Genomic DNA, 120351 nt, shown 5'->3' with positions numbered 1-120351 from the left:
GCTTCTAGGACCTACACCCTAGACCATGATACAGAATCCAGATGGGGAAACTGCTGCCCCTTTCACAAGACCCTGCTGCCCTAGACCCTGTCATCAGGGCGGCCTTCACCCCATCCTCTCCTGGGTCACCCACTTCTGAGTTGTGCTCTAGCTTGGTCACATGCCTTCCTCAAAACAAGGAAAGCCAGGATTCATATTTTTGCTCCCATAGGGGAAGGCAAACAGTACCCACAAAGGCTCAAAGTAAGGAATATCCTAATTATAGAAAGTGAACATACAGGTGCAAATGTCCCCTTAAAATAATACTCAGAAATTCTTGGCACTTTTCATCTTTCTATTGGTGAAATTTCTTTTTTTTATTCCAAGAGTGAATGCTCACTTCTCTCCCCATCTTTATAGAGGTGAAAGACAGATGTTCTTAACCACTACGCCATGGGGCCGGCTCAGAGAGATGTTCTTTTTTAGTCGAGCTCTGTTGAGGCCCCTACTCTGCTGAGCCACCTCCTTTCTTAATGTAGCTGATGAAAAGTGAAAGCCTTTTCCCATCAGAGGCACTTCCTCTATTATACAAAAGAGGAAGCACAAAAAAAGGTCTGCAGACTGAGAGGAAAATTCAAGGTGGCAGACCTTTCAGGCTAACTTGGCTTCACATGAAGGATCTCTTAGCAGTGGGACCACTGTGTTCCTCTAGGCTAGCTGCCAAGTCTCATCTTCCCCTATCCAGGAGGAACTGGCACATAACAATGGGCCACATGTCCCTTGGCCCTGTCTTGTTCTCCTGCTCCTTATCACTGCCACTGTCATCACCTGTGGCTTCCACTTTTCCTACGGCTGCCAATTATTGCACATCTTGAACAGTATATTAGGGTTCTCCAGAGAAACAGAAGCAATAGGATATATAGAGATACATAAGAGGAGATTTATAGGAATTGGCTCACGTGGTTATGGAGGCTGAGAAGTCCCACAATATGTTGTCTGCAAGCTGGAGAACCAGGGAAGCCAGGGATATAATTCAGTCTGAGCCTGAAGGCCTGAGAACTGGGGAGCCTATGGTGTAAGTCCTGGAGTCTGAAGGCCCGAGAACCAGGAGCTCTGATGAGGGCAGAAGACAGATGTCCCAGCTCAAGAAGAGAATTCACCCTTCCTCTGCCTTTTTGTTCTATTCCAGCCCTCAGTGGCTTGGATGATGTCAGCTCACAGTGGTGAGGGTGGTCTTCTTTACTAGTTAACTAATTCAAATGCTAATCTCTTCCAGAAACACCCTCACAGACATACCCAGAAATAATGTTTTGTCAGCTATCTGGGCATCCCTTAGCCCAGTCAAGCTGACATAAAATCAACCATCACAAACAGATAGCTTTTCAGTGTGACACTGAAGCAAACATCTTCATTCTGTACTTCCTTAAATACAAACTGTATCACAACTTGATGATTTGTGTGTTTGTCAGGAAGTTGAAACCCTACAAAATCATGAATTAAGTCAGATACTTCAAATCTCACAGGTGCAAGCACTTTTTTGTTACATTGTTCTGAGGACTCCACAATAATGTCAGTGTCAAATTTGATGTTAAATTGCCTCTGGAATTCCAGAAACTGTCAGCAATTACCATCTTGAAAATTCATTTTAAGTACCAAACCTCCAGGCTGTGATCACACTTGGATCAAGAGCCTGTAATAGGCAGTGTTATGATGTACACAGATGACTGATGCTGGGGAGAGCCCCGTCATGTTGCAGGATGTTTTGCTGTGTTAGCAAGAATAATAAATTTGAAGTTTGTTTCTTCTTGCAATAATTTAACTTCTTTCCTTAATGTTCACCTTTTCCAGAATGTGCACTGTGTCTGTATTCTTTCACTTAGCATGATGTTTTTGAAATTTACCTATGTTGTGCCACAGGCATTTTAAAGACTTCATTATGGAAAATTTCAAACATATAAAAGCAAATAGTATAATAAACCTCCATGAGCCTGACACCGACTTCAACAATTATCAACCCATGGCCGATCTTATTTTATCTATCCCCCCACCCAATCATGTTGTAGCAAATCCCAGATAGACCACTTCACCTATAAGCACTTCAATGTGTATCTCTAAAAATTAAGGACAATTTTTTTTTGGTTAACGATAATGCTATTACCTCACTTATTTCATATAAAACTTTCTGGCAAGACTACTTCATACTAGATGGTGCGTACTTCCTGTCGCAGCGCATTACGAGGTACGTAACGCCTAGGGCCCCCGGATTTTGAGCCCACGACAGGAGCAGTCGCCTGTATGGCTCCAGGAAGACATCCTTGGAACGGATCCTAAGAGGGCGGTGCCGTCTCAGAGGTGCAGGCGGCGCGCGTGCGCAGAGAGGCGCACCATCTCGGCAGCTGTAGTCCGCCTTTTCACGTGGGCGCCCGTCGTCATGGCGGCCGTGCGGAAGCCGGTGTTGCTCGGCCTTCGAGACGTTGCAGTGCGTGGCCGCCCCACAGGGCCCGGCGCCTGGACTGCCAGCAAGCTGGGCGGTCTTCCGGTGAGGTGGGGCGCCGGAGCCCGGGTGGGCGGGTGCTGCTGAGGGCTACGGGGTGAGGGAGTGGGCGAGGTCCCGGGGCCGACTCTGGGTCTGAGCGCCTCCCCTGCCCCCAGGACGCCCTGCCCGCCGTAGCGGCGCCCAGGCCGGGGTGTGACCGTTGCAGGCAGCCGCTCGCCCTGGTCGTGCAGGTGTACTGCCCGCTGGAAGGCTCCCCGTTTCATCGGCTCCTGCACGTGTTCGCCTGCCCCCGCCCCAGGTGCGGCAGCGGCGGGGCGCGCAGGTAGGCGGGGAAGTTCCCGGGCTGCCCAGCGGGCGGGAGCTGGGGGCCGCCCCCGGCGCCCGAGGTGGGGCCGCAACGCCGGCTGGCAGTCGCGGGTGGAGCCCTCACAGCCGTTTCTCTTTACCCTGAAGCTGGAAGGTGTTCCGCTCGCAGTGCCTGCAGGTGCGAGAGGAGGAGGCGCAGGACGCTCAGGTAAAGCGGTTGTGACTAGCATATTATGATTTGCTGTAATTTGAGGATATTTTTCAGAATGTCGTTTAAGACAAACTTTAAGCCTTGTTTTTGAAGTATGTCTGAATGGCTTTTGTTCTTTTCTGAATCATAAAGTGCTACTTCCTTAAGATTTTGTGAGTTGCTCTTTTTAATATACTGTGCAAGTCTTGAGGCACATAGCTTATTTTTCTGTTTGGGAGAAAGTATGGGTGTATATACATATACATGGTTGTGTGTAATACAAATATATGTGTTCGCAGCAAATATACTTACTGTCATATGTATATATGTGTATAACAAACACGTTAAAATAAAACGAAATCTGAATTTATTGAAGCAAAAAGGCAGGTTGGTAGCTGCAGAACAAAATTCAGCCACCCTTTGCTTGTAAATGTGGCTGTACGTATACACTGAGTTCTTTTTTTTTTGGTGAAGAAAATCAGCCCTGAGCTAACATCCATGCCAATCCTTCTCTTTTTGCTGAGGAAGACCAGCCCTGAGCTAACATCTATTGCCAATCTTCCTCCTTTTTTTCCCTTTTTCTCCCCAAAGCCCCAGTAGATAGTTGTATGTCATAGCTGCACATTCTTCTAGTTGCTGTATGTGGGGTGCCACCTCAGCATGGCTGGACAAGCGGCGCGTCAGTGCGCACCCGGGATCTGAACCTGGGCCGCCAGTAGCGGAGCGCGCGCACCCAACCGCTAAGCCACGGGGCCGGCCCCTACACTGAGTTCTTAATATGTGCCAGGCATAGTACTAGCAATACCAGAAATAAAACAATGAAGACGGTAATGGCTGCCTATGTTTGTCAGGGTGCAATTGCAGATAACAGAAAAGCACTTTGACTTTTTAAAGCTGTGACAGGCTTAAAATTAGGTTTTTACTAACTTACTGGATAGGTTGGAGGAGGCAACTCCAGGGATGAGCTCCAGAACCACACCTCAGAACTGGCCTAAGAGTTGCCGTGTTACCTCTCCTGCGGTCAGGAAGCTGAGATGTGGTCTGGTGAGCTGGAAGCTGCCCTTGTCAGAACTGTTGACTCCAGAGGCTTGCTCAGTCTCTCTCCATCCACAGACTGGCTGCCTTTTGCCTTTGCTTCATGGCCTCTTTTTCCATTTCACTCTGTCTCAAGTTTGTGTCTCTCTCCAATGGACCTGATTAGCCAATGCCTGATCATAGCTGGAACCTTAGCTGCTAAGGAGTCTGGGAAATATAGTTTTTTCTACCAGCTTCTGCAATACATGAAGCACAACTGAAGTAGTTTGGAAATGTGGTTGAATAAACCACCATACTACATCTGCCACAATATGTGTCACCTCCAACATGCTTTTGAGTCAGTGAGGTCCAGGGAGTTGAATCAGTGTGTGTAGGGGGAAAGGGCCCGGTGTGAAGGCTCCCTCATGTCCCTGAGGAAAGTGAAGGGATGGGTAGCTGAAGGCAAGGGAATAGGTGAGATCACCCAAGTGTGCTTGAACCTCATTCACTGGATATTCTTCCAGAAACAGGACAGTGGCCTGACAGCTGAGGATTGGTGTGAAGGTGCTGATGACTGGGGAAGTGACAGTGAGGAGGCGCCTCCACCACAGCTTCCCTTGGATTTTGGAAATGATTCCAGCAGTGCCAAAGACATAGACTGCACTGCCCAGCTCCAAGACCTCCGCTTGCAGGATACTGTCCCAGGTGCTGCTCCTCCTGCGCCTCCTGCGGAAGGAATGGCTTTGCCTTCTGTGGTGCCACAGTTCCTGCCCTACTACATCTCTGTCGTCAATGAGGATGATTACAGGGACTTTGTCAGTCTAGATCATGCTCATAGCCTTCTGAGGGAGTATCAACAGAGAGAAGGAATTGATATGGAGCAGTTGCTTTCCCAAAGGTGAGAATGTGTGCTGCTGAGGTCGAGAGGTGAATTGATCAGGAAGCTGCCACAGTAGGTAACCTTGGTTTTACCCTAGTACCTGGAGAAACTTTTTCAGGCAGAACTTATGTGTAGGACCTTTCTGCTTCACTCCTCTTGGATGAGAAAGGGAGACAGAGACAAGGGAATCTTATCAGCCACCCTTGAGGTAGCTTGAAAACACGTTGTCTATTTATAAGTATCCTCAAGAAAATGAACAAACAGAAGTTAGGGATGCCAAGTATTTACAGAAGATGTGTTCACTTGCTCTTTAACTTTCTTTTCTGTTTTTAAATGTATAGCGGAGACAGCTGAGTTAGAAAAATGCCGTTTGTTTATTGACTCATGGCAGTGGCTCAAGAAGTGGCCTAGGACCTCGGAGACCCTCCCAGAGCCCCAGTTCTCACTTGTAAAATGGGAGTGATATTGATGTCTCTGTTGTCCATCTCATCAGGTGGTTTTAGGAGTTAGATGAGAGAATAATCTTCAAAGGCTTTATAAACCAAAGCCCTCTAAAGAAGTAAGAATGATCATTTTTGCTGTTATAATAGAGTTACAACAGGATATTTGGAGAGATGACCTGGTTCTTTACCAGAGCTGTTTCATTTGTAAGCTTTTTCAGAATAATGTTGGAGTCCCTGAAGACATATTAGTGTTTGAAAATAATCCAGATAGAGAAAGAAATGGAGTCATTGGGCGTAATGACTTCTTAAATTGCAAATAATTATCCCAAAGTTGAAAATGGCTAGGGAGCAGGGCTTGGTGAGAAGGATGGGGCAGGGGATTACTGTTAGGCATTATAAGGTATTTAATTTATGATATTTAAATTGTGTGTATATATTACTTTGGTAAAATTTTTTTAAAAAGAAAATTACCTTGTTTACTCTTCTAAATCTTGTAATTCTCTGGATATAGACACAAGAGTTTTCCATTTTTTAGTCTTCCTAGTGATGGTGATGAAAAATATGAGACGACCATAATTAAAAGTGGAGATAAGATATTTTACAAATTCATGAAGAGAATTGCTGCTTGTCAGGAGCAGATTTTAAGGTAAAAGCACATTTTATTTTATTGTTTTTCTTGGTTGTAAAAGTAATACATGTTAGTTAGGAAAACACAGGAAAGTATAAGGAGAAAACCAAAATCCACAAACCAGGAGGCTAAGATTTTAGTATATTACGTTTACTCATTTTTTTATGCATTTGGATGCATACATGTATGTAGGTATTGTATGTTTTTTAAAAACATAATTGGGATCATAAAGTATTTATAATTTTTTCCTTTCTTTCTTTCTTTTTTTTTTTTTTTTTTGTGAGGAGGATCAGCCCTGAGCTAACATCCATGCCAATCCTCCTCTTTTTTGCTGAGGAAGACTGGCCCTGAGCTGACATCTATTGCCAATCCTCCTCTTTTTTTTTTTTTTTTCCCTTTTTCTCCCCAAAGCCCCAGTAGATAGTTGTATGTCGTAGTTGCACACCCTTCTAGTTGCTGTATGTGGGACGCCGCCTCAGCATGGCCGGACAAGCGGTGTGTCAGTGCGTGCCCAAGATCTGAACCCGGGCCACCAGTAGCGGAGCACATGCACTTAACTGCTAAGCCACGGGGCTGGCCCCTGTATAATTTTTTTCTTTTTCAATAAATGTTCATTGATATTGAGGGTTTTGCTATATATTAAAAATTTTTCAAAATGTTTTTTCTGTTTTTTTTAACTTAAATTTGCAATAGTTAATGCATTCATAAGACTTAAAAATGTTAGTTTTCTATGTGTACTTACGGAGTCTCTTTATGCATTTATGAACAAATGTGATTACATGTTACTTTCCTTTTTTTTGCACAAAGGAAGCATTCTAGACACATTCCTGCTTTTTTTTTTGGTGAGAAAGATTGGCTCTGAGCTAATATCTGTTGCCAGTCCTCCTCTTTTTGCAGAGGAAGATGAGCCCTGAGCTAACATCCATGCCCATCTTCTTCTATTTTGTATGTGGGACACCGCCACACATGGCTTGATGAACGGTGCATAGGTCCGTGCCCAGGATTCAAACCTGTGAACCCCAGGCCACCAAAGCAGAGCAGGCAAACTTAACCACTATGCCACCAGGCCGGCCCCTGTATCTTGCTTTTTTAACTCTATACTATATCTAGGAGTACTGTATCGTCTTTAGTACGTTGAGAACTTTGTTTTGAAAGAAAAGCTTTATAGTACTGTAGTCCCTTCTCCATTTTCCCTGTTGATGGCCATTTAATGTTTCTAAACTTTTGCTATTATAAGTTATATTAATGAACAATCTTGTACTTATGTCATTTTGCATGTGTGCATGTGTGTCTGTAGGTTATGTTCCCTGAAGTGACATAGTTACGCAAAAGGGTATATGCAGTTGTAATTTTGATTGATAGCACCAGAGTGACTCCCATAGGACTTTAATTCCTACTAGAAATGCATAAGTGCCTGTTTTCCCATAGCCTTAACAATAGTGTGAGCGTCATGCTTTTGTATTTCTGCCAATTCAAGGTGAAAAAGGGCATCGTGGTATAATTTTACTTTGCTTTTTTTTCTTTTTTTTATTATTTGTGTGTGTGTGTGTGTGTGTGAGGAAGATCAGCCCTGAGCTAACATCCATGCCAATCTTCCTCTTTTTGCTGAGGAAGACTGGCCCTGAGCTAACATCCATGCCAGTCTTCTTCCACTTTATGTGGGACGCCGCCACAGCATGGCCTGACAAGTGGTGCGTCGGTGCACGCCCAGGATCCGAACCGGGCCGCCAGCATCAGAGCACGCGCACTGGACTGCTATGCCACAGGGCTGCCCCCTGCTTTTTTCTTATTATGAGCATCTTTCTCCATCTTCTTGAATCATTTCTGTCTATTCATATTCCTTTTTTTTTCTCAAATATGTCTCAATTTTATTAAGATCCTCTATACACACCACTCTCTGGGAGGGACGTCTTCACCAGTGACACTCACTGCCCACAGGGAGCCCATGCTACTGAAGGGCTGAGTTACTGTGTGTTGGGTTGCTAGGAGGACCATAACCACTGCCCTTGCTGCTGGCCACAGAAGTCCCCAGTCTGGTCAGGGAGGCAGGCAACACTACACGCTATGACGAATACCCAGCCCAGCAGAGCTGTGAACAACTATGCAAGTAGCACAGAGGAGGGATCAGAGGCCTCTGTCTTGGTGCATCAGGGAAAGCATCATATAGGAGACAGACTTGGGCCCTGAGCCCTGCTGGAGGAACTAAAGGGCAAGAATGCTCTGAGTCACAGGGGGGTCACCGACTAAGGAAAAAGGCACCCAAGTGCATAGTGGTAGGGCAGGGGTAATTCAGTGAGCGGGACATCATGATGTCTAAAGTGAGAGCAGCTTGGCTGAAAGACTATTTGTTCTCCTTTGCTTCCACAGCTGCCTACCTTGACCTCCTTTAGAAAGACATACACCCTTGTTGTCTTTCTTTTTTGCCAGACTGGGTGCTCCCCATACTTGGTACCTGAGGCACTCAACTGGTGTGTTTTCAGTCCATTTCTTACTAAAGAATTTATACTTTGTTCTGTGGCCAATGGATGCCAGGGGAGTGATATGTCCCCTCTGAGATTAGAGAAAAGGAATCCAGGTGAGAGACGGTGAAAGAGTTTGATCAAGGCAGAGGATATGGGAAGTGGGGGATAAATATGGGAGATATTGCCTAATGGCAGGTCTTGGTGACCATTGGATGTGACAGTAAAAGATTAGAAGGCAACAAAAATGGTCTTGGAGTTCTGGCTTGTGAATTTGGACCAGTGTTAATGCTATGCTGGAGATGGGGTTTAGGAGGCTGTTATCTGGAGCACAGTGGTCTTGATTTTTCTTGGACTACAGAGTATGTCCTTGTCAATTTGATTTACATCTTTATAATTAGATCTTTGTTGCTAATAATAGCTTTGATTTCATTTCCCCTGTGCATTCTACTTTACAAGTTTCATATATTGAAGGCATATTACTTTTATAATATAAATAACAAGTGCTCATAGGATATTGAATCCAAGGCCTTGGAAGTTCAAGGCCTAGGTCTTCTGTTTCTAGTTGTGGGTCCTTGGGCAAGTCACTTAACCTTTGTTCTCCTCAGTGCCTCATCTCTAAAATAAGGATGATACAACTGCCTGTTTCATAGGATTCCTCTGAGAGTTAAATGAGGTGATGAGTGAGAATACTCTGTAAAACATTTATAAATACTGGCTGTTGTTTGAAATCCACTATGCTGTGTTCTGGGGAAGCAGAGATCTGTTAGGATCTCTTAATAGTACTGGCATATTTATACATTCTTCATGATCTTAGGACAAGGGTCTGCTGAAGTACCTGATTTGTGTAAATTCTTTGGCAGTGAGGACAGTATATAACTCTTGTGCAAAGCACAGTGCCTGTAGATAGTAAGTACTTCACTAAGTGTTTGGTGGAGCCAACACCTTTTCAGACAAGGTGGGGATGAAAAGAGCCTTGGTTTTGGGATGAGAAGACTTGGGTTGGGCAGATGAATTAACCTTCATTTTCTCTGCTGTAAAATGGGCCTAATCTTACTTTATAGGATGTTTGGGAGGATTCAGTGAGATAAAGCATGTTCGTTCATCCAACAAATATTTGATTGTATTCTAAATGCTAGGCACTGTTGTAGATGCTGCAGGATAAAGTCCATGTTTTTATAGATTTTTATGTTCTAGTGAGGGAGATTAAAAATAGATAGACAGTTGTATGATTTCTGAAAGTGATAAATGAGGAAAATACAACAGTTATTTTAAGTAGGCTGTCAGGGAGGCCTCAGAGGAAATGACATACTCAGCAGGTGTAGTATATAAAAATGGTTAGTGACATAGTGAAAACTTGTAAAAATGGGTTGAGAGAAAGTGGGCAGAGTGAAGTCAAATGGTCTTTCTCCCCTAATAGCTGACACAATGACTCTAAAAGGTAAAAGTCGGCCAAAAAGTAAAATAGAAAAACCAAATAAATATTAAGAAGAAAATCCCTTCCATCAGCATTGAAATAAGGAAAGGGACTTAATACCATAAAACTCAAAGTGGCAGCACAGGATATAATACATTAAATGTCTGATACATTTCTGAGTGCCTCACAGTATTTGTGTATGTAATTAATTTACTCTTCTCAGAGAAACGTACAGAAATTTCTGGTATGGTTTAGTGCAAGTTCTAACCATGCAGCCCTCTTCTCTCACCTCTGCAAGGTATACTGATTAGTCCATAAAATCCTGAGAATTGTGCGTAATAATCTTGACTCTGGAAAGAAGCAGACAGGAGGAGGATCTGTATCCTCTGATGTGGGAGTAGTGGAACTGGCTGTTAGCCAAAGAACTGGGTGTGGTGGGGTGATGGTGCAGGGAATTAGGGATTGCCTCTCAGAAGCAAAAGTTGCTGGGCTATGTGATGAGTTAGAGTGACGATAGGGAAGTCAAGGGTGGCTTCTCCTCCGTTAGAGAGGGATTTCTCCTGACGTGTAAGACATTTTACATTGTCGCACAGCCCAGGTGTTCTAGTAAAGACTGCATCTGGTCTTGGCAGAACTACATCTCTACCCCAATGCCCTGTCTTTAACCACCTACGGAAAAGTAGAGGAAATGAGAAATAGTCTTGGAGAGGGGGAAAAGAACAGACCTGAGGTCTGAGATTGACAGGAAATCAGTAAGAAACTCCACACACCATTTTGGAGCAAATAGATGCTCTGAACAGAGTTGCCCCCTTAGGCATGAGCTAGATGAAAAATGGCGTGCCACCCACATGATCATACTGTGGGCAGTAAAATTAAGGGTATGAACAGTACATAGAAAAATGAGCTGAGAACCGTGTCTGGAAGGAAACACGATTTAAGGAACACACAATTCCCAGCAGATTTTTCAAGATGTAGAAGAACTGCATAAGAAAATGACTTCAGGGGCTGGCCCGGTGGCGTACTGGTTAAGTTTGCACACTCCACTTCAGCAGCCTGGGGTTCACAGGTTCAGATCCTGGGCGTGGACCTATGCACTGCTCATCAAGCCATCCTTGTGGCGGCCTTCGATATACAAAATAGAGGAAGGTGGGCACAGACGTTAGCTGAGGGCTAATCTTCCTCAGCAAAAAGAGGAAGATTGGCAACAGATGTTAGCTCAGGGCCAATCTTCCTCACCAAAAAAAAAAGATAAAAAATGAATTCAATAAAACCAAGAGCTCAAAGGTGAGAAAATGAAGTAACTTGAATTGCTAAGGAAACCAAGCCACACACTATTACATATCTAATAAAGTTAGACTATAAGGAGCATGATAGATTTGGCTGAAAATCCAAGTACTGATGTAGAGAAGACTTGAGATAATCCAGTGAATGCAGAAGAAAAAGGCAAAGCAATCAGAGAGCAGATGATATCTATGGAAGACTGATAAATATAATTACAATAGGGATAATTGGTGTCCAAAATAGAGAACTCAATAAATGGATCGAAAAAGAATATTCAAAGATGAAATAGGAAATTTCCCACAAATGCAGGAAGAGCTAAATCTGCAAATATTAAATTACATTGAGTACAAGAGTGATTGTCAGTGAAAGTCTTAGCCTGCTGATGGTTTAAAAAGTACTGTCAATCTTTTTAATTTTAACCTTTCTGGTGGGTGATAGTGATATTTCATTCTGGGTTTGGTTTTTTTTGTGAGGAAGATCAGCCCTGAGCTAACATCCGTGCTAATCCTCTTCTTTTTGATGAGGAAGACCGGCTCTGAGCTAACATCTATTGCCAATCCTCCTCCTTTTTTTTTCCCCCCAAAGCGCCAGTAGATAGTTGTATGTCGTAGTTGCACATCCTTCTAGTTGCTGTATGTGGGACGCGGCCTCAGCATGGCTGGAGAGGCGGTGTGTCAGTGCGCGCCCGGGATCCGAACCCAGGCCGCCAGTAGCGGAGCGTGCGCACTTAACTGCTAAGCCACGGGGCCGGCCCCTTTTCTGGTTTTTTTTTGTTTGTTTGTTTTTGTTTTTGTGAGGAAGATCAGCCGTGAGCTAACATTGGATGCCAGTCCTCTTCTTTTTTGCTGAGGATGATTGGCCCTGGGCTAACATCCGTGCCCATCTCCCTCTACTTTATATGGGATGCTGGCACAGCATGGCTTGACAAGCGGTGCGTTGGTGCACGCCCAGGATCTGAACCTGCGAACCCCAGGCCGCCAAAGTGGAGCACATGCACTTAACTGCTGCGCCACTGGGCTGGCCCCCTCTTTCTGGTTTTAGTTTTCATTTTCCTAACAACTAATGGCATTGAGCATCTTTTCATGTGCTTATTTAGCATCTGTATATCTTCTTTTTTTTTTTTTTTATTTACTGCACCAAATATTTACTTCTTTTTCATGTTATATAAGGGCTGTTGATTGGCTGAAGCTCTGTCCCAGCTGTGGATCAATTCCATGTATTCTTCACTCTGATCCAGGTTGAAGGAGGAATCCCAATATAGCACATACTCATTGCAGTATCTCCTACTACGTCTTTGTTAAGTGAAGAACTGTTTTCCAGAATCTCCTTGCCTCTGAAACTCCATGTTAGAATTGGCTAGAAGAGGATTTTGCTTGATGTCTTGCTAAGATTTCAGTCGTTCAATCGACAAACATGTATTGTGTGAGATGCTTTTCAGATTATTTACTGCTTTCTCTAGTCACCAAGACTCCAGAAAGGTCGTGGCCCTGATAGGCTCTGAGTGCATCGCAGTGAGAGGTGAGACCTCTCCAGGGACTGGGACATTGGCAGCGGCCATTGTTGTGGCCTAGTGTGGGCATGCTGACACAGACACCATTGGAGTTCTCCCTGGGGCCTGCTAGCCCAGGGTCTGCCCCACTCACTCAGCATCTGTATATCTTCTGTAGTGAAGTGTGTTTGCATCCATTTTAAAACACCTTTATTGAGGTGCAGTTGACATAGAACAAACTGCCCAGATTTAAAATGTACACTTTGCCAAGTTTTGACATGTGTATACACCCATGAAACCATTGCCATAATCAAGGTAATAAACATCTGTCACCCCACTAGAAGTTTCTTCATACTCTTTTGTAAGTTCTCTCTCTTGCACTGTCCCATGGCCCCTCCTCATCCCCAGGCAACCATTAATCTTCTTGTCATTTTTTTTTTTTTTTCATGAAGAAGATCAGCTCTGAGCTAACATCCATGCCAATCCTCCTCTTTTTGCTGAGGAAGAATGGCCCTGGGCTAACATCCGTGGCCATCTTCCTCCACTTTATATGGGACGCCACCACAGCATGGCCTGACAAGCAGTGCATTGGTACACCCCCAGGATGCGAACCCGGGCCGCCAGCAGCGGAGCGCCGCACTTAACTGCTATGCCACGGGGCCGGCCCCTAATCTTCTTGTCATTATACCTTAGTACATTTTCTATAAATTTATATAAATGAAGTCATACAGGATATACTTTTTTGCGGGGGGGGGGGCGTCTGGTTTCTTTTACTCAGTATAATTATTTCAAGATTCATCCTTGTTGCATGTATCAATAGTTCATTCATTTTTACTGCTGTGTAATATTCCATTTTTTGGATGGACTACAATTTGTTTATCCATTCACCTGTTGATGGATATTTATTTCCAGTTTTTGGCTATTATAAATAAAGCTTTTATAAACATTAGTGTATAAGTCTTTGTATGGACATATGCTTTCATTTCTCTTGGGTAAATATCTAGGATTGAAATGGTTGGATCTTGTGTATATGTTTAGCTTGAAGGACCAGCCAAACTGTTTTCTGAAGTGATTATACCATTTACATTCCCTTCAGCAGTGTATAAGAGTTCTAGTTCCTCCACATCCTTGCCAATACTTGGTATGGTCATTGTTTAATTTTAGCCATTCTAGAAGATGTGTAGTAGTAGTATTTCCTTGTGGTTTTATTTATTTATTTTTTCTCTCCCCAAAGCCCCTGTATGTAGTTGTACATTCTAGTTATAAGTCCTTCTAGTTCTTCTACGTGAGCTGCCACCACAGCATGGCTACTGACAGATGAGGGGTATGGTTCCATGACCGGGAACTGAACCCAGGCTGCTGAAGCAGTGAGAGTGCTGAACTTGAACCACTAGGCCTTTGGGGCTAGCTCACCTTGTGGTTTTGATTTGTAAATATTTCCTCCTTGGAAGGACATTTCCTGTAAGGCCAGTAGTGTAGAGGGCTAAATCCATTTAATCTGCAGTTGGGCTGAGTCTGGGCTTTGTTGCAGTTTTATTTAGATTCAGTTCAACTTTGGCTTTCGTGCCTTCCTCCAGACTCTGAATCAAGCGCTGAGAAGAGTTCAGATACCTTGCTCTGCTTTGCAGGCTTGCTGCTAGTTTTTGGGCCTTTCGATTTTCTTTGTTCTCTGGTTTTGCTCCTGGTACTCTGCAAGAAAGAAGCAAAGTTTGTCAAGTCTTAGATGTTGGAATGTGACTTGTATGTGGCCTTGCTTCAGGGTTCTTTGTTTCCTTGCCCTAGGTATTCCTGGAGTGGAGAACCACTTTTTTTGACCTGCCCTACATCAGAAGTCACTGAGCTCCCGGCCTGCAGCCACTGTGGAGTCCGAAGAACATTTGAGTTTCAGCTTATGCCAGCACTGGTCAGCATGCTCAGAAATGCTAATTTAGGTAATAAGCCCTTTATTAATTTGAATTGTGGATTTCTGGCGCTAATTTGGAATTATTTTTAAATGAAAGAGTATTGTATTTTTGTTTACTTATGAAGTATAAGCATATTACAGAAAATTTGGAAAATTGAAGTTATTTTAAGGAGATTTATAATCTGACCAATCTAACACAAATACCGATACTATTTTGGTTAATTTAAGGCCAAGCTATTTTCTGTCCTTTTTTTTTTTTGTGAGGAAGATCAGCCCTGTGCTGACATCTGCCAATCCTCCTCTTTTTTTGCGAAGGAAGACTGGCCCTGGGCTAACATCCGTGCCCATCTTCCTCTGCTTTATATGGGACGCCGCCACAGCATGGCTTGACAAGAGATGCGTCAGTGCCCACCCGGGATCCAAACTGGCGAACCCCGGGCCTCCACAGCGGAGCACGAGCACTTAACCGCCTGCGCCACCAGGCCGGCCCTATTTTCTGTCCTTAAAATTATTTTCAGGGGCTGGCCCGGTGGCACAGCGGTTAAGTGTGCGTGCTCCGCTTCGACAGCCCCGGGGTTCGCAGGTTTGTATCCCAGGTGTTCGCCAGCGCACTGCTTGTCAAGCCATGCTGTAGCTGCCTCCCGTATAAAGTAGAGGGCGCTTGTCAAGCCATGCTGTAGCGGCGTCACATATAAAGCAGAGGGAGGTAGGCATGGATGTTAGCCCAGGGCCAGTCTTCCTCAGCAAAAAAAGAGGAGGATTGGCATCGGATGTTAGCTCAGGGCTAGTCTTCCTCACAAAAAACAAAAAATTATTTTCATCCCATTATTATATAATCAAAATTTATTATTCTTTTAAAAATTACAGGGCCGGCCCCGTGGCTTGGTGGTTAAGTGCGCGCACTCCGCTGCTGGTGGCCCGGGTTTGGATCCCGGCGCGCACCAATGCGCCACTTCTCCACCCATGCTGAGGCCGAGTCCCACATGCAGCAACTAGAAGGATGTGCAGCTATGACATACAACTATCTAATGGGGCTTTGGGGGGAAAAATAAATAAATAAATAAAAATTATAAAAATTACATGATTGTAATTATTATTTTGTCGTCATTATATAGTATTTATTTTTAGGGTTTTTTAAAGAAAGATTGAAAGTTTTTATAATAAAAATAATACATGTGATGCAAGGTTAAAGCAGTACAGAAATACATGCAGTAAGTAAAGGCCTTCCTAATGTCAGTTACTAGAGGGAACTATTTTTTTAATGGTGATTTTATTTTTCTATACTTTAGTCTAAACATATGATTACACATACATATGAATATATATGTAAAACATTTTTTGGACAAAGACAAGCATACTGTTTTATAGCCCTTTTTTTCTTTCTCATATAATCAGGGAAATTTTTCCATGTTAATATATTAGAATTTTTTGCAAATGCGTTATTGAGATGTAATTGACATATAACTAACTGTATATATTTAAAGTGTACAGTCAACTAAGTATTGACATATGTATACACATGAAATCACCACCACAGTCAAATAATGAATTTTTCCATCACTTCCTCAAGTCCCTGTGTGCTGTTTTCTCCCCTTCTGCCAACCCCTCATCTACCCTGTCATTATGGATTAGTTTGCATTTTCTAGAATTTTTTTTTTTTTTTGTGAGGAAGATCAGCCCTGAGCTAACATCCATGCTAATCCTCCTCTTTTTGCTGAGGAACATCTGCTCTGAGCTAACATCTATTGCCAATCCTCCTCCTTTTTTTTCCCCAAAGCCCCAGTAGATAGTTGTATGTCATAGTTGCACATCCTTCTAGTTGCTGCATGTGGGACGCGGCCTCAGCATGGCCAGACAAGCGGTGCGTCAGTGCGTGCCCGGGATCAGAACCCGGGCCGCCAGTAGCGGAGCGCACGCACCCAACCGCTAAGCCATGGGGCCAGCCCTAGAAATTTTAGAAATGTAATCATATACTGTATATTTTTTGTTTGCTTCTTTTCACTAATAATTATTTTGAGATACATCCATGTTCTTGTGTGTATCAATAGTTCATACCTTATTATTGCTTACTATTTCATTTTAGGGGTGCATCACAGTTTGTTTATCGATGGACTTTTTGTTGGACCTTATGTGTTGTTTCCATTTGGGACTATTAAAGATAAAGTTGCTATGAACATTTGTGTACAAATCTTTGTATGGACGTAGGCTTTTGTTACTCTTGGGTAAATATCTAGGAGTGAAATGGTTGTATCATGTTAAGCGTGTTCAACTTTTTAAGACATTGCCAACCTGTTCTCCAAAGTGATTGTGCCGCTTATATTCCGACCAGCAATACGTGAGAGTTACACATCCTTGCTAACACTTGGTATAGTCTGTCTTTTTAATTTTAGCCAGTCTCATAGGTGTTAAGTGATGTCTCATGGTTTTAATTTGCATTTTTCTAACGACTGATGATTCTGAGCGTCTTTTCATGTGCTTGTTTACCACTATATGTTTTCTTTCGTGAAATGTCTGTTCTACTCATTTGCTCCTTTTAAAAATTGAGTGGTTTGTTTTCTTATTATTGAATTTTGAGAGTTTTCTATATATTCTGGATACAAGTCCTTCATCTGATACGTAATTTACAAATATTTTCTCCAAGTCTGTGACTTGCCATTTTTTATTTCTGTTTTTGGTATAGACTTTATTTTTTAGAAGCTTTCGATTTACAGAAAAGTTGAGAAGATAGTATGGAGAGTTCCCATACACCTCACACCTCGTTTCCCCTTTATTAACATTTTACATTAATATGATACTTTTGTCACAATTGATGAACCAATATTAATACATTTTTATTAACTAAAGTCCATAGTTTATTTAGATTTCTTTTTTTTTTACCTGATGTCCAAGATCTCATTCAGATACCACATTGCATTTAGTTGTCACATCTCTTGCCAGTGACGGATTTTCAGCGATTCCTCATTTTTGGTGACCCTGACAGTTTTGGGGTGTATTGGTCACTTACTTTGTAGGATGCTGCTGTATTGGAATTTATCTGGTGTTTTCCCTTGTGATTAGATTAGAATAGGGTTATGGATTATTGAGAGGAAGATAACGGGTAAAGTGCCATTTTCTTCATGTCAAACATCACATCGAGGGTGCATGCTATAAACATGATTTATGACAGTTGATGTTGGCCTTGATCACCTGGCTGAGGTAGTGTTTGTCAAGTTTCTTCATAGTAAAGCTACTCCTTTTTCTCCCTCTTCCATAACGTACTGGCTTGTCTTTTCATTCTCTAAACAATGTCCTTTCAAAAAGCAGAAGTTTTTAATTTTGAAGGCCAATTTATTAATTTTTTTTATATGGATCATGCTTTCGATGTTTTTATTTTTTATTTTTTGTGAGGAAGATCAGCCCTGAGCTAACATCCATGCTAATCCTCCTCTTTTTGCTGAGGAAGACCGGCTCTGAGCTAACATCTATTGCCAATCCTCCTCCTTCTTTGTTTCCCCAAAGCCCCAGTAGATAGTTGTATGTCATAGTTGCACATCCTTCTAGTTGCTGTATGTGGGACGTGGCCTCAGCATGGCCGGAGAAGCGGTGCGTTGCTCTGCACCTGGGATCCGAACCCGGGCCGCCAGTAGTGGAGCGCACGCACTTAACTGCTAAGCCACAGGGCCGGCCCGCTTTTGATGTTGTGTCTAAGAAATATTTTCCTAACGCAAGAACACAAAGATTGTCTCCCAGGTTTTCTTTTAGTTTTAAGTTTTACATTTAGATTTTATCCATTTTGAGTTAATTTTGTATATGGTATGAGGTATGGATCAAGGTTAATTCTTTTTTTTTTTTTTTGTGAGGAAGATCAGCCCTGAGCTAACATCCATGCTAATCCTCCTCTTTTTGCTGAGGAAGACCTGCTCTGAGCTAACATCTATTGCCAGTCCTCCTCCTTTTTTTTTTTCCCCCCAAAGCCCCAGTAGATAGTTGTATGTCATAGTTGGACATCCTTCTAGTTGCTGTATGTGGGACGCGGCCTCAGCATGGCCGGAGAAGCGGTGTGTCGGTGTGCGCCCGGGATCCGAACCCGGGCCGCCGGTCGCGGAGCGCGCGCACTTAACCGCTAAGCCACAGGGCTGGCCCTAGGTTCATTCTTTTCTGTATAAATATCCAATTGTTTCAGCACCATTGATCGACAAGGCTATCATTTCTCTGCTGGATTATCTTTTCACCTTCGTTGAAAATTGGTTGTCCACATATGTGTGCATTCATTTCTGTCTTCTGCCTTCTGGTCCATTAATCTCTTTTTCTATCTTGATGCCACTGCCACATTGTCTTGATTACTGTAGCTTTATAATAAGACTTGTAATTTGGTAGTGTTAGTCGTCCAGCTTTATTCTTCCTTTTCAAAGATGTTTTGGCTCTTCCGGGTCCTTTGCATTGCTATATGTATTTTAGAATCAGCTTGTCAATTTCTTTAAAAATAGATGACTTTCTGAGATTTTTGATTGGTATTGCATTGATTCTCTGGATCAGTTTGGGGAGAATTGATACCTTAACAATGTTGAGTCTTCTGACCCATGCACATAGTATATCTCTCCATTGTTTAGGTTGTCTTTAATTTTCTGCAGCATTGTTTTGTAGTTTTCAACTTATAGTCTTGCACATCTTTTTTTATTTTTGTGCCTCAGTATTTAATGCTTTTTTATGCTGTTGTGAGTGGCAGTTTAAAAAATTTCAATTTCTTGGGCTGGCTCGGTGGCGCAAGCAGTTAAGTGCGCGTGCTCCGCTGCCGCAGCCCAGGGTTCGCTGGTTCGGATCCCGGGCGCGCACCGACGCACCGCTTGTTAAGCCATGCTGTGGCGGTGTCCCATATAAAGTAGAGGAAGATGGGCACGGATGTTAGCCCAGGGCCAGTCTTCCTCAGCAAAAAAGAGGAGGATTGGCATCAGATGTTAGCTGAGGGCTGGTCTTCCTCACAAAAAAAAATTTCAATTTCTTATGTTTGCTGCTAGTATATTAAAATACAGTTGATTTTTTAAAAATTTGTGCTAACTGCTTCGCCATAAGAAACGATGAAATCCAGCCATTTGTGACAACGTGGATGGACATTGAGGGTATTATGCAAAGTGAAATAAGTCAGAGGGAGAAGGTCAAATACCATATGATCTCCTTCATTAAGTAGTAGATAATAACAACAACAAACAAACTCATAGAGACAGAGATTGGATTGGTGGTTACCAGAGGGGGCGGGGGGAGGGAGGAGGGCGAGAGGGATAATTTGGCCCTTGTGTGTGGTGATGGGTTGTAATTAGTATTTGGGTGGTGAACATGATGTAATCTATGCAGAAATAGAAGTATAATGATGTACACCTGAAATTTATATAATGTTATAAACCAATGTTACTGCAATAAACAAAAAATTTAAAAAATAAGAAAAATAAAAAAATAAAAAATTTGTGGTAAAATATACATAACATAAAATTTACAGTTTTAACCATTTCTTTAAGTGTACAATTCAGTGGCATTAAGTATATTCACAGTGTTGTGTAACCGTCACTACTGTTTCTTTCCAAAACTGTTTCATCATCCCAAATAGAAAATCTGTACCCATTAAGAATTAACTCTCCCCCCTCCCCCCCAAAAAAAGAATTAACTCCCCATTCCATCTTCCTGCAGTCCCTGGTAACCTCTATTCTACTTTCTGTCTCTATAAATTTGCCTATTCTAGATACTTCGTGTAAGGGGAATCATAAAATATTTGTTCTTTTGTGCCTGGCTTATTTCATTTAGCATAATGTTTTCAGGGTTCATTCATGTTGTTGCATGTATCAGAATCTCCTTCATTTTTATAGCTGGATAACATTCCATTGTATGTGTATACAAATTTTGTTTATCCATTCATTTGTTGATGGGGGTTTCCATCTTTTGGCTATTGTGAGTAATGCTGCTGTCGACATTGGTATACAACTGTCTGAGTCCCTGTTTTCAGTTCTTTTGGGTACTGGTGTTGCTGGATCGTATGGTAATTCTGTGGTCAACTTTGTGGGGAGCCTCCAAACTGTCTACCACAGTGGCTGCACCATTTTACATTCATACCAGCAATGCATGACGATTCTGATTTCTCCACATCCTGATCGACACTTGTTATTTTCTGTTTCTTTCATAATAGACATCCTACTGGGTGTGAGGTAGTGTCTCATTGTAGTTTTTATTTGTGTTTCCCTAATAACTAATGATGTTGAGTATCTTTTCATGTGCTTATTGGCCATTTGTATATCTTGTTTAAAGAAATGTTTATTCAAGTCCTTTCTTTTGGTTGTTTTTCTTTCTTTTGTTGAATTGTATGAATTCTTTATATATTCCAGAAGTTTTTAATTTTGATGAAGTCCATTAATCTGTGTTTTCTTTTATTGCCTGTGCTTTTGGTGTCATACTTAAGAAATCATTGCCTGGGCCGGCCCCGTGGCTTAGCGGTTAAGTGCGCACGCTCCGCTGCTGGCGGCCCAGGTTCGGATCCCGGGCGCGCACCGACGCACCGCTTCTCCGGCCACGCTGAGGCTGCGTCCCACATACAGCAACTAGAAGGATGTGCAGCTATGACATACAACTATCTACTGGGGCTTTGGGGGAAAAATAAATAAATAAAATTATTAAAAAAAAAAAGATGTCTGCCTTCCTTCACATCAACTCATTCCAACAACTTACTTCTTTTTATTTATTTATTTATTTTTCCCCCAAAGCCCCAGTAGATAGTTGTATGTCATAGCTGCACATCCTTCTAGTTGCTGTATGTGGGACGCAGCCTCAGCGTGGCCGGAGAAGCGGTGCGTCGGTGCGCGCCCGGGATCCAAACCTGGGCCGCCAGTAGCGGAGCGTGCGCACTTAACCGCTAAGCCACGGGGCCGGTGCCCAAAGAATACTATTATGAAATACCAGTGTCCTCTCTATTTATTGAATCAAACTTTATTTTTATAGATAAAATATTTACAGTTTTTAAAAGGGATATAGTACTGAAAGGCTTATAACAGAACACTGTGGCCCCTTTTCCTCCTTCCAGTTGAACTCAAGGGAGACGCTCACAGCACTTTGTTTCTTCTAGAATTTGTTTTATTTCTAAATAAAATGTACTCTTTTTTAATCTCTCAGACATTATCTACTGAATTTTACTATATTGGCGTGGGAGGATTTAGACCTCTTAGAACCTCCCTCCCATTCTTCCTCACCTATTTCCTTTCTCCCATCCTTCAATAGTGTTTATAATTTTCACTTAAATCAGTAGTTAATAAAGCAGTATATTGTGATGAAATGTTCTTTCTTGGGATTGATATATAGCTATTTCATTCTTATTTCCAGTTCTTCTCACACCCTCCTGGAGGTTCTCAATATTATTTCCTCACAAATTGAACTCCAGATAATCTCTTAGCTCCGTTTTTATCTCTCTGAAGACCTCTCGTCCAGTGCCGCCTGTCCTCCTGATCACGTTGGAACTCTGGGCCTTCCACATCTGTAGCATTGATGTCATCCTGGGTCGCCTTCTGCCTTTATTCTGGTATCCCCTTGGCCCCTCTTCCAAGTAGATTTCCTTGTTTCTAGAACTCATATCTTCCTCTTTCTCAGTTTATTCTTTCACTTTTGATATGGCACTTTCTCTAGTAGTTTCCTGGGAAGGGATCATAGGGGATATATAGTTAAATACCATATGGATCCTAAAATATATTTATTCTGTCTTTATGTTTAATCCATAATATAGGTAGCTATGGAATCCTAAGCTGTTAATAATTTTTTTCCACAATTTTTAAGATATTACCCCATTCTTTTAGCATCCTGCTATTGAGAAGAACAGTGCCATTCTATCAGTCCTTTGAATGTGAACTATTTGCTTCCAGGTCATTTTTGGAATCTTCACTTCATCCTTGATATTCTGAAATTGTGTGTATTGTGCCAAGTACTTAGTGGGTGTTTTCAGTTCAGAAACTCATGTCCTTCAATTTCTTTAAGGATTTTCTTCTATTTTTCTGTTCTGCCTTTACTGGAACTTCTGTTAGTCAAATGCTTGACTTCCTATTTTTTTTTTTTTTAAAAGATTTTATTTATTTATTTTTCCCCCAAAGCCCCAGTAGATAGTTGTATGTCGTAGTTGCACATCCTTCCAGTTGCTGTATGTGGGACGCGGCCTCAGCATGGCCGGAGAAGCGGCGCGTCTGTGCGCGCCCGGGATCCGAACCTGGGCCGCCAGCAGCGGAGCGCACGCACTTAACCGCTAAACCACGGGGCCGGCCCATCTTAACCATTTCTAAGTGTATAATTCAGTAATGTTAATTTTATTCATATTATTGTGCAACCAATCTCCAGAACTTTTTCCTCTTGCAAAACTGAAACTGTATACCCATAACAACTCCCCGTTTCCCCTTGCCCCTAGCCCCTGGCAACCTGTTCTACTTTCTGTCTCTATAAATTTGACTACTTTAGCTACATCATATAAGTGTAATCATACAGTATTTGTCCTTTTGTGACTGCCTTATTTCATTTAGCATAATGTCCTTAAGTTTCATCCATGTTGTAGCATGGTCGGAATTTCTTTCCTTTTTAAGGCTGAGTAATGTTCTGTTGTGTAGATACAACCACATTTTGTTTATCTGTTCTATTGTCGGTGGACACTTGGGTTGCTCCTACCTCTTGGATGTTGTGAATAGTACTGTTATGAACATGGATGTACAAAGATCTCTTCGAGATCTTGTTTTCAGTTCTTTTGGATATATACCCAGAAGTGGAATTGCTGGGTCCTGTGGTAATTCTGTTTTTAATTTTTTGAGCGACCACCTTACTGTTTTCCGTAGTGTCTGTACCATTTTCTATTCCCAATGAACAGTGCACAGGGTTCCAATTTCTCCCTTTCCTCACCAACATTTATTTTCTGTTTTTTTGATAGTAGCCATCCTAATGGGTATGAAGTGGTATCTCGTGGTTTTGATTTGCATTTCCCTAATGATTAGTGATGTTAAGCATCCTTTCATATAAATGGCTTGTTAGCCATTCACATACCATTTTAGGAGAAATATCTAATCAAGTTCTTTGTCCATGTTTTAATCGGGTTATTTATTTTTTTGTTGTTGAGTTACAGGAGTTCTTTATATATTCTAGATATTAACCCCTGATCGGATATGATTTGTAAATATTTTCTCCCATTCCTTAGATTGCCTTTGCACTGTTAATTGTGTCCTTTGATGCATATAAGTTTTTAATTTTGCTATAGTCCAATTTGTCTATTTTTCCTTTTGTTGCCTGTGCTTTTGGTGTCATATCTAGGAAATCCTTACTGTGTACTTTTATAAAAGGGAAGCACACAGTAAAGTGCACTGATATTAAGTGTACAGCCTGATGGATTTTTATATATATACGCCCTGTAACCACCTCCCAGGTTAAGATAGGGGATGTTTCCAGTGTGCCAGAAGGCCCCCTTGTGTCCCCTTCCCTGTCAGTAAGCCCCTCCCTCTCTAAGGTTGTCACTCTTCTCGTCTCTATTCCCATATGAGTTTTGCCTGTTCTGGAACTTCACACGAATGGAATCATAGAGTGTATGACTTTTGGGCCTAGCTTCTTTTGTTTATCAATATGTCTTTGTTACTTTTATCTTCTAATCCTTGTCTTAAATTGTTCGGCTATTGTATTATTTTTCAAAAGCTCCTCCTTGTTCTCTGAAACTTTTTCATATCACCTTTTTTTGTTTATGAGTTCAATATCCTCTCTTATATCTTTAAGAATTGTTCTATTTTTTAAGTTTTCACTTGTTACTTGTATTGTCTATTACCTGTAATTTACCTTTTTTATGTGCTTGTTTTGATCCCTGAATGTTATGTTGGAGATTTTCTGGAAATGTCTGGTGAACCTTGGAAATCACCATTATTAACGACATTAGTAAGCATCATTCCAGTCAACATTCTTGACATAAATACAGACAGAAAGACAGATGGATAGGTGCATAGAAAAAAGATTTTTCAGGGCCAGCCCTGGTGGCCTAGTGGTTAAGTTCAGCGTGCTCTGCTTCAGCAGCCTGGGTTCAGTTCCCAGGCACAGACCTACACCACTCATCTGTCAGTGGCCTTGCTGTGGCAGTGGCTCACATGCAAAAACAGGAAGATTGGCAGTGGATGTTAGATCAGGACTAATCTTCCTCAGCAAAAAAATAATAATAATTTCAAAAAACAAAAATTCAGCACATACTAATTAAAAATATTAGAATAAATTTATGCAAATTTAACATAAAGAAAATTAAGTGTAAGTGAAGCAGTTGCTGGACTTCAGGTAATGGGTACTTTACTCAAGAGGGCCTAGTTTCTAAAAGATCCTTCTGAAATTAGGAGAATTGCATTCATTCCATGTTTCAATTTTAGTATGCATTTGGCTCCTCCCTATAACAGATAAGGAAATTTATACCCTATTCCACACCCAGATATTTTAGTATCATTTTTGCTTTATCAAGGTTATAAGTCTGTATTTGGTAAGCATAATTCTCACAGCTGTTTAGCTTTAGTTCTATATTTACATGGTTTCAGTGCGCACACCGCTCTTTTACAATGAGCTTTTCCATTCATGAATCCTTTATTTTGATTCTTCTCCTCTAGGTAGATTCTATCAAGTAATAGCCTCAAGGAGGGCTCATAAGTATTGTTCTTACTTCAGAATGTATGTGCCAGTCGGCCTTTATATTTGAAGGACAACCCATATAAAATTCTTAAGCCCCACTTTCTTCAGAACTTTGTATACCCCCGTGCTGTCATCTTCTGACAGTGAGAGCCCCGTGGCCCTTTTACCTGGTGCCTTCTGTCATCTCCCGTGGCTGGAGCTCACTGGGAAGTAAATTTTTCTGATAATCCCTGAGATCTTTCATTTTTATTTAGATATCTTTTGGCATTGAATGTTCCTTTGTAGAAGTCTGAGGGTGGTCTGATTTCCCTCCTTTTGTAACTAACGTTTATGCTAGGATGCCTGTAGAATTTTCTTCATTCATGAAGTCCAGTCACTGGACTAGTTTATGTCTTGCTGTCCCATTGTTCTGTAATCCTTTTGTCATAGGACAAGATGGGTCTTCAAACCTGCATGTTTAGTTTTTCTTTCCTTTTATTTCTGAATATCTTTTCTGTTGCATCTGTAGCTTTTCTACAGAAGCAACGCTGGTTGCTTTGGTCGCCTTTCTTCTCAGATCCGTGTTAGCATCTTTTCTCTTTCCCTCTGCATTCATTGAGATTCTCTCAAGCCTTTCCTTTCTGCCTCTGACTAGGTTTCCACCTGTTTGTTTCATTCCTGTGGTTTCTGATGTTTTTGATTAAATGTGTAAAGGGGCTGTTTTGACCTCCTCGTCTTTCGTCTTTCTCCTACCCCTTCCTCAGCCCCCAACTGCGGCAGGTCTTTGGGCTCAGGCCTCATGTGCAATACTCAGCTCCTTGGTATTGTGTTCCGTCCGATTCCTTGCACTTCCTTTCCTATCCTGGTGGTTACGCGTTCTGAGGCTCCAGGCTCTTCATGCCCTCTGTAAACTGCCTGTTGCATGTTCTGGTTGGAAATTATCTCAGATTCACCAGGTTATTTCTCCCAAATCAGCTCTATTTTGGCCTTTTTTGTTCTGTCTTTGATGATTTTCTTTCCATTATCCCTGCCTACATTTTTCTGTGTGTATTTTTTCCTTGCTGTTCCAAACCAGTTGCCTACCTCATCCTGTTGACTCTTGTTTTCCTATTCTGATGTCACAGGAGTTCCTGTTGCTCAAAATTTCTTGGTGCCATTCTTCATGGCTCCATCCATTGATAAATCTCTATAAATTCTTAGGATTTATTTTGTACTTTTTGGCTGAATCCTCTCTTAGAGGGAGAGTCTTCTGTTAGTGTGACATTTTTAAGTGATTTTCAATGTCGGGTAGTCTACAGAGTTGTAACGAAGACTTGTTGAGATTTTTGTTTATTTTCAAAGTATATTTTCCTGATAAATCTGCTTTTCATCATTGTAGGAAGTACTGTGGCTGTCTTGTGGCTGAAAACTAGTGAGCGCTGTTTTGCTTTACCTGATTATTTTCTCAGCTTATAAAATCATTCCCTGTAGCAACACCAGTTCTCTTGATACTGAGCCATCTTTCTCCTTCCCTTCTGTTCTCTTCTAACTGCTTAACCTCTTTGTTTTACAGTGAACATTTAAGATGTGCCAGGCTCTGTTCTAAGTATTTTACATGTATTAGCTTATTTAATCCCCTCACAACAGTCTTATCATCCTGATAAGTAGTCATTATTACAGAGAAGGGGAATCACTTGCTCAAGGTGGTAGAGCTGGGATTTGAACCCGAGAAATCTTGCTCCAGAGTCTGGGCTCTATCCACTAAGTGAACTGTCAAATATTGAGTGTACCTCATAACCTTTCTCTTTGCTGGAATCCTGAATATGTTATATTTTACAGGTTTTTCTGTGGAATTTGGAACAATTTTAATTTACACGTGTGAGAAGAGTTGCTGGCCTCAAAATCAACAGACTCCCATGGAAGAATTTTGTATTATACAGGAAGACCCAGATGAATTATTATTTAAGTAGTGCATTTCCTTTTATTTGGATAAATTAAAACAAATTTTAATGTCCGTATTTGTGTGTTTTTACCTCATTTTGACTCATAAGTTATTAATTCTTGATTTTGAGTGTTAACGTTTTTGCTTTTTGGAACTTGTGCTGAGGTGGGAGCCAGGACTTAGAACCTCCTGGCTGTGGGCTGGTTTAACCCTTCCAGAGTCAGTGGCCTGTCTCCACAGTGGCAGCTCAGGATGTGGCTCCTCTGTAGCCAAACCAGAGGGCAGGTGTTCCCCACACAGGCAGCCTGGTGGACATTCTAGTGGAGGGCAGCTGGAGAGCCATGAGCAGCAGTTAGTCTCTTGTTAGTCCTGCTGCCTCTGCCTTCACTGCACTCTGTTGCCATCCCTGGGTGCTGACAGATCAGACCACTGGACCTGCTCCAGCTGCTTGAGGCTCCTGCCCTGAGACATGAGCTGTTTGGACTTGCCCCATGCTTCCCCACCCAAAGGTCCCTGCCCTCACCTACTCCCACCTTCTGCCCCAGCAGCATCCCAGGGAGGGGGGCCCTTTCTCTTTTCTGGACATTGTCCCTCCATCCGGCTGCCCACCTTTCCAATCTCCCCTTTCTCCATTCAGTTTTTCTGTTATCAGACTCTTCCTTTCTGCTACCCCTCGACAGTAGCATGAAAACACATCCACCTGGTGTGTACAGACCTGCTCTTTGCCTGCATAGGTCAGGAAACTGGGTATCAACATAAACAATTTGATTTGCTGCTCTGGTAAATCACACATTAGGCCCCTGTTATCATGAGATGTGGTTCTCCTTCTGGGCAGTGTGTGAGTGGTGAGAACCTACCTGATCCTCCTGCCCCTGGGGCACCTGAGGGAAAGGGGCTGGCTGTGTAGAAACTGCAGGTGCTGGTTGGTGAGGTTTCAGGTCCTCTGGATTTGCAGGGCCGAAACGGAGGATAGCCCTGCAGGAAGAAGTTTTGATTCCTCCTTTCTCCGTCATGCCAGAGAAGTGACCACCAGTTTCCCTGTGGCACTTCTATGGGCAGGGAATGCCTCAGACTGTCAGACAACTTACTCCACTGGAGCAGAAAACAAGACTGCTCAGATTTACAGGTACGTTAATTTGGATTTATTTAAATGGCCGGAGAATACCCACCTTTGGTGAGAGCATGGCGTAGAATTGTTGCATTAGAGTATGTTTTTCCAGATCAGAAGTTGATGTAGACATTTTCAGATATCCGAGCTAGGTGTCATGTTTTCAACTTTTAGACAGAGACAGACTTATGCTTCCAACCAAACACATTCTTTTTTTTTTAATTCTTTTGATTATTTTTTTCTGAAGAGGACTAGCCCTAACATCCAATGCCAATCCTCCCCTTTTTTTCTTGAGGAAGATTGGCCCTGAGCTAACATCCGTGCCCACCTTCCTCTACTTTATATGGGACGCCGCCACAGCATGGCTTAACAAGCGGTGCGTGGGTGCGCACCCGGGATCAGAACCTGTGAACCCTAGGCTGCCGAAGCAGAGCACGCTCACTTAACCACTTGTGCCACCGGGCCAGCCCCCAAACACATTCTTAAACCTAATTATACACACTTGCATCAGGTCTTATCTAAATAGAATACAGATTAGCAGGGGCATTCTCATGATCCAGTAGAAATATATTTGCAACATATATTGTTAAGGAAGCAAGATAGGAGAAAATAAGTCCGGTGAGAACGTATTTAAATGTAAAACTCTGCATCTTGCTATGTAAAAGACCTAGATCTAGAAAGACAGGCCAGGAGTTGGATTAGGTGTGCGGTGTGGGTGGGGCTTTCAGTTGTTACTTTTGCACTTGTATCCTATTTGAGTTGTTAAGGTGGGCAAACATTTTACACTTTATACACGCTGTTGAAAGATAAACTGAGGCATAAGAGTGTGTTTGAGGAAGAATCAGTTGGAATCAGGCAGCATCCAATCTAGCAGATAGAAAGGAGCTCCGAGGAGCTGTACAAAATGAGAGACTTTTATAGGCAGAAGGGAGCAGGAACAAGAAAGTTAAAATAGCAAAAAAGGGGGTTGGTTATTACTTTCCCTCAGGGATGGCAGGGGTCTGTCAGGCAGATGACCTCACTAGTGCTGATCAGGAGATTCCTGATTGACTGGTTTAAGATTCCATTTCTGGGAGAGGCGAAACGATCATTAAGTTTCAGGTTGGTGATGTGGAGCTTAGCATAAGCAACTCCATTTTCACCTCTTGTCTTGTTTTTAACAACACACACACAGAAAAGCAATGCCATAGAGTTAGGTGCCCAGGGGAAGGGGAAGGCAAGGGGAAGAGAAGGGAGGCAGGAGAAGCCAAGGAAGGTGGCTCCCGTTCACTGAGTGTCTAGAGAGCAGGAAGGTCAGCATCCTGTGAAGGGCCTCTGTTAGGTTTAGATGCCAGCAGGGGGGGCTTTTGTGAGAGCCAGGCAAAAGTAGGGAAGGAACATCAGCAGCCCACTATGCAGGGGTGCCCCCTAACCCTGGTTGGGTGCTCGAGCCCTTCCTTCACCTCGTGCATCAGGGCAACTGCCTAAGTACTCCTCATAGACTTGCTTGGTGTGTGGTTGGTGAACCAAGCAGCTGATGAGAGACCACAGAAGTCAAAAGCATTTTCCTCTGTTTTCCATCTTTTCCCTTTTTCTTCTAATACTTTTTTTCTGATTTTAAAAATAACATTTTTGAGGCCGGCCCCGTGGCTTAGCGGTTAAGTGCGCGTGCTCTGCTACTGGCAGCCCTGGGTTCGGATCCCAGGCGCGCACCCATGCACCGCTTGTCTGGCCTGAGGAGGTGGCCACATACAGCAACTAGAAGCATGTGCAACTATGACATACAGCTATCTACCGGGGCTTTGGGGAGAAACAGGGGAAAAAAAAGGAGGAGGATTGGCATGGATGTTAGCTCAGGGCTGATCTTCCTCACACACACAAAAAATAAAAATTAAAAACATTTTCATTGAGGAGCATGAGCATCTGCGAAATACGAAAAAGTGTAAAGAAGAAATTAAAAAAATACAATGCCACCCCACATAGATACATAAAAATATTAACCATGGTTATTCCTGTTTTTTAAATATATTTTGTTTTTAAAGAATTTAATCAATTAAATGGTTTTGTATCTTTTTAATTTAACATTATATTGTGAGCATTTCCCCCATCAATATTTTCCCACAACATAATTTATAATTGCTGCAAAGTATTTTTTTTATGTGCATCCAAAATGTAACACAATTTTGGACAATGTTTTTTCCATTTTTTGTTCCTGTAATGAACATCTCTATGGCTGTTTTTTTTTTTAATCAGTGATAACTGCCATACGATAAATTCCTAGAATTGGAATGAATGAGTCAAAAGGGATGCACAATTTTAGGGTTTTTGAAATCATATTGCCAAATTACCCTCTAGAAGGCTTTGCTTCAGCATCTTTACCTGCAGTGTATGGGAGGGCTTGTTCTTCTACTGTTTGACAATAATAGTCTTATACTTTTTTCTTTTTTGAGGAACATCGGCCCTGAGCTAACATCTGCCAATCCTCTTTTTGCTGAGGAAGACTGGCCCTGGGCTAACATCCACACCCATCCTCCTCTACTTTATGTGGGACGCGGCCAGAGCATGGCTTGACAAGCGGTGCATCAGTGCACACCCGGGATCTGAACCGGCGCACCCCGGGCCACATCAGCGGAGCGCGCACCCTTAACCGCTTGCGCCACCGGCTGGCCCCAACGCTCATAGTTTTTACCAGTGTAATAGGTGAAAATAATTTGAATACTATTTTGCATGTCTTTGATTAAATCTTAATATGCTTATTGATCATATCTCCCATTTTGTTTGTGAGCGCTTATTTACATCCTTTGCCTATATTTTTTGTTTGGGTGACGTCTGTTTTGTTAATTGGTAAGAGCTCTTTACATACAGGGATATTATTTTCTAACCTATAAGGAAGTCGCGGCTGCGAGTTCAAATCGCAGGCTAAAAGGCGACCGTTACGCTTATTAGGCGGCAGAGCGGGTCTGTGCGCGTCCCTGCAAAACACGACCGGGCTGGAGCGCACCCAGAGGGGTGAAGAGGTCTCCTGTCCGCAGCCCAGCCACGGCTCCGGCGGTCGACACGACTGGTCCGCGGCGCTGCCCGCCCGACGCCGCCCGGCGGCCACAGTGCGCAGGAACGGAAGCCGGGCCGCCCCTCCCCCACCCGTTTCCGGCCGCGGCTGGCTTCTCCCGCCTGTGCGCCGCCGCGGCTCGTGGTCGTCCCGCCATGGCACTGTCGCGGGGGCTCTCCCGGGAGCTGGCCGAGGCCGTGGCCGGTGGCCGGGTGCTGGTCGTGGGCGCGGGCGGCATCGGCTGCGAGCTCCTCAAGAACCTCGTGCTCACCGGCTTCTCCCACATCGACCTGGTGAGGGCCGGGCGTGCGCGCGGCTGAATGGCGGGCCGCGGTGCCGGGACGCGGGGCTCGGGGCCCGAGGTCGGGACCGGACTTGGGGGGCGGCGGCAGGCCCAGAGGCCCCGGGGGCGTGGTGCCCGCGCAGAGGGAGCTCTTCGGCGGGGACGGAGCGGGCCTCGCCGCACGCCGAGCCCGCGCGGGACTCCCCGAGGCCGCGGGCCCGGGTCTTCCGGGCGTCCCGCGGTGGGCCGTCCCCCGCCTCCCGGGCCGCGCCGATTTGTGGCGGCTCTAGGGTGTGGAAGCGGCCTCGTGTCTTTCTGCTTCGGAGCGGTTCCCCAGCTTTCAGGGGAGGCAGGAGGTGATTGTTTGAGTCCCTCGTGGATGTTGTGACTGTTCAGTTCGGAGGTCCCCTTAACTCAAGTCGTGATGCAGAGCAGAGGGTGGGGTAACAGCAGCCGGGACCACTGAGCGCTCGTCCCGAGCAGTTTACTCGCGTTAACGCGTGTATCTTCACTACCACTCTGAGGTTGCAGACGCTATCTTCATCCTGTTTTATTTTTAGCTGATGAGAAGAAAAGTGAAATGCAGTGAGGTTTAGTAACCTACCTTGGGTCACGAAGTAAGTGGCAGGACTCCTTTAGGGCTCCCGCTCCTCTTTTCTGGGTACAGATAATCGGCGTGACTTGTCGTTGTCACCATAGATAGTATACTCGCTTATTTCGTTAAAGATATTGGCAAGGATTTTAGCTTTTGCATTGGTGTACAATGGCGGGGAGCCACTGTAATTTTAAATCATTTCTATTAACGTAAACTTTTTAGAGATTGGAGATGTTACTTGGCAATTGGATGTGAGTTTAGAGTGTCTTAAGTTGTAGTGGAAACATGAAATGAAAAATATAGTAGACGTGGCCGACTGAACTAATAAATGAGTGACTGGGGGGAAAAGAATTTACGCATTTTTCCTTTGGCTTTTACAGAGTTAGTCTTCCCATCCAACTCTGTACCACAAATCCAAATATGATTGTGCCTTAGCTGATAACTATTGATACTTGTTTAAAAAAAATTTTGTAAGAGACAAAGTGAATTTGGGCACCTGAAAAATAAATGCTGATCCTATTTTTATTTGGTTTAATTTTTATAGTAAATTTAAAAAGTACAAATAAAAAATTTTGTTTAGGTGGTTATGTTTTGATGATTTTCACAAATTACAACCAAAACCCTCAGGATGTTTCATAGCTAGAACATTTGATTACTCTTCATTTAAACTTATTGAAATGGAATGAAAATAGCTTTAGTCATTATTTTCTTCTCATGTTTACTTGTAAGCAGCAATTAGGTAAAACTTAAAACATGACACTTCTTTAACCTTTTGTAGAAGTTTCACTTCACAGCCCTCAGGTAATAATTGTAAGTGAAATTGTGTGTGGGTAAAGACTTCTGAATTAAAGAAAACAGCAAATGAATTATATAATGCATTTTCAATAAATACACATAATTTTATGCCATCTAAGGAATTTCCTAACATATTTGCCAGGATGATTAAACAAAAAAAAAATGCATCCTTTCTAAGATATTTTTGAAAAAGTTATCTCTGAAGTTAAATCTTGGGTTTTTTAAAAATATGCATTAAATTATTTTTTATTAATTTAACAATTTTGGTATTATTGGTCTAAAAGTATTTTCTCCACTAATGTAGCAAATATCAAAAGTTCTGTATTATGGATGCTGAGGATAGTGATTTTGCTCAGACATACCAAAAAATTTGTGGTTTATTTGGGGTTTATGCATTTGTAGATTGATCTGGATACTATTGATGTCAGCAACCTCAACAGGCAGTTTTTATTTCAAAAGAAACATGTTGGAAGATCAAAGGCCCAGGTAACTTTATATTTCTCATACGATTTCTATTTATCTGTTCATTTATATTTCTATCCTTTGGTGATCTTCTATTTATGGTATCAGATTCAGACTCTCTAGTAGTAGGAGGGAGAATATGGGGGAAGCCATCTCTTTTTAGCTGAGAGATTGTGAAGAATAAAAAGATATGTTGAGTAAAGAACTAAAATAGAAATGCTCTACCCAAGAAATGCTCTACCCAGTCCTGTAGTCCCCTTCGTGCTTACACTTCTGATCGTTTACTTGTCTCGAGCCTGTGTTCCTACACTAGCTGGAGATTGGCTGCTCCTATTTGGGGGCAAGAGAAGCTACAGCCTAAGAAGACGATAGCTTCCCTTGAGGTTCTAGACACCCTGACCTTTCTTTAGTTCTTGAATGTTCCATCTTGATTCAGGGTCTTAAAACATCTTTTCCCTTTGCTTTTCTCCCAGCCCTTTTGGCAAACTCCCACTCTTTTCTCCTTTTCAATTTTAGAATTCTGGCTCCCTTCTCTAAGAGTGCTCTCCTAAACCTCTTAGACTAAATCAGATCTTCCTCTCAACAACCTCTACTTTTTCTATGTATCGTTTATCATAGTTTGCAGTTATATTTATCTAGGAGGTTATTTGATTAATGTCACTTTTGCTTACCAAGTGCCTTATATACAAATCCTGGCACATAGAAGATGCTCAGTAAATATTTGTTCAATGAATGGCACTTGGTTACTACATTTTTATTCTTGTTGAAGCTTGCCAGTTGTGTAGAAGTGTATATGGGAGGGGGGCAGTTCTCCTGTTATTTTATAAATATGTGTATATAGCTTAATCTTAATGAAATTTTCTGTCACATTTTTATATTTCTTTAGTTTTTAATATAAATAAGATATTCTGTAAGTAGATGAAACAACTGTTGTCTGCCATAAATAGATTTCAAATAACATATATAAATGTTATAGTAAATTAGTAATTTAGTGTTGTTTGTTTTTCCAGGTTGCCAAAGAAAGTGTACTGCAGTTTTACCCGAAAGCTAATATCATAGCCTACCATGACAGCATCATGAAGTATGCTTTAATTATTATGTTGCAAAATTGTGTTTGCTATGAATTTTTAATTAAACCTTTAAAGTATACGAGATTTTTATTAGCCAAATATATGAGCTGAAAGTCATTCTGCTTTTTTAAAATGATTTTTCTAGAATAATTAAAATGTGGAAGTTTTGCCCACATAAGTTAAGTGGCATTCTTTTACAGTTTATATATGATTTGAATGATTTGGATAATAGGTGAGGTATTTTAATACCCTCAATAAATAAGTTACAGTCATGTGTTGCTTAATGACGGGACACATTCTGAGAAATGTGTCGTTAGCTGATTTCGTCCTTGTGCTAGCATCATAGAATGTACTGAAGGGGAACAAAATTTGCCACCCCAAAATGTGTCTCTTTAGCATGAGGATTATTTTAGGCTGATTATTTTTAAGAAACACAAGACTCATTCTTGTTACCTCCCTCTTAACTGCCTAGAAGAATTCAGATTAAAAAACCTGACTCAAGGAGCCAGCTGTCACTTTAGCATGACGTGAGCTAGGTGGTAGATAGGGAGGAACCTAGAAAAGCCTGTTTGGTTCTGCACTGTGTTCTTCGGTTTCTGTGTGGCCACACAAACACTTATTTTCCAACCTTTGCTCCTTTTCATCTACCTGTGAATTGCCTTCCTTCCCTTTGAAGTCCCTAACTTTCCTCACCCCTCAACATTTTCTTTAGCTGAGGATGGTATTTAAGGTGAGGGCTTTGGCCATTTTGTCGAGTTACTCAGTTTTCCTAGGTTTCTCCCATGTATACATGTTGTTAAACTTTTGTTTTTCTCCTATTAATCTGTCTCATGTCAATTTAATTCTTGGATCAGCCAGAAGAACCTAGAAAGGTAGAGGAAAATTTCTTTCTCCCCTCCAGTACTTAAACAGACCTAGATAGTATAGCCTACTACATACCTAGGCTATATGGTACAAATCTTGTGAGACCAGTATCGTATATGCAGCCTGTCATTGACCCAACGTCATTATGCAGTGCATGACTGTACTCGGAAACTTATAAAGGACTTTATATTCTTGTTATAATCTAAAAGATATTCTAAACTATGAAAAATCCTTATATGTGATGATTCAGACTTTTCTAAATATATTGCTTTCATTCTTATCAATTTCAGCTGTGGCCTTTTTCAGTTTAAAAAGTTCCCTCCGGAAATAATTCGTTTATTAGGACTGTGGCTTCTGTAATATAACACTGAGAATTGCGATGAGGCAGTGTTTTTGACGGTACATAAATACGCTCTGATCTCAGTGAAGATAAATAGAGTAAATATATAATTTTGGAGGTATTGGGGCAAAAGAACCCTGGGCCTAAGTTATCCTTTATCTGTGGTTGTTGTCTAGCTCACAAGTAAATGGTAGTAAAAATAATGAGTTTTTGTTTGAGGTCTAGAATTAGAGAAAGTCTTACACTTTTTTAGGGAATTTGGTCTCCAGCATCCTTTTTATTCTCTGGATGTTTGCTCTACAATCCTGCTTATAGCTCTACAACCTCCTTACCCTGTGCTGCTTTCCCAGTGCTGCTAAAAGCAGGGACCCTAGGGGCCTGAACCCTGGCTGACCCTGACCATGTGAGGTGAAGCCAGAGGCCAGGCAGATCCTGGGAATGTGTTCTTTATATGTTCCCAGGCACTTGCTGCCCGGAGGCAGCCTGGTGGGACCAGTGCCATCTTTCTGCCAGTTTGAGATCCTGCTCTTGTGCCCTAGGTAGCTGGCCAAAAAGGATGTGTAGTCCCTCATAGGAATTAGGGGGAAATAATTTCTTTAAAGTTTGGAAAAATTCAACCCTGTCTATATGGTAGAGACCCCAAATATCAGTTATTTTTGCACTATTATTACTTTAATATGCTTTTTAGGACCCTATATTATACTGTGAAAATCATGTGTAAGGCCAGTTGTTTTGGTGACCTTTTTTTGTTTTACTTTGTAGCCCTGACTATAATGTGGAATTTTTTCGACAATTTATATTGGTTATGAATGCTTTAGATAACAGAGGTGAGATTATTTTAATACTTTTAATTTCTAAGTATTTCCTTTCCTCCATAACAAGGCTGTTTACACATTTAGTATTAATTAAAATATTTCCTTATTAGTTAGAACTTAAAGAACTAAGGGGAAGTAAGATCAGATTTAAAGCTTTTCAATAGATTGTAATTTTAACTAGAACTGGTTCCAGGAAGGAATTTAGCTATCATATACTTTGTTATTCCTCCAAAAAGTATGACTATAGGGCAAGTTAAAGTTACTAAAGAGGGAGACTACATAGGGTGTGTGCATGTGTGTGTGCTTCAGATTAGCCTGGCACTTAAACACAGTGTGGCTCCCTTCATTTATGTGGAGATCTAAGAAATATCAATGCCCAGATCTCACCCAAGACAAGTTAAATCAGATTCTGTGAATGGGGCCTGGACATCATATTTTTTCGAAGTTCCCCGGATGATTCTAAAGTGAAGTGGGCTGAAAATCACTGTTTTAAGAAGGAGGCTACAGGGTGCCAGAGTTAGTATAGAAGCCAGGGCTCTTGAATTATTTTGGGTATATCTGGTGCCATAAAATATGAGGCTGGATTCTACTAGATGTACACATTTTAGACCATTTAAGCTTTTCACAAGATGATGTGATGTTTCATTTAATCAAGTATTGTGTAGCCAGTCATTGTTAACAAATCTGTGTATCTGGAATGTAGGGGTGAAAATAATAATATTCCTTGCCTGTAATTACTTCCACGTGTAAAAGTACATCTGTCAAGTGAGTTTGTAACAATTTTGGACCAGAAATACCAAAAGAAAAAATATACAAAGTAGCATGAGAAAGGGTTAGGATGACTCTTAACTGGACTCATGTTTTTTCCCCCAGCTTTAAACTACCTTAATAGTTCCAAGTTGATATTCCACATTCTCCATTCATTTCCATGTATTGCTTGATAATTATGTTAGAATGATTGCAAGTTAAGGGCTTGGAACACATTGAAAAGATTTCAGCCAAGGCTAATAGAGTAGGCACAGCAATAGAAGAGGAAGATGGCACTTTGGGATTAAAAATGATATGTAGGGGGGCCGGCCCGGTGGCGCAAGCGGTTAAGTGCGCGCGCTCCGCCGCGGCGGCCCGGGGTTCGCTGGTTCGGGTCCCGGGCGCGCACCGACGCACTGCTTGGTAAGCCATGCTGTGGCGGCGTCCCATATAAAGTGGAGGAAGATGGGCACCGATGTTAGCCCAGGGCCGTCTTCCTCAGCGAAAAAAGAGGAGGATTGGCGGATGTTAGCTCAGGGCTGATCTCCTCACAAAAAAAAAAAAAAAAAAAATTATATGTAGGGGTGCTTTTCCTGGAGTCAGTTTGTGGTACAGATTTCTCATGTTTGCAGTTTTGCTAGTGAATGTCTTTTAAATGTCTGTTAACAGTTGTATTGCTCTAGTCATAGCTATAAGAAAATTGCACATAAAATAAAAACAAGAAATAGTTTGGGTAAATGTCATCCTAATTAAAGGTAACTAATTTCTTTTTCTTTTTTTTTCCCATAAACTCCTGCTAACTAGTATTTTTCTTCCAGCTGCCCGCAACCATGTTAATAGGATGTGTCTGGCAGCTGGCGTCCCTCTTATTGAGAGTGGAACTGCTGGTTATCTTGGGCAAGTAACTACTATCAAAAAGGTAAAGAAAGTTTTTTTTACTTCCCAAATATATATTTGGGACCTTAAGGAGAGAAGAAGTAAACTTTGGATTTGTATGATATGGACTGGTCAGTATCTAAGACGTAAGGATTTTTGTGCCCCTATAAAACTTAGGATGCTATAAAGGTACCCCAAAAGAGTATAAGCAGAGATCTTTTAGCTCTGTGCTGCTTTGTTTCACTTAGCCTGTGTATTAAAATCCTTAGACTGGTAAGCATAATAAACTTGCCTTTTAAAATTCTTTGTAACCATTAGACTGTATGTCATGCTGTAATTGATATATGGTAGACCAGGATTCTAAAAAGTTACTTTTTGTCTAAAGACATCTGAATTTATAGATCTAAAGAGTACTTTGAAAAAAATTTGTGGTGTGTTTGTGAAATATTTCAAACATTTAGATAAAATTAGAGAATAATAGAGCAAATACCTGTGAAGTCATAGGCCAGTTTTATAAAATTTCAGCATTGTGATTCATTTGCTGTTCAGATAGTTTTTCTTTTAGTTCTTTTAAGAAATTAAACAGATACATATGAAGAATCATTTTGCAGGTTTTGAAACTAAAAGGAATTACACACTACTTAAAATATGGTATTTTTGTCTGCTGTTTGGCAGTTTACCCATGTTGAAAATTGTGGCTCTACTTCATTTGTATTAACTGTTAGATATTACTCTTGGAAGCTTATTTTGTATCATTCTACAAATACTGTTGTAAATATCAATGTGTATTAAATTTAGTTAAATCATTGGGACCTTCAGGATCTGTTGATAGGTTAAGGCAGTAGTTCTCTTTTTTTCCACTGTGATATGAGGGATGACTGCTTGCCATATGGCTGCCCCCAATAAAGCGTATTGGAAGGATACTGGAAATGACATTACGGAGAAGACTAGATCTGCTGTCATTTATATTAAAACATTATTTGCAGGATTTGGTTCTTTAACCATTATTAGACAGACATTGCTCATTACCATGATCCTAGGGCACTAGTGTGTATTAAGATTGAGGTTGAGAATTGCTCAGATGAAGAATGTTCATTTGATGGTTTTGGAAAATTGTCTCAGGTGCCATAGACTTTTAGAGATTCCTTACAGTGTAACTTGAAATGTAATCCTATATCAAAAAAAAAGAAGATTTGGTTTGGTAATACCTAGGATTTTTCCATGTATCTAGATAGCTCTTGAAATTAATACTTGTAGTTCATTTAATTTTTAGGAGATTATAAGGTAAGGCTATGAATTAATATGTAAATAACTGAGTTTCACAACTTTGAGAGATAATTGGTTGGAAAGCTTACAGTTGGGAAGCTTTCTACTAGTTTTTCTTTCTGTTTAGTGTGATCAAGGTAAACTTCTCATCTTTGATATCAGGTGCAGTAATTTTTATTTGGCTTGTTGTAAGTGGTGTTCACTGGGCCAGGAGTCAGAGGAGTCCTGGCTTAGCCTTAGTTTTGACTGTGGTTGATTTAGTTAGCTTTTATGTTATAGTTCTTTATCTGTAAAGCAGGGATTTTGGAGTCACTAATATTTTAAAATTTTCTTGACATTATAAAACCCAGTTGGAATGTAGATGAATGAATGAGATGTTTATGATTACGTTACCTTATAATGTTGAGAAACCACCATCATGGGATAAATGTTTTTCTCATATCCTGACTTTGTAGGGTGTGACTGAGTGCTATGAATGTCATCCCAAGCCAACCCAGAGAACTTTTCCTGGCTGTACAATTCGTAACACACCTTCAGAACCTATTCATTGCATCGTTTGGGCAAAGTATTTGTTCAAGTAAGAGTATATGTATTTCTGCACATATTTTCAGTACTGATGATAGAAAATGGGGATCATGTTTTATTTAAATACCTTGGAGAAGTTGTACTTATGATGAATGTTGTTTTAAATATGGTGAAGGGACAACTTTAGTGGCTTTCTTGTGATATTTCTTGGGTTAAATTAAATTCAACCAACATTCATTACATGCCTGTCTTATGCCACGGACTGTTTATTTAGGAGGCTTAGTCTAATAATGGAGACAGGCATGTGACTAAATGAATACAAATCTGTGTATTTGGAACATACTTGTAAATAACTCATTGGTTAAAAAAGAAATCATAATGGAAGTTAAAAATACTTTGTAATGATAGTAAGGATACTACATGTGAAACTTGTAGGATGAATCGAATGTGGTAGTTGGAAGAAAGTTATAGGCTTACACACGTGAAGAAAGGTGAACATTTATGAGCTAAGGATCCAACTTACGTTAGAAAAAGAAAAACAGAACAAACAAATTAGAAGGAAGATATAATTGAGATAAGAGCAAAAAAATTGGCAAGTTTGATCATGAAAAGGAGAGGAGAGATAAATAACTAAATGGGGAATATAATCTCAGCACAGATTAGAATGATAATAAGAAAAAAGGGGAGAGGGATAATAATAAGAGAAGACCATGCCAGTACATTTAAAAATTTAATGATCTGGATAAATGCATTTAAAAAAACTTACAAAACTGACTTGAAATAGAAAGCCCGACTAGCATGTTGCCTTAGGGAAATTTAATCAATGGTTTAAATTCTTCTGAATAATGCACCAAACCTATGTGAATTTACAGTTGATTTCCACTAAACTTGCAAGGAATAAATCATTCTAATATTATATAAACTCTCCCAGAGAAATTTTTAAAAGGAATACTTACTTCATGTCCTGAGACTATCATGTCTTTGATAGCAAAGCCAGTTAAGACCATTAGGGGATAAAAAGAAAACTGCAAGACATCCTCATTCATAAATGTAAATATGAAAATCCTATACAGAATATTAGCATATGAATCTAGAATTGTATAAAACAAAAAGTATATCATGACCAAGTTGTATTTATTCCAGGAATGCAAGCATGGTTTAACGCTAGAAAAATCGATAAATGTCATTGACTTCATTAAGAAATTAAAGAGAACCTATATAATCTTCATAGATGTAGAAAAAGCATTTGGTATAACTTAGCAAACACCCTTTCGTGACAAAAATTCTTAGTAAAATAGGAAGAGAACTTGATCAACCTGATAAAAGATATCTTCTAGAAACCTACAGCAAACTTCAGTTTTCTTTCTTTATTTTTTTTGTTTTTTATTTTTTTGTGAGGAAGACTGGCTCTGAGCTAACATCCATTGCCAGTCCTCCTCTTTTTGCTGAGGAAGATTAGCTCTGAGCTAACACTGTGCCTGTCTTCCTCCATTTTGTATATGGGACGCTGCCACAGCATGGCTTGATGAGTGGTGCGTATGCCCTCACCGGGGGTTCCAAACCCACAAACTCCAGGCCCCCAAAGTGGAGGGCAAGAACTTAACCACTATGCCACCAGGCTGGCCCCTAGTTTTCTTTATTTTTTGATTAAGGTATAATATATATAGACACAGAAAAGTATCCATATAACGATGTAACTGCAAAATTTCACAAAAAGTAACTTGCAAGCTCTATTTTTTTGGCAAACAGTTTTTTCTTTTCTTTTCTTTTCTTTTTCTGAGCAAGATTAGCCCTGAGCTAACATCCGTTGCCAATCCTCCTTCTTTTTGCTGAGGAAGACTGGCCCTGGGCTAACATCCGTGCCCATCTTCCTCTACTTTATATGGGATGGTGCCACAGCATGGCTTGACAAGCATTGCGTCGGTCTGTGCCCGGGATCCGAACCTGCAAATCCCGGGTCGCCGCAGCAGACCGCATGAACTTAACCACTATGCCACCAGGCCGGCCCCCAGGTTTTTTTTTTTATTTTTAACAGACTTTACTTTTCAGAACAGATTTAGATTTACAGAAAAATTAAGAAGATAGTACAGAGTTCCCACACCCAGTTTCCTCTATTCTTAACATCTTATATTAGTGTGATACATATGTGATAGTTAATCAACCAATATTGATACATTATTTATTAACTAAAGTTTATAGTTTATGTATATTTCTTTAGTTTTTACCCAATGTCCTTTTTCTGTTCTAGGATACCATAATACAATTAGTTGTTATGTCTCTTTAGGCGCCCCCTTGGCTGTGACAGTTTCTGACTGTCCATGTTTTTGATGACCTTGATGGTTTTGAAGAGTATGTCAGGTATTTTATAGGATGCCCCACTATTGGAATTTGTCTTATGTTTTTCTCATGGTAATACTGTGGTTATACGTTATTGGGAGGAAGACTACACAGGTAAATTGCCTTTTTCATCACATCATATGAAGGTCCCATATTATCAATATGATTTATAATTGTCAATGTTGGCCGTGATCATTTAACTAAAGTAGTGTTTGTCAGATTTCTTCACTGTAAAGTTACTCCTCCCACCCCTTTCTATACTGTACTGTACACCTAAGGAGTGGGGAGCTGTGTTCCACCTACTTGAGGGCAGAGGATCTACATAAATTATTTGGAGTTGTTCTGCCTGGAAGATTTGTCTCTTGTCACCCATTTATTAATTTATTCAGTCATTTATTTGTATTAGTATGGACTCATAGATATTGAATATATTTTATAGTACTTTGGCTTATAATCCAATACTACTTTATTTTGTTGCTCAAATTGTTCCAACTTTGGCCATTGGGAGTTGTTTCAGTTGGCTCTGTGCTCTCTGACATACCGGAATCGGTATGAATCGGTAGGAACTCTTACATGTTACCGTGGGGTTGTGGAAACAAATGGGCATTTTCTTGTAGTCTGTCACGAGCTTTGAGATAGTTTTGGGCTTTTTTTTTTAACTGTACAAAGAATTCCTTTAAGATAACTTTTTTATAAGTCGTGTGCTTGAGGAAAGGTTGGAAAGTTATATTTCCATAAGTGTTATTAAAGCCATGAATGTGTGTTTTTTTGGAGCAGTTCCTTAGTTTCTGGTACTACAAGATGCTCCAGGCTCATCTTATATATTTCCTGCCCCAATCCTAGAGTCAGACATTTCTGTAAGGAACTCTGGTTCCTTTTATTGAAGAATGGTATTAGAAATCAAGATCTGAGTGCTTAGGCATGCTACTGGGGTGTTGTTTCTTTTAGGCCCTCTTAGGTGACAGCAAAAAATATATTTATACTATTGTGTATATGTACACAAACACTAAATATTTCTATGTCTAACCATCTGTTTCCAACTTTAGTCTGTTAGTACATGGATCGTTCTAGTTTCCTCCCCTTCCTTATCTGTAAACTCCCACTCCAATAGTCATAAACCTGGCTCCCACTGTTTGCTATCCATATACTTAATATAAGCAGTATTTTTAATGATGAAGATTTTAAAGCATCCCCTTTGAAATCAAGGACAATGTAAGGATGCTTGTTATTGCTACTTCTGTTTGGTTTTGTAATGACAGCACAATAAGATCAAAAAAATATTAGGCTTAAGAATTGGGAAAGGAAGAAACAAAACTTGTCATTTGCATACAGTGTAGTTAAACTGCATAAAAAACTCCAAAGAATCTAGATAAATTATTAGAAATGGCAACAGCTTATTAGCCACATGGCCAAGTAAAAGATTATAAAAATTCAATTACATTTCTATACATAGCGTCAGGCAGTTAGAAAATGTAATTTAAAAATAAATAACTCACTATAAAATCATGTAACTAACTATAAAAGATAATTAAATATAAAGCGTCAAAAAGCATTGAAGTACCTGAGAATAAATCTAGACCCAATATAAAAAATTAGTGACTATTCGAACATAAAAAGAAGTACCAGGGGCCAGCCCAGTGGCGTAGCAGTTAAGTGCGCATGCTCCACTGCTGGCGGCCTGGGTTCGGATCCCGGGCGTGCACTGACGCACCGCTTGTCAGGCCATGCTTTTGCGGCGTACCATATAAAGTGAAAGAAGATAGGCACGGATATTAGCTCAGGGCCAGTCTTCCTCAGCAAAAAGAGGAGGATTGGCATGGATGTTAGCTCAGGGCTGATCTTCCTCACACACACACATAAAAGAAATATTTTTTAAAAAAATAATAAAATAATAAAAAGAAGTACCAAATAAAAAGAGAAGGGTGTGTTTGTGGATCAGAAGTCCCAATATTGTCAATATATCATTTATCTCCAAATTGATCTGTAGATTCAATGCAGTTCTAATTAATGCCTCATCAGAGATTTTATTGGAACGTGTTCTGCTGATTCTAAAATTTATATGGAAGAATAAAGCTTAAGAAGAATGAAAACATTACTGGACAAGAATAGATAGAGGTGACTCTCTCTAACAGATGTCAAGATTTAATATAAGCTAAAAATAATTTAGTGTGTTGCTGGTACAGGGATAGAAAAACAGACCATGACTGAGGTTGCATAGTAGATCCCAGTTGAAAGAAGGGATTAAATAAAAGAATAATTCATTATCAACGTGGAAAAAATTTATATTCTCTACTTCAAACAATATATAGAAATTGAGTCCAGATGGATTAAGTATTTAGATGTGAAAGGCAAAACTAAATCTTTCTAATATAGGAGAAAATCTTTATCCTCAGTGTTAGGGAACAATTTCTCAAGGAAAAAAAAATGTGCTGACCATAAAAGAAGGATTGATATATCCAAATTCATTGAATATCTTGTCTTCAAAAGACATTAAATAAAGTATAAGTAATAAGCCATTATGTGGGGAAAAATATTTACAACATATAATCAATTAAAAATTGTGATCTGAAATATATTCCTGTAATCTAAGAAAAAGACAACCTGACAAAATAATAGAAACAGACATGTTTTTCACTTACAGGGAAGCCCAAACAGGCGATAAGCAAACGAGGATATGTTTAACTTTATGACTAGCTTGCAAAATTAAGAATAAAACCACAGTAACATATTATTTTACACTCTCTAGTTTGACAAAACATTAAGTATGGAGAGGAAGTGAATCAGTAGAAACTCTTATATGTTACTGTGGGGTTGTGGAAACAAATGGGCATTTTCTTGTAGTCTGTTAGGAGCTTTGAGATTATGGTTTTGGGCTGTTTTTTAACTGTACAAATAATTCCTTTAAGATAACTTTTTTATAAGTCACGTGCTTGAGGAAAGGTTGGAAAGTTAATATTTCCATAAGTGTTATTAAAACCATTTTTAGGATAACTTGATTAACAAAAGGGAATTTCAGCTTAATATTTTTATATTATTTCTTAAGACTCTTCAGTAGTAAAGGTACATACTACCATGAAAACAAATGTCGTATTCACTGCTTAGTGTCCTGCTCCTAGAACGTTGGCCGGCACAGAGCAGGTGTGATAATGTTTGTTGAGCAGCTAACTGTAGGTATGCCTCACAAACATTATTCTGGCATTAGAATGTTATCCAAGTTGGAATGTAAAAGTTGCTCATCTATCTCTTTTTTCTTTTTTTTTTTTGTGAGGAAGATCAGCCCTGAGCTAACATCCAATGCCAATCCTCCTCTTTTTTCTGCTGAGGAAGGTTGACCCTGAGCTAACATCCGTGCCCATCTTCCTCTACTTTAGGTGGGACACTGCCACAGCATGGCTTGACAAGCGGTGTGTCGGTGCGCGCCCGGGATCCGAACCTTTGAATCCCGGGCCGCCGCAGCAGAGCATGCACACTTAACTGCTTGCGCCACCGGGCTGTCCCCATTTCTCTTGTTGAAAGGTTTTGATAGGAATTTGCAGAGCCTAGCTGACAGGAATGAATATAGGTCTACTAAAATTTAGCCTTGCTTGTGTTGTGGTTGAAATTAGGGTGCAAGCTGTCTAAACAGATTGCTTTAATAATTTTAAGTTTGTGGAGTATAATTTATCAATTGTTTATTCTCATCCCCACTAAAGATTTGGGATATTCTAAATTAGTTTTTTGAGAGAAAGGTAGGAAAAGTAAACATTTGTTCAGAATATTTTGTTGTATGTAAATATTCATTACTCTTAAATTATAGCCAGTTGTTTGGAGAAGAAGATGCTGATCAAGAAGTGTCTCCTGACAGAGCTGACCCTGAAGCTTCCTGTGAGTAAATTATTTGGAATATATTTTCTTATTAGTGAGTGCTACCTTTATTTTGCTAATTTAATATCAATAGCTTAAGAGGAAAAAAAGTAATTGCTGTTATGTGCTAGATAATATGTGTTTAAGATATATTATTTCATCTTTAAAACAGTGTTTTAAAAAAATGGCTGGTCCTATTTTACTGGTGAGGAAATTAAGGTACAGAGAAATTTTATGAATCTGATAAATAGAGCTGGGAGTTGTTCCCAGATCTGATTATAAGTCTGTACTTTGAACTGCTCTACATGTGGTCTTCAGACATTGAGGTAGAAAAAGTTGCTGATAGCATGTTATCATCCTTCCTCCTTGAACTCAGAATGTATCCCATGCAGGTGACTTCCATGAGTGACTCTTTTTTCACTAAAGGTGGATGAGAGCTTAGTTCTACATGTATTATATTGAAAATTATATTATATTGAAAATAAAGTGGTGTTTGTTTTGTAGGGGAACCAATGGAAGCTGAAGCCAGAGCCAGAGCATCTAATGAAGATGGTGACATTAAACGTATTTCTACTAAGGAATGGGCTAAATCAACGGGATATGATCCAGTTAAACTTTTTACCAAGGTTAGATTTACTTTCTTTATAATTGGGGATAGATTTATTATTTTGTTTTTTTTAAAATAGTACATGTAATGGAATTATGCTTCTTTTTATACCTAATGCTGTTTTAATAAATTGATTGATGTAGTCGGGATAAGCAGGTTTTGGAATTTTAGCACCAGTACTAAATCGTATAGCATCTTTATAGGAGGTGAAATACAGAGGCTTGCTTATACGCTCTTGCTGGTCTTTCCTTCCCTCACTGTCACTGAACTTCTTGGTTTACCTTATAACTGACCTTTGCTTCCTGCTGTTTCTTGTCTTATGTCTATTTCCTGCTCAGATCTTCTATTGGCAGTTTGATTGACATGTTCTAAATCGCTCTTAAATCTCTAAGTCTCTTGTCTTGGCTGACTGTCTTCATTAGTATATATTATTTGCCTACTGAATACTTCTAGAGAAATCTACAAGATTGTTTTAATTGGGTCTACCTAATTATAGCTCAGCTAGGCTTCCAGCTCTGTGTTTTAAAAGTCATTTTATTTCTTTTGCCTTCACTCCCTAGCAAGTTTATCATAGTAGATACTTGAAACTTTTTCAGCTCTGCTTAAACTGCCTAATTACACTCTTGCCACCGTCACTAAGCAGATGACCTTAAGGATATATTAACAGATTTAAGGCCATTGGACATAATTTACCTGTTAAGAAAATGTCCCACTTCACTGCAAACTCTTTTTTTTTTTACGCCTTGTGTTTGAGAGAAATCTCTGAGTAAAGGTTAAGTCTTCCACCGACTATTTTTCCTTCCCCTTATGCATCTTGAAACTCTTGGCTCCTTCTCTCTGCTTCTTGACATGCCTAGGTCGCCCTCTCCTAAGCAGATGGCCTACTGCTCCCTCCAGCTTACATTTCATCTCTTTCCTCCGTGGCAACAGATGTCACAGGTTGACTGTCTTAAACCTATTGCATTTATTTCCTCGATACAGCCTTTTCCTTGGAAAATGTTTTTTATTTTGATTATACTTAAAATGCACTTAACTCTGATATGGGTAGCGGTAGTATTTTCCAAATTGGTGTCCATATACCTATTTTCACTCCAATCTGAGCAACAGTTGAATGCCACAGTAATCTGAAGTGCGTCTCTAGGCTGTTATTCAACAGGTAACTTAAGCATCTGCTGTGTGCCAGGCACCACTTTAAGGACAGGAGATAAGTGGTAAACAAAACAGAAAATGGAGTCCCTGCTCTTTGTAGGGAACTCATAGTCTAGAGGGGAGGTCAAACATTGAACAAGTAGTTTCAGATTTAGTGTTATGACATTAAGTTCAGACGCATTGGAACCCGTTAATAAGTAGACTTAACCTATTATCATTAACATTATTAGATCTAGCATGAGCATTCAAAAGAGGCTTTCCAGAGGAAGTAACGTTTCAACCCAAGGCTGTAAAGAATAAGGGTGGGGATAAGAGTACAGCATATACCAAGAAACTCGCAGGTTGAAGAACTGAAATAATTCCCATTAAAGAGGAGAGTGGAAAGAGGACTGTAAAGGCAAGCTGAGGCTAGATCAGGCAGGACTTTCTAGGTCATGATAAGGATGTTATACCAAGACAGTGGGAATCCATTAAAGGTAGTCTATAGGATGACTAAAAGGGTATAGAGGGTCTGCAGTGCACCACTCTAGGACCTGATATTCCTATTGTAACCAGTATGGGACAGTGCCTTCTGGAGTTGTGCAGTGCCCGAGTAATCTGAAGTACAACCCATATCTTCATTCCCAGTGGAGCGTGGAGGAAAACTAGACTCAACAGGACTTTGGATGTATAAGGTGAGGAGTCAAGAATGATACCTGGCTTCCTGCTGGGCAGCAGGAGAATAGAGGTGCCATTCTCAGATAAGTGAGGTGGGAAGCAGTGTGTAGGGATTCGGGGGCTGGAGAAGGTGATAGAATTAATTTTGAGATTCTCATGGAGTACTAGAGAGATGACAAGTGGTTCTATAGGTCATTAGAGAGGTTTAGACTAGAAATGTGGTTGGGATTCATAGGTTTATAGAACGAGAAAAGAGTGTGAAGATAGTTCAATGCACAGCTCTGAGGGACTCCCTCCCAGTGTTTAATAACTGGATAAAGAAGGACATGGAGTTTGTGCTTGAAAAACCACACTAATTCCCCATTGCCCGGCTGGCTTTTCAGCCAAGTGCTGGAGGTCCTCTACAAACGTCTCTAGCCACATTTGTTACCCGGGTCATACTGGACTCCTCATTTCCTTGCCTATGTACCCACTTCAGATGTTACCATCTCCTTGAACTCTTTCCTTACTCTTCAGGTAGAAGAAAATGCCTCATGGTATTCAAAGCTATGTGATTTTCACACTAAATTGTTTTCTAATTATTTGTGTATTTAGCTGGTTTCCCAAAAGATGCTTATTTAGGATGCTTATTAAGTATTGATTGGATTGAGTTTATTTTGATAGAAATAGTTGTAACATTTTTTATTTATTTATTTAGTTGTCTATCTTTTTTGTGGTGTGAGGAAGACCAGCCCTGGGCTAACATCCGATGCCAGTCCTCTTTTTGCTGAGGAAGATTGTCCCTGGGCTAACATCTGTGCCCATCTTCCTCTAGTTTATATGGGATGCCGCCACAGCTTTGCTTGACAAGCAGTGTGTGGCTGTGCGCCCAGGATCCGAACCTGCGAGCCCTGGGCCACCGAAGTGGAGTGCACGCACTTAGCCGCTGCGCCACCAGGCCAGCCTCACATTTTTTACTTAGCCAAATCTAAATTCATACCTGATAACGTACAGTAAATGTGTTGAATAAATCAGTCAACAATAGAAAATGCAGCTAAGGAAAAAGTAAAAATATTAAAATCATCTGAAATTCTGCCACATAGGATGGCACGATTCATATGATAGTCTAGTCTCTCAGTCAACATGTGGTAATGTTTATGTTTCTGTGTTTGAAATAGTAATCATTTTGTGTGTTTGAGGGTTTTTTTGAGGGGGACATTTCAAATATGTTGCAGATGCTTAAGAAATTCTGTTTCTGAGCATTGTTAAAGTGTTAGTGGTGTGTACCCACAAACTGGGAAATGTTGCTACCTGGTGTCTAGGCTCACTGATCGTATTCAGTTCTTGTGCAGTTGGTGTGTGTTTATTTAGCACCTTGGTTGGTGTGATTGTGCTTCACACTGATCTTAGGAGCTTTTGGGGAGGTGACTGGGGAGGGCATGAGCAGTCAGCACAGTTGAGAGTTCCCTCACTCTGCTTTCCTCAGAGCATCTCTGCCTTTAACTGTTTCAGATGCCGAAGTTCTGTGTGAAATTTCCTTTTACAAAAGGTTTAAGGTTTTTTTTTCTTTTGAAAATTGCTAATCTCTTGGTATATGACATGTGTCTTTGAGTCGGAAGATTTTATATTATAATGTTTATAATAAATAAGCAATGAAATATTGTTATATTTTATCAGCACAGGGACTGTAGGGTTCATGGAATTTCTCTTTCTTTTTCTTTTAAGCTTTTTAAAGATGATATCAGGTATCTGTTGACGATGGACAAACTGTGGCGGAAAAGGAAACCTCCGGTTCCATTGGACTGGGCTGAAGTACAAAGTCAAGGTAGTAAAGGATACATTTTAGTCTTTGGGATTCCCAAATTGGAAATTTCCTCACTTAAAAGTCTTTAAATAGCCCTGTTGTTTCTTGACAATGGTGTATGTTCATGGGAAGAAATTCAAACAATTCAGAAAATGATGAAGGAAAATCACTGGAAATTTATCACCTAGAGAAATAGCCACTATTCATGTTTTAGGGAATGTCTTGGTAGTCAACTCGATGCACACAGGCACAGACAGTTGTGTACGCACTTGACATAAATGGAGTTATACTATTTTATACTCTGACTTGCTCTTTTCAGTCAGTATTAACTAGTCCCTTATCAGTTAACATTTAGTTGTTTCATGTTTTCCCTGAAATAAAGTGTTGTGATGAGTATATATGTACCTTTGTATGATTGTATTCTTTAAGGTTCAATTTAGGAACATACTCATGATTTTAAATGTGAGACAAACTATTGTAGTAGTGACTACTTCCTTATCCCACTCCCCTTCAACACATTGTGTCTCTATTTTATCTGAATTGTTTTGTACTTAACTTATGCACAGCAGTGGTCAGCTAGAACTTAAAGGTCCCTGGGCCAGGCTTGGGATGTCGGTTTGGAGCAGTTCTCTACAGTAATAGATACTTGACTACAGAAGAATTCAAGTATGGCTCTAATAGCTTCCACTTAATGAGTGCTAACTATGTGCTGGGCATAATGCTTATCATCTACATTATATCCTTGAATCCCCCAATAACCCTGTGAGGTTCTGAGATAGTCTTGCACCTTTTCCATCTCAATTTTAGCAGTTTTCTTGTAGAAATATTTGTCTCATAGTGATAATTATTTTAATGGAATTTGTTTCATATTACTTGATTTTCTTATTGGTCAAGCATTGAATTGTTAAATAAAACAGAGTAGAGGAATGATGTTTAATACTGAAATTTCTTAATATTTTTTTCCTTAGGAGAAGAAACCAATGCATCAGATCAACAAAATGAACCCCAGTTAGGTCTGAAAGACCAGCAGGTTCTAGATGTAAAGAGCTATGCACGTCTTTTTTCAAAGAGCATTGAGACTTTGAGAGTGCATTTAGCAGAAAAAGGGGATGGAGCTGAGCTCATATGGGACAAGGTTTGTTTTGAAAATGTGTGGCAATTACTTGTATATCAAATGTGTATTTTAGTTTTTGAACTGTAACAGAAGCTAGTAATTTTTTGGATATTGTTTATTCTACCAGATTTTGAGGACATAACGTTGATTGTGTTTGGATGTTTTCATCTCTGATTACTCCATTGAACTATGAGTTTTATATACGTGAATTCAGGCAATATCATAAAACCTAATTTTAGATTCTAGTAATGTGTTCGTGGTTTATAATTATGTTGACTGGAGAAATAATGTGCATTTATTGGAGTAAAGTTTCATTGACTTAAGAAAATAGACTTAAGGGCTGGCCCCGTGGCTTAGCGGTTAAGTGCGCGCGCTCTGCTGCTGGCGGCCCAGGTTCGGATCCTGGGCGCGCACCGACGCACCGCTTCTCCCGCCATGCTGAGGCCACGTCCCACGTACAGCAACTAGAAGGATGTGCAGCTATGACATACAACTATCTACTGGGGCTTTGGGGGGAAAAAAAATAAATAAAATCTTAAAAAAAAAAAGAAAATAGACAAGAAAACTTACTGCATGATATAGATTTGTTAATAGAAGTCATAAAATCCTTTTGAGACAACAGGTCATAGGTCTAATTTGACCTTGAAAGTAATAAAATTGCCTATCCATTAAAATTAGTTATTTTTATATATATATATATATATATATATATATATATATATATATATATATAAATAGTTATAATTATTTTAGAAGTCTGAGAGACCTTTCATTACAAAAATGTAATTATTCTCAGGGCTGGCCCGGTGGTGTAGTGGTTAAGTTTGTGCACTGCGTCGGTGTCCGGGGGTTCACAGATTCAGATCCTGGGCGTGCACAGACACACCACTTGTCAAACCATGCTGTGGCGGCGTCCCATATAAAGTAGAGGAAGATGGGCACGGATGTTGGCCCAGGGCCGACCTTCCTCAGCAAAAAGAGGAGGATTGGTAACAGATGTTAGCTCAGGGCTAATCTTCCTCGCAAAAAGAAAAAAACAAGTAATTATTCTCACAAGTTAAAGTAATATTTAATATTATTTTGCAGTTAGATGTCATATTTTGAGATTTTTTTTTTAAAGGAAGATGGACCTTGAGGTAACATCTGTTGCCAATCTTCCTCTTTTTTTTCCTTTATTCCCCCCAAAGCCTGCAGTACCTAGTTGTATATCCTAGTTGTCGGTCCTTCTAGTTCTTCTATGTGGGATGCCGCTTCAGCATGGCTTGATGAGCAGTCAGTAGGTCTGCACCCAGGATCTGAACCTGCGAACCCTGGGCCGCCAATGTGGAACATGCCAACTTAACCGCTGCGCCACCAGGCTGGCCCCATATTTTGAGATTTGATCAGTTAATTTTACTTATTTTTAATTGAAGTCAATGTTTTATATAAGTGATGTATCTGATAAAGTTTATATGTTCCTATGATGGTAAAGATTTGCCATGAGTTTTAAAGTAAGGGGAAAAGTTTGGTCAGTTTTAGTTAGATAATTTTATGTGTACAGACTTTGAAACTGTGGTTGAATCGTACATCTAAAATGAAGCTAGTAAGTTTAGATTTGGGGGGGGGTTGTAAACATTAGTCTCTGGAGTTTATATGGTATAAGGAGTAACCAGTTTTAAAAAAATATTTTCATTGTTACGTTATAATAGTGATTTGGGAGGTTTTCATCTGTGTATGAGGCTAAACAACGAAACTTTGGAACTGGGAATTGTTACCCTCTGTCAGTAAAGTCTACATCTAATGGGTGTGATAAGCCAATTTTCTGGGGAAGTACCTGATGGACACTGTTGGGTACTATTAAATATTCATACTTAATCCTCACTACAATCTTATGAGATGTTTATAGAATTTTCCCTATTTAACAAATTAAGGAATTTTGTGTCAAGAAGGTTGATTTGCCTGAGGCTACACAGCTGGCCAATAAGTATATAAAGAACCTACATCCTATCAATGCTTTTTCTTCTATACTTTGTGCTTCTGAATTATAGGCTAGGATAGTTTCTTCTCAGTTCAAAGCAGGAAACCTTGCTGAAATCTAATTAGAGTAGGATATAGTCTCAGGATGACTGTAAACTGTAAAGGGAAAATTTTATTGTATTGCCATATCTGAAAAGAAACAGCACATACAGGAGAGTGGTGTATATGAAGAGAATTTGGAGAAGGAAAGCCAAAAGTAGTAGTAGTAGTCCAAGTGTTTCTGAGGGTTTAATAAAACAGCTTTCTCAAAACAACCTCTGTCTCCTTCCCTGGATTCTGTGCTTGTCTAACAGCCTTCTCATTACTGATTGATGGACCAGGAGAGGATTGCCATCATCAGTGAATGGAATTGGTGTTCTGGTCCATACACTTAGTCTCCAGTGCATTTGTTTAAGCAGGAGTGCATTCCTGGAAGTCTGGTAGCTCTTGGAGTTCTTGTCAGACTACATTCCTGGATCGGAGGAGCTGATGATGAGAGCCTGCCCCTGCTCATCCAGTCTCCATGCTACCGGCCTCTTGTTCTAGTTGACTCGTCCACAGTGTTACAAACATGTGAAAGTACCGCTCTGAGAGCAGTACTAGTCAAATTAGTAAATTTATGGGGAGACTTGTTAAATTGTTTAAATTATTGGCAGGATGACCCATCTGCAATGGATTTTGTCACCTCTGCTGCAAACCTCAGGATGCATATTTTCAGTATGAATATGAAGAGCAGATTTGATATAAAATGTAAGTTGTGTTTTGTACTTCAGGTGTATCATCTAAGGTTCAAGTTATTTTCTCTTTTTTAACCGCTAAACTTACTCATGTGTTTTTTTTCCAGCAATGGCAGGGAACATTATTCCTGCTATCGCTACTACTAATGCAGTGATTGCTGGGTTGATAGTATTGGAAGGATTGAAGATTTTATCAGGAAAAATAGACCAGTGCAGAACAGTGAGTATTCCTATTTGCATTTTTTATTCAGCCTCTTTTTTAAAGTAATTTATAAAAATCACATTAAACAGACAATTTGAAAAATTAAAACAATAAAATTGATTTAAAGCAATGGAAAAATAATTGTTCAAGTTATCTTGTAAGTGTGTGTTTAAGTAAGCTTCCTGGAAATAACAAAAAGGAAAACACATTTGCTCCTTTTATTTTTATCTAAAATGGAAGCAGGGGCTGGCCCGGTGGCCCATGCGGTTGAGTGCGCGTGCTCCGCTGCGGTGGCCTTGGATTCGCCGGTTCGGATCCCGGGTGCGCACCGACGCACTGCTTGTCGGTCCGTGCTGTGGAGGTGTCCCATATAAAGTGGAGGAGGATGGGCATGGATGTTAGCCCAGGGCCAGTCTTCCTCAGCAAAAAGAGGAGGATTGGCAGATGTTGGCTCAGGGCCAATCTTCCTCACCCAAAAAAATAAAAATAAAATGGAAGCAGAAGCTAGTTTGCTTCTAATATTTCCAGTTTTACTAAATTCTTGGAGGAACTCTGTGTGAGTCCTTTAATTAAGTTTTCTCAGTTGTTTTTCAATTCTAACAATTTTCTGGTTTTTAAAATTTTGGTCAGTTTATAGTCTCCTGTTCTTTAATCCTTTTTTCCAATCTTTTTTATTTTAAACCTTTTTTACATCCTTTGGTAATGTTAATGTCTGAAATCTTTATGGATGCATTTACTGTCATTTCTGCTAGATCTCTCATAGTGTTTTGTTTGCTTGTGTGGTGTATGATTTTTTTTAACCACATTAGTATTTGTTAAAACTATATCTGTGATAATTCTTCAAGGACCCAATGAAGGTATATTTCTTCAAAGAGGATTTGCATTTATTTTTATTTGGGTGCCTGGGATCCAACCAATCTGGGACTACTTGTAAATTCTCAACTTTAGTTTTTCAACTCATGTATTATTCAGACAGTAAATCTGCATGATCCCGTATCTTGTCGTAATGAATTATAAAGGAAGATATTTCCCCCCTCCATGAAGCACCAAGGTGAAGATAAAATTTTTTGCTATTTCTGTGGGGAAGAAATTTTTCTCCTCTTTACACTCCTCCTCTTCCAGGTCCTTGCTTTATGTAAGGGTCTCCTATTATAAGAGTTCCTACGTTAGTGAAGGATGGGCTGGGTTTATCTCTTAAGACTAAAGCCACCTGGATATTCTCTTTGGATTCCTGTTTTCATTCTATATTCAGTTTGTGTCTGAAGATGCTTTGCTTTCTTACTGGCTTAGTGATTCAGAAAAGCTTCCTACAGGGCCGACCCAGTGGCGCAAATGGTTAAGTGCACGTGCTCCACTGCGGTGGCCCAGGGTTCGCTGGTTCGGATCCCGGGCGCACACGGACTCACTACTTGGCAAGCTATGCTGTGGCGGCTTCCCATGTAAAGTGGAGGAAAATGGGCACAGATGTTAGCCCAGGGCCAGTCTTCATCAGCCAAAGAAGAGGGGGATTGGCAAATGTTAGCATAGGGCTGATCTCCTCACAAAAAAAAAAGCTTCCTAAAAATATTATAGTCAATATTTTTGGTGTTTAGGCTCTCCTTTTTACATTAATGTTGAAATAAAAGGACCAGTTTAGGGACCGGCCTCATGGCGTAGCAGTTGAGTGCACACGCTCCGCTCCTGGCGGCCCGGGTTCGGATCCCGGGCGTGCACTGACGCACCACTTGTCAGGCCATGCTGTGGCGGCGTTCCATATAAAGTGGAGGAAGATGGGCACAGATGTGAGCCCAGAGCCAGTCTTGCTCAGCAAAAAGAGGAGGATTGGTGTGGATGTTAGCTCAGGGCTGATCTTCCTCACACACACACAAAAAAGGACCAGTTTACATTTAAGAATTTCTGAAAAATACCTAGTCTGCAATAAATAGCTAATCTACAGTGGTACTCTTATTTTTTGGTGCCATTATTGATGCACTCTTAAAATATCTTTTATTGTTTTCATGAAATTTCAGGGTGAAGGAACGTATAATCATATTGCCAGTCTGCCATCTTGATTGAGTTTCTACTTAAATTTTTATTTGGCTGTCATATTTTTACTTTCTAAAAACTTCATTTTTTGATTTCTACCTTTTTATGGCAGCCTGAACTTGTCCTATGGCTACAGTATCCCTTTGAGTTCACAAACAATACTAATGTTTGAATTTATTGTCGTGTCTACTGTTTCCTATAATAACATCCTTGTTTCTTTGCCTGCCCAGCTCTGTCCCTCTCTTAGGCATTTAATGATACTTCTATGTCTGGATTTTATGTGTTCACATTATAATGAATGTCGGGATGGAATAATAGCCTGGGTATTAATAGTGTTAGCAATTGTTTTCATTACTGTTGATTTCCCTTAGCACAGTTCCCTCCCTGGTGAAGCCCAAGATCAAATAAATCTGTTCCCGCATTGTACCCTGTTTCCAACCCTGCCAATACAATGAATATGACTAGTATAAATGTGACTAGTATTCATTGTGGGGAGAGGCTACAGGAGGGCTCTTCCTAGCACTTAACTGCCTCTCACAGAATTTACTTTAAGCTGGGGGGGAATCCGTGGAGTTCTTCTTTAGAATTAATTCATCTTAGCAGATACCACTCTGCATGATAATCACAAGATGAGAATTTGCGTATCAGCTTCCAGTCTTCTCCTGCCATTTGTTTTGTTTGTATTGAGTCTTGCTAGTGTTTTCCAAATTTTGTGGTAATATGAGGTTAGGGCCTTTTTTAATTTCAGTGCAATTTTCTAAATTTCCCTTAGTTCTTACTATTTTTTTGTTTGGGTATTAGAGAAATATAAATAGGTGCTTACAGTGCCAGATATATGTAATATTTTGCCTTAATTATATAAATGTTAATATCATAGTCATCATAGAAAATCTGAACAGAAAGGCAGCTCATTGGTTTCCTTACATCTGTGAAAGCATTGTCATTAATTGGAGAAATTAGTGTATTGGTCTTGTTGAGAAGTTGCCTTAAAATTGATGACACTAACCACTAGGAAGGGGCCCCAAAGCTGATGTACTGGTGACACCAGAGACAACAAGTATGGCTAGGCTGTTACTCTTGCTAAATTAGTTTGCCAAATAGTCTAGAGTCTTCAGTACAAGGAGATTTCTTTCAGTAAGCCCAGCCTTTTTTTTTTTTTTTTTTTTTGTGAGGAGATCAGCCCTGTGCTAACATCCGCCAATCCTCCTCTTTTTTTTTTTTTTTTTGCTGAGGAAGACGGCCCTGGGCTAACATCTGTGCCCATCTTCCTCCACTTTATATGGGACGCCGCCACAGCATGGCTTGCCAAGCAGTGCGTCGGTGCGCGCCCGGGACCCGAACCAGCGAACCCCGGGCCGCCGCAGCGGAGCGCGCGCACTTAACCACTTGCGCCACCGGGCCGGCCCCAGCCCAGCCTTTTATACATGGTAGCTAATGTGAAAAGAAGGTTGGAAAATTAGTCTCTTAAGAAGGTCATGATTTTCCTTATCCTTTTTGCCATCCAGAAGGGAATATTTAAGTATTTTTTATTGGCTGTACAGTAAACAAGACAGTAAACTTCACACTGTATGGTGTATAAAACTGTAACTTGAATTTCTGATTTCTGCTTGTGTTTTTTTCTCCTCCAAAGATTTTTTTGAATAAACAACCAAACCCAAGAAAGAAGCTCCTTGTGCCTTGTGCACTTGATCCTCCCAACCCTAATTGCTACGTATGTGCCAGCAAGCCAGAGGTGACCGTGCGGCTGAACGTCCATAAGGTGACTGTTCTCACGTTACAAGATAAGGTAAGTGTAGGAGCTGGTTCTCTTTCACAAGGTTGTTCGTTTTCTTTTTCCTAGAAAAAACCCCAAGTTCTCTTTTGCCCTTTCCAGTGTTACTGTGATAGCAAACTAAAAGCCAGATAATTGCTCTGAAATTGACTACTGAAGTATGTTGCTCTGGCATTCTGGGTTGCTTTGCCATCTGGGTTCCTGCTGGCTTTTCTGTCTGTGGTTCCAGAATATGTGCCTCACCTCCCAGAAGGGAATGGGTGTATTTGGCTAGATATGCACCACAGGTGGGACAGAGGTGGCACAGTATCTTGACAAGCAAACGCTTTGTTTCCCGGATAGTGTGTAAATTTGGTATTTTTTGGCAGATAGGAGGTATCCTTAAATGGTCTAGTGATGGTCCTGATTCTGGTGTGTTAAGTTAGTCCCTGAGGAGAAGTAGCGTTTGTGCACCGGGATTCACCTTTAGAACTCTGGAGTGAGTGTAATGGGGGTTTAGGATGTGATCTGGTCCTGTGCCCTGGTCTTCAGTTCCTCCTAAGTTCCTAGATTACTTTCTTTATTAGGGATATTTCTATATCGGGACAAAAATGTCCCGAATGGGTGCTGCTTCCCACTTATGGCATCACTTCAGATTGTTCCTCTGATTACGTCTGTCATGATGTTACATATTTACATACCTCCTGACACAGGGGGAATAGACCTTCGTTGGCCCTGCAGGCTGCTTGAGAGTGTATGGCCTTTCTCCTAGAACTGGTTACACAGGGCAGGTTATGTTTTAGATGGGGAAGCATCAGGACTTGGTATACTGGCCAGCAGAGGGTGGTTGCCCTACCTTCTTTCTTAGAAGATAATTATAGTTGGTATCTACTCATTCTTGAGCTAAAGGTAATTCTGCTACTTGTAGGATAATCAGACCTTTAGAGTTACCTCATTTTTTTTCGGAGCAGGTAGGATTTAAGAGTATTGTCACTCTTGATCAATCTTGGAATTTAAAAACAGATGGAACTTGAGAAGGGAAAGACCATCTGAGAATCGGGTTAATGAGAAATTTTCCATCTAATAAAACATATGCTAGTACAAGGTTGGTAGAGACTAAGATAAAATATGTCATGTGTCTAGCTCAGTACCTAATCTGCAGGGAAGGACAAAATACCAAGAGCCAGTCAAGGAGTTCTCAGCCCCTCGTTTGGAGGAAGTGTTATCTGATCAGTGGTCCAACGTGGGGATGGAACGTGGGCATGAAGTAATTGGGTGAATTCCTACTGCTCTCCTGCTTGCCCTAAGGTATCTTAAAGATCAGCTTGGCCCCTTTCCAATGGAAAGGGAAAGAAGAGCCTTTATGACAGAGAGGTCTAGGTTTTTTAATGGTCTTTAATTCCACATATTAATATTTCGATCTCTTTTTCTTGTAGATAGTGAAAGAAAAATTTGCTATGGTAGCACCAGATGTCCAAATTGAAGATGGGAAAGGAACAATCCTAATATCTTCAGAAGAGGGAGAGACAGAAGGTATTATACATTGCAGTTATTCACTTCCCTCATTTGGGTGGAGACTGCCTAAGTGAAGGAGTGCACATTAGTTCATCCTTTCACTATATATGTTTCTCAGTATTGCAGGCGATATTTGGTCATGGAGGTGCTTTCCCAAGGTGGCATTGCCTTGGTGGGATCACCATAATTCCAGTTTTGGGAACTCCATGTTGTCAAGGTGTCTCAGAGACTATTTCTTAATAACCCAGCTCTACAATGACCACACTACTTTTGTCCACTTCCAAGGAACTACCTTGCCTGTATCTTGCGTCCTAGGAGCAAAATTAGTAATGAGAAGGTTACTCTGGCTGTTAGGTCAGAGTAGGAAGATAATCTAAGGCTTTTAGGTATTTTGTCCAGGAGTGGGGAAGTCTTGATAGCCTGCTCCTACCAAAGAGCAGAACGTACTGCTGAAAATCGGTGCCCAGTTTTGGCTTTTTGGCTTTCCTTTTCAAAAGTTCAAACAGGTCATCCCTTTTGTTAATGCGTTTATTATACAAAGTACAATGTATTTGATTCTGTTTCAGCCTTCTTAGTGAGAGTTGGTTGTGGTCATGCCTCGACTAGTGTTGTCTGGTTGAACTTAAAAGTTCCCACCTCTTCTGTCACTTTGGCAGCTGATCTCTTAGATTACCATTTTAGTTGATTTCTCTGTATCCCAAGTTTTTACAGCGTACCGTTATTTTCAAAATCTGGGAGCACTGTTTTCCCGTATATCGACTTACTTATTCACCTGTTTGTTCAGTGGTTATTTATTCAGTACACTTTGCCAGATCCTGATGGGGATTCAAATGTCAAGCCTTCTTTACATTAAAACTCGTGTCAGAATTCTTTGTGGCTGTAGTTCCTTGTCAAGAAATTGTTTGGGATATTAGGTCATGAGTAATCAGAGGCCTTGTTTTGGCTGAGTAGTAGTCTATTTTAAGAATCTAGTTGAATATTTAAGCCCCATTCTAGCCAGCTGTCTTCACCAAAAAAAAAAAAGTTTGTCCATAACTTCATGCTTTCCCCTTAGTTCTAGCCAGCTCTTTTAAATACTAGGACCTTAAAAACGGAAACTGGTGAGGAATCTCAGTGGCTTAAATGTGGCACTTCTCCACAAAATACATGTGCTACTGAGGGTGAGACAGCATTTCTTCCAATATGTTTGGAGTCCTTCTGTATTATAGGCATAGTCATAGGTATTCATAATTCAAGAATGAATAAGACAGTGGTACCGGCTTGAAGTACTTTACAGTCTGGAAGGAGAGGAGAGATTATCAACAAGTGGGTTTAGCACAGTCTAAGAAATACTGTAGAAAGAGAGTGTATAAGGTATGAATCAAGGCTTTGTTAAGAAGGGGTCACAGGAGAAAGAGGACTCCTGGGCCAGTTCTTGAAGAAGTAAAGACCCTCTGGGCAGAGAAGGGAGTGTCTGCTTGGGGCAGAATGAGCAGCATCTACAAAGGCATGAACTTGTAAACAACATAAAAGGCTTTGGGAATGGCCAATTACTTTGTTTCACTGGAAGCGGGGGTACTGCGTGTTGGCGGTGGTGATGCAGCTGGTGGACTTTCTGTGGCGTATATGTAATGTGTGTTTGTCTTCCTCTTCCCCCAATATTCTACTCCCAACCAGGGTTTAAGCAGGGAAGTAATGTAGTTACCTTCTAATATAATCTGCAGAGGGTGAGTTAAGGGTATGAGAGTGGAGGCAGGGAGCCAGTTAGGGAGAGAAAAAATGAGAGGAGTAAGGGATTTTTACTAAGACATAAGCAGATGACAGATGTAAGATTTGCAAGGTCAAAATTTAGGGTGCAGGAGAGGAAGAGTAGCATCATTAGGCTGGTACAGGACTGTTACGAGGACTCGGGCTTTAGAGATGATGCTAATTCACCAGAATAGAATGCTCAGTAACTGTTTACCTTTTGAAGATGTTGGGTCTGAGGAGTTTGTAGTGAGTGGGAATGTATGAAAGAGCTTGGGGATTGAAGTCTGGGTAGGAACTGTCATTCTCCAAAGACATTCCAAGTAGATTAACAAGTTGAGATAAGAAATCTGTAAAAGAATTAGAAACTGTCAATAGTTTCTGGGTTTCAAGGTCTGGGTAGGGAGATCCTTTCTAAGCATTTTCACTATAAGCAATGAAAGAAGTAATAGAAACTAAGAAAGAAAAATTTTGTTAGATTATGTAGAAAATTAATAAACTTAAACATGATAACTAGAATTTACAATATAGTTTACATAGTGTGTGCCAGGCACTGTGGATATAGGTCCACAGGCTCTATATAGTTTATGCCCCTCACAGAGCAAATATTCACTGAAGTGGACTGAATGTTGTAAGGAGGGAGTGTAAATTGGGAGCAAGATGAGGAAGCGGTTTTGTAGATGAGACTTGAGTGTTTTTACAGGTCAGGAGAGAGAGGCATTTGAACATGCAGGAGCGAAAGGATAATTAAGGCAGAAAGGCCCTAGAATAGGTAGGAGGAGGTGGTGATACTAGAGGTTTGCTTGGAGGAATTGTTCTTCATTGGAGTATTCATAATCCACATGGCGAAGTTTATTGAGTGCTAGTGGGTGCTAAGCACTGTGTGCCACACACTGGGGATATTCAGATGAAACAGAAATGACATGTGGAAGATACAGAACTAGGTTGGAGCGATTATTTCGGGGAGGTCCTACCTGGCTCTTCATTGAGAAATGTTGAAAATTTATGTTGAAAAATCCATTCAAATAAAGTTTTCTCATATTTCTAAATTAAAAAATTTGCTAAAAAGTAGCTTGTTGAAGTTGTGGATAAACTCTTTGCAAGTAGAGTATGTTTTGACCAACTCTAAAAGTTGTCTTTGACTCCTCCAGGATTCCAGATTAATTTGGTTTGAATAGGGAAAGGTTCTCAGAACTTCTCACAGTTTTGGTTCCCTTGAAGTAGTGTTGGTAGTTGGGTGTTCAGGGCTGAATCCCTAAGTGCCTAATATTTTAGTGGGTTAGTTTGCTGGGGCTGCCATACCAAAATACATGACAGAGTGACTTAAATAACCGAAATATATTTTCTCATAGTTCTAGAGGCTAGAGGGTCTGTAGATCAAAGTGTCAACAGGTTTGGTTTCTCCCAAGTTCTCTCTCCTTGGCTTCTTGTAAGGACACCAGTTAGATTGGATTAGGGCCTACCCCAACAGCCTCATTTTAACTTAATCACCTCTTTAAAAAGTACTATCTCCAGGGGGCTGGCCCCATGGCTTAGTGGTTAAGTGCGCTCGCTCCGTTACTGGCAGCCTGGGTTCAGATACCGGGCACGCACCAATGCACGGCTTGTCCGGCCATGCTGAGGCGGTGTCCCACATACCACAACTAAGAAGGATGTGCAGCTATGACATACAACTATCTACTGGGGCTTTGGGGAGAAAAGGGAAAGAAAGGAGGAGGATTGGCAATAGATGTTAGCTCAGGGCCGATCCTTCTCAGCAAAAAGAGGAGGATTAGCATGGATGTTAGCTCAGGGCTGATATTCCTCACACAAAAAATAAATGAATAAATAAACAAAAAAAATGTACTATCTCCAAATATAGTCACATTCTGAGGTACTGGGGTCAGGGCTTCAACATAGCAATTTGCAGGGGACACAATTGAGCTTATAGTAGGAGTTTAGCCTTTTTAAAACTAATGTGACTGTTTGTTATTACTAAAGTATCTAAATTCCTTTCAAATTTTCTAGCTAATAATCACAAGAAGTTGTCAGAATTTGGCATTAGAAATGGGAGCCGGCTTCAAGCAGACGACTTCCTTCAGGACTACACTTTATTGATCAACATCCTTCATAGGTAGGAACTGTTAATATTTTAAGTATAAGAAATTATTTGAATATACAAACTTAAAGTGGAGAAAAAATGTTTTCTTATCCTTAAACCCTACTGTTCATTTGAAACTACACAGTATGTTCGCTCAAGTTGGCCACTGAGTACCCTGAGGTTTGACCTACAGAAACATTTGGGAATTCAGAAATAAAAAAGATAGACAAACAAATGTTTAAGAGTAATTGTCATCAGTGGTGGCTGATCAGAAAGACCTAGAGAAGGTAGAAATTCAGACGTTTGAATAGTTAAAATCAGGTGAATTCATTTTGATAATTGAATTAGGATAAAAATTTCAATTATTTTTAAAGATTGATTAGAAGAAAGGAAGAAATATTTCTCCCATAAAACAAATATTTCATTTGTGATCTGTAACAATAACAAGAGAACATTAAAAATTATCCTGCATAGATCCCTGAGTCATCTATTTTTTTCTTATTATTTGATTTTACATCCTGCCCATTTTATGAAAAGCATTCAAAGTGCTTGCATTATAGAATATTTGCATGTATATAACAATTAAAAAACAAATAGTCTTGGGCCAGCCCCTTTGCGTAGTGGTTAAGTTCGGCGTGCTCCGCTTCAGCAACCTGGGTTTGGATCCTGGGTGTGGAGCTACACCATTTGTCAGCCATGCTGAGGTGAAGACCCACATACAAAATAGAGGAAGATGGGCACAGATGTTGGCTCAGGTACAATCTTCCTCAAGCAGAAAAAGAGGAAGATTGGCAACAAGTGTTAGTTCAGGGCCAGTCTTCCTAAAAAACAGTCCAGTCCTCCACTTTGGTATGTTTATCTGTTGAACAAGGTGCATCTTTTTACCGGCTCATTGATACCCCTGAACTGCACCCTCACCTAGGACTTTGGGGTACCATCTAACAAACGTAAAGGGTTGCCACCTGCATCCAGGTTTTTTGCCAGTGTTGCCATCTCTTTACAAACATATATAGCTTGTGTAGTTGTTTGGAGAGTGTTACGTTTTATATACTTGGTTTAAAAAGCACAAAATGACAGGAAAGACTGAATGTGGGTTATTAGTAATAAGTATAAGTTTCACAGAGTTAGACAATTGAGTCAAAGGTAGATCACTAGGGTGTGATCTTTGGCCTCAGACACCAGTTGAATGTCAGTGGTGTGCTTGTGTTGAGTTGTGAAGGAAAAGGAAACGAGAGAACATGTACAATAAAATGGAAATATATCAGATGGTGTCTAAAAGAGGAAGCATAATTAGGGTTTTTCTTATCATATTTTTTAGCTCTCTGGGAACAGAACCCCCCTTATAACATGTAAGTCTTTTGTTTGACTTTCATGCATTAAACTTTCGTACATGTTTTTGGGAACTCATTACAAAAGTAGGGTGTTACCTGTAAAGATGGGAGGAAAACCCAGAATCCATCTAACCCTATTGCTAAAACACCAAATTAACTCTGTTCAAGATCAGACTAGAGTGTGTAGAATCTTTTCATGTAGTAGCTGAAGAAATAATGCCTAAGAGTTACATTGGGCCACAGAGTTTTGGATTTAGTGTTCTGCTTTAGCAGTAAAAGTTATTTAATATTTTTTTAAAAACACTTTCCTGATTTGAGGGTGCAATGGTATTGGCCATTTGAATTTGAGTTTTGAATTATCACAAAAATCTCTTGTATACAGTCTTATTTTTTGTTTTAGCTCTTTGAAAATCAGAATATTTGATGTGTACATAGTATACACTTTGAGGAACAGTATCTCTTAGCGCCTTTGCTCTTGTAAATAGTCATAGTGGCAGTCCAGTTTTATAGTGTGTGGTTCTCTTACAGTGAAGACCTAGGAAAGGATGTTGAATTTGAAGTTGTTGGTGATGCCCCAGAAAAAGTGGGGCCCAAACAAGCGGAAGATGCTGCCAAAAGCATAACCAATGGCAGCGACGATGGAGCTCAGCCTTCCACATCCACAGGTGAGTCGTGGCCCCAGCCAGCAGGTTGTTAGTTACCCACCAGGCAAGACTATATAGAAACAAACTGATTATTTTATGAACATTGACCATAATACAGAAATGCGTAGGACTACTAGAAGTGTGTGTTGGTTTGGCCTTGATTGTTTTAATGCAGCTTATTATGTATGAACCAGGAAGACGTTTAAGACTGGGGGAAACAGAAACACTTGGTTATTTTTTGTTAAGGGTTTCTTACAACTGGAAATGTCAGTCACTTTACTAGTGCATAAAGACCATTTATCCTTAGAAGTAGTAGTTTTGGATCCTGTCTGCCTGTTTTATTTAGGGGCAACAAATCAGTGCATCTGACTAATTTGAGTGACGCTTGGTAAATATAGAATTTTAGCATTTCACAGTTTTCTCAGAACCAGTATGACTTTGGTAAAGTGCAGTAGAGGCTCTGTTTCCCTGGGTTTTTGGTGCTGGTGCTTGGTGCTTTACTGTGCTTGGATTTGGATGTTTAGTACTTACCCACCTCCCACCATGCACATACACATACACAGAGGCACAGACACCCCTCTTGATTCTAAAAGTTACCGATTTTTTATTTTTCTGTTTCCATTTCTTTCACCCTGTGTCTTGGGTGTTCTTTGAAATATGATTCTGTTCTCTGAGAGTTTTAAAGATGGACTTTGAGACTATTTAGAGTATGGCCACCTATGGGCCGTGGGTACATGGCCTGTTTTTTCCCCTTTGAAAATAGAAAGGTCCATCATCCTCCTCTGAGGAAGGGACTGTGGTAGTTTTCAAAAAATCATAATGTGCATTTACTGATTCCCTTCTGTGGGTAGGTCTCGGAGGCTGTAGCACTGAGTAAGATGGGTACTCTGCCTGTGATTTGGTGAAGCAGGAGGATGCAAAACGAACTGTAGCGTTAAGGTTAAAAGGATGCACTTTAGAGCCCCACTGTGTGGGTTTGAATCCTAGCCTCATCCTCTGCTGCTGTGTGACCTTGGGCAAGTCAGTCTCTCTGTACCTCAGTTTCCTTTTCTGGAAAATGGATAGTAATGTTATCTTCTTTATAGGGTTGTGATGATTAAATGAGTTGTTGTGTGCAAAGTGCTCAGAACAGTTCCTGGCACATTGTAAGTGCTATATATATGTTGTTGTTGTTGATGTTTATTATTATCTTATTACCACTACCACTATTAGGATTGAGCCCTCCCCTTTTCTGTTAGAGAAATAGAAACAAGGAACTGTAATAGTTCCTTTGAGTTATATAAGGCTTGTTACAATTTTTTGTTTTGATTAGAAAAGTAGGTGCTTGTTATAGAAAACATTAAAACAGGACAGAAATATGTAATGTGTAGTGAGAGTTCCCTAGGGGTACCTATTCTTAAATTTGGTGTATATCAGAAGAGTTAGCTTTTCCCTTATATAAAATATTAGTGAGCCACTAGTAACTCCCACACTTTTAACCATTTTTTCCTTTTTTTCTGAAATAAGCACAAGAGCAAGATGATGTGCTCATAGTTGATTCAGATGAAGAAGGTCCTTCAAATAATGCTGACATCAGTGAAGAAGAGAGAAGTCGCAAGAGGAAATTAGATGAGAAAGAGAATGTCAGTGCAAAGAGGTCACGCACAGAACAGACAGAAGAGCTTGATGACGTTATAGCGTTAGATTGAACAGAAACGCCTCTAGAAAGAACCTTCTTACTGCCTTAGGTCATCTGGGCAGAACCAGGTTGTTATGTCCTTTGTTCCAAAGGGAAAAAATTTACACCAGTGACTTGAAGACAATTCTACTCCCTTTTAAAGCATTTGTTTTGCTAGAACTATTAGGAACATTGCGGTATGCTGTATTGAAAGTAGGAATATAGTTTTAAAACCCTTTGAACAAAGTGTGTGCATAACGAGTCCTGAGATGAAACAACACAATGCATGTTGCCTTTTTAATGTAAATACTCTTAGGTATCATTTAATAGTTTTAAAATATTGTGGTTTAGTAAAGTTGATACCTGGTTATAAATATTATGCCTTTATTTTTGGTTAGAAGAAGAATTATTTTTAGCCTAGATCTAACCATTTTCATACTCTTAACTGACTGAAACAGATTCAAAGAAGTATCAAGTGCTATGCATTGAGATTTGTTTTTAAATGTTAACTGGCACTATGTATATTAATGTAAAACAATGTTAATTTACTCAAGTTTTCAGCTTGTACTGCCTGGTATGTCTGTGTAAGAAGCCGATTTTTGTGTATTGTTACAGTTTCAGGTTATTTATATTTGATGTTTTGTAAAACTCAAAACTATACTGTACTTATGGACCAAATAAATGGCATCTACATACTTGTTCTACATGCCTGCACAGTGCACGTGTCTGCTGCCTTATTGGGTTTATACATTGTATTTACCGCAGGCATGCCAAATTCTTTCCTTTTACAAAATTAACTTGTAATGGATGTGAAGGTTAAAAGATCTCCACTGTTTGCCATAGATGAGCTTTTAATGACTATATGTTGCTTTTTAAATTTGGATTGTAAACAATTGGCCGTTTGTTGAGAATGTTTAAGTCATCTTTGGCCAGCCCCAGTAACTTGGAGCCTTGGATTTGAGATTCCAGAGGGGGAGAGCTTTTCTCCATTCTGCCGTCTTCTCTGGGTTGTCCCCTAGTTCATCAGAGTCCATTCATGAGTGTACCATTCAGGGCCCAACTCCAGCCTACAGATGTGGCCAGAGCAGCGCTGGGTGGATTAGCACTCAAATCTCTGCCCTGGACCTCAGAAGGCCTTGGCCCTGAGGATACTCTCCTCACACAGATGTGCCTTGAGTTTTCAGATAACAGAAACCCGTGAAGCTGTTTCCCCCATCGTGTACCTCTGCCTTTGATGTTTTTGGCCACAGGCAACTAAATTTGAAATTGATAATTCATTTTATTGTTCCACTTTGTGTAATTCTTACTCTGCCATCCAGCTTAACTCTTACTCCTTGTTTTATATCATTTGTAAATTCAGCATGTAATCAAAGCCTTCAGAAAAATCATCTTGAAGAAGCCTCAGCCCTCAGGAGCATGCTGCTTGATGCCTCCAGGATGGACTGACCTCCAGCCTTCTGATAGAGCAACTTACGAACAAGCTGGATCCCCACCCCCAACTCTGTCAGCCTGTGAGGTTCACTTTGCCTTTAGATTTTTAGAAAGTGTTTCATTTTCCTCCAGAAAAGAAATTTCAGAATTTACGGAACTGTGTAACAGATAAAAATGAAATATCCTGGAATACCACCTCTCAGAAATAAGTTCTGCTTGACTGGTTGGTCACTGATGGTTTTCAGTTTTGAAATTTTGAGTTCTGAAAAGCTCTCCAGAAATGTGAATTTTGAAATTCTTTCCATTCCTTAAAACCTCACCCTGTCTTTTTGAAGGCAGTTGTCAACAGTGTGTTTTTGGCGTTTTGTACATGTTCCTTTGTTCTTTTCTTTCTTTTCTTTCCCATTTGAATGTACATGGCAGTGAGTGGCAGTTTGTTCTGTGGAGGTGTGTTTCTATTTTGGCAGACCAGTGGTTTCATCTTTGCAACAACTCTACTACTACCTTTTCTAGCAGTTTCTGTCCATTTTTTACCTGTTTTTATAAAATCAGGGTTTACCAGCAAGGCAGGTCTGACTATAGGGGTCTTGCTCAATTAAACTAATAAGCAGGTTCAAGCTGCCTCCACGTCCCTGGAGAGTGGTGACACTTTAGATCTGGCCTTATATTTGTGGTTTCCTCATGTGAGTTGTCTCCTCAGTGGGGGAGCTGGGAGCAGGGCTCATCAAGGGTGTTTCCCCACAGCTCCAGCCTGAAATAGAGGCTGACAAACCGTCTTCCAGCCTTATTGGGGGCAGTCTGGTGACTCAAGCTTACCTAGAGAGTTCATTGTCCCAAAGATCTGTCTGCATACATGGCATATACCATGAGAGGGTTCAGTATTTTAATATAGAGCCTGAACCCTTAACAAAATAGCTGATTAGGCCAAGATCATCAGTGGATGCCAAAACCTTTTTAAAAGGCTGCTGAGGGGGGGCCGGCCCGGTGGCGCAAGCGGTTAAGTGCGCGCGCTCCGCTGCGGCGGCCCGGGGTTCGCTGGTTCGGATCCCGGGCGTGCACCGACGCACTGCTTGGTAAGCCATGCTGTGGCGGCGTCCCATATAAAGTGGAGGAAGATAGGCACCGATGTTAGCCCAGGGCCGTCTTCCTCAGCAAAAAAGGAGGAGGATTGGCGGATGTTAGCTCAGGGCTGATCTCCTCACAAAAAAAAAAAAAAAAAGGCTGCTGAGGAACAGAATCTTCGCACAGTGCTCAAATGTTGAGGTACAGATAGCTTGCCAAAGGAAAAAAAATCAATCTCGACAATGGACTGATCGGTGGCCACTGTATTCAAGTGATCAAACCTAGGGTCACTAATGTGACAAACTGATTGTGCTTCCTGATGAGATGATATGAAGAATACAACAGCACTTAGGGAAAAAAAAAAACCTTAACCTGAGTCTAACCCAGCATGTAGACTTAACTTCCAGCTGACAGGAAATAGAGGGTTAGAGGAGCAAGTTAAGCAGCAGTAAGAGGAAACAGTTGGACAAGTACAGAATGTGGGACGTTCTAGAACTCAAGTGCAAAGTAAATGACTATAACAATTCTTGTGACAATTGGAAATTTGAAAATGAGATAAATTAGGCTTTAAAAGGAATTATTTTCTTAGGTGTGATAATGTTCTTGTAGTTATGTAGGCCAGTGTCCTTATTCTTGGAATATTGGGGATGAAGTTTCATAATACCTGCAACTTTTGAATGGCTCAGCAAAATATACAAGAAGAAAAAAAGTAAAATTAACATTTATCAAATCTAGGTGGAGTCTATATTTGTTCATTGTACTATCCAACTTTTCTCTGAAAACTTTCATAATAAAAGTGGAGATATATATAGATATATATATATGGTCTGTATTTTCCTTTTGTGCCTATGTGACTTTTTCAAGTTTTGTACTGAATATATCCTATGATTGAAATCAGAAAGGCAATAAAGATTATTAAAAATACAAGTCGGAATGAGAAAGTGTTACAGTGATTCCTGGGTCCAAGATTGATGAAGTCGGCTTTACTCATCCTTGTTGCTAGGCTGTGACTTAGGAAGAATTCTCTTTCATTTGAGCCTCCAAAGAGAGCCACGTTATTTCCAGTAGGTTAATGGTCCACTTCGAAGCAACCAGAAAGCATTTATTTCATAATAGATGTTCTTGTTCCTGAAAATTGTCCATTGGTGGCATACATGTCTCAAGTGGACTTGCCCTGTGGCCAAGGAACATGGGCAAGTTTAATGCCCCTACTAGCCTTTTGTAATATACAGAAAAACTATTAAAAGTAAATAAAACTCAAAAAATGTTACCACGTATATCTAGTCATTGTGACTTGTAGAGGCGGTGAAGTCCTCCCGTTTCTTTGCATCTTGAAGTAGCCTTCTTGAGATCTGGAGTCTCCATTTGATCATTTTGTAGGAGGTTATATTTAGAGAAGTATTTTTATGGATGCTTTCATACTGGGAATACCTTATTTGCATTCTGCATACACAGGGAACTTTTTTTTCCCTGCATCTAATTTAAAATCCAGCCAAAAGCTTATTTGAGAAACTTTTGAATTGCTCTCACCAAATAAAAAATCAACTGATTTGAACTATAGGGCTGTGAGGCTGCTGTGCAGTTTGGTTATATTTCGAAGACAATTATCTCCTGGTAAAATAACATTTTTGAAAGTTTTACTAAGTGTCTCTGACTTGTAACAGCTTTAAAACTTTTAAATTTTACAAGTAGTGACTTACTACATAGGGAAAGGCTCTGAGGAAAAATCTTACTAGAATCTACCATGCTCCAAGAAGGTCCTTAGGCTTTTTTGCTTTAGAAATCTTCCAACAACTCACTTTAATTTTCAGAAGATCAGTCAATCTCAAAACCGTAGGCATTGTGCACATGATGTCATTCACTCATTCTAGAAACATGTATTGCATCTCGGCACTATGCTGCACTTAGAAAACCTTGCCAACCTTGCCAGCCTGGGTAGAAACCTTGAAAGCAGTAAGGCTGGTGCACACACAAACCCAGCTTCTCATCCTATGGCAGCAATAGGTGGTGAGATGGGGATCTGAGAACCCACATCCTGTGTATTGCCGAGGTTCCCAGTTGGTCCCAGCAGCAGCTTTCAGCAGCAGTGAAAGTCATGAACACCAACCTCGTGCTCAAAAATGTGATACCAAAAGCTGTGGGAATCTGGGCATCCCCAAATAGCTCCTCCCCGTGGAGCTCCACACTGGCTGGGGTCTCTGCCATGTACAAAGTTTGTGCATAAATTCCCATTTCTGAGTGTAGGATAAGGTTTCAGGGCAAGAAAGGAAGGTCTTTCCAGGATGGCTACTTGCTCCCTGATGAAGCAATGTAATTGTCAGGTCGTAATCCTAATTCTTAGATTGAAGAACCAATGTGAACTTGGTGACCATGGCTTCAGTTGTCAATGCTTTGAAACTTCTATACGCCCAGGGAGGCCTAAGGGGATACTAGGACCAGGGGAAGTTGGTGGTTGAAAGAGCTGGGCCTCAGAGAAGAGGGTATGGAAAAATGCCCTTGGGTGCAACTCCCAGTGGACGACCTCCCAGTAGATCAGACAGAACATGCACCTTGGGTCTGGTGCTGTGTATGGAGCAGGACTGGCCTTTAGGAGCTGAGCTGGGAGGAGGTACAAGTGTGCTTCAGGTGAAAGATTCCTGCTGCTCTCCCCAGGAAAAACTATTTGTAAGGGTAAAGACTGCTGCATGCTGAATGGAGAGAAGTGTGGATCCCAGCAGTTCCTCCATGCGGAGTTTGACTGCATGCCATCCTCTTCCTCATAACCCGTTACCCAACCACATTTGATTGACATCTGTCTCCCAAGACACAAAACCCCTGAATTGTGTCTATAATTGGGGTCTACACAATACAGACATACGGGAGTCCGATGGAAGCCAGATTAAAAGAGACAACAGGAGGCTGTCTCAAAAAATCACCATGAACGTGGACAGCTAAATAGGATCAGTCTCTGGGGCCTTAGAAGGAAAAGGTGGTGGTTCAGACTTGGTGTGAGACTAGATTGAACATGTCCTGTTCCAGCCTCCTGAGTGTGTCCATTTGCCTAGACAAAGGGAAGAGTCTGGTTAACATGAGAGGATCATAGAACTAGATTCCCAGCAACTCTGTTGGGAAACTTCTTTCTCCAAGTGGGCCCCAGACAGTGGCAGTTGGAGCTCATACTAGCTTTTTGTGTGTGTGTGAGGGAGATCAGCCCTGAGCTAACATCCATGCCAATCCTCCTCTTTTTGCTGAGGAAGACCAGCCCTGAGCTAACATCTATTGCCAATCCTCCTCCTTTATTTTTTTTCCTTTTTTCTCCCCAAAGCTCCAGCAGATAGTTGTATGTTATAGTTGCACATCCTGCTAGTTGCTGCCTGTGGGACGCCGCCCCATCATGGCCCGACAAGCGGTGGGTCGGTGCCCACCTGGGATCGGAGCCTGGACCGCCAGTAGCGGAGCACGCACCCTTAACCGCTAAGCCGCGGGGCCCGGCCCCCATGCTAGCTTTTGAGAGCTGATTATACCCATTTCTTCCCAACTCTGTTCAGTGACATCACATTGGTAGTTTGAAATTGACCATGGTGGTATTGGCAAATGCTATAAATCAGGGCTCCTGACTTGTACAAATCTCCCCCAAAGCACTGATTGTTAAACGTTTACCAGCACATCACTGGACCCAGGAAGAAAGAGGCCAGAGAGAGAGGTGAACACAAAGAACATCCCTACATCGGTGGAGGACGAAGAAGGCATCAGTGGAGGCTGGGTGGTGAGTCCATGGATGACGCTTCAAATCCCATAAGTCAGCCTCTGTCCCTTTCCTTGTTCCCCAGTTTGCTTCCAGACAGAAAGAGCCTGCAAACTGAGACAAAACACTCAACATGCCTTTAGTGAGGACACAGATGAAGGTGGGGTCTGGGACACATTCAGGTCGCGTATAGATGAAACCACGATTTTGAATACTCCTTTGTATCCACTTAACATTACAATGGTATGATTACCCCATCGTGAAATATTTTTAGTATATTTATAAATAATTGCTTAATGCATTTCCCATTTCACGGAAGTACTTTATTCTAATGTTGAGCCTCAAACATTTTATTTATTTATTAAAACAAGTTTTGGTCAATTTTATTAAAGAAAAATTTTGCATGATTTACTTTTCACCAGCCTGTTCTGGCATGCTTCTAACAATATCAGAATCATCTGGATCAATGATAGCCAGAGTGCATACTCTAGTATTTTCTACAAGCTGTGTCCAATTCAACAAATTATTGCCACTTGCTGTAGTGATGGACACCAGTTTTGGCCAACATGGCACAGTACTCTATTTCAGATTTCCTCAAGGCTGGGCAGATGTTGAGGATGACCAGTTTTGCTTTGCTTTGTCTGATCATTTTCAGAGTCTTCTTGTACCCCAGCAGTACTTTCCACTTTTCATATGTATTGGAGCCTAGAGTTGATCGACTCCAGCGACTTTTTCGTCTTCTTTGCGGCCTCCATCTTCCTGTCTTAGGTGTGGGACAGCCCCCAACCAAGAACAGCTGCCGAGATAGCGGGGGAGCAAGAAAGCAAACACCTTAGGTTGTTTGTTTCTGTTTGTGGGCTTTGTTGTTGTTTATTTATTTACTATTAGAGTAAGTAATATGTTTTAGCTGACCCCAGGCTCCAATATATTGTTTAAATCTTGAAAGCTCTAAGTGGGCAGGTGGGGATGGAACGGTTATTTAAGAACTACCTTTGAGAGCAGAGAGCTCCCTCTGAGCTCCTTTTCAGAAGGCTGGAGATCCTGGGACTGTACAGATTACATAAATAATGTGGTAAACACTTTTGTGCTTACATCGTTGCCTGCATTTTGGATTACTTCTCTAGAACAGATTCTTGGAGCATTACTGCTCATAAGAGTGTTTTTGTTTGTGAGGACCTTAATATAACCAAATTGCTTTCTTAACAGGATGTGCCAACTTATACTCATGCCAGTAAAATATATGCAAGTTTCACCACAGTCTTGCCAATATGCCCATTTTTAAATGGTAGATAATGTGATCAGTGAAATGTGATATCTCATGGTTGATTTAAATTGTTTTTCCTTTCTCAGAGTAGAAGATCATTTCATGAGAAGGCTTCTCCGGATGTTTGCTTCCCAAAACGCTTGCCCTCACCTGCGCCTGCCCTAGCCCCTGAGCCTGGGGGGAGGGGGCGTTGGAATTCTGCAAGCTCTCAGAGGTGCTGGGGAGGAGTTGCTGGGCCAGGCATTGCTCCACTGCCAGCTGAGGAGAATGGGCCACTGCCGGCTCCTCAGCAATGTTTAGGCCAGACGCCTTGGTCTGTTTGCCTGAAGACGACTCCCCATCCAGGCTCCCCGCTCCCTGAGACGCTGTGGGTGCCTCCTGGAATTCTCTGAGCAGAGAGGGCCTAGAAAAGAGAGAACTCTTCCACTCAAGGTTATTTTCCTGGATCTACCAGGTCCTGGCAGATAATGGTTTGCTTTCTTTCCCTATAAGCTGTTTGAAATGTATGACAAGGGCTTTGTAGCTAGTGTTTTTGGGGACAATGCCTTAGTCACCTCTTGTCGTCCCCCCCCATGTGGCCCCCAAGGCCCCACCCCGTCCCAGGACCTGTGGCAGCGCAAGTGCTTTAGGAGCATCTCTTCGGCGCCTCACCCAAGCCCCTGAGGGCAGGTGCTGGAACAAGGAGTCCTCACGTCTCTTAGCGACTGCCTGAGGTGGTCACAGCTGAGGCTCACCCACCCACTGGCTTAGCCTCAGGCCTGCCTCCAGGGCCTGCGTACACCGGCCAGGCGCGAGCACCAGCCCGCAACCAACCCCGACTACTAGCAGTAGGCGCCTTTCCCCCCCAGGCAGGTGGGGCCTCCTGAAGCCAGTGCTCAGGCACACGGGCCGGGGACGGGCTGGGGGTCGTGGGGTCACGCGAGGTCCTGGGGGGCATCTGCACGAGACGCACAGTGTTCTCCAGGGTCGGGCGCAGCGCTTCTGCCCAAGGCTGACCTTGCCCAGCCGAGCGCCTGCAACTGCGGCGGCGCTGGGAAGTAAGATGGGGGAGGATGTGGGAAACGTCTGTCAACTGCTCATACTTCTCCGGCAGGGACTGGGGGAGAATCCGGATCCTTCCGGAGGCCCGACGGCCCGAGTGCACAGCGGCGCCCGGGCTCTCCCCGCGGCGCCACCGCTCGCCGCTCGACGACCCGGGGCCGGCTCCCAGCCCCCGCGCCGGCGTCCCGGCCCGGCCTCCGCGCCCCTGAGCTCGGGCGACGCGGACACCGCGGCTCCGCCGCCGCCACTCCCCCACATTCCAGAGGCCGCAGCGCCGTCTCCTTCCTCGCATTCCTACCCCCACAAAGGAGTCCCTCCCCCCCAGCGCGGCCGCGGGGAGGAGGGGGCGCGGCCCGGCGCCGCCGAGCGCACATTCCTCCGCCGCGCGCGCCACCGAGCGGAGCGCCGCGGCCCCCGGACGGCGCGTGGCCGGCGGAGCGACCCCGGCCCGGCGCCGGCCCCGCCCCGCCCCGCGCCCAGGGGTCCCGGGGCGGGCTCCGGGCTTCGGGCGGACGATGCGGCGGCGCGGCCGGCGCGGCGGCGGGAAGCGGAGGCGGAGGTGACGCGCTCGGGCCGGCGGGCCGGGCCATGCAGCGCTCCCGGGCGGCCGCGGACGAGGCGGCCCTGCTCCTGGCCGGGCTGGCCCTGCGGGAGCTGGAGCCGGGCGGCGCCTCTCCGGGCCGGGGGCGGCGGGGGCCGCGGGCCGGGCCGGGCGACGAGGCGGCGCAGGCGCAGGGCCGCAGGGCGAAGGGCGGCGGCGGCCCCGAGGCCGGGGCGGACGGCGCGGGCCGCGGGGAGCGAGGCCTGCGGCGCGCGGCGGCCCCCGAGCTCAGCGCGCAGCCCGCGGGCAGCCCGCGGGCCAGCCTGGCGGGCTCGGACGGCGGCGGCGGCAGCGCGCGCTCCAGCGGCATCAGCCTGGGCTACGACCAGCGCCACGGCAGCCCGCGCTCCGGCCGCTCGGACCCGCGCCCCGGCCCCGGGCCGCCGTCGGCGGGCAGCGCCCGCTCCAGCGTGTCCAGTCTGGGCTCCCGCGGCTCGGCCGGCGCCTACGCCGACCTGCTCCCGCCCGGCGCCTGCCCCGCGCCGGCCCGCTCCCCGGAGCCTGCGGGGCCGGCCCCCTTCCCTCTGCCTTCGCTGCAGCTGCCCCCGGGCCGGGAGGGCGGCCCGAGCGCGGCGGAGCGGCGGCTGGAGGCGCTGACGCGGGAGCTGGAGCGGGCGCTGGAGGCGCGCACGGCGCGCGACTACTTCGGTGAGTGAGCCCGGCCCGTCCGGGTAGGCGGCCGGAGGAGTCCAGGCGAGCGTGGGGTGGCCGGAGGCTCGGCGTTGGACGAGGGGCCGGGATGAGAAAAGCGTGTCCCTTCCCCCGTGGGGCTGGGGAGGCGGCGACGTCTGCTTCGCGGAGGGCGTGAGTGCGAACCGCCAGGTCTGGGGTTTGTTAGAATAGCGGCTCCGCTTCTAGGTGTCCCGGCCGAAGAAGGTGTTCTCGCAAAGTGAGTTGATGTACTCTTCCTAACTTCGTGACAGAGTAAGCCATCCGCTGGTAGTTTCTCCTGGATACTTGCCACTTTGTTCATCCTACTGGATGCTTCGTGATCAGCTGATTAGCCGAAGCTGTGTAGGGACCCCTGCCGTCCTGGGGTTCCTTCTCCCCCCGGCAGTGTGGGGTGTGGACAGGAGCAGAGAGGTGCAGTGGTCCAGGTTCCCCCAGACCCCGCTCCTGTCCTGAGGCTTTGGTGATTGGTAGCGGCTGGAGGTAGAGTGTGTGGGGGAGGGGAAGCCCACCCTGAGGGGAAGAGGACAGAGCGGGTCACACGGGGCGGTCCTCGCTCTGGGCTGTGCTGCGTATATGGGATATTTCCAAAAGGAATTCTGCTTCACAGCGTTTGCAAAGCCCAGCGTTCTCTGACAGCCTCCATTTCCCAGTCCGACCCTGGTTCCCTGATCCCTAGGCCTTTGGACAGTTCCTAGGACTCTCAGGCTTGAGATTCTGAGAGAGGGCTTGGGGAGTGGGCTTCCCTCCCTCGCTTACTGATAAGCAGGAAGGCTGAGCACCTGGCTTTGGAGAGGAGTGGTGGTTATGGTGCCTGGGACTGAGGCTGTCCTCGGGTTTGTGTCTTTCACACATTCATTCCAGCTAGCAGCTCAGGACCGCCCTGAACTGGATCTTGAGAGAGAAGGAGGCTGTATGTCACAGGCCAGATGGGGGCATTCCAGGCAGAGGGAAGAATGTGGGCAGAAGGAGGCTAGTAAGGATGTGGAATGTTCCAGTATGCTCCCAGGAGTGCAGCCCAGGAGGGTCAGGTGGGCAAGGGAGTTTTTGGGCCATAGGGTCAGCCTGCTTTAGGGAGGGAGCACACCGAAGGGTTTCAGGCTCATCTGGGGGCATCAGGGTGAGAATCTGTGGTTTGGTAGGTCTTGTGGCTGCTGTCACATGGCCTGGGAGCAGGGAGATGAGTTAGGAAGCTGTTGCCTCTCTTGCCAGGCAGGTGCCAGGAGCAAAAGCTGGGGCTGTCTTCTGAAGAGAATGACTTTCCAGTGCTTTGTCCAGGGGAGACTGCCATTTTCCTGTCCCCACACACTGCAGGGCCTGGGTGGGGGTGTGTTCTGTGGGCCTCCCTGGCTACTCATGTGTCTTTGTGTGAAGCGGAGGTGGCTAGACCCAGGCAGGCAGTGGGAGAGGTGGAGGACTGATGGTACAAGACCGTACGGGCTGGTGGTTCCTGCTTTCTAAAGGGAGCCGTGGCTCAGCTCCAGCCCGCTGAAGCCACGTGGGAGTAGGAGATGAGGGATGGTAGATGTTTGTGTTTTTTTTTTTTTTTTTTGTTAGGAGGATCAGCCCTGAGCTAACATTGGTGCTAATCCTCCTCTTTTTACTGAGGAAGACTGGCTCTGAGTTAACATCTATTGCCAATCCTTCTCCTTTTTTTCCCCCCAAAGCCGTAGTAGATAGTTGCATGTCATAGCTGCACATCCTTCTAGTTGCTGTATGTGGGGCGCGGCCTCAGCATGGCCGGAGAAGCGGTGCGTTGGTGTGCGCCCAGGATCTGAACCCGGGCGGCCAGTAGCGGAGCACGCGCACTCAACCACTAAGCCACGGGGCTGGCCAGATTTTTGGTTTTTCAAGAGAAGCCAAATCTATGTAACATTTTCCTGATTTTTTAAAATATGGGGAAATATTTGCTTGAACTGCTGATATGTTACTGCTGATATTTGACCTTTTGTAGCTATATAAAAGTGGCAATTTCCTATAATTCAAACTGAATAATACAGAATTTTACAGAAGGAAGTCTGCATGCGCTCAGTGGTCTCTGATAAACCTCCTCTTTAGGGTGTGTCTTCCTCTCGGTGCCATCCCTTCTTCTCCTTGGCCCTGAGGCCAGCTGTCCTCCTGGTGCCTCTCTGCCCTTCACTGACATCTTTGGAACTTTCTCCGTCTCTCCTCACCAGCTTCCGCTGCCATTAGCCAGCCAACAGCCTCAGGCTTCCGGAACCTCTGGAACTTTGGTGACCTCTCTGCCTTCTCTTCAGCCACCCACTCCCAGGGCCACACCCTGTTTTTGCTTCTCTTCAGCAGTCTTCAGTCCCAACTGCAGCCTGCGTCTCAGCGTCTCTGATTCCTCTCGTCCCCGTATGCCCTGTGGAACCCTGACCCCGACTCAGTGCTGCGGCTCCCTTTCCCCTGCTGTACCCGGCGGCAGATTGCTGGTCTGCAATCTCACTGGTCTTCTGGGTGCCACCTGTCACTCTAAGCCTTGGTCAGTTACCTCTTTTATTCCCTCAACCACCTGCTCTTCTCCTCCTGCCCCTGCCCTTGCTTTCTTCTTTGCCGAGAAAATTGAGGTCATCAGGTGCAGTCTGACCCCTTGGCTTCCTGTTCCTCACCCGCAGGCTCTCAAGTGTGTGTCCAGATCTTAGGATAAGGGTCCTTCCATCTCTAACCTCCACCTCCTCCCGTCTTCAGCTTTCCTCTTTCCCCTGGCCCTTTTCCTTTGGTTATAAATACATACAAGGGTCTTTCATTAAAAAAAATATACAAACCCAAATCTAAACGGCCACAAGGTCTCGTCAGCCCTTTCATCTCATCTTCTCGTCCCAGTGTTTGGTTGGCATCGTCTTTGCTTATCCGCCTCCGATCTCCCCTCAGCCATCTGCTGTCTCCTCTCACTGAACTGACCCAGCTCTTGCTCAGGACCCTGTCGACTCCCCAGCTCCAGCCCCAGCCCCAGCGGGTGTCTGCCTGGCCTTGTGGGTCTGGACCCCACTGCTACGTCCCACAGGTGGAGTCAACTCTCCTCGAAACTTTCTACTCCCTGAATTTTGGACGTACCTCATATTCCTGGTTCTCCTTCTTCAGTGTATTTTTAATAAAGTGATGCAACCACTTATTTAGAAAAAGGTCAAACAGAACCAAAAAACCAAGAATACGAGATCATAGCCTCCCCTCTTGTTCATCCTCCTGTCCTGCTTTCCACAGGCAGCTGACTTCTCTTCTCTTCTCCGTATACCTAATAACTTGGTCAGAGAAGTGACAAGGTCAGGTTTTCAAAGTTGACGGATAAGAGTGGAGGTGTGAGAGTGGATCATTTTCACTTTAGAAAGATAAGTCTGGCTGCAATTTTGGGGATGATAGTTGGGGCGCCAGGCTGGGATGCCATGAGGAGACTGTTGAAGCAGCCATTGGAATGAGAATTGATGACGTTCTGAGTCAGGCTAGTGGGAGTGAGGGGAGGGAGTGAAGTCATGATTAGGGAACAGAGGAGCCGGGATTCGGAGTTGGAGGTGAGGGAGAGAGGGTAGAACGGGATGCTCCCTAAAACCTGGCTACGCAAAAGTGCGGTTGCCTGAGCAGGAACCCACGGGCGAGAGCAGTTTTGTGGGCAACCTGGAGCTCTCTTCTGGGCCTGGAGTGGTCTGGCGTGTGGGGAGGTGGGGCAGTGACTCAGGAGAGAGGTCCAGACTGGGCAGAACGCCAGGAGCCTTCCGCAGGGGAGACCAGTTAGGAGTGTGTGGGACTGCCCAGGGAGACCTGCAGACGTGGTGTGTTTGGCTTCTGCGTCTTCAAAACATTTAAGTTAGTAATTATTTTTAGCATGGCAAGATTTCACATACAAATCTAGATGTTTAGCTTTTCTTGAAAAATTAGAACCTTTAGCAGTGCTGGGCCTGCATCCCCACCCGGTAGCCGTTGCCAGAGCCGAGGTGTGGCTGCAGCCTCTGGTGGCCGTGCCTCTCTTCTCTGTTTGCCTGGGTCCCCACCAGCTGCTTTTACATTCCTGCTTGGTTTTGAGGGCGTCTGAACTGGCCCTCCCTCCCCTGGGGAGTTGGTGGCGTGGGAGGCCCAGGACAGAGCAGGGGAGAGAGAAGAACCAGAAAGCCAGATGCGGGTCGTATCCTGGAAATCCAAGAGGAGGAGAGGTCCCTCTCGAGCAAGATCAGAACAGGAAGTCCGTAGATCTGCACAGTTAGGAGATGACTGAGTGTGGACCAAGCTTTCTTTCTTGACTGAGGGGAGGGGGGAAATGGGGTGGCTGATGGGGAGGGAGAGATTTTTTAAGACGGGCTAGCCTGGTGGTGCAAGTGGTTAAGTGCGTGCGATCTGCTGTGGCAGTCCAGGGTCTGCAGGTTCGGATCCCGGACACGCACCAACGCACCGCTTGTTAAGCTGTGCTGTGGCGGCGTCCCATATAAAGTAGAGGAAGATGGGCATGGATGTTAGCCCAGGGCTGGTCTTTTTTTTTTTTTTCCCCCAAAGCCCCAGTAGATAGTTGTATGTCATAGCTGCACATCCTTCTAGTTGCTGCATGTGGGACGCAGCCTCAGCATGGCCGGAGATGCGGCACGTCGGTGCGCGCCTGGGATCCGAACCCGGGCGACCAGCAGCGGAGCGCGCGCACTCAACCACTAAGCCACGGGGCCGGCCCCAAAGGGGCCAGTCTTCCTCAGCAAAAAAGAGGAGGATTGGCATCGGATGTTAGCTCAGGGCTGGTCTTTCTCATAAAAAAAACAAAGAAAACAAAAAAAACAAAAGAATTATTGGGGCCGGCCTGGTGGCGCAAGCGGTTAAGTGCGCCCGCTCCGCTGTGGCGGCCTGGGGTTCGCCAGTTCGGATCCCGGGCGCGCACCGACGCACTGCTTTGCGAGCCATGCTGTGGCGGCGTCCCATATAAAGTGGAGGAAGATGGGCACGGATGTTAGCCCAGGGCCACTCTTCCTCAGCAAAAAAAGAAAACAAAAGAGGAGGATTGGCAGATGTTAGCACAGGGCTGATCTCCTCACAAAAAAAAAAAAAAAAAAAAGACGAAAGCAGCTCCACCATGGTTACATGTTAAGGAGAGAGATCTGGTAGGAAGTGCGAGGGTGAGGGCATCATGTCCTGGAGCAGCTGGCAGGTTTAGGGTCTAGAGGGCAGGTGGAGCCCATCTTCATGCCCTAGGGCGGGGGCCGTGGGGGCCCACCGCTAACTCTGTGAAGGGGACTTCTGATGTCTGGGCTGGCTGCCTCTGGTCTGGGTCTCCAGGAGGGCTGGCCAGGGAGCCCAAGGGCTTTGCCCTGGTGTTGCTGGTAACCCTTCTTCTTTCCACTGCTTTACCGCCTGCTGAGCACCCCACTGTGCTGCCAGGGGTGGTCCCCGATTCCATCCAGTTAACCCAGATACCTGCATGGAAACTTCCCTCCCTTATTTCCTTTCAACTTTTGCTCAAACATCACCTTGTCACCGGGGCCCTCTCTAACCACCCTGCTTAAGAATCAGACATATTCTTATCAGCCTTATTGTCCTCCGTAGCTCTTGTTTCCACCTGAGATGTTATTTACCTGTTGTTGTCTGAATACAGACTGGAATACAGCCTCCTTGGTGGGTGGGGACACTTGAGTGGTTCATCACGGAGCTTCCAGCCCCTAAATTGTGCGGGGTGTGTGGCAGGCTTCAGTGTTGATTTGCTGACTGACAAGAGTATAAATTAACCTCATGGTGCAGAGGAGGAAAGTGGCTGGGGAGGGTCAGTGACTCTCCCCCCGGGGGTGCCTGTGTGGTCTTCACTCTTTTTGGTTCATAGACAGCGGAAAGCCTTTTCCCTCAGTCCAAGAGCAGGTCCCAGGTGAAGGGGCTCAGAATGACTTTTTGGTAAAACATGTCATCGTGGTTTTGATGGCGAGGATGGCTTCAGCTCTGCCTCTGTGCCAGGTGCCCTGCTAAACTCTTTGAATCCTCACAACAGCAGCGACAAACCCTAGGTTTGTCAACAATAAACCCTTCTTGTCCCCAGGTTGGCCGTTAGTAACCGAGTGTTGGAGGCCTGGGGAAGTTCACTTGCCCAGGGTCAGGGGGGTGGGCGGCATTAGGACAGGGAGTGGGGTGCGCGTCCATCCAGCTCCACGGTCACGGTGCTGACCGCTGCTCTCTCTGCCTCTCCTCCCGCAGGCATTTGCATCAAGTGTGGGCTTGGCATCTACGGAGCAAGGCAGGCGTGCCAGGCAATGGGGAGCCTGTATCACACCGACTGCTTCACCTGCGACTCCTGTGGTAGGTGACCCTCCCCCGTCCCCCTTGCACCATGGACCCCCTCGCACCTAAGTTCCAGGCAGTGGTCCATCTGGACCACTCAGCTCTGGCCCAGGCTCGAGTGTGGAGGAGGCTGAGTTGTGGCCCCTTTCCCTTTTGGCCTGGCTTGTTTGAGGGGCCCAGGCCCCTGGGGAGATCTCCTGGGCCCTGGGGAGGGAGGCAGGGGCCAGGGAGGAGACTTTCCCTGGCCATGGGGACAGGCTGCCCTCTGGCTCTCTGCCTTGGAGCCTCCGTCCTGTGCAGGGCACTGATGTCTCCCGGCTGTCTGGACGGGTCATGTGGAGCAAGTGCCTTCTATCTGCCTGGACATGGGGCTAATATTTCTTTTCCCTGCAATTTTATTTTTTGTCTCAGTTTTACACACAGTTTATTTTATTTTTTTATGTTTATTTTTATTTTTTTGAGGAAGATCAGCCCTGAGCTGACATCTGTGCTAATCCTCCTCTTTTTTTGCTGAGGAAGACCGGCTCTGAGCTAACATCTATTGCCAATCCTCTTCCTTTTTTTTTCTCCCCAAAGCCCCAGTATATAGTTGTCTGTCATAGTTGCACATCCTTCTAGTTGCTGCATGTGGGACGCGGCCTCAGCATGGCCGGAGAAGCGGTGCGTCCGTGCGCGCCCGGGATCCGAACCTGGGCCGCCAGCAGCAGAGCGTGCGCACTTAACCGCCAAGCCACGGGGCTGGCCCCTACACACAGTTTAAACTATAACTGTTACAGTTTAACCTAGACAAAGTTATAAAAAGGAAAAAGCAACTGTTATCCAGCCAACCTAATAAATCTGCACTGTTGATTTTCCTACTGTTCTTTCAGACTTTGCCTCTAAGCAGCCATCTTTATTTATTTATTTATTTATTTATTTAATTTTTGTGAGGAGGATCAGCCCTCAGCTAACATCCATGCCAATCCTCCTCTTTTTTTTTGCTGAGGAAGACTGGCCCTGGGATAACATGCGTGCCCATCTTCCTCCACTTTATATGGGATGTCACCACAGCATGGCTCGACAAGCGGTGCCTCAGTGAGTGCCCGGGGTCCCAACCTGGGCCGTCAGCAGCGGAGCGCGAGCACTTAACTGCTGCATCATGGAGCCCGCCCCAATCTTTTATTTATTTACACTAAACATTTTAATATTTTATTTTATAAAGGTATAATACATGCACAATGTTAAGTCAAACAGTTTTGAGAAGCTATTTTTGCAATAGCAAAAACCACTTATTTTTCCACCCCTGGTCCCATTCCCCAGAGGCAGCCACTTTTGTGTTTCTCAGCCGTTTCTTCTAGTAGGCATCTGCCTGTCACTAAAAAGCATATGCTGCTGTTTCTTGATATATCAGTTTTAGACAAGATTTGCCTAGTTTTGCTGTGATCAGCCCGGAATAGATTCTTGTACTGCCTATTTTCCCTTCCCTCCTTCCATCTTCTCAGTGTAGTCAGATCGTAAGTTGTGGTTAAGTCAATAAACCAGGTTTATATTGCTGTGACTGTGTAAATATTACTCACTGCAGAGCCAAGAATTACACTGTGATGACATCGCCCTTTTTCTGTAGTCTTTTACTTTTCCTGGAGTTTTTTAAATCTGTTTTTTCCTTGTATTGTCTTGCTTTATCATATCTTCAGTTTGTTTTCCTCCCAAATGCTCCATTATATCAGGCATTCTATTGAGTTCCCACTGGAGCCCCTCACCTCTCGTCAGTCTGAGCCGGTTGCTCTCTAGACCCCTGTGGAGTGTTCATGCTGTGCCTTCCCATGTGTACTCCTTGGATTTCCTGGAAGCTTTTAGCTGCAGATAACAGAGAAGTTGCTGGAGAAGCTTAAACTCTAAGAATATTTCTTGGCTAGTGAAGTGGGAGCCCAGTGCTAGGGCTGGCTTCAGGCTAGGATTGATCTGGTGGCTCAGGCCCTATGAATAGCTTGGCTGAGTTTCCCTTGGGTTTGGCTTTATCCTTGTGGCCACTTCTCTCATGGTGGTGAAATGTCTGAGGCAGCTTGAGACTTCCACTGACCTACCATTGGTCTGGAGGAAGAAGGGGCATCTCTTCTGGTCACATTTTTGGAGTAGGGAAACTTCTTTTCCAGAAAATACCTAGCAGATATTGTATGTCAATGACCAGATCATCTCACATCCATTCCTGAACCAATCCCAGTGGCTGGGGAGGGGGCTATGACTTGCCTGAGTCTCTGAACCAATATTGTAGTAAGAGAAGAGGAATTATCTTGATACTAATCGAGCACACCCCTGGATAATGGGGGATTCCGGTTTCCCTTAAACACACTGTCTGAGGTAAGATTGGATACTGAATACGACTTGGAGAAAAAGGGAGGAATCAATGCTGTGAAGCAACCAAAAATGTCTCCAACGTTTTGCTGTGGTTATCTAAGAAAGGGCATGTGGGAAGTAAATTTTCTGAGTTCTGATCTATCTAAAATGCCTTTATTCTACCTTCACACTTAATTTGTAGTTTGGGAATAGATTTCCAAATTGGAAAAAATTTTCACTCAGTATTTTGAAGTCATAGTTTTCTCTTCCAGCCCCCACGGTTGCTGCTAAATTCTGATGCCATTCTGGTTCTCATTTTGGGAGCCCTCAGGAAGAGGGCTGTCATGTTGCTCGAATCCTGGCCATAATGGCTGTGTACTGCACAGCTCCGGGGACACTGTTTACGTGAATACGACGGGAGTGGTGCTCCTGAAGTTGAGCAATGGGCAGCCTGGCTTAGGACATTTTGTTTATGTTTGCTGTAGGCTTTTTGCCATCCGTTGTGCTGGGCACACACAGAGCCCTATTAGGCTGGAGACTTGTCCCTCAGTTCTGGGAATTTTTCTCGTACTATTTATTTTATTTATTCCCTTCTTTTATCCTCTGGAACTGAATTCAGCAGTATATAATCAAGATAATATACTATGACAGGATTGAGTTTGTCTGAATAATACTAGTGTGGGTTCACATTGGGAAATTCATTAATGTAATTCACCTCATTAACAAATTAAAAGAGAAAAACTATACAATCATTTCAATAGGTGTAGGAAAAGCAGTCAGTAAAATTCAGCATTCATTCATGATGAAAATTCGTAGCAAGCCAAGAATAAAAGGGAACTTCTTAAACCAGGTGAAAGTTGGTTACTAAAAATCTATGCAAATATCGTACTCAGTGATGAAATATGAGAAAAATGGACCTTTAAATGAGGAAAAGACAATGATGCCTGCAATCGTGTCTTCTGTTCAGCATTGTGCTGGGGATCTTAGTCATTGCAGTAAGAGAAGAAAAATAGATATACCGTATTCATGGATGGGTATATTCAAAAGAGTAGTGTAGTTTTTTCCAAATTGATCTATAATGCATTGCAATTCCAATTAAGCAGGTTTTCATGAATTTGACAAGCTCATTCTAAAATTTAAGTGGAAAGAGCAAAAGGCTAAGAGTAGTCAAGATGTTCTTGAAGAAGAGCAAGTTGGGAGAACTTCCACTGTGAGGTATCAATACATATTGTATAGTTACATTAATTAGTTTCATGTAGTATTGGTGCAAGGATAGATAAATATACCAGTGATACAGAATGGAGAGTCCAGAAACAGACCTATGTCTATGTGAGAACTTGATAGAGATGGCATTGCAAGTGGTTCTGGAAAAATCGGTTATCCATATAAGAAAATGAAATCAAATCCAGGTAGATCAAAGACTTAACCGTGTAAAGAAAACATGACCATTTTAGGAGTACATATGGAAGCATATCTTTACCAATCTTCTGGTAAGAAAGATTTTTTCCCACATAAAAAGCGCCAAACATAAAAGAAGGGATTGACAAATTTGGCTACATTAGAACTAAATAACTCTGTTCACTAAAAGACACCATAAAGCATGTCATAAAACAAGTCATATACTGCCACACACATAACTTCCAGGGATTATTTTCCAGAATATTTATAATACTTTCACATATTAATTAGAAAAAAGTACAGATAATTTGAAGTGTTCTTTTGTAGTTTGATTTCTATGTGTGTAGGTGTGGGTTTTCTTTTATTTGTCCTGCTTTGGATTCGTTTTGACTCCTGAACCTGAAGATTCAGGTCTTTTATCACTTTGGGAATAATTTCAGCTATTTTATTTTGAAAAATTGCTTCTCTCCCATTCTCTTGATTATTTACTTCTAAAAAGAATTCAAATTAGAAATATTAGGCTTTCTCATCCTCTTTTGTTTGTCTCTTAACCTCTCCTTCATAGTATCCATTTCTCCATCTCCCTTTGTTGCATCTTGTTTAATTTCTTCAGCTCTGTCTTCCAGAAGCTGGACTTCGGATCATTAATTTTTCTCTTCAGCTGTGTTAATCTCCCATTGAACTCTTTCATTGAGTTTTTCATTTCAGCAGTTGGATTTTTTTTATTTCTAGAAGTTCTTTATGGTTCTTTTTTCAAATCTGCCTCAACATTTTTCTTTTTTTGTGAGGAAGATCAGCCCTGAGCTAACATCCATGCCAATCCTCCTGTGTTTGCTGAGGAAGACCGGCCCTGAGCTAACATCTCTTGCCAATCCTCCTCCTTTTTTTTTTTCCCCTTTTTCTCCTCAAAGCCCCAGTAGATAGTTGTATGTCATAGTTGCACATCTTTCTAGTTGCTGTATGTGGGACACCGCCTCAGCATGGCCTGACAAGCTGTGTGTCTGTGGGCGCCCGGGATCCGAACTCGGGCTACCAGTAGTGGAACGCGAGCACTTAACTGCTGAGCCACGGTGCCAGCCCCTGCCTCAACATTTTTGATAGTCTCTTGCTTTTTATCAAGATTTAAATTATATACAGAGTCTAAAATAACGAAATCTTAGGTGTATTACAGCTTGATACATTTTTACATATCCACATGGCCACGTACTTAATCACCACCCAGAACAGGGTGTAGAACATTTCCATCGACCCGGAAGATTCCTTTACGCCCCTTCCCAGTCATCTCTACATGGACTTTTGAGCTGTTCCCATAATTTGGTGATTGTAAATAAAACTGTTATGAACATTTGCGTACATGTCTGTTAATGGTCATTTATACTTATTTCTCTAGCAGTGGCGTTGCTGAGTCATAGAGTAGCATTTGTGCAACTTTAGTATATACTGCTAAATGGTTACCAGAGTAACCAATTGTAATCCCATTGGCAACGTATGAGAATTTGTTTCTCCTCATTCCCGCCAACACTTAGCATTGTCAGTCTCTTAGCCATTCTGGTGGGAGTGGAGTGGTAACTTAATGTGATTTAATTTAAATTTCCCTTATGAGTGGTGGTGACTTGTACACCTTTTTGTGTGTTTCTTGGCCATTTGAATGCCTTTGTAAAGTGCCTGTTGAAGTCTTTTGCCCATTTTTAAATGGGGTTGTTTGACTTTTTCTTATAGATTGTAAGAGTTCTTTTTTTTTTTTTTTAAGATTTTATTTATTTATTTTTTCCCCCCCAAAGCCCCAGTAGATAGTTGTATGTCATAGCTGCACATCCTTCTAGTTGCTGTATGTGGGACGAGGCCTCAGCATGGCCGGAGAAGCGGTGGGTTGGTGCGCGCCCGGGATCCGAACCCGGGCCGCCAGCAGCGAAGTGCGCGCACTTAACCTCTAGGCCACGGGGCCGGCCCGTGTAAGAGTTCTTTATGTATCTTGGATAAAAATTCTCTGTTGGATATATGTGTGGTAAATTCTTTGCCTTACCTGTTCTTGCTTCATTACTTACTTTTTTTGTGTGTGAGAGGAAGATCAGCCCTGAGCTAACATTTGCCAATCCTCCTCTTTTTGCTGAGGAAGACTGGCCCTGGGCTAACATCCATGCCCATCTTCCTCCACTTTATATGGGACGCCGCCACAGCATGGCTTGACAAGCGGTGCCTCAGTATGCACCTGGGATCCGAACCTCGAACCCCAGGCCTCCGCAGCGGAGCGCGCGCACTTAACCACTTGCGCCACCGGGCCGGCCCCCACTTCATTACTTAGTGATGTCTTCCGATGAAAAGAAATTCTTAATAAAGTTTATCTTTTTTTGTTTGTTTACAGTTATTGCTTTTAATGTCCTGTCCAAGAATTCTTTGTAGTCTCACATTTTGGACATCTTTTTATTTTGTAAGCATATTAAACATACCTGTTCTGTATTCGGTATCTAATAATCCCAATTTCTGATGACTTTTGAAGTCCTACTTACCTTGTTTTTGTTTCTCCTCACTCTTGGTCATGATACCTTGTTTCCTTGATTGTGGAATTCTGTGGGAATTCGTTGAGGTCAGTGTTGCAGGTGTATTTCCCCAGGGAATGTTTGTAAACTTTTTAATAAGTTTTAGACTTGAAAGAGGGCAAATATATATTTTCTTTTATGAGTATTCTTAGGTACTCATGGACTTTTTACTTATGCGGTGTGTTGCAATACAGTCATTATTCTTTGTGATGCATAAATTGTCTCAAATTTGGCCAGAGGAAGTCCCTTCCAGTTGGCTCATGTGCTCTTTTGACGCGCCCCCATCATTCTTTGAGCACTTCCTTACTCTGACATGAGATGTTCTAGTTTTATCTTTGTTTTTATTTTTAATTGAGGACAACTTACATATAGTACAGCAAACGGATTTTAAGTATATAGTTAAAAGATTTTGGATAAATGTAGACATTTATATAACTCATACCTCTAACTCATCTTTCTCAAAGATATAGAAAGTTTTAAACACTCTAGAAACTTCTGTCTTGCCCTTTTTCAGTTGATCCCTGTATGTTCCCTCATCACACTTGCCCAGCCAGTGTTCTGATTTCTACCATAATAGATTAGTTTTGTCTGTTCTAGAACATCATATAAATGCAGTCATATAGTATGTACTGTTTTGTGGCTGATTTTTTTTTGCTAAGCGTGTCTTTTTTTTTTTTTTTAATCCATGTTGTTGCATGTATTGGTAGCTCACTTTTTTTTATTGCTGGGTAGGATTCTGTTGTATGAATATGCCACAATTTGTTTATCCATTTAACTCTTGGTAGATACTAGATTGTGCTGTGAACATTCTTGTACAGGTCATTTGTGGACAAATATTTTCATTTCTCTTGGGTAAATTCTAAGGAGTGGAATTTCTAGGTCATAGGCTAAGTGTATGTTTAACTTCGTAAGAGACTGCCAAACTGTTTTCCAAAAGGGTTGTACCATTTTTATACTCCCACTAGAAGTGTAAGAGAGTGGAATTATTCTACATATTTGCCGACAATTAGTATTTTACTCTTTTTAATTTTAGCCATTCTAACGGGTGTGAAGTGGTGTCACGTTGTGGTTTTAATTTGCATTTGCCTGATGACTAATGAGGTTGAGCATCTTTTTGTCTGCTTCTTGGCCATTTAATATCTTCTTTTATGAAGTCTGTTCAAGTCTTTTGCCCAGTTTTAATTGGGAGTTATTTGCCTTTTATTATTTAGTTGGAGGAATATATATATGTATTTTGAGTACAAATTCTGAGTATACATCTGAGTACAGATGTATGTTTTGTGAATATTTTCTCCTAGTGTGATTTTTAAAAATATTTTTAATGATATCTTTTTTTTTTTTTAATTTTATTTATTTATTTTTCCCCCAAAGCCCTGGTAGATAGTTGTATGTCATAGTTGTACATCCTTCTAGTTGCTGTATGTGGGACACGGCCTCAGCATGGCCAGAGAAGCGGTGCGTCGGTGCGCACCTGGGATCCGAACCCACGCCGCCAGCAGCGGAGCGTGCACACTTAACCGCTAAGCCATGGGGCTGGCCCAAATGATATCTTTTTTTGATAAATTTTAAATTTTTATGAAATCCAATTTGTCAGATTTTTTTGTTTTATGGTTATTGTTTTTATGACTTAAAAAATTTTTATCCCCCATTAAGTCATGAAGATAGTCTCCTGTGTTTTTTTCTAGAAGCTTTAGGTTTCTCATTTTTATGTTCAGCTTGATAACCCATTTCATATTAATTTTTTGTGTACAGTATGAAGTAAGGAATTGAGTTTCATTTTTTTTCCATTTGGCTATCAAGTTGTTCCAGCACATGGGCTGAAAAGACTCTGCTTTCCCACTTGTGCATTTGTTGAAATATTTAGGGGTCTATTTTGGACTCTATTCTGTTCCACTGATCTTGTTGTCTCTCCTTAGCCCAATATTGCACTGTCTTGATTACTGTAAGTCTTAAAATAGATAGTGTAAGTCTTCTGGCTTTGCTGATCTTTTTCAAGATTATTTTGGCTATTCTAGGTTCTTTGTATTTTTATATAAATTTTAAAATTGGCACATCAGTTTCCATACACACACAAAAAAGAGTGTTGGGATCTTGATTGGGTAGCATTGAATGTATAGATCAGATCTAGTTTGATGAGAACTGATATCAGAACATTTGAAGCCATGAAGATGGTTGTCACGAACTGTGCAAGGTCTGAGATTTTTCCCTACTTGCAAGCTGACAAGTCAGCCAGCCACCGTTTTCGCAGATGCTTCCTGAAGACATGATCCTCCTGGGGCAGATACTCATAGCGCTGCAAACAGCATGAGCTTCATGTTTGCATCTGGCCTGCATGCCATCCTGAGTCCCACGGGGGTGACGGGGAGTGGTCTAAGTGGATGCTGCATGCGCAGTGCGTGTATGTCAGGGCTGAGGAGCCCTGGGCTTAGGGAACCCCAATATTTTATAATGAGTTGCCAGCAAAGCTATCTGACCCCTCTCCTGGAGAAACACATTATCTTTATTGTACTGGATGGCAGACAAACCTGCCGTTTGCTTCAGAGACAGGTGCTCTCTCTGTCTTCTAAGCAGTTTGCTCCACAAACGTCCTTGGAAAGATAATCCAGAACGAAAGCTGCCAGCCCTCTGTTTGTAAGATGTGCAGAAATGAGAGAGAGCCGATGGAGAACTGTCTTCCAGCAATGGTCTCTATATAGGTCTTTTAAAATTTCTCTCGGTGAAGTTTGATTTTGCAGAGTAAGATCAGATGCATCTTTCATTAAATTTATCCCTGAGTATTTTATGGGTTTTTTGGATGCTATTATAAATGCAATTTAAAAAATTCTAAGTTCATTTTCCAATCATTTGTTGCTAGAATATAAAAATATATTGGGTTTTCATATGCTGATCACCTATCTTACAACCTTGCTAAACTCACTTATTAGTTCTAGTAGTTTTTTTGCAGATTACTTATGATTTTCTGCGTAACACAATAATGTCATCTGTGTTTAAAGATAGTTTTGCTTCTTCCTTTGCCATCGTTTATTTTTTTCACCTGTCTTATTGCACTGTTTGGGACTTCTAGTACAATGTTGAATCCTAAGGGGAAAAGCATTGACTATTTCGCCATTATGCTGATGTTAGCTGCGGGGTTTGCATAGATGCCCTTCATGACATCTGGAGTGGAGGAGGTTCCCTCTTGTTACTAGTTAGGCGTTGTCATCTTTCTCCTGATCCTAATGGCAACACCGCTCACGGCTGCTGCCAGGTCTGCTGGGGCTGTTGTTTTGACAAGGACGCCTCTTTTTAAGTTTTTGTTCAATTTGTTTAATCTAAAAAAACCCAAACAGTTCACCTACCTATTTCTCCCACACCCCAGCCCCCGCCTCTTGCAACCACCAGTCTGTTCTCTGTATCTATGAGCTTTTTTTTTTTTTAGATTCCACATATAAGAGAGATCATATGGTATTTGTCTTTCTCCGACTGACTTATTTCACTTAGTATAATGCCTTTGAGGTCCATCCATGTTGTCACAAATGGCAAGATTTCATTCTTTTTTATGGCTAAATAATATATTATTGTATATATACACCACAGTCTCTTTATCCGTTCATCCATCGATGGACACTTAGGTTGCTTCTGTATCTTGGCTATTGTAAATAATGCCGCAGTGAACATGGAGGTGCAGATGTTTTTTCGAATTAGTCTTTTGATTTCTTTGGATAAATACCCAGAAGTGGAATCACTGGATCATATGGTAGTTCTGTTTTTAATTTTTCGAGGACCCTCCATGCTATTTTCATAGTGGCTGCACCAGTTTACATTCCCACCAGTGGTGCACAAGGGTTCCCCTTTCTCCACATCCTCTCCGACACTCGTTATTTCTTGTCTTTTTGATAATAGCCATTCTGATGGATGTGAGGTGATATCTCATGGTGGTTTTGATTTGCATTTTGCTGATGATTAGTGATGTTGAACATCTTTTCATATATCTTTTGGCTATCTGTATGTCTTCCTGGGAAAAATGTCTATTCAGATCTTCTGCCCATTTTTTAATCAGATTGTTTGTTTTTTTGCTCTTGATTTGTATGAGTTCCTTATATATTGTGGATATGAACCCCTTGTCACATATATGGCTTGCAATTATTTCCTCCCATCCCATTGGTTGCCTTTTCATTTTGTTGATGGTTTCCTTTGCTGTCCAGAAGCTTTTTAGTTTTATGTAGTCTTAACTTGTTTATTTTTGCTTTTGTGGCTTTTGCTTTTGGTGTCAGATTCAAAAAATCATTGCCAAGACCAATGTCATGAAGCTTTTCTTTAATCCATTTTGAGTTAATTTTTGTGTGTGGTGTATGATAGTGGTCCAGTTTCATTCTTTTGCATGTGGGTATCCAGTTTTCCCAGCACCATTTATTAAAGAGACTATCCTTTCCCCATTGTATATTCTTGGCTCCTTTGTCATAAAGTAATTGGCCATATATGTGTGGGTTTGTTTGTGGGCTTTCTATTCTATTCCATTGATCTATGTGTCTGTTTTTATGTTAATACCATACTGTTTTCATTACTATAGCTGTATAATATAGTTTGAAATCAGGGGACATGATACCTACAGCTTTGTTCTTTCCTAAGATTACTTTGGCTGTTTGGGATCTTTTGTGGTTTCATAGAAATTTTAGGATTGTGTGTTCTATTTGTGTGAACAATACCATTGGAATTTTTTTTTATTGATGTTTTAATAGTTTCTAACATTATGAAATTTTGGGTTGTACATTTTTGTTTTTCCATCACCATATATGTGTCTCCCTTCACCCCTGTGCCCACCCCCTACCCCCATTGCCCCTGGTAACCACAGTACAGTTTTCTCTGTCCATGTATTGGTTTGTATTCTGCATGTGAGTGAGATCACACAGTGTTTGTCTTTCTCTTTCTGGCTTATTTCACTTAACATAATACCCTCCAGGCCCATCCATGTTGTTGCAAATGGGACAATTTTGTCTTTTATTTATGGCTGAGTAGTATTCCGTTGTATGTATCTACCACATCTTCTTGATCCAGTCATCAGGTGAGGGACACTTAGGTTGCTTCCACTTCTTGGCTATAGTGAATAATGCTGCAATGAACATAGGGGTGCGTAAGCCTCTTTGGATTGTTGATTTCAGGTTTGTTGGAACCATTGGAATTTTGATAGGGATTGCACTGAATCTGTATATTGCTTTGGGTAGTATAGACATTTTAACAATATTTATTCTTCCAGTCCGTGAGCAGGGAATATCTTTCCATTTCTTTGTGTCTTCTTCAATTTCTTCCATCAGTGTTTTATAGTTTTCAGGGTATGGGTCTTTCATCTTCTTGGTTAAGTTTATTCCTAGGTATTTTATTCTTTTTGATGCAGTTGTAAATGGGATTGTTTTCTTAATTTCTCTGATAGTTTGTTATTAGTGTAAAAAAATGCAACAGATTTTGTATCCTGCAACTTTACTGAATTTCTTTATTAGTTCTACCAATCTTTTGATGGAGTCTTTAGGATTTTCTATGTATAATATCATGTCATCTGCAAGTAGTCACAGTTTTACTTCTTCCTTTCCAATTTGGATGCCTTTTATTTCTTTTTCTTGCCTAATTGCTGTGGCTAGGACTTCGAAAACTATTTTAAATGAAAGTGGCGAGAGTGGGCATCCTTGTCTTGTTCTTGATCTTAGAGGAAAAGCTTTCAGCTTTTCACTGTTGAGTATAGTGTTAGCTGTGGGCTTGTCATAGATGGCCTTTATTATGTTGAGGTACATTCCCCCTATACTGACTTTGTTGGGAGTTTTTATCATAAATGGATGTTGAATTTTTTCAAATGCTTTTTCTGCATCTGTTGAGATGATCATATGATTTTCATCTTTCATTTTGTTAATGTGGTCCATCACAGTGACTGATTTGTGGATGTTGAACCATCCCCGCATCCCTGGAATAAGGGACGCCTCTTTCATATTGGGCTCCTTCACCTGGTGAGAGTTGTACTTCTAATCTTCATGGATTAAGAAATTTCATTCTGAAAAGTCTGCTCTGGATTCAACTGAACTTAAAGCAAATGTGTTTTTTTTAAATTAATCCAAACATCAATTTACATTTGAAAAACAGTACTTCGTATATTTGCTTTGATAACCTTTTACAACAGTTCTGTCGACAGTGTATTTTGTTTAGTTTTTAAAAAAATATTAATAAGTCTGAAAATAACAACATTAAAGGGAAATTTTAAAATCCATCTGTCATCCACTTCTCATCTGTTGGAGGAGGTGCTGAGAAGTGGCAGCAGGGGCCCCATCCCTGGTTTCCAGTGGCCCAAGGAGCCCCTTCTTGACCCTTGTCCTTGCAGGGAGACGACTTCGAGGGAAGGCGTTCTACAATGTGGGTGAGAAAGTGTACTGCCAGGAGGACTTCCTGGTGAGTCAAAGCTGTGTCCTGGCTGATGCCATGGGTGGGAACAGGGGCGGGCACCCTCCTTCTAATTCACGTGGACACCTGAGGCCAGGAGGCAGGTGCTGGCTGGGCAGTGAGTGCCCCTTTGTCACGTAACATCCTGGATCCTGTGTCCCCTCCCAGTACTCCGGGTTCCAGCAAACGGCTGACAAGTGTAGCGTGTGTGGACACCTCATCATGGAGATGGTGAGAACCTCCTCAGGCTCTGGGAGCCCCTCTGACACAGGCGGAGTCTGATGGCCCCCCGCCCTTTCACCTGTTGCAGACCCCCTGGGGGCTCAGAGTCAGAGCCCCTTCTGGGGGCTGTGCTGAGCCTTCCAGCTGCAGTGACCCCTCAGTGCCTCCCACCCCCAGATCTTGCAGGCTCTTGGGAAGTCCTACCACCCAGGCTGCTTCCGGTGCTCCGTGTGCAATGAGTGCCTGGACGGGGTGCCCTTCACTGTGGATGTGGAGAACAACATCTACTGTGTCAGAGACTATCACACGTGAGTAACGGGCGCCGTGGAGCAGGTGTGACACCTGCTGTTTCTTCTGCCTCCCTGGAAGCATTTTGCTGGCCTGCCTTGTGCTCTCAGAGGTTGGGGCAGACACGGATCTCTGCCTTGGGTCTCTCTCTCAGGTGCTTCAGCTACCAGCCATGTCTTTGCTCTCCTCTCCCCTGCTTTGCCTGTGTGTTCACTTTCTCCTAATGGTGGGGACTCTCCTGGCTGTCCCTCCCAGCATCTATCCCTCTGCTCCCAGGGCCCGGCCAGGCCCCTTCTGCCTGGGATGGGGGCTTGGAGTCTCTGCAATGTCTTTTTCCTGCCTGTGTTGTACCCATGTGGGCAGCCAATCCATACTCCCTTGCTGTGGCTCCAGGCACAGCCCTCAGAGCTCTGGTCCTGTGCCGCTGCCTTGCATGGGGTTGGTGCCAGCATAGGTCCCTGGTACTCAGTGTGGAGCCGGGCTTTGCAGGGGTCTCAGCTAAGGGTGGCCCAGACCTGAACATTAAGGGGCCAGGAGCTCTCAGGAAGTGTGAGGGAGGGGGCAGGGCAGAACCTGAAGCCATCCTGGAGGAGGTGACGGGGTGGAGGTGAATTGGGGAGCCAGATAAAAGGCTAGTGTCAACGTGTGCACACAAGGAAAGGGGCCTGATGCTCGGGCCACGTCATGAGGCTACTGTGGGTGGACCTGTCCTTGTACCCTTGGCCTCTGGTCACTCAGCTGGTCACCTCTGGTTTCCTTTATTCCTCCAGGGTTTTTGCACCAAAATGTGCCTCCTGTGCCCGTCCTATCCTCCCTGCACAGGTAGGAACCACTCACCTGGAGATGCTCAGGTGCCCGGCCCTGCCCGGGTCGGCCCCAGGTCTTGGGCCCCAGTGGGAGGAGTGAGCAGGTGCTCCTGCCCCTGTCCCTCAGGGCCAAGGGGTATGTGTTGTGCCCAGGCTCACGGGGTGCAGGTGCCCTGCATGAGTTAGCGGGAAATGTGGCCCCCGCTGCCTGGCTGCCCCACACTGCCCTAAGCTCCGTTGCCTGTTGGTGTCAGGACTGCTCCCTGGGTGTGTTAGCCCTGCAGGCTGGGGTGGCTGGGGAGCAGTTGCAGAAAGGATGCGGGCCGTGCGGGAGACATCCTGGGGTGGTGCAGGTCCCTCGGGTACTGGCTCTCCCACACATGCTGGTTCTGTCCCAGGCTGGTGGGTAAGCAGGACTCGCAGGGTCTTCCTGACTCCAAAGAACCAAAAAGAATGTGTACACACACTGACACCCACGGGGAGGCTCTGGTGGACACGTGTGTGTGCTGTCGGCTGCGGCCATGGGATGGTGACTGACACATGCACATCCATCTGTGTGCACCTGCCAGTGCCTGTGCTGGCCCCATGGAAGTGCACAGGCGTGAATGCACATCCGCCAGGGAGCATGTTGTGTGGGTGTGTCCCCCGCGCACAGTTCATCTCAAACCCCAGCTTGCTTATCGCGTGCGAACTCCATGTCTTCTTCCAGGGCTGTGAGACGACTATCCGTGTGGTGTCCATGGACAGAGACTACCACGTGGAGTGTTATCACTGTGAGGTGAGCCCGGGCCCTCCTGGAGGCTGGTGCGTGGGGCAGCCCTCTCCCCACAGGTCTTTCATGGTTCTACCCCATTCTACCTCTCCTCTCCAGTGAGCCCTCTCCCTTCTACCCCAGATATATTTTCTCTCAACCCCTGTTTCTCATTCAGTCAAATACATACCGAGAATTTACAGTGCGTGGGGTGCTGGGGATGTACAGAGAATAAAGACAGTCCCTCCTGTCATGGGAGAGACAGATACTCAGGTAGTATCTACACAGGGTCATCATTGCTGTCAAGGGGAGTTGTCAGAGCACATAGGAGGCCTTGGAAAGTCAGGGAAGGTGTTCTGGAGGAGGTGACGCCCAAGCTAAGATTTGAAAGATGAATAAGAGTCAGCCACGGAGGCAGTGAGAAGGGCATTTCCAGGCAGTGGAAGCAGAATGTGCTTAGGTACGGAGGTGAGTGTGTTGTTTTATGTCACTGGAGAGGTTGGCAGGAGCTAGGGACAGAAGGCCCCTTGTGCTACAGAGTGTGGACTGATCCTGAGGGCAGTGGAGAATGATCAGAAAGGGACGACGCGATGGCATTTGGATTTTATTTTATTTATTTTATTTTTTATAATTTTATTTGTTTATTTATTTTCCCCCAAAGCCTCAGTAGATAGTTGTGTGTCATAGCTGCACATCCTTCTAGTTGCTGTATGTGGGACGCGGCCTCAGCATGGCCGGAGAAGCGGTGCGTCAGTGCGCGCCTGGGATCCGAACCCGGGCCGCCAGCAGTGGAGCGTGCACACTTAACCACTAAGCCACAGGGCCGGCCCTGCATTTGGATTTTAGAAAGGGCACTCGCTGCCATGTGCCATGCAGAGAGTGAGTGGAGGAGGAGGGCATGGGGCTGGGCTTCCCTGAGTAGGCTGGTGGAGTGAAGGCTGTGGTCCTGGGTTTGGGGAGGTACATGAGTTGAGTGAGGGTTAGGCAGTACAAGGGACTGGATTTGGTGAGGGATTGGACGTGGGAGTTTGGGGGTTGGGAGGTGTCCATTGGGACCCAGGAGAGAACGGGGTGAGAAGAGGAGGGGACGAGATGCTCTCGTTTTCTATAGCTGGAGACCCCCGAATGGAGATGTCCAGGCGGCAGCTGGACATCCTGGAGTTCAGACTCTGGCTACAGGGACAGGAATTTGGGAGTGATTGGCATCTGTAGCTATCTCTTTGCTGACACTCTGCCATGCAGTTTCTAGTCGCCTTGGCCTCTCTGAGTTCTCAATTCAAGGAGACCAGTGGGCCCTCTTTGGGCAGCCTGGAAAATCTCTCTAGGTAGTAACTTGGGGTGACGTTAGGGCTCACCTCATTAGTTTCCCATCTCTCAGAGGTCACCGACCTGTCCTGCCTGTTGCTCAGAGAACCATTGTTTCATGTATTTTTGCCTGTTTTTTTATTGTTAAAGGTGGGACAGGAAATTCAGTCCTTGTACCGTGATGGCTGGAAGCAGGAGTCCCACTGTGGGTGTGTAGATGGCTGTGGAAGCTGGGGGAATAAATGAGGTCTTCCAGGGAGAGCTGTAGGGGAGGGAGCAGGGCTTAGGATAGCCCAAGGAGCACCAGCCTTTAGGGGATGTATGGGAGGTCACACAGGGAGGCCGAGAATGAGGGAACAGGAAAGTAGGAGAAACCAAGAAAAGCATGTTGGTGTCAGCCCCAGGGAAGAGCAGGAGGGAGTGTCAATAAGAAATCTCCGGGCCGGCCCCGTGGCTTAGCGGTTAAGTGCACGCGCTCCGCTACTGGCAGCCCGGGTTCGGATCCCGGGCGCGCACCGACGCACTGCTTGTCTGGCCATGCTGAGGCCGCGTCCCACATACAGCAACTAGAAGGATGTGCAACTATGACATACAACTATCTACTGGGGCTTTGGGGAAAGAAAAAAAAAGGAGGATTGGCAATAGATGTTAGCTCAGAGCTGGTCTTCCTCAGCAAAAAGAGGAGGATTAGCATGGATGTTAGCTCAGGGCTGATCTTCCTCACACAAAAAAAGAAATCTCCAATAGGAATCAAGGTCCATTTGGAACCAGCGTGCCTTGGTGGGGGCAAGTGGCCCAATGGGAACAGGAGTCCTGCTGGGGGACCAGGGAGGGAGGAGCAGGAGCAGGCATGGCCTGCAGAGGGGCCGTGGTTCCCCTCTGACAGTAACAGGGCATTCTGCTCTGCTGTCCTGGGGACCGTGGTGTCCCCTTGGGATCGCTAAGCACAGTCGTTAGGGAAAGGTTGCTGCTGAGAGGCCAGCAGGTCAAGCTGCGGGTGGTTCACAGCTGGAGCCCCCTGGGGAGACCCTTGGACGGGAACTAGGGTCTCCAGGCCCCCTCGCTCCTCCCCTCTCTGGTGTGTGGTGGTTAGTGCAGGGCCCAGTCTGAGGCTGTGGCAGCACAGGGAGGACACCTGGGACTGAGCGACTTGGGACGTGAGGCTCCGTTGCAGCAGCCCAGCTCTGTCACTGTGTGGGGTGGGACAGGTCTTGGTCTCAGGGCCTTTGGGTAACAAGTGTCAAAGCTTCAAGGCCAGAATCCAGCCCTGGATGCAGGGAGAGTGTGACCAAAGGGGCCTCCTTGGGGTAGGGGGCAAAAGGAAGGAAAAATTTCTTCAGCTGGTCTTGCCCGGTGCCCCACTGTCTCTGGCAGCACCCTCCATGGCTGCCTTTCACTTCCTGTAAGTTACTTACAGAGGTCAAATATGAATCACGTAACTTGTTAGAGAAGATTACCCTATAAAAGATCCCGCAATGGTAAATGGTAAGATAAGGGGCATAAAGTAAAACTCTGTGTTTACTTGATGTTTCTAATTCTTCTCTTCCATTATCTGTTAAGACCACTGGGGTCAGGCATTTGACCCCTCTCCCCCTCAGGTCCCCAGTGACCCCGATGGGGCAGGATCCGGGAGACACTCGCATTTGTCGCTGACCTAATCTCTCAGGAACTTTGCGAATGCCGACCACTCCCCCCAGTCCTCCTGCTTCGAGCTCTTGACTGTGCCCTTAGGATCATCCATCTTTGGTTTTCCTCACTTTTATTTTCCCCTCAAATCTTTTTTTTTTTTTTTTTTGTGAGGAAGATCAGCCCTGAGCTAACATCCATGCCAATCCTCCTCTTTTTGCTGAGGAAGACTGGCCCTGGGCTAACATCTATTGCCAATCCTCCTCCTTTTTTTCCCTCTTTTCTCCCCAAAGCCCCAATGGATAGTTGTGTGTCATAGTTGCACATCCCTCTAGTTGCTGTATGTGGGACACTGCCTCAGCATGGCCGACAGGCGGTGCGTAGGTGCACATCCGGATCCGAACCCGGGCTGCCAGTAGTGGGGCACGTGCACTTAACTGCTAAGCCTCAGGGCCAGCCCCCCCTGAAATCTTGACTCAGGTCCTCTTCTTTCTGCCTCTTCATGTTGGAGCCTCCACGGCTCAGCTGTTTGTCGTCTTCTCTTTTCTGGTTATCTGCACGCCCTGGGAGACGTAGTCTGTTGTATCGTTGGTAAAAACCATCACATTTTTATGCCGCTGCCCCCATTTACCGCCTAGTCCTCTCTCCCCGACTCCAGGCTCGTGTCCAACTACCTCTCTCACTGTCTGCTCTGGATGTCTGAGAGGCGTCTCCAGTCCAGTGCGTCCAGCACTGGGCACCTCATCCCCCCGCCAAGGAGTAAAAGCCAGAGTCCTCTGGAAGTTGTACAGAGCCCTGCAGATCTGCCCCCATTACTCTGGTGTGCCCTAATAGGCTCCCCCTTGCTGACTCGGGCGTTGGGCTGTGTTCTTCCCTAGGACTGCGGGCTGCAGCTGAGCGGGGAGGATGGACGCCGCTGCTACCCCCTGGAGGGCCACCTGCTCTGCCGACGCTGCCACCTGCGGCGCCTCCGGCCGGGCCCCCTTCCTTCACCTGCCGTGCATGTCACTGAGCTCTGAGCAGGGCCGGGAGCCCGACGCTGGTGTGTGTGTGTGTGTGTGTGTGTGCACGCGTGTGTGTGTGCGCGCGCATGCCGGATGGGTGGCCCAGGTCAGTGTCGGAGCTTCGTGTCAGGGTGGGCGTGGCTGCCGCCCTTCCACCCCAGCCCCACCCGACTTGCCACCCAGCTGCTGTCCGAGGGGCCGGCCCCGAGGCGAAGCTACTTCTATTTATTCACCGTCTGTGCCTCCTCAAGCCGCTTCCCTCTTTCCTGGCTCTGCCTGCCTCCCACCCCACCCCATCACTGGCCTCTGTTGCAGGACCCCTTGTGCCCCCCCGGCCTCAGGGGCAGGCTCCCACACTCCCACACCGGCTGTGGGTTATGGGGCTGAAGACGGCCAATACCACGTGCGGGGGCGTGGGGTACACAGCCGCCTTCCTCCCACTGGCCTCAGGGCGGTAGCCAGTTTCCCTGTTCAGAGGGGGCCTGGGACCCCTCCCAGAGCTCCCCGGGCCAGGGTGTGGTCTGGCAAGGGGTTGGTGGAGGGCACCGGTGCAGTGTACGGGCTGGTGGATGGGAAGGTGCCTTGTATGGGTGGGGTCATGGGAGGGGGTGAGGAATGACACCTTGGGGAGGGGGGCCTGCAAAGGAGCCCAGCCTTTGGCCTTTGTGGTCACTGTGGGGTTTGGCCACTGGAATTCTGATGGGTGTTTTCAGCCATGATCCCGCCCCGTGTCCCCATCCCTGGCTCCTGGCTTCGGGACTGGCCCCCTCCTACCCCCGATTCTTCAGCTTCCGGGGAAGAAGCTTCTCCTGCAGAATTCCAGCACCTGTCTTGGTCGGAGAGACTGTGAGGGGCACGGCCCCCCCGGCAAGGGAGGCACCTGTGGCGGGAAAGTGCTGTGTATCGGGCTCCACGACAAAAGCATATGATTTGACTTAAATTAAGTTTTTCCTTCAAGAGTATTTTTCGTTTTCTTTAAAAGAATATAGTTTTCTTCTAAGAACTTGGCCCACAGTTGTTATTTCTTAGGAAAATGACAAGAAACTCACAGATGTCCAATTTGTGTATCATATAGCTAGTTTTCAGGTGGTAAACATTGTAGTTTAACTATTTTTGTATAAATGCCTCTAAAATCTGAAAATATGTGTCTGCCTTTCAGAGTGTAGAGTAGTGTGGGGTTTTGTTTGTGTCAGTGTCTTCAGAGTGGTGACCTAATGAAATGTTGTTTGGTGACACGTAGATGAAGTTTTTTCTCTGAAAGACACGTCAGCATGGGGAAACATGGACTTATTGACGGCTGGTGTTGGGTTTGCACTTGTGGGTGGTCCCTGTGGCAGGACACCCCTCATCTCCATAAACCATCGCAGTGGTTTTCACGGAATATTTTGACTTAAGTCCGTTTGGTCCTGTGGGAACCTGAACCGCCTCCTCTTGGCTACTGCTCTTGTGCTCTCTTCTCCCCACTGTTAGATGTGGGATCCTTTTGCTTGTAGGGTTGTTCTCTGAGGGAGCCCGGCGGTAGGAACCAGAACGTTGTCTGGGAGTGCCCACTGGGATGCGTAGGAGGGGCGGTGGCAGCAGGTGGGTCTGGCTGGGCTGAGGCCTGGGGTTGGGGGGCCCCCTGGTGGGATGAGGAAGCAAGTACACGGGGTGTTTGGTGTTGGTTAACCAAGTATTTAAATACAGAGGTTGTCCTGAGGTGGTGGAAGTGTGTGTCTCTGGAGAAGGGGACTTCAACAGGATCAGGGTGGCTTCTTGGAGCAAGTGATCTCAGCGGGGCAGGAGAGAGGGAGTTCCGGGAATGGGAGGCTGTTTCTGCCTTTCTCTTCCTCTTGAGCTGCGCTGCTTTGCTTTCCAGACAGTTATTGCGAAGATTCTGATTGCCCTCTTATTTGCTTCCAATGTCAAAGCTGCTTCGCCCTTGGTTTCTCCTTGTTGTCAATTCAGCCCTTCTCTTTTCTCTTCATTTGTATCTGCCTTGGAGGTGGCCCTTGATCTGCCAGCCGTGGCCACCCTTGCTCTTCACACCTGCTCCGTCCTGGTTGCCATGCTTCCCCGCCCAGCTGGACGGAGTCATCACAGCCTGGAGCCCCCCTTCAAGCTCACGTGCCGTACTTTGTCAGAAGTCAGGGGCAAGGGAATACACGGCCCTGGGGGACAGTGGCCTCACCTCTGGCCGCACTTTGCCCTTTCTCTCTGGGCTCCAGGGCCCCGTATTGTCTTCTCTCGGGCCTGGTGACTGCCACCATCCCTGTTACTACAGAGCCTTCGCACTCCCTGCCCAATGCCTTAATTCCTGGTCAGATCCTTCAGATCTCAGCTATGTGCATAAGCCAAGCTCCCAGTTACTACACTTCACCGAATACCCAAAATTTTGGGTGGGCCCCTGCTCTTCATTTTCCAAAAGTGGCATCTTCCAGGCCATTTTCAGGAGTTATGCTGACCTGATGGTTTCTGAGACTGGAAGCAGTGTGAGACCCAGGCCAGCCAGGTGGATTGCCCATGACCCTCCGACCTTGGTTGCCAAACTCGCCTGCCCCTTGGATACCTCCCCTGATGTCGGCACCTGGTGACACCTCTAGCTGTACTTTCCTGTATCAAGAGAATAAGGGTACTTATTGTCTGGCTGTCTGTCCCCTCACTAGATGGTGAGCTTTCTGGGCCATGGTCTGTCTGTTCACTCTTGTCTCCACGGTGTCTGGCATATGGTTGGTACCATAGCCTGAGCCAGACCCTACCCTGGCCTTCAGGGTTTTGACTTAGGACTCCCCGTGCCCCATTGGTTTACAAGTCCATGTGAGGCCTCAGTTGCCTGGTGAAGGAGCTACAGGTGGGATATACAGGCCCAAGAACAGGAGGTTACACAGATGCTGTACACACTACACCTCAAGTGCGTGCACCTGTGCCCCAGGTGGTACGTGTACAGGTGCCTTCGTGCGAGGCCCTCGGTTCAGTACTCGTCCTAGAGGCCAGACCCTTGAGTTCACTGCCGTGTGTGTGTGTGTGTGTGTGTGTGTGTGTGAGAAAGAGAGAGAGAGAAAGAGAAAAAGAGACAGAGAGGGAGGTGGAGATGGGTGAGAGGGAGGGAGGCAATGAAAGATATTGAGAAAGACATTGTGTATGAGAGAGAGTGAATGAGAGAGATTGTGAGGGATCAGGAGAGATTGGGAGAGAGAGATTTTTGGGGAGATTGAGTGTCTGAGAGAATGTTGGGGAGAAAGAGAGATTGAATTAAGTGAGGCCAGCAGAACCTGGGGTCCTTCCCCCACCACCTTCTACAAGGCGGGGTGCCCCCAGAGCAGATGATTTGGAAGTATTTGGATGAGTTCTCCGCCTCACGGACCCCACTGAGACCTGGCCCACAAACAGGAAAGACCCACCTCCTGTAAGTGAGCAAAGGCTATGGTATGTGTGTGTGTGTGTGATGTTGGCTGGGGTGGTGGCTTTCGGAGGTTTCTGGGGGTGGTCTTGGGCATGGGGTGCCCTCACGGCCCTAGGGTAGGAGGAGTGGTGCTGACCCCTCCTGGTCAGTGCTTCCTGCCCCTCTTCGGCCAGGACACACAGGTGAGCACTTGCTGAACTGCAGGTAGACTTGAGTGTCTCCTGAGGGCTTGCTTTGGAGGGGGCTGGGAAGGGATGGGCAGTTGGGGGAGTAATCTGTGGGACCTGGGAGGGGCTGGGCATGGAGATCCACAGTGGCAGGGGTCTGGAGGGCAGTGTGGGCCAAGGAGTGACTCGGTGGCGGTCAGGGTGAGTGCAGTGGTGTGTGGGGCTATACTCACCACCATCTCCTCTCACCTCCACCCCATCCCGAGGCTGGTCTCCAGCTCTGTGCACTTCTAGTTAACAGATGTTCCCTGGGAGGGGCTAGGGCTGTGGCGGCTGTGGGGTAGTAGACTTAGCCTGTGGGGGGCTCCAGGAAGGCCTTGGATTGGGACTGAGGACAGGTCTGGGCGTGGGGGGAGTGCCCCAGTTGCTGGTGACCTTCCACGGGGCACAGCTCTGGAGTACCTGCCCCCACGTGGTGTGTGGGCATCAGGTCTGCGTGCGCCCTGAGTGGATGTGGTGAGTACCTGGCTGGGAGAGGGATGTGTGTGCACATGCTCTGGGGACTGGGCGACTGCTCAGAGCAGGCCTGGTGGGGGGCTCAGAGATGGGAGGGGCCATATGACCTGGAGTGGAGATGGGGGTCCTCTTCCTGAGCCATCCTGGGAGGAATTCTGTGTGGCACTGTCTCCTGGGGTAGCAGCACCAGTCTGAGGTCCCTGGTTCCTGAGGACATAGAGCCCGGGAAGTGCCTGGGATCCTGGGGAACCTGCAGAACCCAAGGGAAGCACAGCGGGAGCGTGCCTTCTCCCCTTCCGTCTTCCTTCTCCAGCCCTCAGGACACTGCTGGGCTGTCCTCCCTAAGCCTGGGAGTGTGTGTCACAGGTGTACCCTTGCTTGTCCTGCAACGAGGGTTATCCTGGAGAGCAGAGAGGGCCTGAGAGTCCCCCCAAGGACATCAGGCCCCTCCAGACCTCCCTGGACTCGGGGGGCTGTGACCCTGAGACATCTGGCACTTGGGGGGGAAGTGCTCATCAGTGGTGTTGGTGTGCCTGTCACATACTCACCTGTCACTCCCATCATCCCGCACCAGTGCACCCTCCTCCACGTCTGCTGTGCAGGTGTACCTGCCCGTGTGACACACACCTGCTCTGCCCACTGGTTACATGACTGTCCTACAAACTCTGTCTTACCTGCCTGAAGTTACTTGCCACACACCTGTCACAGGCATCTGGGTGACACAGCTGGCTCACTCACTTCTCTGTGACAGCGCCTGGGCCATCAGTGCCCCCATCCACTGTCAGCCTTGTGGATACTCAGGGTGGGGCTCAAGCCCAGGGGGAGGCATTTCACAGGCCTGGCGTTTACTCACCTGCCTTCGAACCCACGTTGTTTTGGAAACTTCCTTTTCCACTTGACCAATGGTGCTAGTTCCCTGGGCCCTCTGCCTGGCCGGCCTGGCGTTGCCACATTACTGAGCTGTATGGATCTCTGCCAGCGCCCCTCGTCCGTGCAGCCAGAGGTGGGGCTTTGAGTCTTGGCCTGTCCCCAGCCCACCCCTTCCCATTGCCCTGCCCAGCTCGGCTCAGCTCTCGCCTCCCACCCCCCAACAACTTGGTCAACTCTGACCCTGGGAGAGGGGCTCCCTCCGGGAGTGGAGGGAGTCCCCCTGGCAGAGAGATGTGTCTTCAGAGAGGCTGTGTCTGCGATGGAGGACATTAAACTGACCAGGCCTGTACCACGCAGACTGGGAGGCAGAGAGATGCTGACCCTGTCGTGTGTGGGGGTCAGGGGCCACCCATGTGGACGAGAAGCCAGAGTCCACAGGACACAGAAAAGACCACAGGAGCCCTGGGTAGGGATGAGGGACTCTCACTGCTGGGGGTCAGTGGGGAAAGAGTGCATTTAGCTGTGATCTGGACCCTCCCTCCCTCCCTTTCCTCTTTTCTTCCTCGTGTCTGTTCTTTAAAAAAAACCTTTTTAAAGAGTTTATTATACTTGGTCTGATTGGAAAGAAGAATTAACTCTGGCTTTTGGACTGAGCAACTGGGTGGACATACTGCCATTTCCCTGTGGGGGCAGAGGGGAGAGACACAGTGGAACAGGTTTGTGTGGGAGTGTAAATTGAAAATTCTGTCTTGCCATGTGGAGATGTCTGTCCTGTGGAGCGGGTGGTTAGATATGGGAGTCGAGCTCAGGGGATGAATAAGGGCCGGGGACGCACATTTTGGCGCCACCCATTTATAGAGGTATTTGAAGTCATGGATGAGATCACATGGAAAGAGGATGAAAGAGCAAAGAGGAGGGGCCCCAGCCAGAGCTCTGAGGGGCCGCGCATTTCCCCCTCGTAAGGGGGATGAGGCAGGGGCAGCAAGTGAGGGGGGCGGGGGGAGAGCGGGTAGTGAGTTAAGGTGGCATCAGAGAGGCCTTGATGAAAAAGGGCTGAGAGAGGACATGGGCTGCAGCAGGGGTTTTGGAAAGATGGAGATGACTGATGACCTTGAATAAGGCTGTTTCAGTGCAGCAGTGAGGGAAGAATAGACCAGAGCCCCTGGAGGTGAGGGAGGGAAGGAAGAGGAGGCATCAAGAGCAGCCAGCTCTCTCAGTATACCGGGGAGAGGTGCAGTAGCTGAGGGGGGCTTGGGTCAGGGGAGTTCTTTTAGGACACTGAGCCCTGTCTGAGGCGGTCTGCCCACATCTGTAAGAGCATGTACGCCCCGCATGGGCATTCCCGGGGTCGTCTTCCCCACCAGACCTCACTCCCCATGGGAGCAGGGTCTGTGATTGCAGTGGGCACAGCTGCGCTCAGCCCCTTGCCCAGCGTGTGGCTCTTAAGGTGCTGGTGAATGTTGGTTAAGTGAGTGGGTCAGTACGTGGAAGGCACTTAGAACACTGATGGGCGCATAACAAATGCACAGTAAAAGTCAGTTGTTGTTGGGCCGGCCTGGAATAGCTGAAGACCTGGTGACAGCAGTTGTGGAGGCCTTGCTCTGAGCCCACCTGAGAGCCACGGTAGACTGGACCAGGGTGGTGGCCCCAGGTCCCGAGGGATGGAGGGTTAAAGATGCCCAGCAGCACTGTGCAGGCCAGCTTCGTGTGCCAGCCCTGCAGCCGGCCGCTGAGACGGGACCGCGTCGCCATCCAGGAGCTCACAGCTCCGTTGCTTGCCCCAGCCTGGGAGAAACCAGGGGAGACCCCGCAGGAAGAGGCTAACTCAGGACAGGAGCCGTTTATTGAACCTCGCCAGGATGGCATCTCTTGCAGATTCATCCCGGCCAGGGTGACATCTACAGAAAGTGCCAACGGCTTCACTCTGATCAGGGAGGCATCCGACGGTGGCACCATGGAGAACATTAGCTGAAGACTGAAGGTCACTGGGGGCCTTTTTCACATCCTGTGGGGCAGACAGATGTGGATCACCACTGTGTGAGGAATGCACAGGTCCTCTTGTAGACCACGTCACTGAAATGAGTGTCAGAACTGCAAACGCCGTTTGGGGACCTTAGAGCAAATGAATGAGGGTGACAGGGAGCAGCTACTGGTGGAGCTAAGGGAGCTGGCGTTGGAGGAGGAGAGGCTGATCCAGGAGCTGGAAGATGTGGAAGAGAGCCCAGAGACAGTGGCAGAAAATCGTGAGAAGGTCTGGTCTGAGGCTGAGAGACTGGGTCTGGAGGAACCTCAGTGCCAGAGGGAATACAGTGAATTTAAATGACAATAGCTGGAACGGGATGAGGGGCTGAAGATGTAGGAAACCAGAGGCGTTATGCTCAGATGCAGCTGAAGAAAACCAGTGTCTTTAACGAGACCTTTCCCATCTGGGGCTGTGGACAGTTTGGCACAATCAGTAACTTCAGACCGGGTCACCTGCCCGGTGCTCCTGTGGAATGGACTGTGGTGAATGCTGCTCGGGACTGCTCCACACCCCAGCCAATACGATGGGTCTGAAGGTTCAGAGGTATTGTCTCGTTCCTGTGAAAACCATTCATATCTGGAGCCTCTGACTGACAAATTTAAGGAGCTGCCATTGTGCTGTTCTGGGGGTTGTGGTTTTTCTGGGACAACAGGTTTGACGGTGCGATGGTGGCTTTCCTGGGCTGTGTGCAGCAGTTCAAAGAAGAGATTGAGAAAGATGAAACATTTTTGTCTTCCTTACAGGATGGGTGTGGAGAAAGACAAGATTGAAGGCATAGGAGGCAGCGGTGGCTTCTGTTCCATCAAAACCCAGTTTACCCCTGAGCAACAGAGAACAAAAGCTCTGAAGGTCATGCTGAGGAGTCTTAGGTGCGGGCATCCTAACAGTTTCATAACAAATGCCTTAGTTTTTTCCTTAGAGAGATGCCTGCCTTAAAGGCTTTAAATTTTGTTGTATTTGCAAAAAAAAACCTGTTTTAAATTGAATTCAGGTAATATCAAACAGCACGTGTTTACAATACCAAAAAAGAAAAAAATCCACTAAAGTCACTTTATTTTAAAATATCATGTGATAGGGCCGGCCCCGTGGCTTAGCGGTTAAGTGCGCGCGCTCTGCTGCTGGCGGCCCGGGTTCGGATCCCGGGTGCACACCGACGCACCGCTTCTCCGGCCATGCTGAGGCCGCGTCCCACATACAGCAACTGGAAAGATGTGCAGCTATGACATACAACTATCTACTGGGGCTTTGGGGGAAAAATAAATAAATAAATAAAATCTTTAAAAAAAAAAAATAAAATAGCACATGATAGATAGTTTGTGGAGCTACAATGTGCCATGTATGGCTACTAGCCCTTGTCACAGTCGTGACTCTTACTTCCATACCTTCCTTTCTCTCTTTCCCTTCAAAACGACTCATTTGTTTGCTTTTTTTTTTTTTTTTAACTTAGTTGAATTGAAATCAATGTGTTTTCACTGGATTTCTCTCTCTTAACTTCCTGCACTTAGAATATGAAATAGAAATTTTGGTCTCCACTGAGGCGATGAGCTATGTGAGACACGCAGCTGGATAACGTGAGACGATGGCGCATAAGCTCTACCTTGTCACCATGGGATGTGATCAGAAGCTTGACATTCAGTACTTCTTGCTCAGTTCTGGTACTGAGCAATGCCCACTCTGCTCTGTGTTAGAGAGATGAGAGGGTGTTTGATACTGTTTGAGACATTATTAAGAGATTTAATTAATTGTAATAAAAGATTTGCTGCAGTCTGAAAAAAAGTGAATTAACTTATCACTTAGGTGAGTGAATAGACATTTCTGCAGTTTGTATGTGGGTCCCTGCATGGGGCAGTGACTGTCACTTCAGCAATAGTTTGTGTGACTCTGCATTCATGGGCACACCCTGTGTCAGTGAGACCTGCCGCTGTACAGCTGGGACCAACTACTGGGGGCACATATGACTCAGAGACGGAGCACGGTGTGTGAAGACCACCAGGCTCCTGCTTTCGTGGTCCCAGCCAGACATTAGTCTGGCTTTGAGGTCACAGCAGTGTCCCTGACTCAGGTCAGTCTTCTCCTGAGAAGGGGCCACTGAGCCAACTGGAGACCCTCTGCCTGTTGCCCCCAGGGCCACGTCCATGTTGGAGGTGGACGTTCACGGCCAGGGCCCTCTGACCAGCCCTCCCTGCAAGTCCCCACCCTGGGTCACATGCCGTTTTGCATCTCTTCCCCTTGTCCATGCACTGCAGGGGTTCATCTCACCCCTCAATGCTGCTCTGAACCTCCTTTACCTGGTCCTGATTGTCTCCCTTCCCCTCCCAGCTCAGGGCTGGAGCAAGACCCTACCCCATGTGTTCATCAAGAGGAAATGTGGGCTCACTTCCTGTTTCTCCTTCTCAAATATACACTCATTGGCCTGCAGCAGTCCTGGCCCCATCCTGGCTACTATCATAGGGAGGGTGGCTTGTAAGTATGCTCAAGCTTTCCCATCCTAAAAATGCTCCCTAGACCCAGCGCCCTGTCCCTTTCCCGTCCTGACCTTAGGGTTCAACTTGGAGTCATGACTTTTCTTTTTCAATTTTATATTGAGAAATATGTCATGTATACTGAGGATAGAAAACATGTATGCACAATTTAAAGAAAAGAAGAGCACATACCCGTGGATCTGCTTCCTGGCTTGAGAAATGGAACGTAACCAGTATCCCACATGTGCCCTGCTCCGAGCACATCCTCCTATAGTTACCCTCTCTGGGATACATGTGATGTTGAATCGTGTCGATCATGCCGTTACTTCTCTATATGGTTTTACTACCTATGTACGTATCCTTAAACAGTTTATTGTTTAGTATTGAATGCATTGCGATTTTATATTAATCAAATCATCCTACATGTTTTATTCTGTGTTTGCTTCTGCTCAACCTTGCATTTTAGAGATTCATCCATGTTTTTTTTGTTTTTTTTGCTGAGGAAGATGCGCCCTGAGCTAATATCTGTGCCAATCTTCCTTTTTTTTCTTTTTTTTGCTTAAGGAAGATTAGCCCTGAGCTAACATCTGTGCCAACCTTCCTTTAATTTATATGTGGGTCGCCACCATGGCATGGCTGATGAGGGGTGTAGGTCGTCCACCATCAGATACAAACCTGCAAACCTGGGCTGCCAAAACAGAGCACGCAAAACTTAACCACTACGTCCAGGGGCCAGCCCCTCATCCATGTTTATGTCTTGGTGTAGTCATTCATTTTGATTGTTGGGTAATATTCCATTGATGAATACAGCACAAACGATTTAACCATCATACTGTTGATGGCTATTTGGGTTGTTTCTAGTTCATAGCTTTTACAGAAAGCGTACCTATGCACATTCTTATACGATCTTATCTTGCTTCACATATTCAAGAATTACTCTAGAATATGTACCAATGAGTCATAGGGTATGTATAATATTTCACTTTTCTAGATATCATAAAATTGTTTTCCATGTAACAATTTACATCCAATTCAAATTCAAGATTATAGCATTTTTACTTACCTTCTATCTTTGTGTGTGTGTGAGGAAGATTGGCCACAAGCTAATATCTGTGCCCATCTTCCTCTATTTTGTATGTGGGATGCCGCCACAGCATGGCTTGATGAGCAGTGCGTAGGTCTGTGCCTGGGATCCGAACCTGTGAATCCCAGGCTGCTGAAGCGGAGCGTGGGAACTTAACTACTATGCCGCTGGGCTGGCCCCTGTGTCACATTGTTTTTTGTGTGTGTGTATGAGGAAGATCAGCCCTGAGCTAACATCCATGCCAGTCCTCCTCTTTTTTTGCTGAGGAAGAATAGCCCTGGGGTAACATCCGTGCCCATCTTCCTCCACTTTATATGGGACGCCGCCACAGCATGGCCTGACAAGCGGTGTGTCGGTGCACGGCCGGATCTGAACCTGGGCCGCCAGCAGCAGAGTGTGTGCACTTAACTGCTACGCTACAGAGACGGCCCCTATATCACATTTTTAAAAAAATTTTTTGTTTATTGCAGTAACATTGGTTTATAAGATTGTATAAATTTCAGGTGCACATCATTATACTTCTATTTTTGCATAGATTACATCATGTTCACCACCCAAATACTAATTACAACTGATCACCACACACATGTGCTGAATTATCCCTTTCGCCCTCCTCTATCCCCCCTTCCCCTCTGGTAACCACCAATCCAATCTCTGTCTCTATGTGTTTGTTTGTTGTTGTTATTATCTACTACTTAGTGAGGGAAATCATACGGTATTTGACCTTCTCCTTCTGACTTATGTCACTTTGCATAATACCCTCAATGTCCATCCATGTTGTCACAAATGGCTGGATTTCATCGTTTCTTATGGCTGAGTAGTATTCCATTGTGTGTATATACCACATCTTCTTTATCCATTCGTCCCTTGATGGGCACTTAGGTTCCTTCCAAGTCTTGGCTATTGTGAATAACGCTGCAGTGAACACAGGGGTGCATGTATCTTTATGCAGTGGTGTTTTCAAGTTCTTTGGATAAATACCCAGCAGTGGAATAGCTGGATCATATGGTAATTCTATCCTTAATTTTTTGAGGAATCTCCATACTGTTTTCCATAGTGGCTGCACCAGTTTGCACTCCCACCAGCGGTGTATGAGAGTTCCCTTCTCTCCACATCCTCTCCAACACATGTTGTTTCCTGTCTTGTTAATTATAGCCATTCTGACAGGTGTGAGGTGATATCTCATTGTAGTTTTGATTTGCATTTCCCTGATAGTTAATGATTTTGAACATCTTTTCATGTGCCTGTTGGCCATCTGTTTATCTTCGTTGGAGAAATGTCTGTTCAGGCCTTTTGCCCATTTTTTAATTGCGTTGTTAGTTTTTTTGTTGTTGAGATGCATGAGTTCTTTATATATTTTGGAGATTAAGCCCTTATCAGATGTATGGTGTGCAAATATCTTCTCCCAATTGTTAGGTTGTCTTTTCGTTTTGTTGATGGTTTCCTTTGCTGTGCAGAAGCTTTTTAGTTTGATGTAGTCCCATTTGTTTATTTTTTCTATTATTTCTCTTGCCCGGTCAGACATGGTGCTTGAAAATATGTTGCTAAGACCGATGTCAAAGAGTGTACTGCCTATGTTTTCTTCTAGAAGTTTCATAGTTTCAGGTCTTACATTCAAGTCTTTAATCCATTTTGAGTTAATTTTTTTGTATGGTGTAAGGTAAGGGTCTACTTTGATTCTTTTGCATGGGGCTGTCCAGGTTTCCCAACACCATTTGTTGAAGAGACTTTCTTTTCCCCATTGTATGTTCTTGGCTCCTTTGTCAAAGATTAGCTGTCCATAGATGTGTGGGTTTATTTCCGGGCTTTCGATTCTATTCCATTGATTTGTGTGTCTGTTTTTGTGCCAGTACCATGCTGTTTTGGTCACTACAGCTTTGTAGTATATTTTGAAATCAGGGAGTGTGATACCTCCAGCTTTGTTCTTTTTTCTCGGGATTCCTTTAGCTATTTGGGGTCTTTTGTTGTTCCATATAAATTTTAGGATTTTTTGTTCTATTTCTGTGAAAAATGTTGTTGGAACTTTGATAGGGATTGCATTGAATCTATAGATTGCTTTAGGAAGTATGGACATCTTAACTATGTTAATTCTTCCAATCCAAGAGCACGGAATATCTTTCCATTTCTTTGTGTCGTCTTCAATTTCTTTCAGCAATGTTTTATAGTTTTCGGTGTACAGATCTTTCACCTCTTTGGTTAAGTTTCATCCTAGGTATTTTATTCTTTTTGTTGCAATTGTAAATGGGATTGTATTCTTAATTTCTCTTTCTGCTACTTCGTTGTTAGTGCATAGAAATGCAACTGATTTTTGTATGTTGATTTTGTATCCTGCAACTTTACTGTATTTGTTTATTACTTCTAAAAATTTTTTGGCGGATTCTTTAGGGTTTTCTATATATAAAATCATGTCATCTGCAAATAGTGACAGTTTCACTTCTTCCTTTCCAATTTGGATCCCTTTTATTTCTTTTCCTTGCCTGATTGCTCTGGCTAGGACTTCCAGTACTATGTTAAATAGGAGTGGTGAGAGTGGGCATCCTTGTCTGGTTCCTGTTCTTAGAGGGATAGCTTTCAGTTTTTCACCATTGAGGATGATATTGGCTGTGGGTTTGTCGTATATGGCCTTTATTATGTTGAGGTACTTTCCTTCTATACCCATTTTATTCAGAGTTTTTATCATAAATGGGTGCTGTATCTTGTCAAATACTTTCTTTGCATCTATTGAGATGATCATGTGTATATCACATATTTTTAAGGATAAAATACATCATGAGTTTATACTGATACTTCCAATTCAATTCAAGACTATAGCATTTTTACCTTACCTCTTTTCTCTCTTCTATGTTACACATCGAGTGTTCTGTAACATCTATATTTGTAACATCTATGTTTCCTTCTAGGAGTTTTACATTTTCAGATCTTACATTTAAGTCTTTAAGTTATGTGTATTGGGGCCAGCCCAGTGGTGTAGTGGTTAAGATCCCACGCTCTGCTTCGGTGGCCTGGGGTTCGTGGGTTTGGATCCCAGATGCAGACCTACACACAGCTCATCAAGCCATGCTGTGGAGGCATCCCACATGCAGAGTAGAGGAAGATTGGCATGGATGTTATCTCAGAGATAATCTTCCTCAAGCAAATAGAGGAATGTTGGCAACAGATGTTAGCTCAGGGCCAATCTTCCTCACCCCCCCCGCCAAAAGTTATGTGTATCAATATTTTATGCCTTGTTTGAGCCTTAAATTAAAAAATTTACAGATGGTAAAAACTTTGATATACCTTTCTATGATTTTAAAAAATCTGTTTTCTCCCAGCTTTATTGAGATATAATTGACATACAACATTGTGTAAGTCTAAGGTATACAATGTATTGATTTAATACAGTTATATATTGCAAAATGATTACCATCCTAGCATTAGCTACACCTCTGTCACATCACGTAATTACTATTTTGTTTTGTGATGAGAACATTTAAGATTTACTTTTTTTTTAAAGTCTTTTTTTTTTTTATTTGTGAGGAAGATCAGCGCTGAGCTAACATCCATGCAAATCCTCCTCTTTTTTGCTGAGGAAGACCAGCCCTGAGCTAACATCTATTGCCAATCCTCCTCCTTTTTTTCCCCAAAGCCCGAGTAGATAGTTGTATGTCATAGTTGCACATCCTTCTAGTTGCTGTATGTGGGGCACCGCCTCAGCATGGCCTGACAAATGGTGCGTTGTTGCACGCCCGGGATCCGAACCTGGGCCGCCAGTAGCGGAGCACATGCACTTAACTGCTAAGCCACGGGGCTGGCCCCCAAGATTTACTCTTTTGACAACTATCAAGTACTGTATATAGTACAGTATTGTTAACTATAATCACAGTGCTGTGCATTAGATCCCCGGAACTTATTCACCTTATAACTGGAAGTTTGTTACCCTCTGACCAACATCTCCCCATTTCCCCCACTCCCAGCCCCTGGTAACCACCGTTCTTTTATTTTTTTAAAGATTTTATTTATTTATTTTTTCCCCCCAAAGCCCCAGTAGATAGTTGTATGTCATAGCTGCACATCCTTCTAGTTGCTGTATGTGGGACGTGGCCTCAGCATGGCCGGAGAAGCGGTGCGCAACCGGGATCCGAACCCAGGCCGCCAGCAGCGGAGCACGTGCACTTAACCGCTAAGCCACAGGGCTGGCCCATGGTAACCACCGTTCTGCTCTCTCTTTCTATGAGTTCGGCTCTTTTAGATTCTATATATAAGTGAGATCATACACTGTTTGTCTTTCTCTGTCTGACTTATTTCACTCTGTCTGCTTTTTCACTCTTTTTATTATTTCCTTTGCTATCCAGTACCTTTTTAGTTAAATGTAATCTTACTTTTCTGTTTTTGCTTTTGTTGTCCATCCTTTTGGTGTCATGATCAAAAAATTGTTGCCAAGACAATGTCAGGAAGCATTTTCCCTATGTTTTCTTCTGGGAGTTTTACAGTTTCAGGTTTTACATTAAAGCCTTTAATCTATTCTGAGTTGATTTTTGTATATGGTGTGAGATAGGGATCCAATTTCCTTCTTCTGTATGTGGATAACCAGTTGTCCCAGCATTGTTTATCAAAGACACTATCTGTTCACCATTGTGTATTCCACTGTGTATTCCATTGATCTTCAACAAGGATCACCTGACTGGATATGCAAGGGTTTACTTCTGAGCTCTCTATTCTGTTTCATTGGTCTGTGTGTCTGTTTTTATGCTAGTACCATACTGCTTTGATTACTATAGCTTTGTAATATATTTTGAAATCAGGAAGTGTGATACCTCCAGCTTTGTCCTTTTTGCTCAAGATTGTTTTGACTATTTGGGGTCTTTAGTGGTTTCATATGAATTTTAGGGTTGTATTTTCTATTTCTGTAAAAAAATGTCATTGGGGTTTTGGTAGGGAATTGCATTGTAGATCCCTATCATGACACCAAAAGCGCATTGTGGAGAGGGATTGAGTATGTAGGTCACTTTGTGTAGTGTTAATATTTTAACAATATTAATTCTTCCAGTCCATGAACACAGGATGTCTTTTTATTTATTTTTGTCTTCTTAATTTCCTTCATCAATGTTTTATAGTTTTCAGTGTACAAATCTCTCAACTCTTTAAGTTTATTCCTAGGTGTTTTATTCTCTGTGTTGCTATTGTAAATGGGATTATTTTTTGAATTTCCTTTTTGGATAGTTCATCATTAATGTATAGATATACCACTGATTTTGTATTTGGAGTTTGTATCCTGCAACTTTACTGAATTTGTAGGTTACTTCTAACAGTTTTTTTTGTTGAGTCTTTAAGGTTTTCTACATGTATGATTATGTTAACTGCAAACAGAGATAATTTTACTTCTTCCTTTCCAACTTGGAGGCCTTTTATATCTTTTTCTTGTCTAATTGCTCTGGCTAGGACTTACAGATCTATGTTGAATAGAAATGGCAAGTGTAGGCATCCTTGCCTTGTACCAGATCTTAAAGGAAAGCTTTTAGTTTTTCCCCATTGTTTATAATGTTATCTATCAACTTTTCATATATGGCCTTTATTGTGTTGAGGTAAGTTCTTCCCATACCTATTTTGTTAAGTTTTTATTATGAATAGATGTTGAATTTTGTCCAGTGCTTTTTCTGCATCTATTGAGAAGATCATGTGGTTCTATCCTTCATTCTGTTAATGTGGTGTAATACATTGGTTTATTTGCATATGTTGAACCATCCTTGCATCCCAGGGATACATCCAAGTTGGTCATGGTGTATAACTCTTTTAATATTCTTTTTTTTTTTGGTGAGGAAGATCAGTCCTGAGCTAACATCCGATACCAATCCTCCTGTTTTTTGCTGAGGAAGACTGGCCCTGGGCTAACATCTATGCCTGTCTTCCTCTACTTTATATGGGATGCTGCTACATCATGGCTTGACAAGCGGTGCGTCGGTGCGCCCCCAGGATCCAAACCTGCGAGCCCCGGGCCACTGAAGTGGAGCGTACACACTTAACCATTGCGCCACCCGGCTGGCCACTCTTTTAATATTCTGTTGGATGTGGTTTGCTAGTATTTTATTGAAGTATTTGTATATATTTATATTTATTAGGGATATTGCCTGTAGTTTTTTTTTTCTTGTGTTTTGTCTTCCTTTGGTATCAGGGTGATGCTGCTCTCATAAAATGAATTTGGAAGTGTTCTCTCTTCTATTTTTTGGAAGAGTTTAGTAGGGATTGGCATTCTTTTTCTTTGAATTTTTGGTATAATTCTGTGAAGCAATCTGGTCCTGGGCTTTTCTTTGTTGGGAGGTTTTTGATTACTGCTTCAATCTCCTTATTTGTTATTGGTCTTTTCAGGCTTTCTGTTTCTTCTTGATTCAGTCTTGGTGGGTTGTATGTTTCTAGGAATTTATCCATTTCTTCTAGGCTATCCACTTTGTTGGCATGTAAATGTTTGTAATGTTCCCTATGATCCTTTTAATTTCTGAGGCATCCGTTGTAATGTCTCATCTTTCATTTCTGATTTTATCTGAGTCTTCACTCTTTTTTTCTTAGTTAGTCTAGCTAAAGGTTTGTTGATTTTGTTTATTTTTTCAAAATCCAACTCTTTGGTTGATTTTTTTCTATTGTTTTTCCATACTCTGATCTATTTATGTTCTAATCTTTATTATTTCCTTCCTTCTGCTTACTTTGGGCTTAGTTAGTTTGTTTTTCTTTTTCTAGCTCCTTGAAGTGTAAAGTTAGCTTGTTTGTTTGATAGCTTTCTTATTTTATAATGTTGGCATATAATATATGCTTTTATAATATATAGCATAGTTATTGCTATAAACTTCTTTCCTAAAACTGCTTTTGCAAAAAGCAAAAGCTTTGGTATGTTTTGTTTCCAGTTTCATTTGTTTCAAGATACTTTTTGATTTCCTCTTGACCCTATGGTTGCTTGAGAGTGTGTTGTTTAGTTTCCATGTAATTGTGAATTTTCTCATTTTCTTGCTGTTGTTAATTTCTAATTTCATTCCATTGTTTTTGGAATAGGTACTTCGTATGATTTTGACCTTCTTAAATTTGTTGGACTTGTTTTGTGACATAACATGTGATCTGTTCTGGAGAATGTTCTGTGTGCACTTGAGAAGAATGAATATTTTTCTGCTGTTCGCTGCAAGGTTCTCTATATTCTGTTAGGTCCATTTGATCCATGCTGTTGTTCAAGTCTGTTCTTTCTTTGTTGATTTTCTGTCTGGATGTTCTATCTATTATTGAAAGTGGAGTATTCAAGTCTCCTCCTATTATTGTATTGCTGTCAATTTCTCCTCAGATCTATAAATATTTGCTTTATATACTTAGGTGCTCTGATGTTGAGCACATATATATTTAGAGTAGTTATATCTTCCAGCTGAATTGACCCTTTCATCATTATATAATGACCTTCTTTATCTCTAGAGACTGTTTTTGACTTAAAGTCTATTTTGTCTTATATATGTATAGCCACTCCTGCTTTCTTTTGGTTACCATTTGTGTGAAATATATTTTTCCATTGCTTAACTTTAAGCCTATGTGTGTCCTTGAATGTAAAGTGAATTCTTTACATACAAGCATATAGTTGTATCTTTTAAGAAAATCTATTCAGGCATTCTATGTCTTTTAATTGGGGAGTTTAATCTAGTCACATTTAAAATAATTAATGATAGGGTGGGATTTACTATTGCCATTTTGTTAACAGCCTTCTGTTTGTCTTGTAGCTCTTTTGTCCCTCTTTTTTCTCTTACTGTATTCCTTTGCTTTCATTTTTTTTCATATTGGCAGGCTTTGATTCCTTTCTCTTTTTCTTTTACGTAACTTCTGTGGGTATTTTCTTTGTGGTTACCAAAGGGTTTACATAAAATATCTTATATTTATAATATTCTGTTATAAGCTGATAATAACTTAACTTCACTTGCATACCAAAAACTCTACACTTTTACCTCTCCGCTACCCACATTATATGCTATTGATGTCACAATTTCCATCTGTTTATAGTGTGTCAATTAATATAATTTAGTTATTTTTTAATAACTTTTTAATAACTTTAACTTTTATGCTAGAATTAAATGTGAATTACCTATCATTATAGAAATACTATTTTCTGTTTTTGTCTATGTATTTACCTTTACCAAAGAGTTTCATAGTTTTTATGCTTTCATGTTGCTGTATAGCTTTCTTTCATTTCAACTTGAAGAACTCCTTTTAGCATTTCTTGTAAGGCAGGTCTAGTGG

The 120351-nt window shown here is 43.4% G+C and overlaps 3 protein-coding genes and 2 pseudogenes across 7 annotated transcripts; 4 read left to right on the top strand and 1 right to left on the bottom strand.

Moving 5' to 3' along the window:
* Positions 1–2389: 2389 nt before the first annotated feature.
* Positions 2390–27084, top strand: PDCD2L (programmed cell death 2 like). Of its 2 annotated transcripts, XM_058529150.1 has the most exons (7): positions 2396–2518; positions 2632–2798; positions 2930–2990; positions 4511–4884; positions 5845–5955; positions 14366–14514; positions 26910–27084. In XM_058529150.1, exons 1-7 carry the CDS (start codon positions 2411–2413, stop codon positions 27038–27040), a joined length of 1101 nt encoding a protein of 366 aa, XP_058385133.1. In that variant the 5' UTR covers positions 2396–2410; the 3' UTR covers positions 27041–27084. The 2 variants fall into 2 exon arrangements, with proteins under 2 accessions (XP_058385134.1, XP_058385133.1); XM_058529151.1 differs by lacking the exons at positions 14366–14514; positions 26910–27084 and adding an exon at positions 12332–14358 and having other exon boundaries at positions 2390–2518.
* A 4204-nt stretch (positions 27085–31288) lies between these two features.
* Positions 31289–68755, top strand: UBA2 (ubiquitin like modifier activating enzyme 2). Of its 4 annotated transcripts, none has more exons than XM_058529130.1 (17): positions 31289–31441; positions 33224–33307; positions 34294–34364; positions 36320–36384; positions 37938–38038; positions 39717–39838; positions 45920–45987; positions 46471–46592; positions 50084–50183; positions 51131–51297; positions 53928–54021; positions 54116–54228; positions 57866–58021; positions 59422–59518; positions 63233–63338; positions 65165–65301; positions 68298–68755. In XM_058529130.1, exons 1-17 carry the CDS (start codon positions 31304–31306, stop codon positions 68381–68383), a joined length of 1827 nt encoding a protein of 608 aa, XP_058385113.1. In that variant the 5' UTR covers positions 31289–31303; the 3' UTR covers positions 68384–68755. The 4 variants fall into 4 exon arrangements, with proteins under 4 accessions (XP_058385113.1, XP_058385112.1, XP_058385114.1 ...); XM_058529129.1 differs by lacking the exon at positions 68298–68755 and adding an exon at positions 66787–67656; XM_058529131.1 differs by lacking the exon at positions 68298–68755 and adding an exon at positions 66366–66757.
* Positions 68756–73499: 4744 nt separating this feature from the next.
* On the bottom strand, positions 73500–73970 carry LOC131396768 (large ribosomal subunit protein eL30-like; annotated as a pseudogene).
* Positions 73971–75902: 1932 nt separating this feature from the next.
* Positions 75903–101670, top strand: WTIP (WT1 interacting protein). The gene is made up of 8 exons (XM_058529146.1): positions 75903–76708; positions 82880–82981; positions 95552–95619; positions 95779–95841; positions 96010–96140; positions 96891–96942; positions 97636–97704; positions 101487–101670. The coding sequence occupies exons 1-8, from the start codon at positions 76048–76050 to the stop codon at positions 101625–101627; spliced, it is 1287 nt and encodes a 428-aa protein (XP_058385129.1). The 5' UTR covers positions 75903–76047; the 3' UTR covers positions 101628–101670.
* A 5890-nt stretch (positions 101671–107560) lies between these two features.
* On the top strand, positions 107561–111556 carry LOC131396760 (beclin-1-like; annotated as a pseudogene).
* Positions 111557–120351: the final 8795 nt, after the last annotated feature.

This window comes from Diceros bicornis, chromosome 34 (genome assembly GCF_020826845.1).
Source record: "Diceros bicornis minor isolate mBicDic1 chromosome 34, mDicBic1.mat.cur, whole genome shotgun sequence".
Lineage (NCBI taxonomy): Eukaryota > Metazoa > Chordata > Mammalia > Perissodactyla > Rhinocerotidae > Diceros > Diceros bicornis.
Note: the sequence above shows the minus strand (reverse complement) of the source record. Positions and strands in the feature narration are given on the sequence as shown.

Coding starts and splice junctions, on each gene's coding strand:
- PDCD2L (XM_058529150.1), top strand. CDS start 2,411: ATGGCGGCCGTGCGGAAGCCGGTGTTGCTCGGCCTTCGAGACGTTGCA. Junction 2,799..2,929: donor GGCAGCGGCGGGGCGCGCAG/GTAGGCGGGGAA, acceptor TTTACCCTGAAG/CTGGAAGGTGTTCCGCTCGC. Junction 2,991..4,510: donor AGGAGGCGCAGGACGCTCAG/GTAAAGCGGTTG, acceptor ATATTCTTCCAG/AAACAGGACAGTGGCCTGAC.
- UBA2 (XM_058529129.1), top strand. CDS start 31,304: ATGGCACTGTCGCGGGGGCTCTCCCGGGAGCTGGCCGAGGCCGTGGCC. Junction 63,339..65,164: donor TTGATCAACATCCTTCATAG/GTAGGAACTGTT, acceptor GTTCTCTTACAG/TGAAGACCTAGGAAAGGATG. Junction 65,302..66,786: donor TCAGCCTTCCACATCCACAG/GTGAGTCGTGGC, acceptor TTCTGAAATAAG/CACAAGAGCAAGATGATGTG.
- WTIP (XM_058529146.1), top strand. CDS start 76,048: ATGCAGCGCTCCCGGGCGGCCGCGGACGAGGCGGCCCTGCTCCTGGCC. Junction 76,709..82,879: donor CACGGCGCGCGACTACTTCG/GTGAGTGAGCCC, acceptor CTCCTCCCGCAG/GCATTTGCATCAAGTGTGGG. Junction 96,141..96,890: donor TGTGTCAGAGACTATCACAC/GTGAGTAACGGG, acceptor TTATTCCTCCAG/GGTTTTTGCACCAAAATGTG.